The 144,179-nt window shown below is 34.6% G+C and overlaps 6 protein-coding genes across 8 annotated transcripts; 4 read left to right on the top strand and 2 right to left on the bottom strand.

Moving 5' to 3' along the window:
• Positions 1 to 5,368: 5,368 nt before the first annotated feature.
• LOC128551295 (low-density lipoprotein receptor-related protein-like) lies at positions 5,369 to 20,691 on the bottom strand. Its single transcript, XM_053532095.1, has 9 exons — positions 20,632 to 20,691; positions 20,261 to 20,308; positions 18,505 to 18,593; positions 17,970 to 18,041; positions 16,489 to 16,606; positions 15,432 to 15,526; positions 14,039 to 14,110; positions 13,476 to 13,632; positions 5,369 to 5,583 (listed from the first exon to the last, which is right to left on the bottom strand). Exons 1-9 carry the CDS (start codon positions 20,639 to 20,641, stop codon positions 5,468 to 5,470), a joined length of 777 nt encoding a protein of 258 aa, XP_053388070.1. The 5' UTR covers positions 20,642 to 20,691; the 3' UTR covers positions 5,369 to 5,467.
• Positions 20,692 to 29,929: 9,238 nt separating this feature from the next.
• LOC123542418 (cell death abnormality protein 1-like) lies at positions 29,930 to 58,383 on the bottom strand. 2 transcript variants are annotated; one of them, XM_053532091.1, is made up of 5 exons: positions 58,287 to 58,383; positions 54,578 to 55,603; positions 53,886 to 53,985; positions 52,759 to 52,856; positions 29,930 to 31,908 (listed from the first exon to the last, which is right to left on the bottom strand). In XM_053532091.1, the coding sequence occupies exons 1-5, from the start codon at positions 58,333 to 58,335 to the stop codon at positions 31,808 to 31,810; spliced, it is 1,374 nt and encodes a 457-aa protein (XP_053388066.1). In that variant the 5' UTR covers positions 58,336 to 58,383; the 3' UTR covers positions 29,930 to 31,807. The 2 variants fall into 2 exon arrangements, with proteins under 2 accessions (XP_053388066.1, XP_053388065.1); XM_053532090.1 differs by lacking the exon at positions 29,930 to 31,908 and adding an exon at positions 50,304 to 51,669.
• Positions 58,384 to 63,457: 5,074 nt separating this feature from the next.
• On the top strand, positions 63,458 to 73,528 carry LOC128551294 (low-density lipoprotein receptor-related protein-like). Its single transcript, XM_053532094.1, has 10 exons — positions 63,458 to 63,529; positions 64,137 to 64,178; positions 64,502 to 64,549; positions 66,219 to 66,307; positions 66,763 to 66,834; positions 68,198 to 68,315; positions 69,275 to 69,369; positions 70,692 to 70,763; positions 71,170 to 71,326; positions 73,159 to 73,528. Exons 2-10 carry the CDS (start codon positions 64,169 to 64,171, stop codon positions 73,272 to 73,274), a joined length of 777 nt encoding a protein of 258 aa, XP_053388069.1. The 5' UTR covers positions 63,458 to 63,529; positions 64,137 to 64,168; the 3' UTR covers positions 73,275 to 73,528.
• Positions 73,529 to 74,818: 1,290 nt separating this feature from the next.
• On the top strand, positions 74,819 to 125,582 carry LOC123542420 (uncharacterized). Of its 2 annotated transcripts, XM_053532088.1 has the most exons (21): positions 74,820 to 76,957; positions 77,718 to 77,771; positions 78,428 to 78,513; positions 80,487 to 80,558; positions 82,165 to 82,282; positions 83,306 to 83,391; positions 84,870 to 84,941; positions 86,449 to 86,566; positions 87,691 to 87,776; positions 89,232 to 89,303; positions 112,563 to 112,680; positions 113,651 to 113,745; positions 115,411 to 115,482; positions 115,672 to 115,825; positions 117,783 to 117,871; positions 118,214 to 118,285; positions 119,127 to 119,244; positions 120,304 to 120,398; positions 122,261 to 122,332; positions 122,898 to 123,048; positions 125,258 to 125,580. In XM_053532088.1, coding segments are annotated over exons 1-21 (1,917 nt in total). In that variant the 5' UTR covers positions 74,820 to 76,956; the 3' UTR covers positions 125,374 to 125,580. The 2 variants fall into 2 exon arrangements, with proteins under 2 accessions (XP_053388064.1, XP_053388063.1); XM_053532089.1 differs by lacking the exon at positions 122,898 to 123,048 and having other exon boundaries at positions 74,819 to 76,957; positions 125,258 to 125,582.
• LOC123542423 (uncharacterized) lies at positions 90,224 to 104,000 on the top strand. The gene is made up of 9 exons (XM_053532096.1): positions 90,224 to 90,282; positions 90,606 to 90,653; positions 92,337 to 92,425; positions 92,774 to 92,845; positions 93,634 to 93,751; positions 94,782 to 94,876; positions 95,342 to 95,413; positions 95,907 to 96,063; positions 103,840 to 104,000. Exons 1-9 carry the CDS (start codon positions 90,273 to 90,275, stop codon positions 103,953 to 103,955), a joined length of 777 nt encoding a protein of 258 aa, XP_053388071.1. The 5' UTR covers positions 90,224 to 90,272; the 3' UTR covers positions 103,956 to 104,000.
• A 4,102-nt stretch (positions 125,583 to 129,684) lies between the features above and the next one.
• On the top strand, positions 129,685 to 138,101 carry LOC123542424 (uncharacterized). The gene is made up of 8 exons (XM_045328290.2): positions 129,685 to 129,720; positions 129,943 to 130,028; positions 131,627 to 131,698; positions 133,983 to 134,100; positions 134,521 to 134,615; positions 136,578 to 136,652; positions 137,184 to 137,337; positions 137,935 to 138,101. The coding sequence occupies exons 3-8, from the start codon at positions 131,678 to 131,680 to the stop codon at positions 138,048 to 138,050; spliced, it is 579 nt and encodes a 192-aa protein (XP_045184225.2). The 5' UTR covers positions 129,685 to 129,720; positions 129,943 to 130,028; positions 131,627 to 131,677; the 3' UTR covers positions 138,051 to 138,101.
• Positions 138,102 to 144,179: the final 6,078 nt, after the last annotated feature.

Genomic DNA, 144,179 nt, shown 5'->3' with positions numbered 1-144,179 from the left:
CAAAGAAGATATTTTACTGTAAAGTGTATTACTGTGTTTATATATAAGAAATCAATCATTGTATATAGCCCTATTTTACTGTAAAGTGTATTACTGTGTTTATATATAAGAAATCAATCATTGTATATAGCCCTATAGATGAACAATTTGTAGCCGTTTTCCTTTTTGATATGTGATATATTACTGAATGTATGTATTATAGAAATGTATATGCTGATGCTGCCCACATAAAGTGGGACTCATGCTTATTTGTAAATAAACTTGAAACTTGATAAAATGCTCATTTGAGTGCGTGATTGTATGCAATCTATTAGTTATACAAATATATTTGTCTCATGTTTCCGTATATATTTACAAACTGAGAATGGAATGAAATAAAGTTTAAAACTAAAAAAAAATGTGTGTTTGTTTACATAATAAATGCTTTAATAACTTTTAATTTTTTATGAGTTTTAGACTCTAAGCTAGTATTGGATCTTCAATTTAACAAAAAGTTCAACAGAAATAGCCACATTCAATGAACGCATCCATCTCTTTAGCACTTAAAATGCATAGAAGAGTTACACTATATAAGTTGGATTGAGCATATATATCCACAAGCACAGGTATCGGACTTGGCACATGTATACATTATTACAAATAAATATCAGATGGAGCACATGTATACGTCAATTCCAGTCCGTGTTCACCCCAATGTCACCTCTCGAATTGGGCCTCTTGGAACTCTGTAAAATGAAAGTGCAGTCTCTACTCTCCACACCAACTGATTACCAACCTAAATATCCCCAAATGCCAAAGGTCACTATAGGCATAAATGATGTTCAGAAACTCCTTTCGTCCCTAAACATAGATAAAGCATGTGGTCCCGATGGACAAAAGCAATCCTGCAAATTACCGGCCTATTTCCCTAACTTGTATTCTCTGTAAGTTACTGGAACACATCATAGCCTCTAATATTACCAAGCACTTCCAGGTTAACAATGTCCTCTATGACCTACAGCATGGGTTCAGAGAGAAAAGGTCATGCGAAACGCAGTTACCCGAACTTGCAGAAGATCTATCCCGAAACTTAATTCAAGGCCACCAGACGGACTTGATCCTTCTGGACTTCTCTAAAGCATTTGATAAAAGATACGTCTATTTTCAAATTTATGATACCATCTGAAACTTCTGTACAAACTTCATCAACATGGTGTTCAGGGCACCACGTTGCAATGGGTCAAGTTTTTCTTGATTGGCAGGCGCCAGTCTGTCCTTGTGAATGGTGAAACATCAGAAGAAGTTCCAGTAACGTCCGGAGTCCCACAGGGCTCGGTCCTAGGCTCCCTTCTACTCTTACTCTACATTAATGACCTGCCTGAAAATCTGATTTCACAGGTTCGTTTATTCGCCAATGACACTGCTGTCTATTTAACTATAAATAGTTCTGCCCAAGAAAACATCCTTCATCAAGACTTAAATAGGTTACAGCTATGGGAAAGTAAGTGGGACACGGAGTTCAACCCCTTAAAATGCACTGTTATGAACATAACAAGGTCAAAAAACCCGTTTAAATCAAAGTACACACTCCATGGCCAAGTCTTGGAAACAGTTCCTGATGCAAAGTACCTTGGGGTCACTATATCCTCAGATCTTAATTGGAATAAACACATCAATTTAGTCACGTCCAAAGCTACCGGAACACTTAACTTCATCAAGCGAAATATTCCATACAAGAACCCAAAAGTTCGAGAAGTAGAATATAAAGCCCTTGTCAGGCCACAGCTAGGATATGCTAGCTGTGTTTGGAACCCTTACAACCAACAAAACATCCACCAGATCGAAATGATTCAGCGGATGGCAGCGCGATGGGTTAATCATGACTACTCCCCTTACAGCAGTGTCACAAACATGCTATTTTAGCTGAGATGGCGTACCCTTGAAGATAGGAGATCTGATTCACGCCTCCTTATGTTCTACAAGATAGTGAATGGTTTGGTTGCTGTGCCACTCCCTCATTATGTCAGCACCCCCCCCCCCCCTCCACCATCCCGTCTAACAAGACATTATGCATCCTCACTCCCTGTAATTACTGTAAGTACTCTTTCTTTCCAGCCACCATAGTGCTTTGGAATTCCCTTCCAGTACAACTTGTGCAAGCCCCCACCCTGAATCAGTTTAAGCAGGGTGTGACCAATCTTGTACACAATGCTTAACATGATAGACCTGTTTTTAAACTGCTTTTATCTGTAAATCCTTCTTGTTTTTAACACTATCAACTGTATTCATGCTTGCAATACACATCGTGTATTACTTTTATCCTCCTCCAATCTACTTTTAACTTCTTGTACAGGCGCGCAGCTGCACATAATACTCGCAGAGAGGAGTGCTGCTGTATATAGAACCTGACATACATCTACATAAAAAAGGAACACAGAAGGGCACCGCCTTGCAACAAACACAGCCGGGCACCGCCTTGCAACAAATACAGCCGGGCACCGCCTTGCAAAAAACACAGCCGGGCGCTGCCTTGCAACAGTTGGTGGCAAAACCCTGGGGCGTTTGAACTAGCATACTGGCACTCAATATTTTAACACCAACCTTTTCCAATATTACAAGATAGTGCAAAAAAATTAAATCCCCGCCAGATGAATCCCGGAACAGTCATGATAGGAATATATATATATTATATACTAGCGGGAAAAAGAAACTGTGCATGGGTATAATATTCTATAACTTAGGAGGTATATAAAAATCGCAAAAAAAAAAAATTCAACAGGGTTTTATCCGACCTTTATTTAACACCAGCTCAGTTGATATGGTTATTGCATCAGCAAATGACCGAGAGGGAAACACAGCTTACCTGTGTAAGGTTTCAAGCTTTAATTTATAAAATTTAGCGATACATGAACATTTTATCCATGCACGGTTTCTTTTTTCCGCTAGTATATATGCTCATGTTAAAACATTTGAATTAAAACCCATGAATTCAGTACTAAGAGAGACACTAATAAGGACGCGATAATGCAGGACAGGACAGAACCAAACCCATCTCCCTTAGGAAATCTAAGAGCTAATCCATCGAACAAGTAAAAGATGATCAACTGTTAAAGGGACTTAATACTTAACAAGCAATGTGCTTCTAAAAAATAGAAATATTCCAGTATTCCGTTTGATAATTCAATAAATAACGGTCGGAGTTGTCTTTGCCTTAGAATTATCCGAAGTTTGAAAGTAACAGTTCTATAAAAATCATCTGCAATATTACTTGTCAGAAAAGTGTCTTTGGATTACGTTTAGATTTTTTTTTATAATTGATTAGAACGACAGTTATGTTATGATATTTAGAAGATTTGTTGGAAATATTTTGAAGGATAAAGTCCTCAGCAAGGTTACACAAAAATCGTTTTAGTTGTGAAATATATACTCTACAAGTCGTTGAAGGGGAACATCTCGATCAAGGTGTGGGACATGGTCAGTATCAAAATTAACTGTTTCTCTCTACTTAAGTCCCATTCTAATGATGAGGTATAAATGTTAAAAAGAAGCAACGGTATCCACATTGGTAAATGTTTAACTGAAGCTCTTTATTATGAATATTAGCAACAATATGAGCCAAATACGAATAATCGACATTAGAATATATTGCCCAGACAGCGTAAGGTATTGTTAAAGGACATGGCCACATCTGCCGGCGAGTAAGCTTAACTTAAAGCTGCTTTCAGAAACAACGACAAGTGACATGCAGTTTGACCAAATTAGTGATAGCCTGGCTTATGTTTCTAATAAACTTCGCTAATGCTTCAATGATGATGCTTTATTTGAAGAAATATCAATGTGTTTAATTTCAAAACCCTGCGCTTTAAAATGATTGAAGCGTTGGTAAAATGATGCACAAATATACTCTGTCCATGAAACTTTACGGTTTAAATATTGTTTGCTATTTTCCTAACTCAGGTTTACATTTTCCGTCATAGCCTGTGTAAATGTAGATATTGGAAATAGTTCATTCTAACATGAATTACATGCCTCAATATTTGCATCAAAGTTTTAACTAAAGGCGTGCGCTAGAATTCCCTGTATATGAGATGGGCGAAAATTTTCCCTATAAGAGATTTTTTTTCAAACTTTGGATATTAAAGGACAATCATCTAAGAAACTAAAATATGCAATAAAAATCATAGGTTACCGGTACTGAAAAAGAGTAATCTGCCCTTGATAACGGCATTTTTGGGATAGTTTGAAGAAATTTTATTATTGGGAAAACATTCGCCCCGAATTCTAGCATACGCCTTTAAAAATAGCATTGTGAAGCATGATATGATTAGATAACATCGTTAAGCATCATTGTTAATCATTATTAGATAAAATCGTAAAGCAGTACTATTAGATAGCAAAATTAAGCAATTCTATTAAAAGGCAACGTTAAGCAACACCTATTCTATAGCATCATGAAGCGATACTTTTAGACAACATCTTTACGTGTAAGCAATGCTGTTAGATAACTCACTGAAGCAAGCCTATTAGGTATTATTTTAAAGCAATGTTACTCAATAGCAATTTTAAGCATTTCTTTTAGTTTAGCAACATTATTACATATCATCGATAATCTATACTATTAGATAGAATAGGGGCCTCCGTGGTCGAATGGTTATGGTCGCCGACTTTAAATCACTTGTTTCTCACTGTTCGAGCACGGCTCGGGGCGTGGAATTCTTCAAGTGTCGAAACCATCCAACTGGCAAAGGTCGGTCGTTCTACCCAGAGGTTCGCTCGTGATGAAATTATGTACGGAGGAGCACCTGGGGTCTTCCTCCACCATCAATAACCGGAAAGTCGCCAAATGATCTATAATTGTGTCGGTGTGACATTTTAACCCTTACCCTGCTAAGTTTCTGTAATGAAATTGTCCATCTTTTAATTTGGACAGTATCATTAACAGTTAAAAGGCGTGCTTACCAAAACGATACTGACTGAATGGCGAACAGTGCAGACCATGATCAGTCTGCACGGATGTGCAGGTTGATCATGGTCTGCACTGGCCGCAAAGGCGGAATAACTTGAATAACAGAATAACTTGCCACCAGCAGGCAAAGGTGAAACCCAACAAATAGATAGCAATACAATTAGGAAGCATCCTCAATCACTATCATTCAAGTTGATACTTTATGAATATGATAAAAAGGTTTTGGCATGCGACTTTTATTTCGCGATAAAATATTTAATGTTTTACATATTTTGCAAATAAGTAACCTCTTTTTATCTTTTACTTACAATTACTTACAAGTGAAATTATTTTTTTCATGAGAAATGAATAGCTTTAATTTGAAGAGGTGCTCCTTTATTCGTTCTGCAGCCTAAAGTAGTAACATTTAAATAATACAAAAACTCAAGTATAACGTTTCATAAAATCGTATTTATGATTAAGCTTAGTTAAATGACATAAGTTTTGTTTAAAGACAACGAAAAGCTTGGCATTTTACTGTATTTAACAGTATCCGCAGTAGTGCTCACAATTGGCGTTCTGTGCATGCGTCTGGTCTTGGCAAACAATACTGGACGCAAGTTTACACGTAGCTTCCGCTGTTCTATCCACACAACCAGCTGGAATGCAAAGAAAAAGAAAATATATGTAGGTCTATACGTAAGTCTACTCCCCATATATACTGCTGCAACACAAGTATAAGGATTACTGATTGATACAAAGAAAACTACCGGTGAACTATCCACACACGCGGCTAAAGTATACAGAATAGGTGTAATTCTCAACAAATTAAACAGTTTTCCTTCGGATTTGTCCCTCTCATTATTTTTCAGAAACAAACATTATGGTTTTGCTCACTATTGAAAAATATTTGATTTAATTGTGTGAGTGTGCTACTTTTTACGGACTACAACTAATCATAATTCCAACCCATAAATCCAATTAAAACTTCCACACTTTCGAAGTGTGTGAGTTTTGTTTCTAAGGAACTGAAATTGAATGCGAACGAATATGAAGTATAGATACTCGAAAATTCTTTCTAAAATATACATTAATAAATACATAGAAGTATATTTTTAGCTCACCTGAGTGAGCTTTTGTGATCGCCCTGTCGTCCGTCGTCAGCAATTTGACTGTTAACACTCTAGAGCTCACAATTTTGGCCCAATTTTAATGAAACTTGGTCAGAATGTTATCCTAAATAAAATATTGGACGAGTTCGATATTGGGTCATCTGGGATCAAAAACTAGGTCAAAACAAAGGAAAAGCTTGTTAACATTCTAGAGGCCACATTTATGACAGTATCTCTATGAAACTTGGTCAGAATATTTATCTTGATGATCTTTAGGTTTAATTCAAATCTGGGTCATTTGGGGTCAAAAACTAGGTCACCACGTCAAAAATCATTGGAAAACTTGTTAACATTCTAGAGGCCACAAATATGACTGTATCTTCATAAAACTTTATCATAATGTTCATCTTGATGATTTTGAGGTCAAAATCAAATCTAGATCACGTAGAGTCAGAAACTAGGTCATCAGGTTAAATCAAAGGAAAAGCTAGATAACACTCTAGAGGGCACATTTATTATCATATCTTAATAAAACTTAGTCAGAATGTTAATCTTGATGATTTTTAGGTCAAGTTTAAATCTGTGATCGAAAACTAGGTCAAAACAAAGGAAAAGCTTGTTAACATTCTAGAGGCCACATTTATGATAATATCTCTATACAACAGGGTCAAAATGTTAATCTTGATGATCTTTAGGTCAAGTTCAAATCTGGGTTACGTGGGGTCAAAAGCTAGGTCAACAAGTCAAAAAATCAAATGAAAAGCTTGTTAACACTGTAGTGACCACAATTATGACTTATCTTCATGAAACTTGGTCAGAATGTTAACTTTGATGATCTTTAGGTCAAGTTTGAATCTAGGCCATGTGGAATCAAAAATTAGGTCACCAGATCAAATCAAAGGAAAAGCTAGTTAACAAACTAGAGGCCACATTTATGACCATATCTTAATGAATCTTGGTCAGAATGTTAATCTTGAAGGTTTTAAAGTCTAGTTCTAATCTTAGTCAGGTGGGATAAAAAACTAGGTCACAAGGTCAAATCAAAGGTAAAGTTTGTTAACACTCTAGAGACCTGATTTTAAGTTTTAAACTCATGAGAATTTTAATCAGAATATTTGTCTTGACTTCTAGGTCAAGTTTGAATCTGGGTCAGTTGGGGTAAAAAACTAGGTCACCAGGTCGAATCAAAAGTAAAGCTTGTAAACAAACTAGAGGCCAAATTTATGAATGTATTTTTATGAAACGGTTCATCTTTCAGGTAAAGCTTGTTAACACTCTCGAGACCTAAGTTTATGTTTAAAACCAGTATGTTTGTCTTGATGACCTCTAGGTCAAAATCGAATCTGGGTCATGTTGGGTCAAAAACTAGGTCACCAGTTCAAATCAAATGAAAAGATTGTTAACACTCTAGAGGCCACATTTATGACCATATCTTCACCGAACTTGGTCAGAAGTCACATTTTCTACTTGATCTTCATAAAATTTTGTCAAAATGTTTGTCTCTATGAAATCAATGCCAACTAAGATTCTAACTTATCAAGGATTAGAATTAGGTCAGGTGAGCGATACAGGGCCTTCAAAGCCCTCTTGTTTTACAAAAGCATAAAAATATGCTATTGCACTCGATTAAATTAAGGTAGTTCTGCACGTCTGTTTAACCAGGAGTAATGGTGTAACATTATTTATCCGGATAACTTGGAATAAAGCCTGGCAATCTTGCTATCTTTCTAAATATAAAATATGATATTAAAAGGTTAATTAATTTCAAACATTGTCTTAAAATCGGCGTGTAATTTACGAATCTCCTTCATCTGTACATTTTATTTCACCATGTCATAAACAATACTGTCAGAAGTTTCATTAAAATCTACAACAAAGCGCAAAAATGACATCAAAGTTGTGATATTCCCGTAGGCACCCATTATGAAAACTTGTGCGAGGTCTCAGTTTTTCGCAGCAGTGTAACAAAAAACCAAGCACACGACCCCATCTTTTTTATCTGCAGAATTTTCTATAACTTATTTTCTATATACTATATTCTGAAGAATAGAAAAATCAAGGGTTGAATAAAATTCTACATCGTACAAAAAATTGTGATCCGCACGTGCAGGACCACCTAAAAATGTAAAAGTAATCTAAAAGTCTAAGAATGAGTATAAACATTGTTACGCCATCTCTTTGTCTGCCCCGTTATCCAATGCGCATGGTGATATGCGTACAGATCTGGTAATTTTTTTTTAAAAAACATTCAACAGACACGAAATAAGAAGAAAAAATATTTGTTCTACATATAATAGATCAAAACAGGTATATTTCACTCGTGAACACCGTTCGTGAAATTAAATATTGCATCTGATGTTAACTCGTTGAAAGATTTTTTTTTTATTATTTTACTAAGACGGAAACAACCTTATGTAATATTTTACTAGTGTCGTAGCCATGGATGAAAATGTAAGATATCCAGATATCTGATTTAGCATGCAAAACACACACATTTTCATTTCATGTGTGTTCAGTTTGTCATATATTTACTATTTTTAAATTAGATTATCAGAAATATTTCACTATTTTACTTAAGAGTCAGGGAAACTGCTTTTTGAAATCTAACAAATGTATATACTTAGCAGTTTTGGCATTGCATTATTGAAACCACATGGCTTCAGCATGCAAACACCGGAAGAAACAGCATCTGTCAGAGGACAGCATCGCTCGACTATTCAACAAACATGTTAATTGAATGACTATAAAAGTATAAAACAAGAGGACCCTGATGGTCCTGAACCGCTCACCTTTCCCCACATGACCCAGTTTTGAACTGAGAATGACGTCGTTTTTTCTATTATTTGACATAGTGACCTAGTTTTTGAGCTCATGTGACCCAGTTTTAAACTTGACCTTGGTATCATTAGGATAAAAATTCTGACCAATTTTCATGAAGATCCATTAAAACATATGGCCTCTAGAGAGGTCACAAGGGTTTTCTATTATTTGACCTAATGACCTAGTTTTTGAAGGCAAGTAACCCAGTTTTAAACTTGACATAGATATCATCAAGATGAACATTCTCACCAATTTTCATGAAGATCTCATGAACAATATGGCCTCTAGAGAGGTCACAAGTTTTTTCTATTTTTAGACCTACGACCTACTGACCTAGTTTTGACCGCACGTAACCAAGTTTCGAACTTGATCTAGATAATTTTCATGAAGATCCATTGAAAAATATGGCCTCTAGAGAGGTCAAAATGTGTTTATATTTTTAGACCTACTAACCTAGTTTTTGACCGCAGTTGACCCAGTTTCGAACTTGACCTAGATATCATCAAGACTAATACTCAGACTAACTTTCATACAGATTTCCTAAAAAATGTGGCCTCTAGAGAGGTCACAATGTTTTTCTATTATTTGACCTAATGACCTAGTTTTTGAAGGCACGTGACCAAGTTTCAAACTTGATCTAGATACTAATAAGGTGAACATTCTGGCCAATTTTCATGAAGATCCATTGAAAAATATGGCCTCTAGAGGGGTCACAAGGTTTCTCTATTTTTTGACCTACTGACCTAGTTTTGGACCGCACGTGACCCAGTTTCGAACTTGACCTAGATATCAAGATAAACATTCTGATTAATTTTTATAAAGATCCCATGAAAAATGTGACATCTAGAGTGGTCACAAGCAAAAGTTTACGCACGCACGCACGGACGACGGACGCCGCGCGAATACAAAAGCTCACCTTGTCACTTTGTGACAGGTGGGCTAAAAAGGGGCACAATTCAGCATGCAAACACCGGAAGAAACAGCATCTGTCAGAGGACAGCATCGCTCGACTATTCAACAAACATGGTAATTGAATGACTATAAAAGTATAAAACAAGAGGACCCTGATGGTCCTGAACCGCTCACCTTTCCCCACATGACCCAGTTTTGAACTGAGAATGACGTCGTTTTTTCTATTATTTGACATAGTGACCTAGTTTTTGAGCTCATGTGACCCAGTTTTAAACTTGACCTAGATATCATTAGGATAAAAATTCTGACCAATTTTCATGAAGATCCATTAAAACATATGGCCTCTAGAGAGGTCACAAGGTTTTTCTATTATTTGACCTAATGACCTAGTTTTTGAAGGCAAGTAACCCAGTTTTAAACTTGACATAGATATCATCAAGATGAACATTCTCACCAATTTTCATGAAGATCTCATGAACAATATGGCCTCTAGAGAGGTCACAAGTTTTTTCTATTTTTAGACCTACTGACCTACTGACCTAGTTTTTGACCGCACGTAACCAAGTTTCGAACTTGATCTAGATAATTTTCATGAAGATCCATTGAAAAATATGGCCTCTAGAGAGGTCAAAATGTGTTTATATTTTTAGACCTACTAACCTAGTTTTTGACCGCAGTTGATCCAGTTTCGAACTTGACCTAGATATCATCAAGACTAATACTCAGACTAACTTTCATACAGATTTCCTAAAAAATGTGGCCTCTAGAGAGTCACAATGTTTTCTATTATTTGACCTAATGACCTAGTTTTGAAGGCACGTGACCAAGTTTCAAACTTGATCTAGATACTAATAAGGTGAACATTCTGGCCAATTTTCATGAAGATCCATTGAAAAATATGGCCTCTAGAGAGGTCACAAGGTTTCTCTATTTTTTGACCTACTGACCTAGTTTTGGACCGCACGTGACCCAGTTTCGAACTTGACCTAGATATCAAGATAAACATTCTGATTAATTTTTATAAAGATCCCATGAAAAATGTGACATCTAGAGTGGTCACAAGCAAAAGTTTACGCACGCACGCACGGACGACGGACGCCGCGCGAATACAAAAGCTCACCTTGTCACTTTGTGACAGGTGGGCTAAAAAGGGGCACAATTTTGTCAAAATGCAAAACAGAGTTATGGAACACGTACAATGCATGTCAGCTCACTACAGTGGACAAATGTGTAAAGTTTCAATCCATTCCCATCAGTGGGTACTGAGCTACCAACTTACATACAAAAACTTAACCAAAAATTGATCAGTCCAAAAAGGGTCATAATTTGGTAAACAAGAGGGCCAAGATGGCCCTAGGTCGCTCACCTGAGAAACACACCATAACAGTGTAAACATGTTTGACCTAGTGATTTCATCGAAACAAATATTCTGACTAATTGTTATTAAGATTGGACCACAAATGTGTTCTCTTAAGTGTAATCAAGTATTTTCTTCAATTTGACCTAGTTTTTAAGCCAAGATGACCTACATTCGAACTTGACCTAGATTTGATCAAGGCAATCATTCTGGTCAAATTTCATGAACCTCAATTGAAAAATACAGCTTCTGTCACATACAAAACGTTTTTATTTGATTTGATTTTGAACAAGTATTTTCTTTAATTTGACCTAGCGACCAAGTTTTTGAACCCAGATTACCCATATTCAAACTTGACCTTAATTTCATCAAGGCTATCATTCTGACCAAATTTCATGAAGATCAATTGAAAAATCCAGTCACTATTGCATGTACAAGAGGCTTTTCTTTCATTTGACCTAGTGACCTAGTTTTTGACCACAGATGACCCATATTCTAACTTGACCTATAATTCCTCAGGTCGCCTGGTGGGTTTTATCAACACAATGGGCTAAAATAGAAAAGGAAAATGATAATTTTATGACAACAAACTATAGGTGATGAGGTCAAACACATCAGCTTAGGAGTTGTCACAACAAAACTGACTGAAATTGCAGAGATAGATGCTGTGGCATAGAAAGAAGAGACAGGGGCTGTGAAGTTGTATGAATACTCTGAAATAACAGAGAGGGATGATCTGACGCTAAACAATAACGTATATAGGTTGACATGTGATTGGAGGAATTGTATCAAACCAGTGTGCTAAAACAGCAGAGACAGTTGTTGTAACACATAAACAGCAAGGGATGAAGGCTGACACGTTACCTGATAAATCGTTTACGTACAATTAGCTTATGTTGCAGAGACAAAGATGATCTTACTTGTCCTTTGGAACACAATGAAATAATGGACTGAAATTCTAGAGTAAAAGTTTAGATGAAACTTGTGAGGAAAAGTATAGTTAGGAAGTTGTCATACAAATGTCTTACATATAAAAAATAGTACTGACACTTTGTTTATTTTAGTATCTTTTAAAGACGTCATCAAAAACAGATATGTCAAATTATCAAACTATGAGTTTAGTGTGAACATGAATTGAATTAGAAACTATATTACCCTTTTCGTATACTCTTTTTCCCAGTTAAGTTAACTCTTTCACAACCATCAAAGGAATTCACTGTTGGATTTTTGTCATCTATTTCATCTTCTTAAAATTTATTTTCTAACTCAACACTTTATGTTTGCTATTAAATTTCTGCCAAATATTTACAGAATTCAGTGAAAAGTATTGATAACAGTCAGCTGTCAGTTGACGTGACGGCTACAGTAGGGTAACATTAGAGACAAAGAAACAGTCAAAATAATTGTAACTTGAAGCTGGCCGCTATGTGGCAGGCAGTGTTATCTATATAGCATTTCGCAAGTGTACATAAGTAGGTTATAAGGCTTATATTGCTTCTGTACTGAGTATATTGCGCGTTTTCATGTGCACAACATTGGTCCGCGAAAAAGTGAATGCACAGCTTATAGTCTCTGTTTAGAATACTTATTTATGCATTTTAAACTTATAAAATGATACACGTCTTGTTAATTGTTTATACGGCTCAATGAACTTACGTCTGATTGAAATCGTTGCTATCTTTTATTAAAATGAAATACCCATTAACATTGTGTCTAATTGTCATCCGAATGTGTCAATATATAAAAACAAGTAGGAGTGAGAAAAATTGTTAAATGTATTGAATAAATTTTCAAAACGGGAAGCAACATCTACAGAAATGTTAAAAAATTTATAAAGTTTATTGAAAATATTTTTAAAGAATCATCTAGCTCCTACAAATTAAGATGATCGTTACAAATTATTCCAACTTTATTGACCTCAATAATTTAATTTGGCACAATATTTTAAGATATTATAATCTGTTCTAAATTACGTTTTACTGCACTAATAACATGGTAGACAACTTTAATTTCAAAATTATTTTATGTAACATAATGATGTAGATAAATACGGTATAGAACTCGCTGAGCCAGTCTGATATTGTCTTACCATGTTCAGTTACAAAACAAACAAATGCCATTTTCTGTAGATTTCAAAATAATTGACAAATGTTGTTCTCGTTGTGTCCCTTTATAATATTTGCTTCAGTGAAAAATAATTTATCGCAACCGAATCAGGTAAAGATCATATTATACTCGTTATTACGTATTAAAGTAATTATGCGTGTTTAATAAACCGAAAGTAATGGCATAGCGCCATTTATTCGGATAACCTAGATAAAATGAATGGACTCGGAATACGGTAACATACAAGCAGAAGTTTGTGTAGTTGCTCCAGCTCCAGCTACATGTATGGTAGATGCAGAGTTGTTTCCACAGTCAGTATTACACAGGTCTGTATCACAACATTTGAAGCATGTCTGGTTTGTTTTATGAAAGTTAGGGGAGGCTAACACTGCGGCACAGGTCTAGAAAAACAATCCATGGATTTTCTTTTCATTATATATGGATACAGACATCAATAATTCTAGTCATGAAATGTCACGTTTAAAAATACTTTGAGGTCATTTTAGAAATTGAATTACAGAAGCTGAAAAGTTGTTATACAACTTTTGTTTAAAAAGAAGCAATAGAAGAACAGTTTTCTAAAACAGAACAATTTGTTTATTTCTCACATACTTAACGTCGTGGGAGTAAAATAAAGCCATCCAGTCTTTTTTGTATAACACTACTGTTATAAAGCTTTGACGTTGACGTCTGAAATACGTCGGTAAGCTAACTTGACGAAATAAATATAATTACACCATTGAATTCATTAAACTCATTAGATAAAATTCATAAAATATTTTCTACAGTTTATAACGACTTACTTACGTGTTTGCCAAAACAACCTTGTTGTATCCCAAAACTTCTTGATGGCAATAGTTTATGCGTTGTAGCGCACACCTATTTAAAAATTTAACAAAAACACCTTTAAACATAAATAAAGTAGACCGAAATTGCAACTGAAAATGGCCGTGTTATATCGGAATTAGATTTAAGAACTTAGCAAATATTGATATTTAACGATTTTATGAAATAGAGGCTTTACGTCTGCGGAATATTTTCAGGGGTGGGAAGCCCGAGTTAATTATGCTGGCGACGTATAGCCCTTTTTGGGTGTTGTAAACACGCTTTTGCTATACGTTATATAAATATCTCGATTCTAATTAGTCCCAATCCGTGACTCCAGGTCCGTCCACAGAGTCACAAGCAGCCACTATTAAAAATCGGCGTAATTTGGGTACTTTAGTCTTTGAGACATAATTGCAAGTATAATGATGATTTAAATGGAGAAAGGAAAAATATTTTTAAATAGCAAATTTATTCTTGTGCTTGTGATATACACGATATGTCATCAGGTCATGAGAACTTCGTAGTTCCTGAAGAATGTCACCCACTGACCTATATATTTATCGATTTGTTTTCTCGCCATTGTTGACGTCAAAGCTTTATTATGTCACTATTTGTGCATTTCATTCATAGTCAGGTACCGGTACCGGATGAGCACAACGTCTCAAGCGAATTCTAAATGTATTAGCTCAATATCATTTGTACATTTACTACAATCTGAAGTTGATTTGTAAAATTTGAAGACAAAACAAATATTCGGAGAGAACTATTCACATATATTCTCATGTGCTTGTTTCTTCACGGCATAAACTTTGGTGGACAAATCGAGTATGATATCACACTGTGCTAAATGCTGTACGTTCATGAATATATTTGATAGTTGTTTTTTTCTGTAGTTTTTATGCAGATATGTCAAATAACATTTCTGTTCACGAGATAAATGTATTACATACAGCAACTTTAAATATTTCTTTCGTTTTTAGTGTTTTGAAGCTTATACTGTAATTTATGTTCATATTTCAATCACTAAAGATTATGCCTATGTTCGGACGAGGCTGAGTTGGGCGTAATATCAAACTGAAATGAAATGAAAGTGATAATTACGTCACAAATTGGACTAGATTCTATTATGCCCTTTGTCTAAAACAGATTATAAATTAAATATAGTAGAAGAAAATAGAGAGATAAATAAGGGGATGTTTGGTTGGCAGAAATATGCCATTATTGTATCTCCCCTAAGAAAAGGAAACAACTTCCCTTCAGTTTATTTTAGTGACACATGGAAGTTGACATTTTGTTAGTTAGAACGCTCAAACTAGTAAGATATTTTACATGACACTGATTCTGCTTACAATATTCAAGAATGACAACATACCTCGTCCCTAGCACACTCAGTAACTTGGAAACATGGATCATTTTTCACTCGTACATCGCAGTTGAAACATATTTGTCCTCTGTCTGTAGCGTAATCTAAGCGAAGAAGTAATCAAATACATATTCTATTCCTATATTAACATAGCTATGGACCTCGCGCAGGTTGCTTTAAGATTTCTTGTCATGTTGATCATGTTCATTTGATATGTTCTTGAGGTCTTCGTGGCCGACTGGTTAAGGTCACTGACTACAAATTACTTGCCCCTCATCGATGTTGGTTCAAGCCTCGCTCGGGATGTTTAATTCTTCTGGTGAGGAAGCCATCCAGCTGGCTTATAGAAAGTCGGTGGTTCTATCCCGGTACCTATTCATGACGAAATGATGCACGGACAGGCTCCTGAGGTCTTTCTCTACCATCAAGTAGAAAGACTCCAATGACCTATAATTGTGTCACAGAACAAAACACCCAGAAATGTCCTATACAATGATCGACAGACACTTGTGCAATCTGTCTAACCCTAGCAAACAATTAGCATAAAACAAATGATCAGGGATTGTATTCATCTACATATATTTACATTTGCCCTATCCTTTTCCACTGAAAATTATGGCGTTCATTTTATATGAACAGCAAAAGGAAAGGCGACAAAGTTACGACAACTTTGCTTAGTAATAACGAACCGCTGTTTTGATGACATCAACGTATAGGGAGAGTGAGTGATCCTTAGCTGACGTCAGTGTTGTTACATCTGATGAACAGAATGGCCGGGAAGCTGATTTTAATGTTAAATTCAACAAAATGTGTGCAGTTTATAATATAACCCGGTTTTTAGATGGAGAGGAAACAAAATGTAAATATAAGAAATGAATACTTTTTTTCGGAGTTCATGTGCGATTTATGGCTTTGCCGATCCTATTCTGTCGTTCATTTCGCAAAATAAAGTAATTTCTTAATTAGACTTACAAAACAAATATTTCCGTGATTAGCTGTAACAGGCTCGTTCTTGCAAAGGATCATTTAATATGTTTGAAATAGAAAAGGAAATGTTGAGTTTTACCTTTGTCCTGACAAAGCTTTGGTTGGCATATGTTGGTGTCACAACATTCATCACAGATAGGAGTATCCCCCACACTTCGGAAGGGTGATCTTTTTCCCACAATGGTTTTGCTGCATTGCTGTTTTTCAATACGAGGAAAATGTTATAATTTAAAAAACCGAGTTCCTGTCTTTTTTCAATACGGTGGGAAAATGTAAAATTTATTGAACCCATGGAGTCCGTGTACCTGCATTTCACTTTTTTTTTCAGTAGAGAAAATGTAAGAATTATTAAACCCTGTCCGCAAACATGCATTGCTATTTTTCAAAAGGGAGGAAATGTTAGAATTATTTAACTCAGTCTTTGTGGTTGCATTGCTATTTTTCAATGTAAGAATGATTGAACCTCCATTAAAATGGAGTAAAAGCATTGACAAACTAATTTAAATATCACATAAAAATTCTTCTAGTTTTGAGTATGAGATCATCTTGCGACAATAAACATGTTATTTAAAGACATCTAAGGGCCATTACTCACTAAATAATTTATCTTTAAGTATTTACTTCAGATGCAGAACATTCTCATCAGATGTATTTAACTGTATCTAAGACATAAATTAATTGTGTGTATACAGCTACATTCATACTGAAATATCATGTAGTAAAAATCGGTTGTTTAAAAAGCATCCAGTTTTTATAGTGACTGTACACATTTATACTGTGTTTGGCTATATGTGTTAACAGTGTGTACTGTTCTAAACCTAATGCATAGTACTGTTAATACACATACAATTGTTAATTTCAAATTTAACATAAACTATATGTGGTAACTGTGCATGTTTCTAGGTACGAAATTTAGACCTGACATACCTTTAAATGTTACCATCAATTTCTCGGGAGCAACAGTATATTGATGTGGACCATGCCTTTGTAACGAGCATGTTTTCTCCTTTTTCATATATCTGGAACATGCGTTTTTGAGAGCCTAACATTTCCAAACATGATTTTAAAGTTTTTAATTCAGAATTCAGGATTATAATGCTAGTGTTCATAAACTATTCCAACACGTTTCGTATATTTAGCATTTTTTCAGACAACGTATATATTTATGTGCAACGTGATAAATATCCTTAGAAATCCTTGTCACAGTTGAAATTTCAATATGACATAAGCTTTTATCCACACGCCGCAATCATGTTAACCTATAAACTTAATGGTCGTCATACTATAATCTACTGTTTGTCTTACTGGTATATTTCTGTAAATTATCCTGTGACCTTTATCGTATTTCAATATTTTGTCATAACTTGCACAAATATCTTTAAAAAAAACCACTTTATTTTCACTGGTATGAAAATTTAATTAAGATTTTCATAATAATCAAAGACAAATGAGAAAACATTTTAAATGTTAATAATTTCAAATCACAAATATATAGCAATAAAATAAACTTCTTTGAAACAGATAAACATTCCATTTTCTTTGAAAAGAAATTCGACCTACTACTCTATCTCGACAACCCATTTCCCTGGAAATATGGCCGGTTGATGAAACCACTGTTGTTGAATAGCACACCTGCAATTTATAAAGTGTATACCTGAACTAATTTCAACGTCTCCGTATGTACAGGTAAAAAGATTTAACTTCATATTGACATCACAGACTAACGCAATTTCGATTATGAAAATAACACGTTTGTTGATAAAACAGGAGAAATACGAACATCTTAGATGCACTCTAGTACAGTGAAGCCGAGATTGGTTTTTTTTTTTTGTAAAATTTTCTTGAAGAATTTTACAAAATGTATGCATTGCAATCAAAGGAAACAATTAAAGGAATGACACTTTGAATGCATTAAAAAGTATATACTGAAAGCGGAAAGATTTTGAACGAAGGAAGGCTTCAATTCAGAGTGTCACAAAAATATAATAATAATAAAAAAAAAAAAAAACAGTAATAAACATTTATTTGTATACATTGTGTATAATTTGTCAAAATTAATTAATCGGAAGCATTTTCATTTAAGTATTAAGTTTACCTGTTGCGGTCCACATTTTTTAACCTGGTAACAATCACGTGCGCTAGCTACATCAGAACATTGCAGACAATATATATCTCCATGTATACCTGAATTGGAACGTAAAGCTGAGTGTAGCTGTACTAAAATATAGGTTTTAAGGTATGCAAGTTTGTACACATGTCTATTGAGCTATTAAAGGAAAATCATAAAACATTAATCAAACGGATTAAGTCACGTTTAATTTAAATGTTTATTTCCGGTTAGGTGTGTTCAATTTGGCAAAGAAACCAGAAGCCTCCTCATACCTTTAAACGAGTGTACCTGATAAAATTATGCATGTAATTGAGATATGACTTTATTTTTGTTGTCGTTCAGATTTTAAGGATTGTGCTCTCCGTATAGAAAATTTAGAAAATAATTCTTTATCAAATGTTCAGTCGAAACCATGATAATTGTACAGGAAATATTCTGAGCAAAAGTAGTTAGTACTCACACTTCTAGGTTCCACTCAAAATATATTAAGAAAATTATTGCCGTTTCCTTTTTTGTATTTCCAAGATGGTGATTATACATGATTTGCATGAAAAAAGATGAGAAATACAAATAGCTGATTTCAAACTGACAGTGACATAAATAAGGCAAGATAATGTGTTAAGGCTAATTGAGCCGTGCAATGAGAAAACCAACATAGTGAATTTGCGACCAACATTGATCAAGACCAGCCTGCGCTTCCGCGCAGTCTGGTCAGGATCCATGCTGTTCGCTAACGGTTTCTCTAATAGCTATAGGCTTTGATAGCGAAAACATGGATCCTGACCAGACTGAGCCGATGCGCAGGTCGGTCTGGATCTATGCTGGTCGCAAACCCAGTATGTTGATTTTCTCATGGCGCGGCTCAATTATTTGTTTGAAAGAATGAAGCATGATGTATTTATTTGCGTTTATACCATACTTTGTTTCTATAGTTTTTGTAAATTTATTGTTTGTAAACACTAAGGATTGCATTTTGAAACCTTAACTCAGGGTTCCATATTTTAGCGTGTCTTGTATAAGAAAAACATGAACACAAGCTAAACCAAAACATAAAAGTATCAAGGTCACTTTGTAAGTAGAGAAATTTTGGGTTAAAAACGTGTAAACGCGCATGACCTAGCAATCGAACTGTCGTTATTTATCTATGTTTTTAAAGCTATATCAAAAAGAATTTGACTGAATAAGTTTGTAGATTAACTTGCGAAAACATATTACATGTAACACAAGAAATGTCCTTAATTGTCCTCCTGTCATGATTTTCATAAAAGTTCTCGTGGCAGGAAAAAGGACGTTACTAGGTTGAGGTGGCTTTTAAATATTACCTTTGCAGGTCAGAAAGACCTATCAGTACATGTATTTTTGTCGCCTCGGTAGCCTAGTGGTAGAGCGTCCGCTTCACGTGCGGGAGGTCGTGGGTTCGATCACCGGCCACGTAATACCAAAGTCGAACAAAAATGATACTAATAGCTTCCTCGCTTGGCGCTCAGTATTAAGAGGATAGTGCTAGGACTGGTCAGCCCGGTGTCAGTATAATGTGACTGGTTGGCTACGGCGTGATATTCCAGTAAGGCAGCACTATAAAGTTGGGCAATGTGCTCACTGCTAAAAGTAGACACCATCGTTTATATGACTGAAAACAATTGTTAAAAAAAACGTTAAACCCGAACATACACCCACACATTTTTGTCGTAATATAACCATTGGTGCAGAACAAGTGAAAAAAAACAAAAACTTTTCATACCTTGCACAGAAGTAAGCGCAAAATAGCATATGGACAACAAAATAGTCGCTGAAAAATACAACATTCGTATATACATTCCATGCAACAATAAAATATCTTTTCACAAAATATTCATTCTTCTTTATTTCGATGGCGTTTTAATGTATCTTAAGATATTACTTAAGCAAGGCACAGCATCGGTACCACCTAAACAATTACACTCGAGCCAGATTTTTCCATCTCCACCTTCAACTATTGAAAATATCTTATAATATTTTCATCTTGAGGAAAAATTTAGATCTAGTCTTACTACATTCTCAGAATAAGATGGAAAAATATAAAATTACTAACAAAAAATAGCAACTGAACTGTATTTCAAAAGTGGGGCTTACTTGTTGTCATAATACTTCTGTTTATTCAAGCGTTCCACTTTCCTAAATGTTGAGATAAAGGAAATACAATGACCTATAAGATAATTTTCTTCATGTAAGTATAATCAGTGTCAAATATTGTTGAATATACACGAAATTGTAAAAATGTTATCCTATCTCAATTAGAACTATACTTATGGTGAATAATTACGCGAGGATTAATTTTTGCGAGATGTAGGGCCTCGTAAATATAGCAAAAATTAAACGCTCGCGAAAATTTCACTGTACTGCGTAAGTGCTCTTAAGCTAGTTCAGCACGTTCGGACAATTTTTTTTCTACCATATAGATTTGGTTTAAACTTATTGTTTAACTGGTTATACGGATTATCTATAATTATGAAATCGCTCCTGGGCCTCCGTGGTTGAGTGGTTAAGGTCAATGTCTTCAAATCACTTGCCACTCATTTATGTGGTTTCGAGCCTCACTCACGGCGTTGAATTTTTTATGTGAGGAAGCCATTCAGCTGGCTTACGGAAGATCGGTTGTTCTACCCAGGTGACTGCTCGTGAAGAAATAGTGCACGGAGGGGCACCCAGAGTCTTCCTCCACCATATAAGCTGGAAAGTCACCATATGACCTACAATTGTGTCGGTTCTACATTAAGCCCAATAAAAATAAAAAAATAAAATGGCCTAAAAGGCTGAAAATAACGTCTACTCCCTGTCTTGTTCTGAAGCCCCTACTGTTTCAGCTATCAAATACGTAATAAGGTTTATCATGATTATTCTGGTCATGCAAAAAGTGGTAGTAGAAACTTCTTCAAATTAAAAACATGTATATTTTTAATTGTCTCAGATTTAGTACGTATGATGTTCAATACGAAGAAGTGTGTCTGATATTCAAAGAGAAATATTTTATCAAGGAAAAATCTCGTTACTGAAAAGATGGATAACATAAAACTTCAAGCTTTGGAAATAAAGCTTTGCACTACTGTGGTCTTAAAATGCAGGACTTAATTTTGTATATTTTGTCACATAAAATGAACTTTAAAAGTATTGTTGTTTTTTCACATTGAAAAGAATTATATTTTTCAATTTAATCGCGTAAAGTGCTTTCCTGCAAAGTTCGTTTTTAGCGATTATTCTAAAAACAGCGAAACGTCAGAGCTTATCAAATACAGTCGCTGGCTCCCGCCGATGACTAGTTACAAAATGTACTTCGATGATTATAATAGCTCCCCTCATTCCTTTAGCTTATAAACGCATATTTTGAAATATAAATCTTCTTCTTTCAAAGAAAATCGTTGTTTCCTTGTTAAATTTCTATAATGAACTTGTCCATCTTTGAATTTGGACAGTGCTATTAACTGAAGGAATACATACCAGAATATACTAAATGAATGGAGAACAATCCAGGTCATGATAAGACTGTACGGATGTGCCGGCTGATCATGTTTACACTGGTCGCAAAGGCCTAATCAATCGTGTCCTGTTAAATAATGTGTTCAACAGACACGGATTCTCACGGTGCATATATATGAGCCGTGTCATGAGATAACCAACATAGTGCGTTTGCGACCAGCATGGATATATACCGGATTCAATCAATTTGAATGAAAAATATCATCTTTAATGTATATATTTTTTAACCATGGTAATACTAACCCTAACCTTTAGTCAGTATATTATACATATTTTACACATATAATGCGTGCGGACATGTAATAATTTGCGTATTTTTGCCATGCGCTCCAATTAAACATCACTTCCGGACATGCGCAGAAGACCGCTCTAGGTCTGCATTGAGCAACATTGAAACGCTGGTGTAACTGAATGTTATTCGTAGTTTGGTTACGCTAAGGCATAAGCACTACACTGTACAAAATAAATCACTATTGTCTATAATCTCTGTCCACTGTTAAATCTAGGAATTATGTGCATATTCCTAGTGTCATATAAATTTGTGATTGTGTCATATAGATTTGCCATTGTTTCATACAGATGTGACATTTGCGATTGTGTCATATAGATTTGCAATTGTTTCATGTAGATTTGACAATAGCGATTGCGTCATATAGATTTGCCATTGTGTCATATAAATTTTACATTTGCGATTGTGTCATATAAACTTGCCATTTTTTCATATAGATTTGACATTGTTTCATATATGTTTGACATTGTTTCATATAGATTTGACATATGTGATTGCGTCATATAGATTTGCGATTGTGCCATATAGATTTGTAACTGTGTCATAAAGATTTGCAATTATGTCATATAGATTTGACATTGTTTCATATAGATTGGACATTTGCGATTGTACCATATAGATTTGCGATTGTGTCATAAAGATTTGCAATTGTATCATTTAGATTTGCCATCGTGACATATAGATTTGACATTGTTTCATATAGTTTTGACATTTGCGATTGTGTCATTTAGATTTGCCATCGTGTCATATCTACGAGTCCCAGGTTCATAAAATTGAACACATTGAATCTGAAATGATTTCGGCCTTTATATCGGATTACGTGGAGTATAAGTAGTTGGCAATTACTTGCAGAATACAGGTTAGTAGAATAGAATAGAATAGAATTCACGAGCACTGGTAAGATTAACTGCCTATCTTTACATTGAAAAACGGCGTTAACCCCTTGACCCATCCAACTACCCGCCATCACCGAAAAAAGAAGAATAAACAAAGGATCTTTTTATAGATTATCTCATGAATCTCAAGTGTAAAGCGTTTTCTTCTGAAGTGATCTACTTCCGGGTTATATAAACACTTCAAAGCATTTACTGTCTGATAGACATTACCTTTAACATTAGTTTTTAACATTGTAATATTACAACATAACTCATTAAGTTACGTTTCGACATAAAATACGTTTGTTTGTCAGAGATAATAAAACATGCAACAACCCTCACACCACATGCAATGAGTTAAATTAAGCTCTATTGTACATAAAGATCGAAGCAGTACAAAATCCAAAAAAGGACTAAAACACTGTTTGTTAAATAAACTAAACTAAACTAAACTAACTGGATATATGTCAACTGTAAATTTAGCCATAAGTAGATATATAGATTGCTATACTTTTTGTACTACAGACGTTAGATAGTATATACCCAATATTTTGCTGAAATCTCTCTTGGTTTGGTTTAAGCAAACAATATTATCAACCTGTTGACAGATTTTACTGCCTGATGTACTACAAATCATATGCACTTTTCTTTTAATCACAGCTGCCAAGTGATATGCACTTGTCTGAATTGAAAGTTACATCCTTGTACAATTTAAAGCTCATTGATAGTAGTGTCTTTTATTACCGAAACCGGAAACAAACTATATTTCACACTGTTTCTGTTGGACACTTGCAAATATACTCATGCGCAATTGTTCTGTTCCTTTTAGTGCAGCCATATTGTGACTTAATTTCATAAAATCGTGCTAACTTGGTGATACAATGTATTTTATATATCGAGGGCTCAGAGCGAAACTAGTCTATCTGCTTCTATTTCTATATACACTTAGACTAGTTTCGCATTACTCGACCATTTTAAAAAATGGCCGCCAAAATCCAATATTTTTTTCCCAATAAAAGCTCAATATTTACACAGTATGATATTTAGTGTTACATACTGTATTTGTAGATATATATTGGATGTTACTGTGTTATCAAAATGACTGTTAAAAGTAAAATGGCCGCCAAAATGTGAATTAAAAGTACTGACTTATTTCATGAACCGAACCATTATTATACTGTAAATTAAGAACATATTGATAATAAATATGAATTTTAGATAGTTATAATTAAAAACAAATCTTGTCATACCTATATGAGAAATCTTTTAAACACGTAGAAACATTTCAGCAACAGACACAACACACTATGTCATGTAATTTGTAAAGAACGTTGAACACTTTACTGAACAAGCTATACACATATTTGATTTCTACCAAATAATGTTTTATTATCAATATATCTTGCAAATGCAAAGAGTACATTTTTATTATGCAAGTATCAGCCGTTGCCATTATGACCACCACATTGGCATATACCTTTGCAGATGAGGTAATATGTGCCTTTTCAAGAGCATGACTGTGTAAAATATAGACATCAAATATCAAGCCATACTTATCTCCATCCCAAATGTCTAGAAATCCACTGTTTGCATTAGAAAAACACACATATGGGTTGACCGGAAACTGTTATAACTGTTATAATTCCAGTGTGTATGCAGTTAATTATCCTAGTCTTTGTTATCAAATTGTCAAATTATCAAATGTCATATAAGTATTTTGAAACTACTCTCTATGAATGTACTAGGCAAAGCCTCATGTTGATAAGCTAGTGAGTATATATTTAAACAAGAGCTGTCCGTAATACAGCGCGCTCGGCTTTTCTTAGTGCTTGACTCTGAATTAGAGTTTTGCCAGTAAAAAATAAATAGCTCTACTTTTTCTTTGAAAAGTCGAGCTAGCTATGGTGGCATATTTCTGCATATGATAATCATAAAGTTTTCATGAAAAAATTGAACAAACTTTCGTGAAAGTAAGAGAAAGTTTTTGTGAAAATTGTATCTGGTTAACGAGACAATATGTCAAAGAAGTGCCCTGAACCTCAAAAAGATAACCCAATAGTCCCCTCTACGGAATGAAGTGTGTTATATCCATCTCAATCACCGACCACCACCCCAAAGAGTGTCTTTAACTTATAGATATTTAATCATGTTAATTGTAACATTCAGATGGGTTTCAAAATCAACGTTTCTTTTTAACTCCCTTTATTATTTCTGTTTATTCCGTATCTGTTATCGTATGCAGTTGTTGGCACTATCGTGAATTTTTTCCACTTAGAACAAAAGATTCTTTTCGTGGAAAGTTTGTAAATTTTCATGAAAACTGTACGAATTTTCGCGAAAACTATCTGCTTAAGTGAACGCAGAAATATGCCACCACATTAAACTGTTAGTATTTACTGAAAGATAGAATTCCTATAATTTTTTCCTTACATAATTTTTTTTTTAATTCACAAATATGATAGGAAATTTTGTGCTGAAAACAATGAACAAATAAAAACAATGGGTCACCAGACTTGTTTTTGTGAAAAATTGTTTTGAACACACCCATTGTTGCTGAAACTGCCAGCGATTTTTCATCATTTTCATAATTTTCTGCTTTTTATAAATACGAACCAAAATATATATTAAGATAGCACAATAAAGTTTATTCTTTTTACTGATTTTATTATATACTTATTTTGATATCATAGTCATATTTGTAATACTATATCCTTCCAATAATGGGTACAAACGAAAAAAGTACTGTTTCCTATTCACTTTTGTGAACTTTTTCCAATGAAAAATACCCATAGTGAAGATTTTTTTTTTTTAATTTTGAAAAAAAAACTGTTTCATAATTTTTCCTGTTTTTCTTGTGTATGAATAATTGTATTGTGAGCAAAAAAAAAAAAAAAATGGCTAAAAATGTATGGGTCACCAGGCTACATTTTATGTTAATACCGCTTGAATGCAACAACTGTTCGGAAGAAAAATGGCGCGAACCTGACCAAATTGATTACATGTATATCTGGTAGAAGATAAAAAAAAGTTTTAAAAATTCTTAATTCTTTCTATAATTGAATGCTAAATAATCTGAAAGGTGATATTGTCTGATCAGTATTAAGTCAATTGTCTTACATTATTTGAATGACACTGTCTTTGTACTAAAATGCGATGTGAAAACGCAACGACAAAAAAAGGCAAGATACCTGTCAGGCAGGGTACTTGTCAATACAACATAAACCAGTACCAACATTTGGTTACTGATAAAACTTCTAAAATATGTTAGTTCATTCAGATTCCTTCCTTATTATGCTTCTTAGTATGAATTCATGGGTTTTAATTCAAATATTTTAACATGAGCATATCTGTGTTTTACGATTCCTGTCATAACCGTTTCAGGATTCATCTGGCGGGGAGTTAATTTATTTGCAATACCTTGCTATATTGGAAAACGGTTGCTGTTACAGATTGATGTTTAGCGCCAGTATACTCAGTATACCACCCCAGCTGTGGGTTTTGCCACGAACTATTGCAAGGCGGTGTCCTGCTGTGTTCTTTTTTCATGTATGTGTATGTCAGTTTCTATTTTTAGCCCCCCGCCACGAGTGGTGGGGTTGGGGTAAAGGAAAGCTCTCTTTCCGTCCTTCTGTCCTTCCTTCCGTCCGCAATATATTGTGTCCGCTCTGTTTCTCCTTAACCCCTTGAAGGATTTTCTTTATCACCTCATCAAGACAATGTGCAGAATTGATGAGTCAGCCATATCGGCTCAAGGTCGTCAAGGTCACAACTCAAGGTCAAAGGTTTGAGCTCTGTATCTCATAGACCACTTGAATGATTTTCATGAAACTTGGGTCAACTGTCACTTCCTCTACAAGGATTTTCATGATCACCTCATCAAAACAATGTGCAGAACTCATGAGTCAGCCATGTTGGCTCAAGGTCAAGGTCACAACGCAAGGTCAAAGGTTTGAACCTTCCATTTTGTGTCCGCTCTGTATCTTCTAAACCCCTAGAAGGATTTTCAAATTCATTGATGTCGTCATACATAAACTTTAAAATATTCTTAACAACGTCAATGTTTCCACCCAATGCCATCAACCCTTTCACTATCCATAACAGTGGCGGGGATATAGCTGTATTTCAGATTGCCGTGTTGCATTTATTTGTGTTTGTGGATACATGTGCTCAATCCAACTTTTGTTTACATTTTCACGTGGTATAACTCTTCTTTGCATGTTGAGTGTTATGTAGATGACAGCGTTTGTTGAATGTGGTTATTTCTGTAACCTTTTTGTAAATTGAAGATCCAAGACCAGCTAAGAGTCTAAAATACATAAAAAGAAGAAGGCCAAGATGGCCCTAGGTCGCTCACCTGATAAACACACCATAACAGTGTAAACATGTTTGACATAGTGACTTCATGGAAACAAATATTCTGACCAATTTTCATTAAGATTGGATCAAAAATGTGGTCTCTTAAATGTAAAAAAGCATTTTCTTCAATTTGACCTAGTGACCTAGTTTTTGAGCTAAGATGACCTACATTCGAATTTGACCTAGACTTGATCAAGGCAATCATTCTGACTAAATTTCATCAGCCTCGATTAAAAAATACAGCCTCCATCGCATACAAAACGTTTTTCTTTGATATATCATAGCGACCTAGTTTTTGATCCCAGATAATCCATATTCAAACTTGACCTTTATTTCATCAAGGCTAGCACTCTGACCAAATTTCATGAAGATCAATTGAAAAATACAGTCTCTATTGCATATAAAGTGATTTTTCTTTGATTTGACCTAGTGACCTAGTTTTTGACCATAGATGACCCATATTCTAAGCTGACCTAGATTTTGTCAAGGCAATCATTCTGCCTAAATTTTATGAGAATCAAGTATAAAATGCAGCCCCTATTTCGTACAAAAGGTTTTTCTTTAATTTGACCGGGTGACCTAGTTTTTTACCCTAGATGACCCATTTTCAAACTCCACTAGATTTCATATAAACAAACATTCTGATTACATTTCATGAAGATCCGTTGTAAAATGCAGCCCCTATTGCATACACAAGGTTTCTATTTGATTTGACCTAGTGACCTAGTTTTTGATCCCCGATGACCCATATTCAAATTTGACCTAGATTTAATGAAGGCAATCATTCTGACCAAAATCCATGAAGATCAATTGAAAAATACAGCCTCTATCCCATACACAAGGTTTTTTCTTTGAAATGACCTAATGACCTAGTTTTTGAACCCAGATGACTCATTTTCAAACTCGGCCTAGATTTCATCAAGGTTATCATTCTTTTAAAATTTCATGAAGATCGGTTAAAAAATACAGCCTCTATCGCATACACAGGTTTTTCTTTGATTTGACCCAGTGACATACTTTTTTAACCCCAGATAACCCATTTTCGAACTCTGCCTAGATTTCATCAAGGTTATCGTTCTGACTAAAATTCATGAAGATAAAATGAAAAATTCAGCCTCTATCGCATACACAGGGTTTTTCCTTGATTTGACCTAGTGACCTAGTTTTTTACCCCGGTTGATCCATTTTCGAAGTTTACCTAGACTTCATCAAGGTTATCATTCTGACAAAATTCCATGAAGATCAATTGAAAAATACAGCCTCTATCGTATACACAAGGTTTTTACTTGATTTGACCTAGTGACCTAGTTTTCGATCCCAAATGACCCATTTTCAAATTCGGCCTAGATTTCATCAAAGTAATCATTCTGACCAAAATTCATGAAGATCAGTTGAAAAATACAGCCTCTATCGCAAACGGACGACAGACGACAGACAGACGACAGACGGACGACAGACAGACGACGGACGCCGGACATCGAGCGATCAGAAAAACTCACCTGAGCTAAAAATCTTAGAAAAAGAAAATTATCAGTGTGCTCTTTCTTATGACGAGCCTGAAAGAAGTTATTAAAGTATTTATAATGTAAAAAAACACAAACGGCATTTTAGTTTCAAATTTTATTTCATTCCATTCTCAGTTTGTAAATATATACAAAACATGACACAAATATATTTATATAACTAATACATTACATACAACCACGCACTCAAAGCATTTTACCGTCAATATTATTCCACTCATGAATGTACTCAAAGCAATTGATTTATGCTATAATTGATAGTTTGAAATATAGTTTACCTAAATCGATCAGTTATCAAATAATGAATTTCAAATACGTAATTATTTACAACTCAATGATGATAGTTTGACACATACATGTATTTCATTGATATTGTAACGCAGAGTATGTTTTTCCAGCCACATTTCATGTGTATATATAGAATAGGGTACTACCATCAACCTTACCAGAAAAAAAGAGAAAGATTGATGGAAAAAGTGGAATACAAAAAAACAATTCAGTCAATATAGATAAATTTACTGATTATTTAAACAATTTTCAAACCGTTGACTATCAACTTACCGAAACGAACTGTAAGATTGATCGCGGTCTCTAGTGTTATGTATATTTATTGAATAAACATTCCCGTTCTACAAACTCGAAAACATTATATCAAGCTTTATATAAATCACATAATGATAACGTGAAAGTATAAAGAAATGTGAAATCATTCACTACATATCTACACATAGATGATCAAGTGTTATTTGGACCTAAAACTATTTCATTTCTTAATGCAAAAGCATAGTATGTTTATTAACCAAGATTTTTAATCTGACTTGCATTAAAAAATTGTTCCAATTCGGTTCATTTAGTTATACTAGGATCTATTCAATATATCTTTATCTATGTACTTACTGGCTTTACCCGCCCGCTTAGCTGAATAGGGATAGCGCAGATCTAAGGTTCGCGGGGTCGATCCCCGGGCACGGTGTATGTTATTAATAAAATACATCTGATTCATTCGTGTGGGAAAGTTGGCTCTTTCTTGCGGAAAACAGGTTTTATTTGTACTAGTACAGAATCCAGGAACACTGGTTAGGTTAACTGCCCGCAGTTACATAACTGCAATACTGTTGAAAAACGGCATTAAACCCAAAACAAAACAAAAACTTTACTGGCTTTGTCCATCGGCAGGCTGGTCTAGATCCATGCTAGTCGTAAACGCACTATGTTGGTTTTCTCATGGCACTGCTCAATTATTTATATTCAATAGGCATAATTGTATAATTAGTTAAAATGTAGACAATGAACTATGTGACATACGTAATGACCAGCTAAATCTATACATTTTATCCTAGTTATTTATACATATGCTACCAAGCCGCTAGCAATAAAATCATCTTCAAATACACATTTTACATGAAATTAGGACCGCTAGCAATAAAATCATCTTCAAATACACATTTTACATGAAATTAGGACCGCTAGCAATAAAATCATCTTCAAATACACATTTTACATGAAATTAGGACCGCTAGCAATAAAATCATCTTCAAATACACATTTTACATGATATTAGGACCTAAAAGATATGCAGACATCTTATACAATGTCAAAACAATAAGTTACCGTAAGTACTTTTTCAGCTATTGACCAATTACGTAGGACTTGCATGTATGAATACTGCAAAATATGAAAATTATGTTTATTTCATAAATTATGCATACTGGAGAAAAGTCATATTACGTATACTTCTTTATTTATTTTTTTTTTCAAATTTGCCTCTTGTTTCAAAAACGATCCGGGATGCTGTATTCTCCTTGAGTCTATTTTGCTAGATCGGATCTCACGAGCCGCGCATGCGCCGAGTGTGATCCGTCCTTGCAAAATCCACGAGAGCCGAATACAAAATCCCAGATCTAGCTACTGTTGTAATGCCCCTTTTATTACATATTTCCATCTTTTTGTTTGATCATTTGTAGTCGAACGAAATCTTAAATATTTGTTGTTGTTAAAAAAATGAGTGATGTTTTTATGTGCGCTATTTATATAATTAAGTCAGCCCATACATACTAATGAAAGTAAGTCCGGCAACATACAATACGGAAGGCACAATCCGGAATTTTGGAAGATACATTACGGGATTTTTTCAGGCTGTTCGTATTTCTTTGTAAAATGCAAACTGTGATTTTGACAGAATTTATTTACTTAGGTATATAATAAAATAAGTTATTACAAGAACTGGAAAGAATTCTGTTTTACATTAAGATTGTGGCCCCGAATTGTGACCCCGAATGACACGGAAATTTCCGTGTGATTATATATTTCGGCATTCTTCGTACATAAATGTTTGTTCAATGCGCAAATGGCTCTATATGAATATAATACCAGAGAAGGCCGGAAATAACTCTCGGAGTAAACGTACAACTGATATGATTCTGCCGATGTACCCTTCGTAGACGAACAGAACTATCAACGTGTATAGATAATCCTAGACGAGCTCCCAGACTATGATTATATTATTTTTTGTGTTAAGAGTTGTAAATTAAGCCAGTCTATATCCTCTGTCCAATATCACACGAAAATATTATAATCACTTCTCAGAGAAAAAACACTAAAACAGGCTAGCATGTGTCCTTGATAGAATGCAAAAACATCAACAATCTGTGCGTAATTTCTGTTTATAGTGAATCTGTATGTATATGCAGTTTTGTACAGATTACTATATTCGATTATCTTTCAATTCAGGGTTATACTGTATTCTCATATACATTTTGTATATCATCTATGGTACTGTATACGTTCCTGTTCTCTCGTCCACTTGGATCCAATGACTGGTATTGATGTAAATCTAAAAGAAAAGAAAAGTCGACAATATTGCTAAACAGCGTTTTGAACAATATGCAGGAATATAAGGGCAGATGCTTTTAGCACAAAAAACAAAGCCGCAGCAATTTCCCACAAAGCAGGTCATCTACAAAACGGGAGTGTAACAAGATACATTAACGATATTAAAGACTAGTGGGCGGTATAAGGTTGAGCTGGAGATGTATACATTACTTGGACGAAAAAGTCAGGAGACGGGAGAGTAATACAACAAACATTCAAGACAATTTACATGATATATAAAACGGTACAGTGGGGAAGCCGCCTTGGAAGGAACGCTTACATTTTGTAAAGGGCACTGGAGGTCAAAAAGCGTTTTGGCTTGCTCTAAAGTACTAATTGCACCAACAAATAAGAAAGCGTTGTTTCTGACATTAGAGGTTCAGTCGTTCGAGTATCTCTTACGATTATTACATAACTTAACTGCTGTTTAGAATTACGGAAAACCAAAATTAATCAGGCAGTTTGATCAGGTCTCTTAAAAGTTTGACTTTATACTTTTATCATTATTACATCGACAGGAGCGATACAATCTTCTAAAGGTACATTAATTTTCATTAATGATTTTACAATAACTCTAAAACCATGATGAATACTTAATAAGCGGTGTTTACAAAGACCTTTACCTTTACTGTTTTAGATTTGCATAGAGCTTGTATATTACACTTTTTGTCTCGTGACAAGGTAAGGTGAACTACAATGAAGCTTATAAAACGAATTTTGATTTGTTCTATCCTTTTCTATTGCTGACCTTGGTGTAAAATCTTTTTAACACGCACGCAGATAAGTAATTTGACCATAAAACTACATTCTATACCTAGAAACTTGATATGGAGTGATAACTACATGGTCGTGGACTGTTTTATAAAAACAAACAACTAAATATTATATTGTTTTGAAAGGTAAAATGACATTGTCAGCACAACTCCTACCAAACTGGCAAACATCATCCCAACAACAGCCGAACCTATGTGTGACAATATAACATTCCACGAGCTTGACTTTTCTGAAATTTATTTATACAATAAATGCAATCTTAGAACCCTTTTAAGTTTGTGTGAAATCATGTAGTATTTGTTAAAAAGTAATATATTTTCAGGATATTTTTAAGGGGACACAATTATTTGATACATACTCACCGGACCCTGACATTTATATAGAGATATCGAGTTTATGTGTCTTTTTTATTTAAGACTTCTTTAAAAGAAGAAAATATTACAGGAATTTTGTTAAATCATTTCGCAAACAAAATCAATAAGATACACGCAAAATATATGAAAATAGGTACTAATTTATTGATATTTTTGTACATAAAGCAAGGAACATTATCTGCTGAGCATAATTTCCCCTAAAATCCGTCGATACAACCCATAAGACATAGCCCAGTAGACTGGTGACACTTGGCTTTTACGCAGTTATTGCTGCGGCTCCTCTCACATGTCTGATCCAAGAATCCGTCCTGACAGCCATGTAAGCAATGGCCATTTGAAGCGTTACACTTTATTCGACAGAATCCACTGGGTTACAATGCCTGTTTTGAAAATTTAAAAGACAATGGGAAGAACAATGTTAACATATTTACCGGTTTTGTAATTATCACGTGTATCTCCAACATGCTTTTCATTGCACCCATTAGAACATTTTCCACTGTATCGCTCACACAAACTACAGTTATTCGGAAAATTTTAAGGTACAGTTACTTCCATATCTGCCACTGATACAATTACTGCAATATTCATTGTAAAGTAATTCGTACACATTCTAACACATTGACCGTTTGACTTATGGCATACCTTGTTCTTACAAACTGAGGAACATTTATTATTACAATGTATGCCATATTTTCCATTTACGCATTCTTTACAGTGTTGTCCTGTGAAGCCATTTTTACATTCACAATTCCCGGTACTCTTATCACATTTTCCATACATGCATCCTGTAGAGCAGATATTTTCACAGTAATTGCCGTACTTCCCATTAACACAAGATGAGCACAAGTTGTGGGACGAACAATCTTCACAAGAGCTCCTACATGCATATCTACAGTTGTTATAAAATAGGTTTGTGGGGATATCTAATTTCCTTCCGTTATAGAATCCAGTTCGGCATCTGTTACAGTTTTGCCTGGCTGAACATGACTTGCAACTGGAATGACACGTGTTTCTGCAGCCAGACGCTGGGTTATAATACCCATCTTTACAGGCCAGACAAGTCCCTGATTCTGAACACGATTTGCAGTTTCTAGGACAAGTCATAGAACAGTTTGTTACTGCTCCATAATTAAAATAAGACGATTTGCATCCCGTACATACTGTTTCTGAGATGCACGTTTTGCAGGTATATGGACAGGACAAAGAACAATCTTTTCTGGAAGTAATTGAATACTTTCCATCAGGACATTTAGTACAGTCATGTGTATACAGCCCATTTATAGACTCTGCATTTCTTGCACATGCTGCACAATTACAAGGACACTGATGGTAGCACCTGTCGCCAAAGATACCATCAATACATCCTTTGTTGCAATAACCAATTATCCCATTTTGGAAACTACATTCTCCGTCAACACAACAGCCACAGTTTTCACACCCAGGGTGCACAGTCTGAACTGAAAAGGCATTGAAAATAAAACAATCCAAAGTAAGCAGACTTTCACAAAATATGAGAAAAAAAAGCCGTGTTAAAATATTCACTAAATTGGTTTGTGTTGGTCAATCAATTATTGAAGGCATTTCATAATTGGTGTCTGTGTGATGGGTTGCGGTGTGGAGAGGCTGCGCTTTAGGAGCTGGATATTTATCCTTGATTTTAACAAAACAAAGCCAAAGGATCAACAGACAGCACAATCTGACAAGCAAGTGTGGAATGTAAATATGTATCAAAATAAAACAAAAATGTATTGACTAATACATTTTTAAAGTGAGCGTTGAATATTTATCACTGATACATATTTTAAGACAAAATCATGGTATACATTAGTCATGCTCGTAACGAATATATCACTTTCGTTTCATTTCAATCTTAAATTACGTCCAAATTAGCCTCGTCTGAAAATCGGACAATGATAAAATCATTTGGTTTTGCTCCAGATAATATTCATTTTGAGAGCTGCATAACATCCACAAAGAAACAGATTTATCATAAGGTAAGCGCAGAATAAACAATACAATCTATGAATGCAAAGATCCTTTGGAAGCATTGAACGCAAGCAAACAATATACAAGCAGACATGGTTTGATTGAGAATGTTCATAAAAAATAAACACCGGGACCCCAGGCATCGGAATTCTATCATGGTAAAAATGAATGTACTCCATGACCCCAAAGGGCCAGAAAATGTAACAACACTGAGTCCGGGGAGTCTTTTTACAGCCGCCACACGGCACGTGAGGACTGCTGTTTTGATAGTTAATCAAATCTGTGAAAAGATCAGTTAAAAGCATTGAACGCAACCAAACAACTTAATAGCAGACTCGGTTTTATTGAGCCTGTTCATGAGAGGTAATGAAATATGCTTCATCCCACACGCCCACTGGCAACGGCTTCAGCCGAATTCTATCAACTTGAAGGTAAAAATGAGTGTACTGCACGATCAAAAAGGACCAGGCCCCGTGTTCACAAAGCATTTTTCAATCTCGGCTTATTTTGAGCTTGAAAACTTATTATTAGTTTTACTAAAACTTCAAGACTTAATTCCAATTGAAACTGACCATCAATACTAATAAGTCATTTGAAAATGGTTATTAACTTAAAATGTAGTTTTAAACATGCTATTTAGATATAAATGACAATAAAATTTCATTATCAAACTCGGCTGAGACTGAAAATGTTTTGTGAACACGGGGCCAGAAAATATAACAATCAACATACATTGGAGATTGAGAGGGATACTTAAAAAAGATGATTTCAATGCAAGGCTCTCAGGTAATTTCAGTTCCTTATTAAAATGAAAATTCAATTGCGTTATTGCGCTCATAAGTTTTACTTTACAACTTTTAATTAACTGCTATCCAGTAACGGTTCACAACTGAATTAAATAAGTCAGAACTGACGTAATGAGTAAAATAAAATTAATCAGCTGAAACATTACAAAAATTACATAGTCATTCATTTACTGGAATTTTTGATGGACTTGCCCAGCACTGACCTCTGTCTGCAGCCTATGTTTTACAAGTGATACTATTCGAATATAGTTGAAATTAGTAATGAGTAAGGATAAATCAAGTTATACTATACAACATTTCTATCTCCACACTTTTTATTGTTGTCGTTGTTGTTGTTGTTAAGACTGTTTTTCCTGTTTTGCAGTGAAACCTAGAAGTACTGTTTAATAATCAGTTGTTTTAAATAAAAGAAACAACGATAATAAATTGACATATATTCATTGAACCGTGACTGTTTCAATAAGGTAACCCCTAAAGTCAAAAGTGAGTGTAACTTGGTGCTGGTCGCTCCTTGGAAAGTAGTGTTTTCTGAGAGATTAAACAATTTTGAATCAAACCTTACACTTTTTAAAGCAATAAAATAAGCTCGTATTCTGCCAACGGATATCATACTGCAAATAGATTATTACATTTGTACTGAGAAATTTGCTCGAGTTCTGCAGCGGATATTTTGCGCGATTTCAGTGGCGCAATAATACAACGCGAGCGCATATTTCTCGATGCAAAGCTAATTGTGTTTTTGTCGCGTATTCACTTCTACTTATAAAATGATACAAATTTTCTTTGTTTGGTCGACTAAATTTGAAAACTATCGATGTTTTTGTAATTGTTGACGTCACGTCATCGTCATCCATTAATATGGTGTCATTACACACCTGAAACTGTTAAAACCATATTTTCGCGGGGTCAAAATTTCGCGAATTTAAAATGTTAAATTTGTTCGCGGGGTTTAAATTTTCGCGAAATTTTTTAAAAAGGGTTCCACTTAAATTTGAATAACCCAATAAAAAATATTTACGCGGGGTTTAAATTTTTCGCATTTTAGGGCCCTGCGAATAAGCGAAATTCCCCCCCGCGAAATTTCGCTTCTACAGATTTTCATTTATGGGTTCGAGTTTTTTTTTGCTATTGTGTATTGTTACCAAGCTAAGTACATACGTAGCTTTCCTTGAGACCGGTGAACCGTATGAGTTCTGGTCACAGGAGCAAGGTTAAGGTTGCTGTTACAAATATAGAAAAAATGTTTCTCCTCAAAAACTTCATTAAGGAGTAGAGCATTTGACGAAACTTGGAATTTACGAAGCTTGCCCGAAGGCCATGGTTTTAGTGCTTGGATCAAAGTCAAGTTCATTGTAACTAAAAATAGAAACAAATGGGTTTCTCTAAATAAGTTAAATTAGGAATAGGAAGCAACCCAAAACCCAAAATAGAAGTTTTCATAAGCCAATTTTTCATTTTTCATTAAGGAGCGGGGACCAAGGTCTTTGTTATTAGATAAGAAAAAATTTTTCGTTCAGTTTTAGAAAGGAAGGGGAAGCTTCTACGAGACAAAAATTTAAAATTTGCATTTCATTTTTTTCTTAAAGGCAGAGAATGCTTTGTCAAGGGTGAAACCTATATCCCGTTTGGCGGGGGATATCAAGTCACTGAATTCGCTAGTTTATTTAAAATTTAACATAAACGAAAACTCATTTTTTTACATTTATATTTGAAGAAAAATTTATTTTGATTGTATTAAAAACTCTGAACAAAAATTTACAATAGGTTTTAACCTATATCAACCCTTAGCAAATTTGTTAAAATATTATGCTTTAGCCAAACATTAATAGAAAATCACTTTTTTAAATTGTCTCCAGTGTAAATCCAATTTTTAGTACAACAAAAAATAAGATTTAAAAAATTCAATAGCAAAAGAATGGACTAAGTTTTTTAACAACCTTAAAACCCCAACGAATGGCCCATGGTACATAAGCATTGCAATTTTATGTGCTGTATTAAATAAAACCTGTTTGCCAAACAAAACACTAGACGGCGAAAAAAAAACAATGAATTTGCACACATTTTAATGCTACATTGTTAAATGAAAACCCCAAAAAAGAACATGACATGTTAAGATATATAAGCAAGTCGAAACAACAAAAAAAAGTCTTACCTACTGATGAGTATTAAAACGGCATTTTTGTTTTTCGAAAAGATGTCATAAAAAAAGTTCTTTCTTTAAAAATTTCACAAAAGTTGGAAAAAATAGTTTTTTAACCCATTTATAATATACATACAAAATAAAAGTTTGTATCATTGTGGCATTTTGTTATAATGCAAAGACCATTTTCGAGGTCTTTCAAATAAGTTTAACAGAAATGCTTCATATTAAATTTTTGTATTTTTTATTGCATTCTATGATTACTAATCAAGCGGGTTTTAGTTTGAAATAAATATTTATACCTATCTTACCGTTTTAACATATAAGAACTTTTATTCCCATATCACATTATGTCATTACTGATTAACCAAAAAAATCGATTTCATAAATAAATTCGGAACTATTTCTGAGTTTTTTTCAAGAGAAAAAAATTTACACTAAACTCGTGTGGCTGTTTGAGAAAAGTTTTTATTACTCGTGCAGAGTTTGGGTAAACTAAAACCTTAAACACGGTGGTGTGTGTGTTGGTTCGGGTTTAACGTTTTTTTTAAAACAATTTTCATCAATAAACGACGGGTCAACTTGTAGCAGTAGCAAAAATCCCCCCAACTTTATAGTGCGCCTCACTGGAATACCCCCGCCGTAACACGGGCATGATACCCCACCCCATTTTAAACACGGGGGGGAATCACGCGAATCACATAAATACCCAAAAAAATGACCAGTTTTGATTATCTCCTACTTGATATTTTCACAGTGTTTGTATCTTCGAGAACACTCGAGTCTTTCCCACAATAATAGATGAAAACGGACCGGCGGATATTTCAAGCATTTCTTTTTAAAATTTTACGGTTCCTATATAAATAACGATAAAAACATGTCTAATAGTAAATACAAAAGGCGTTTTGAATCAGTGAGTAACGCCCGCAAAATTGAGAGGTGTTTTGTTTTTTAAAAGGGCTAACTTGCTGCATGCAGTTCAAGGGATTTGTGTTTGTGCCTTGTTACTTTTTCAAACCCCAAAGAAAGAAGCTGTGATTATAACGGTTACAGATAGGACGCTTTTGTTTCGTCAGCTGAACATGTACACATGCAAGCAGTAAAACAAAATAAAAAAGAAGTTATAATTCAATGCAATTAAACACGGTCGGCTATCTATTAAAACTTCATACCCACATCATTTATTTCGTATAATTTCGAAATGTAAAAATCAACCTCAAATTAACAAGAAAAAAGATAAAAACCACATCAAACCGCCGACAGAAAAAGAGACATAAAGTAATATCGATAGTACTTATACACAATTTTTTGAGAGTGAACCCATGAATTTGATTTATTTTTTTATTTCCTGTTTGTTCAGGCTGCGTTTTTGGGGGCAAGGGAAAACAAGATTACAAAGACCAACTTTAATTTTTTTTATCAAAACTTCTGGGTGGTAATTAAAAAACGGCTCGAAATTTCAGATTTCCAAACGTATTTATTAAGTTAAACCAAAATCTCATATAGAAAAAAACAGAAAAACAAAATAAATTTTCCGTTAAACATTTAAAATATTCCTATGACTTAAAAATGGGCCTTCACAGCATTTAACGGTACTTTACCGGAAATTGCTTCCCGGAGTCGTTAAGCGGGAAGGAATCTTTTCTTTTTTCCCAAAACCAACATTTTGAAAAGAACTTTAATTTTTATATGATCCCATCGACTTTTTAAGCCCTTTGCAAAAAAATTGCTTTCTTGTATTTGTGAAGTTCAGAAACGAAAAGTGTTTTAACAGTCGAAAATGGGGTATTTTTGTTTTAATTTATATCTTTTTGATAGCCAGATCGGGAAGCACAATCGCCACTTAAGGAAAAGTCGTTGTCCGGGCCCCCTTTTGTCATAGAAAAACCGTGTAATGATCGCAGTTTGGGATCTATCTAAATAAGCATAGAAACAAGCAAAAAAATTTAATATTGTGTGCACACGTAATCGATGTTTTTAAGTTAAAACCACTATATCTTTTAACTCCCAAAAAAAATTCAGGGCGGCTAAAATAGCAATTAAAGATGAAAAAAAAGTTTGGGTTTTGAATCACCCTGACTTTAGTGGTATGCAAAAACTAATCCAGGTGACAATTGGAAACCAAACACGGGCGCCTAAAAGTCAAAACAGCAAGAAGGTCAATACTATCAGTCGACCTTAAAAAAATATCTTATTCGCAGGGCCCTACAACACAGACCAACAAAAACAAATCTGAATTTCCAAAAGGGTGCAATCGAGGGGTTTTAAAATGACTATTCCGTCACACTGGTAACATAACGAAAACGGCTTTGATCGCGACCCGGGTAGAACAGCCATTGTCATACGCACTTTGTAACTTTTTTCACAGAATATTTAGAAGCCAGACAAATTAACCAAATATATGATCCCATTATTTGCCGTTAAGTCCATGTAAATTAAAAATTATTTAAGTACACATTTTTCCTTTTTTCCATAAACAACAGTTTTTGGGGAAAAGGTTTACCCCCAGTAGCAACACTCTGCCCTTTGACCCCTTTTAAAAAAAACAAGTCATAGTTAATTTACTGAAAAGGGAAAAGGGGGTTTTTTGGTTAGACATTATTTTTTTTTAAATATTTAACCCCCTCTTCTCAGGACCCACTGTCGCTAAAAAATGTCGTCAGTTTTTCGTATTTTGTATTTTATTCCAATTTACAGTCGAATGCATTTGCCAACAATAATGCGAGTATGAAACAAAATAAAGATAGACAGCGGTTGTTCGAAAACGGATACGTAACACTTACTCATCCTGGTATTTCCAACCAGTGTTTTAAATATTAAGACAATCAGATAAGATCACGCATTGAAATAACGGAAAAAAAAGGCCATATATGGGGTTTTTACATAACAAATCGTTATTTAAGACAAAAACCTCGTTATCCTCGAGGTATCCCCTTTTATATTACTATTGTGAAGTCCCCGTAAACCAATTTTGAAAAAATTGGCTAGGGAAAGGGGGCCTCTGAGCCCCAATATCAAATGGTAAATTTGGGGGGCCGGGAAACCTAGCTTAGTCAAATGCACGGGTTTTCATCCTTTAGCGACCGTAACTGCAGACGTCTACATGAGAGGCCACCCAAATGGAGACAAAAAGCGTCCTTTAAAAAGATAATTTAGTATTTCAAAACAAAAAAATGAACTGAAAAAATGGTTTCCTTAAGAAAGGTTATAAAAAAATTGTCTCTCAGCGTTTCCCTACTTTTGTCACCCTAGAATTTTCTTTTTGATAAATTTTAGAAAATCATTCCCACCTAGTTTCTTTCGCATTCCACACAGTTAAAGGGTTCCAAAAAGTAAAATTTTTTTTGTTTCAAATACAAAAAAAATTTTGTAGTTGCGTCAAATTTAAAAAAAGGCCAAAAATTTTGTTTTAACCCCCCCATTTAATTTTATAGTGTTTGGTATAATTGTCAGAATAATTTTGACCAGTTGAATTAAGGGAGTACTATTTCCCCCTCCCTTACGTTGCCAAATGTTGAGTTCTGCTCAACCCGGGGTTAGAGGGCGGGACGGTTTCTTTCTTTCCACTATCGCCAGAACGGCCAAACAAAACATTCTTTTACCGTGTCGGGCGCCTGTTATTTCCCTTTCATTTTTTGTATTCTATTAAATTATTTTCACAAAACAATGATAAAGAACTAAATATTTTTCTTCTTAAAAGCTTTTTTTAGAAAAAGATGCGACCCAAAAAAATTATTACCTTTTGAAAAAAAAAAAAACAGAACATTGGGAAACCCGCTCAAAACAATTTTTTCATTATTATGAATCAACCGCTTCAATTGCCATGCGCTTAAAATAAAATTTATCTTTAACTTTTCCGGTGCAAGGTTAAGTTTCGTTTTCGGCCTTTAAATAGCAACAAAGTGTATCATCCAAATACCTAATCAAATTTAAATACACAAAGGGTTTAAAAATGAAGTGTTTTTTTTTATTAGTATGTTTATGTAAATTTAAATTTGTTTTAAATTTGTTAAAAGGAAAAAAATAGTGATTTTTTTGTTTTCGGTTGTTAATGGTTTTAGGGAAAAAAAGTTTTAAAAAAATTTAGATTTTTTTAATAAATTTTGATTGTATTTTGTTTTTAAAATTGGTTTTGATTTGGTTTTTATTATTTTGGATTAAAAATTAGGTTATTTTAATAGGGAAGGGATTATGGATGGGTGTGAGGTTTTTATTGGGGTAGTTTTGGGAGTTTGATAAAAAATTTTTCTTAAATATTGGATTTTAATTTGGTTTTTAAAAATTCGGTCATATTTTTTTAAAAAGGGTTTCTTGGGGGTATAAAGATAAGTAATATAAAAAGGTATTGTTATTTATGGGGTTTATAAAATAAAAAAATTTTTATATTAAGGGGATTAGTGATTAGGGTTTAAAATTTCCTAGAAACCCAATGGGTTCAATTATAAAATAAAATAATTATTTGATAAAATGGGGTTTTTAAAAAGTTTTATAGAAGAAAATTTTATAGAAAAAGGAGTAAAGAGTATATTTTTGATAATATAAAGGGCATTTATTTTATTTTTTGTTTGGGGGGGGGGGGGTTTTAATTGATTTCCCTAATAAGTAGGGTATATTTTTTTGGAAAAATGAAAATTCTTTATAAAGAGATAATAAGATTACAAACCAGTTTTGATTTTTAAATGTAATTATATTTTTGAATGAGTAGACCTGGATGAATGTTTTTTGAAAAATTTTAAATTATCCCGAAAAATTTTTTTAAAAACCAATAAATTTAATTTTTTAGGAAAAAAAAAAATTTAATTTTCAAATTTTTTTTATTTTAAAGGGGTTGAATAAAAAAGCCCCCTGTATTTTGGGGAAATTATTAAAAATGAATTTAATAAAAAATAATTAAGGAGGAAAAAAAAATATAGATTTAGTTAGTATGATTATGGGGTTTGTTAAATAGTTTTAAAAAAAAAAAGTTTAAAATTTGGGAAAAAAATAAAAAAAATAACCCCCCCTTTTCCCCAAAACCCACAACAACCCCAACAAAAAAACATAAGGAAAAAAAATTACAAGGGGTTTTTAAAAAAAAAAATGATTTAAATTTTAGCAAAAATAAAAAGGGGAAAACAAGGGTAAAAACAAGAAACAAATTATTAAAAGCAAAAAATTTATAACCCTGTAAATTATAAATTTCAACACCCCCTTACGCAAAGTCAATTTAAAAAGCGGGATTTTCCTCTATTTACTTTTTTTCATTGTAAAAACCCCTTTTTGTGTCATAAATACCGGATTTTAAAATTTTACAGGGTGGTGAAAAAGCGACAATCGAATAATCTGACTCTATAAACCATACTAAATAAAATCAAAAAGGAAGCGTTTTTTAAACCAAAAACCCCAAATTGAAGTAAATCCACATAAAAAATAATTTTTATACCTTTTTAAAGAAAAGAAAAAGTGAATTTTAAAATTTTTTCCCCTAGAATAAAATAAAAATATTTTCATGAAAAAATAGTGGTTTATTAACAATGCGATAGAACATCCGCAATTAAAACCCTAATGAAAAAAAAAATGAAATACAAAAAACTTTGAAAAGCAGGAAAATTGAGAACGTGTTTCAATGGTGCAAAAACAAAAAAAAAAGCCCCAATAACATTATTTTTTTCAATTTTCTCCATTTTCATGGAAATTATTTGTAATTGTTTTAAAAAATTTTAGCAATATCGAAATATCTTTTCTCCATGGAAAAAAATTAGGGGTCCATTCCTTCACGAGAGAGTAATGAAAAGGCCAAAAAAACCCTCAAACTCCCTTCCCACTGAAATTCTTTTAAAAAAGTTAATTTAATTAAATTCGTGATCCCAAAAAGGACCAAAAAAAGATACAATCTGAAAACCAAGAAAGATCTAAGAATAATCTTTGGATGCATAGAATGCAACCAATCTCTTAAGGAGGTAGGTTACCTTGTTAAAAGGGGTTTTAAAAATTCCCAAAATTATTTTTTCCCCATTCTTTTTTTATTTTTTGTGGTAATATTTAAAAGTTTTACTGTACAATCTAATTTTTTGTTCTCTGCCCTTCAAGTTTCCCATTTTTTATCCCAGGTTTGAAGAACATACCCTCCCCCAAAGGTATTTATATTTTAAAAAAGAAGGAAGGAAAAAATGGATATTTAACACTTTTTTATGTATTTAATTTTTTGAATCCTAGAATCGCTAATGAAATTTTATAATATGCACGTTAGTTTCAATAAAGTTTTAAAAGTATATGTCGGGGGCTCGGTTTCCATGAACGCATTTTCCTCATTTTTTTAAAAAATATGTTAAAAAAAGGGGTTTTTGACGGCCATGCCATTGTTAATGACCAACAGGAATATTGGAAAAATTATTGCAAAAAAACCAACACTTTACGGACCCTATTTTCAAAGTTTAAAGTAACCATGGCAACAAGATGTTTAAAAAGCTTTTATCTTTCTTTTTGACGTAATTTTTATAAAAAAATATTTAATAAATTATCTTTCTAGTTGTTGCTTTAAAACATTTATTTTTAACGTAGTTATATTTTCGTGTTATTTGCATTTATTAAAAAAATTTTACAGCTTAAATACTTTCAGCATTAACCCCTTTTCGGAATTTCATGGAAAAAGATATCTGCTATTTTCTCAGGATATTTTTAAATGAAAAAAAAGAGCCGAAGCGTGTTTCTTAAAAAGGGCCAGTGTCAAACGCTTTTAAAAAATTTTCATTAGTCACAGGTCACGGGCTTCGTTTCCCTGGGAACATCAATTCAATTCAAGAAACCACAATTCTCTACTGAAATTTGAACAATTTTAGATCTTAGTTTTAGTACATAAGTAGCTAGATTTTTTATTTGAAAATGGCTGTAACAAGTAACCTTTCACCCAACTATATTCCAAATAACATTGCTTATCATCATCCATTTTCTTACATTCCGCATAACATTTCAATATAACTACATAAAAGAAGCAAAATATTGATTATTATTCAAAGCAAAAGACTCATAAAAATATTTCAGCAAATAATGGTTATTTGAAATTAGTTAAAATAAAGAAAATGCACAGAATTACGTACTTTCAAGATAAAAGCTATTAATTTTGCGCGGTAACTGACACGTAACGTCATGACATCAATGACGTCATTTTAAGGCAACATTGTTTTGAAGCGTTTCTGCGGCAATTTATTCATTATTTCTGCATTATTAAACCATAAAGCATCAGATCGAAGACAGGTTCATGATTTGTTTTCAGAAGAATGGATATACAATCACATTTAGTTTGTCGTAAACGTCGTCGTAAATCGTCACGTTAGCTTCCGGTTGGACATGCGCACATACAAATATGAAGGTAACCTACCTCCTTAAAGAAGATGGTTTGTTTTTCATAGGCAGTCTTCATGGCAGTACTGGCAGTACAACAAACTATTGATGTTTTGATATAATAGCATACTAAAATGTCTAGATGATCGCCGGCCGTTCACCCCATAATGTGTGGATTTGAGCCTTGCAAAGATCACAATCACATATTCTCATACGACACTAGACCTAGTTCTTTTCTTTTTCAAAAATTGAATATTCTGGAGATAATCCAATAAGCTTCAAGTACGATCGAACAAAAGTAAGCTGATATAGACTAAACTAAAATATACTAGCTGAACTTTAAATAGGTGTGTGACAAAGTGTCAACGGCTAGTACATTTCACCGTACAAACGAAACCTGTTTTAACTGCTGCTCAGGAGACCCGTGTTATACACGATGTGACATGAAACAAAAGCCAGTTACCGGAAGTGTTAGTGTTGCACCTACACTTGCAGTCACAACAGGTATGTACCTGCATGAATGATATTCCTTGCTGTACCGGTTTTAGCTCAATATTCAAAGTCCGTTGGCGTCGGCGTCCTGATCTGGTTAAGTTTGTATATGTAAGCTGGTATCTCAGTAACAACGTCTAGGAATGGATTGAAAACTATAAACTCATATTCACTGTGATAAACTGACAACATTGCACAGGATCAATAACTCATGAACTCTATTTTGCTTCTTTTACAAAGCTGTTTCACTTTATATTTTGACCATGCACAAGTATTAAAATCTTAACGTAATCCAAAGACACTTTTTTGACAAGTAACATTGCAGCTGATTGTTAAAGAAATATACTTTAAAACTTCGGATAATTCTTAGGCAAAGACAACTCCGGCCTTATTTATTGAGTTATCAAACGGAATATTGGAAGATTCCCTTTTTTTCAGAAGCACATTTCTTGTTTAGTATTTCTTCTTTTTAACAGTTGATCATCTTTTACATGTGCGATGGATTAGCTCTTAAATCCCCTAAGGTGGGTTAGTTCAGTCCTGTCCTGTTTCATCGCGTCCTTATTAATGTCTCTCTTAGTACTGAAGTCATGGGTTTTAATTCAAATATTTTAACATGAGCATATCTGTGTTTTATAATACGATTCCTGTCATAACCGTTTCAGGATTCATCTGGCGGGGAGTTAATTTATTTGCAATACCTTGCTATATTGGAAAACGGTTGCTGTTAAAGATTGATGTTTAGCGCCAGTATACTCAGTATACCACCCCAGCGGTGGGATTTGCCAGGCACTGTTGCAAGGCGGTGCCCTGCTGTGTTCTTTTTTTCATGTATGTGTATGTCGGTTTCTATTTTTAGCCTCCGCCACGAGTGGTGGGGTTGGGGTATATGAAAGGTCTCCTTCCGTCCTTCTGTCCTTCCTTCCGTCCGAAATGTATTGTGTCCGCTCTGTATCTCCTTAACCACTTGAAGGATTTTCTTTATCATCTCATCAAGACAATGTGCAGAATTGATGAGTCAGCAATGTCGGCTCAGGGTCAAGGTCACAACAGAAAGTCAAAGGTTTGAGCTCTGTATCTCCTAGACCACTTGAATGATTTTCATGAAACTTGGGTCAAATGTCACTTCATCTACAAGTATTTTCATGATCACCTCATCAAAACAGAACTCATGAGTCAGCCATGTTGGCTCAAGGTCAAGGACACAACGCAAGGTTAAAGGTTTGAACCTTCCATTTTATGTCCGCTCTGTATTTCCTAAACCACTAGAAGGATTTTCAAATTCATACATAAACCATAAAATATACTTAACAACGTCAATGCTTCCACCCAATGCCATCAACCCTTTCACTATCCATAACAGTGGCGGGGATATAGCTGTATTTCAGATTGGCGTGTTGCACTTATTTGTGTTTGTGGATACATGTGCTCAATCCAACTTTTGTTTACATTTTTTCGTGGTATAACTCTTCTTTGCATGTTGAGTGTTATGTAGATGGCTGCGTTTATTGAGTGTGGCTATTTCTGTAACCGTTTGGTAAATTGAAGATCCAAGACCAGCTAAGAGCCTAAAATTCATAAAAAAATCTTAGAAAAAGAAAATTATCGGTTTGCTCTTTCTTATGACGAACCTGAAAGAAGTTATTGAACTCTTTATAAAGTAAGAAAAAAAAAAACAAACAAAAAAACACACAAACGGCATTTTGGTTTCAAATTAAATTTCATTCCATTCTCAGTTTGTAAATATATACAAAACATGACAAAAATATATTTATATAACTAATGCATTACATACAACCTCGCACTCAAAGCATTTTACCGTCAATATTATTCCACTCATGAATGTACGCAGGTGACTAAGCAGGTGATTTATGCTATAATTGATAGTTTGAAATATAGTTTACCTAAATCGATCATTTATCAAATAATGAATTTCAAATACGTAATTATTTACAACTCAATGATGATAGTTTGACACATACATGTATTTCATTGGTATTCTAACGCAGAATATGTTTTTTTCCAAGCCACATTTCATGAGTATATATAGAATAGGCTACTACCAACAACCTTACCAGAAAAAAAAGAGAAAGATTGATGGAGAAAAGTGGAATACAAAAAAGAATTCGGTCAATAAAGATAAATTTACTGATCATTTAAACAATTTTCAAACCGTTGACTATCAGCCTTACCGAAACGAACTGTAAGATTGATCGCGGTCTCTAGTGTTATGTATATTCATTGAATAAACATTCCCGTTCTACAAACTCGAAAACATTATATCAAGCTTTATATAAATCACATAATGATAACGTGAAAGTATAAAGAAATGTGAAATCATTCACTACATATCTACACATAGATGATCAAGTGTTATTCGTGCCTTAAACTATTTCATTTCTTAATGCAAAAGCATAGTATGTTTATTAACCAAGATTTTTAATCTGACTTGCATTAAAAAATTGTTCCAATTCGGCTCTCCGATTTAGTTATACTAGGATCTATCCTAGATTTGTTATCATTGTACTTACTGGCTTTACCCGCCCGCTTAGCTGAATAGGGATAGAGCAGATCTAAGGTTCGCGGGGTCGATCCCCGGGCACGGTGTATGTTCTCCGTGACGATTTAATAAAATACATCTGATTCATTCGTGTGGGAAATTTGGCTCTTTCTTGCGGAAAACAGGTTTTACTTGTACTAGTACAGAACCCAGGAACACTGGTTAGGTTAACTGCCCGCCGTTACATAACTGCAATACTGTTGAAAAACGGCGTTAAACCCAAAGCAAAAAAAAAAATTTACTGGCTTTGTCCATCGGCCAGATTCCATTAGAAACTTTTAATCTTGACAAAGCTTTAAATATTTGTCAATATATGACATTTAAATAGTCTTGAACCTCAAATCTACATATAATCCTAAAAAACAGTGTCCTTGATGAATCTTCTAATCGACTATGCCAATTTTGACTAAACTTATATATAAGTCTTTGTTTTAAAACAAATAGAAAGGTATTTACATCACTAACATTTTGTTGTAACCATTCATCATAGAAACCTAGTGAACATAGTAACACTTTAACAGAAGATCACATATTAACCTTATTTGGGGTATTTTCAAAATCACCTCTCAGCAATTGATAAACTTTATATACATATTTTCTATCATTACCGTGTAACAACTTTACCTAATACTGTAATATATTATACGATTGCAATGGTTGATAGGTCCTAATTCTCCATATACATAAAATGATTTTGTGCCGTTTTATTTACTCCTAATAACTTTTTGCAAAATAGTAAAACTTATTCTTTCATAATCAAAACCAATAACTTCACGATGACTACAACAATTCAAAACTGGTGACACTAATTTGTCAAATAGATCTAATTTGTACTTATATAAGTAAACTTGTACATGTGTGTCTCAGTTGAAAAAAAAATGCTTTCTGTGCCTGACCCGTTTAAGTGATTTTATCTGCATTAAATGACCCTCCAGTTGACAATATAATGCCCAAATAGGTAAACTGATTGACAATTTCTATCTCACTATTACTATAATAAAACGCAAGGTTTGCGGGTACCGTACCTTCGCTCTTAAAAATCATAATCTTTCTTTTGGATGGCCCATGTATTACAATAATTTTTAATAAATTCAAACTGTCTCGTAATTCATTAGCAGAATTCGGAAAAATGAGAATATTGCAAAAATAAGAGTAGCAAGACACTTTGAATATTTGTATATCTATTCCATCTAAGCCACTTTTAACGAAGTGCCCTCAATGTCATTTAAACATATATACATTGAAAATAAAATAAAATAAAAAAATATGAGCCGCGTCATGAGAAATTATATAGTGGCTTTGCGCGCAGTCTGGTCAGGATCCATGCTGTTCGCTAACAGTTTCTCTGATTGCAATAGGTTTTGAAAGCGAACAGCATGGATCCTGACCAGACTGTGCGGAAGCGCAGGCTGGTCTACATCCATGCTGGTCGTAAACGCACTATGTTGGTTTTCTCATGGCACGGCTCAGTTATTTATATTCAATAGGCATAATTGTATAATTAGTTAAAATGTAGACAATGAACTATGTGACATACGTAATGACCAGCTAAATCTATACATTTTTATCCTAGTTATTTATACATATGCTACCAAGCCGCTAGCAATAAAATCATCTTTAAATACACATTTTACATGAAATTAGGACCTAAAAGATATGCAAACATCTTATACAATGTCAAAACAATAAGTAACCGTAAGTACTTTTTCAGCTATTGGCCAATTACGTAGGACTTGCATGTATGAATACTGCAAAATATGAAAATTATGTTTATTTCATAAAATTATGCATACTGGAGAAAAGTCATATTTCGTATACTTCTTTATTTTTTTTTTCAAATTTGCCTCTTGTTTCAAAAACAATCCGGGATACTGTATTCTCCTGGAATCGATTTTGCTACATCGGTTCGCACGAGCCGCGCATGCGCCGAGTGTGATCCGTCCTTGCAAAATCCACGAGAGCCGAACACAAAATCCCAGATCTAGCTTCTGTTGTAATGCCCCTTTTATTACATATTTCCATCTTTTTGTTTGATCATATGTAGTCGAACGAAATCTTAAATGCTTGTTGTTGTTAAAAAAATGAGTGATGTTTTTATGTGCGCTATTTATATAATTAAGTCAGCCCATACATACTATTGAAAGTAAGTCCGGCAACATACAATACGGAAGGCACAATCCGTGATTTTGGAAGATACATTACGGGATTTTTTCAGGCTGTTCGTATTTCTTTGTAAAATGCAAGCTGTATTTTTGACAGAATTTATATACTTAGGTATATAATAAAATAAGTTATTACAAGAACTGGAAAGAATTCTGTTTTACATTAAGATTGTGGCCCCGAATTGTGGCCCCAAATGACACGCGGAAATTTCCGTGTGATTATATATTTCGGCATTCTTCGTACATAAATGTTGGTTCAATGCGCAAATGGCTCTCTATGAATATAATACCAGAGAAGGCCGGAAATAACTCTGGCGATGTACCCTTCGTAGACGAACAGAACTATCAACGTGTATAGATAATCCTAGACGAGCTCCCAGACTATGATTATATTATTTTTTGTGTTAAGAGTTGTAAATTAAGCCAGTCTATATCCTCTGTCCAATATCACACGAAAATATTATAATCACTTCTCAGAGAAGAAACACTAAAACAGACTAGCATGTGTCGCTATTACATAAAATAAATTATGAAATTTCGTGACAAATTCTTAAGTATCAGTCTAGTGGCTAGTCTGAGACAAACCTTACTCTAATTATGTCCCAGTGGTGTTTTCTAATTTAGCTGCATTTCAAGTACTTTGAAAAGACGAAATGTAAATCTCTTGTGTGACTTAAATTATCACAACTTAGCGTATTTTCTTAGCGTACATGATCACAAAACTGATGTAAAATGTATAGTAAAAGAAGTTGCAGGTAAAATATGCTTGGTGTACATTACATTGCGTACCTCTTCACAAAACTAAGAAATGACTAGGTGCAACTAGAAATGCTTAAACACAGAACAGTTTGACATTTTATATCTATTAAATCCGAAATGCATATATCTTCCTATCCTTGGTAGAATGCAAAACATCAACAATCTGTGCGTAATTTCTGTTTATAGTGAATCTGTATGTATATGCAGTTTTGTACTGATTACTATATTCGATTATCTTTCAATTCAGGGTTATACTGTATTCTCATATACATTTTGTGTAACAACTATGGTACTGTATTCGTTCCTGTTCTCTCGTCCACTTGGATCAAATGACTGGTATTGATGTAAATCTAAAAGAAAAGTCGACATTATTGCTAAACAGCGTTTTGAACAATATGCAGGGATATAAGGGCAGATGGTTTTAGCAAAAAATAAACAAATCCGCAACAACTTCCCACAAAGCAGGTCATCTACAAAACGGGAGTGTAACAAGATTCATTAACGATATTAAAGACTAGTGTAAGGTTGAGCTGGAGATGTATACATTATTTGGACGAAAAAGTCAGGAGACAGGGGGAGTAATACAACAAACATTCAAGACAATTTACATGATATATAAACAGGTACAGTGGGGAAGCCGCCTTGGAAGGGACGCTTACATTTTGTAAAGGGCACTGGAGGTCAAAAAGCGTTTTGGCTTGCTCTAAAGTACTAATTGCACCAACAAACAAGAAAGCGTTGTTTCTGACATTAGAGGTTCAGTCGTTAGAGTAATCTCTTACGACTGTTACATAACTTAACTGCTGTTTAGAATTACGGAAAACCAAAATTAATCAGGGAGTTTGATCTGGTCTCTTAAAAGTTTGACTTTATACTTTTATCATTATTACTTTGACAGGAGCGATACAATCTTCTAAAGGTACATTAATTTTCATTAATGATTTTACAATAACTCTAAAACCATGATCAATACTTAATAAGCGGCGTTTACAAAGACATTTACCTTTACTGTTTTAGATAGAGCTTCTATATTACATTTTTTTTTGTCCCATGACAATGTAAGGTGAACTACAATGAAGCTTATAAAACGAATTTTGATTTGTTCTATCCTTTTCTATTGCTGACCTTGGTGTAAAATCTTTTTAACACGCACGCAGATATGTAATTTGACCATAAAACTACATTCTATACCTAGAAATTGGTATGGAGTGATAACTACATGGTCGTGGACTGTTTTATAAAAACAAAGAACTAAATAACATATTGTTTTGAAAGGTAAAATGACATTGTCAACAAAGAACGATAGATCAATTGCCTAATCGGTGTTGATTCGAACATTGTATAATAACAACAACAATAATAATAAAAATAATAATAATAATCAATTAAAATAATAACAATAAATCATAACTGATAACAATAATAAATGTCACATTTACCTGAAAGTGGTATTGATCTGTCCGATCGATTTGCCCTCTGGGAAACTGTATCAGCTGTATCTAGTTGTTGAGATCGCTGCCATTTCTTTTTAATCCATCTGTGAAAAAAGACGCATTTGAATTAAAGAAAACATGCTATAAAATATGTAAAATACAACAAAATCTTCAAAACAACTGATAAAAATACACGTTAAGGTGAAAGACATACATATAGGCGAGTATCAAAATGTTACACTGGATATACAGAGACAGTTAAGGATAACATGGTGTAATAGGCCTCAATTTCACCAAAAGCGTACATACAACTCGATAATGTAAGCTTTAAAAATGTCAAACGATAGAAATAAGTTGCATATTGACAGGTTATATAGTGACAGAAGTTCTCAAAAATTTCCTTTAGATTACCTCCCCTGATAATTTTGGTTTTTCATGAGTTATCTTCCCTGAAAACTAGAAAAAAATGATTTCTTTTTGATCTTTATATCAGAATCATATAATGCAGCTTTCAGATTTTCATAATAAAAGAAATTATATATTTCCCATAGGCATCAATGTTAACTTCAATACCGATTATCTCCCCCCAAAAAAAATGATAAAATTTGAAAAAATTCTCGGTGAAAATTTTTTAATTTTGAATAACTTTAAAGTGAACAAGTTTCATTTAAATATTACCATCCAGTTACAAGATATGAAATATGGCTATTACACCATGTTATCCTTAATCTGCATATGATTCTGATCATTTCTTATTCAGTTTTATGAATCTCAAATTGCATTTTGGTATGAGATATGGTCCAGCTATCGAAAACGATATTCTACTGCCATGTAACAGATTAGCATTTAAATTACAGTGCATAGTATTTAAACTTAAAATTATTAAAGAATTATTAAAGAATTAATACAAAATGATAAAAGAAGTGAGAAGATCCTTAGGAAACGTATAACGCAAATAAGAAAAATAATATCAGACTCGGTTTAATGGAGACTGTTCTTGAGTCGAAATATGATCCACCCCTCCGGCTTATGTGGAATTCTTTTACAGTAAAATTGATTCAGTATTCTTCCTGATCCCAAAGGAACAAACATTACAACAATTTCACATCTTATCATGCGCAAAAGCCTCATACCTTCGCAGAAACAACACAACTCCTACCAAACTGGCAAACATCATCCCACCAAAAGCCGAACCTATGTGTGACAATATAACATTCCACGAGCTTGACTTTTCTGAAATTTATTTATACAATAAGTGCAATCTTAGAACCCTTTTAAGCTTGTGTGAAATCATGTAGTATTTGTTAAAAAGTAATATATTTTCAGGATATTTTTAAGGGGACACAATTATTTGATACATACTCACCGGACCCTGACATTTATATAGAGATATCGAGTTTATGTGTCTTTTTTACTTAAGACTTCTTTAAATGAAGAAAATATTACAGGAATTTTGATAAATCATTTCGCAAACAAAATCAATAAGATACACGCAAAATATACGCGGATTTGAAAATAGGTACGACTAAATTATTGATATTTTTGTACATTAAGCAAGGAACATTATCTGCTGAGCATAATTTCCCCTGAAATCCGTCGATACAACCCATAAGACATAGCCCAGTAGACTGGTGACACTTGGCTTTTACGCAGTTATTGCTGCGACTCCTCTCACATGTCTGATCCAAGAATCCGTCCTGACAGCCATGTAAGCAATGGCCATTTGAAGCGTTACACTTTATTCGACAGAATCCACTGTCTGGGTTACAATGCCTGTTTTGAAAATTTAAAAGACAATCGGAAGAACAATGTTCTACATATTTACCGGTTTTGTAATTATCACGTGTATCTCCAACATGCTGTTCATTGCACCCATTAGAACAGTTTCCACTGTATCGCTCACACAAACTACAGTTATTCGGACATTTTAAGGTACAGTTACTTCCATATCTGCCACTGATACAACTACTGCAATATTCATTTGTAAAGTAATTCGTTACACATTCTACACATTGACCGTTTGACTTATGGCATACCTTGTTCTTACAAACTGAGGAACATTCATTATTACAATGTATGCCATATTTTCCATTTACGCATTCATTACATTGTTGTCCTGTGAAGCCATTTTTACATTCACAATTCCCGGTACTCTTATCACATTTTCCATACATGCATCCTGTAGAGCAGTTATTTTCACAGTAATTGCCGTACTTCCCATTAACACAAGATGAGCACAAGTTGTGGGACGAACAATCTTCACAAGAGCTCCTACATGCATATCTACAGTTGTTATGAAATAGGTTTGTGGGTATATCTAATTTCCTTCCGTTATAGAATCCAGTTCTGCATCTGTTACAGTTTTGCCTGGATGAACATGACTGGCAACTGGAAGGACACGTGTTTCTACACCCAGACGCTGGGTTATGATACCCATCTTTACAGGCCAGACACGTCTCCGATTCTGAACACGATTCGCAGTTTGTTGGACAAAGCATAGAACAGTTTGTTACAGCTCCGTAATTAAAATAAGGGGATTCGCATTCCGTACATACTGTTCCTGAGATGCACGTTATGCAGGTATTTGGACAGGACAAAGAACAACATTTTCTGGAAGTATTTGAATACTTTCCGTCAGGACATTTAGTACACTCATGTGTCTTCACACCATTTATATACCGTGCATTTCTTGCACATGCTGCACAATTACAAGGACAGTTGATGTAGCACCTGTTTCCATAGAAACCATCAATACATCCTTTGTTGCAATAATCAGTTTTTCCTTTTTGGAAACTACATTCTCCGTCAACGCAACAGCCACAGTTTTCACATCCAGGGTACACAGTCTGAACTGAAAAGGCATTGAAAATAAAACAATCCAAAGTAAGCAGACTTTCACAAAATATGAGAAAAAAAGTCGTGTTGAAATATTCACTAAATTGGTTTGTGTTGGTCAATCAATTATTGAAGGCATTTCATAATTGGTGTCTGTGTGATGGGTTGCGGTGTGGAGAGGCTGCGCTTTAGGAGCTGGATATTTATCCTTGATTTTAACAAAACAAAGCCAAAGGATCAACAGACAGCACAATCTGACAAGCAAGTGTGGAATGTAAATATGTATCAAAATAAAACAAAAATGTATTGACTAATACATTTTTAAAGTGAGCGTTGAATATTTATCACTGATTCATATTTTAAGACAAAATCATGGTATACATTAATCATGCTCGTAACGAAAATATCACTTTCGTTTCATTTCAATCTCAAATTACGTCCAAATTAGCCTCGTCTGAAAATTGGACAATGATAAAAACATTTGGTTTTGCTCTCTATAATATTCATTTTGAGAGCTGCATAATATCCACAAAGAAACAGATTTATCATAAGGTTAAGCGCAGAATAAACAATACAATCTATGAAAAGATCCTTTGGAAGCATAGAACACAACCAAACAATATAAAAGCAGACATGGTTTGATTGAGAATGTTCATGAGTGGTAATGAAATGTGCAACACCGGGACCCCAGGCATCGGAATTCTATCATGGTAAAATAAATATATTCCATGACCCCAAAGGCCAAGAAAATGTAACAACACCGAGTCCGGGGAGTCTTTTTACAGCCGCCACACGGCACGTGAGGACTGCTGTTGCGATAGTTCATAAAATCTGTGAAAAGATCCTTTAAAAGCATAGAACGCAACCAAACAACCCAATAGAAGACTCGGTTTTATTGAGCCTGTTCATGAGAGGTACTGAAATACGTCACATCCCACTGGCACCGGCTTTAGCCGAATTCTGTCACCATGAAGGTAAAAATGAGTGTACTTCACTATCCAAAAGGACCAGAAAATGTAACAATCCACATAAAATTGAGACTGAGAGGGATACTCAAAAAAGATGATTTCTAGTTAATGCTCTCGGGTAATTTCAGTTCCTTTGTAAAAATGAAAATTCAATTACGTTATTGCGCTCATAAGTTTTACTTTACAACTTTTGATTAACTGCTATCCAGCAATGGTTCATGACTGAATTAAATAAGTCAGAACTTACGTAATGAGTAAAATAAAATTTATCAGCTGAAACATTTACTGGAATTTTTAATGGACTTGCCCAGCACTGACCTCTGTCTGCAGCATATGTTTTACAAGTGATACTATTTGAATCTGGTTGAAATTAGTAATGAGTAATAAGAAATCAACATTTCTATCTCCACAATTTTTATTGTTGTCGTTGTTGTTGTTGTTAACACTGTTTTACCTGTTTTTCAGTGAAACCTAGAAGTACTGCTTAATAATCAGTAAATAAAACAAACAACGATGATAAATTTACATATATTCATTGAACCGTGACTGTTTCAATAAGGTAACCCCTAAAGTCAAAAATGAGTGTAACTTGGTGCTGGTCGCTCCTTGGAAAGTAGTGTCTTCTGAGAGATTAAACAATTTTGATGCAAACCTTACACTTTTCAACGCAATAAAATAAGATCTTATTCTGTCATCGGATATCATACTGCAAATGTTCATTAATAGATCATTAGAATTGTACCGAGAAATTTGCAGTTCTGCAGTGGATATTTTGCACGATTTCAACAAGAAAATGAGTGCATATTTCTCGATGCAAAGCTAATTGTTATTGTCGCATATTCACTTTTACTTATAAAATGATACAAATTTTCTTTGTTTTATCGAGTAAATTTGAAGACTATATCGATGTTTGTGTAATTTTTGACGTTAAGTCATCGGCATCCATTAATATGGTGTCATTAGTGAAATTACACACCTTATACGAAATTTTCACGTTGATATTGAAATTATTGACCAACTAAACTGAAGTATACTAACTGCTGTATAATCGTTTGACTTTTAAGGTTCATTTCATTGTAACTGTTACTAAATGAGTTTCAATTATTATCTATTGTGACTTCCGAGGGATCTGCTTTCCAGATTTTATTTTTTTTAAAAATCGGATTGAGATCGTAAAATGAATTAGGTAGTGGCCATTGTTTGGAAAAATAGTTTTCGTTCGGAAAAATAGTTTTCGTTCAGTAATTTAGTAAGGAATGGAAATCTTTCATTGAGACAGAAACTAAATGGTATTAAAGTGTATTCTGTGGGCAGAGAATACATTTTCAAGGGTGAAACCAATATACCGTCAATTCACTGAATTCGCCAGTTTATTTATAATAACAGTTTATACATAAAAGAAGACGCATGTTTTACATTATATTTGATAGATGTATTATTTTGATTGTGATATTTCAAAACTCTGAACAAATATTATACAATAGATTTTATACCTATATCAAGCCTTAGGCAAAGTATGTTTAAATATTATGCTTTGGGCAAACATGATTAGAAAATCACGTTTTAAATTATCTCCAATGGAAATCCAACCTTGATATAAGACTTAAAATTCAATAGCCTAAGAGTGGTATTAAGTATTTCTTAAACGACTTAAAACCTTAGGTATAGACGGATGGACCATGACACAGTAAGTCATATTGCAAACTTTGAGTAGCCGTTTTTAATGCATACCTGTTTGACAAAGGCATAACGCTAAGATGGAGACAAAAACCAGTGACATTCTGAACAGCAGTTAATGCTTCAGTGACACCCTGAAAAAGAACACGACGATAAAATGTATAAAAAGTTGCATTGCATTCAAAAGTCTACACAAGTCTATTCAAACTTGTCTAATTAAACTTTTTCATTATACATACAAAATCAAAGGTTGTATCAGTGTGTGTGCATGTTGTTATACACGACTATTTACGAGGCATTTGATATCAGCTGAGCATGATATCAGCTTATCAGCTATGCTTCATCGAACTGCATTCTATGATTACTAATGAAACAGTGTTAGTATGAAATGCAATATTTATACATACCTCACTGTTTTAATAGGAACATGTATTCCCATAGGACAGATTGACCAAACAATTACATTTTCGTAATATATTCGGTACATATTTGCTGAGATATTTTCTGTTTAAGCTGTCATGTTCAAAGGATTTATTTCTTCTTGTGCAAATGCTGGGTAAACTGAAAAGGCTAGAAACATAGTCTACGGATTGTTGACCTCTAGAGTCCTAGATATTCAATTATAACACTTTAGACGGGGGTCAAGTAGCTCCTAGATTCTGGTAGATTACAAGGGTTAGCCATGCATATTGCTGAACAATTAATTATAGTGCCATTTACATTTAGAGGCCGCCTAAAGGAATGCCAAATACTGGTCTGTCTGCACCCTTAGTACAGTTCTTTAACAGTGCAAAAATGCGGCTCTAAAAGTATGTTTTTCCCAAAAAGAAATTGTCCCTCGAGCACGTTTGACTATACTTAATGCCTCGATAGAAATAAAATATGTTTGTATACAACAGTCACTTTTGTAAGATGTCGTCAATCTATGATAACAAGCCAAATTTGTTTTAAAACCTGCTATTTTATTGAATGGCAATAGGCAGTAAGTCAGTCAAGGCAATATTGACCAGCTGAATAAAGAGACCAGTATTTCCCGTTCCCTTAGTTAGCCTCTCAATATAAGCGATACTGTTGTCAATGATTCAGCATAAGGCATGTCTAAACGTTGTGGTCTGCTAGTTAATAATTATTTAAATCATTCCACAAAACATGAATTTAATACGAGCTTAATATCATTTCGGATACTGTCGACTAACTTAGATATTATAATATGCGAATTTCATTTATAGTACGCAGCATTTTTGTACAATCACAATTTGAGATATCAAAAACACACACAACCACTACAGTCTATAATCATAATATTATCATATGATTAAAATCAGATTAAATACTTACCTTATTTTCTTTATATGCCTTTTTGAGAAATATACGCCCAACAAAAGATCGCTGCAGAACTGAATAAATTACTTGTCTTTATTTAAAGAAAACCATAAAGCTAGTTCAATATTATGAAGAAGACTGCGACGTTTACCTCTACGTGCTAAAAGTAACGGTTTGCCTTATTCTTCCTGGTGCAAAGTTAAGTGTCTATTTTTCTGCATCTTCTGAAAGCATTAAGTCGATATTATATGTAATGTATCAGAACATATCTCCGCGCTATAATTATACATCAAGTACATTAAGTGTTTAACATCCTATTCATTATTATAGTTCAAACATCTTTTAACACTTAAAGTGTGCATTTATTGCTAATTGTTCAATTCGCTAACTTCAGATCATGTGCTTCTAGCCACTGTTGGATGGAAAACTAACTTGGGTGGTAGAATTCTTACATACATTCCTGCAGGCTGATCATGGCACTGATCCCCTTTCTGGCAAGCAACCCTATTAATAGTTAATGGTACTGTCCAGATTGAAAGATGGACCAGTCCATTGTAGAAATTTAGCAGGCTAAGGCTTAAGCAAGGCCAATGGTTCTACTACTGCTGTTTCATGGTAACGATTTATACAAACTTGTTAATATTTTGATGTTTTTATAGAGAACCTACATGTACGCTATATGGCATCGTATGCTGGGCGGGTCGGCGTGATAGGAATATGACATATGGCAAATATCTGGAATTTCGTTCAAAATGAAAAATTACCAAGCGAATTCATCCAATTATTATAATTAAAACCTGGGTAGATTAAAGACAAAATAAATATATTCGTTTTTGCGCACCATCATCCCTTACACCATTGACATCTGTCAGCATAAAGGACGTACTTATGGTTCAGTCTATACTAATCTTATTTTAGGTCAATTGTGAAGCAAGTTCTATAATTAATCGCTCTTACCTCATTCCTGATGGAATCCATCACAACGAGTCAGAGTTCCGTGTAATGCTGAGCGCAAAGCAAGGGAACTACTGGTACCATTTTTGACGCCATATGTCAAATTGCATGACGCGGATTCGGATCGAACCCACGACCTCTCGCACTTGAAGCGGACACTCTATCACTTGAGTCGGACGCTCTACCACTAAGCTACCAAAGTACCTATATAATCCCCCCCCCCCCCCCCCCCCCCCCCCCCCCTCTCCCCTCCTCTAATGCAAACAGTGGATTTCTAGACATTTGGGATGGAGATGAGTATGGCTTGATATTTGATGTCTATATTTCACACAGTCATGCTTTTGAAAAGGCAAATATTACCTCATCTGCAAAGGTATATGTCAATGTGGTGGTAATAATGGCAACGGCTGATACTTACGTAATAAAAATGTACTATTTGCATTTGCAAGATATATTGATAATAAAACATTATTTGGTAGAAATCAAATATGTGTATAGATTGCTCAGTAAAGTGTTCAACGTTCTTTACAAATTACATGACATAGTGTGTTGTGTCTGTTGCCGAAATGGTTCTACGTCTTTAAAAGCTTTCTCATATAGGTATGACAAGATTTGTTTTTAATTATAACTATCTAAAACTCATATTTATTATCAATATGTTCTTAATTTACAGTATAATGATGGTTCGGTTCTTGAAATAAGTCAGTACTTTTTATTCACATTTTGGCGGCCATTTTACTTTTAACAGTCATTTTGATAACACAGTAACATCCAATATATGTCTACAAATACAGTATGTAACCCTAAATATCATACTGTGTAAATAATGAGCTTTTATTGGGAAAAAAAAATAAAAATGGATTTTGGCGGCCATTTTTAAAATGGTAGTCTTATATATTTTCTTATATATAAACACGTTGTATCACCTAGTTAGCACGATTTTATGAAATTAGGTCACCATATGGCTGCACTAAAAGGAACAGAACAATTGCGCATGAGTATATTTGCAAGTGTTCAACAGAAACAGTGTGACATATAGTTTGTTTCCGGTTTCGGTAATTAAAGACACTAGTATCAATGAGCTCTAAATTGTACGAGGATGTAACTTTCAATTCAGACAAGTGCATATCACTTGGCAGCTGTGATTAAAAGAAATGTGCATATGATTTGTAGTACATCAGGCAGTAAAATATGTCAACAGGTTGATAATATTGTTTGCTAAAACCAAACCAAGAGAGATTTCAGGAAAATATTGGGTATTTTTCTTAAAAGAATAACAATACTATCTAACATTTGTAGTATGAAAAGTATACCAATCTATATATTTTCCTATGGCTAAATCTGCAGTTGACATATATCCTGTTAGTTTAATTAAGTTTTTTTAACAAACAATGTTTTAGTCCTTTTGGGATTTTGTACTGCTTCGATCTTTATGTACAATAGAGCTCAATTTAACTCATTGCAAGTGGTGTGAGGGTTGTTCATCTTTTATTGTCTCTGACAAACAAACGTATATTTTGTCGAAACGTAACTTAATGAGTTATGTTGTAATATTACAATGTTAAAAACTAATGTTAAAGGTAATGTCTATCAGACAGTAAACACTTTGAAGTCTTCATGTAACCCGGGAGTAGATCACTTCAGAAGAAAACGCTTTACACTTGAGATTCATGAGATAATCTATAAAAAGATCCTTTGTTTATTCTTCTTTTTTCGGTGATGGTGGGTAGTTGGATGGGTCAAGGGGTTAACGCCGTTTTTCAATGTAAAGATAGGCAGTTAATCTTACCAGTGGTTGTGAATTCTATTCTATTCTATTCTACTAACCTGTAGTCTGCAAGTAATTGCCAACTACTTATCCTCCACGTAATCCGATATAAAGGCCGAAATCATTTCAGATTCAATGTGTTCAATTTTATGAACCTGGGACTCGTAGGCAACGATGACACGATGGCAAATCTAAATGACACAATCGCAAATGTCAAATCTATATGAAACAATGTCAAATCTATATGTCACGATGGCAAATCTAAATGATACAATTGCAAATCTTTATGACACAATTGCAAATCTATATGGTACAATCGCAAATGTCCAATCTATATAAAACAATGTCAAATCTATATGACATAATTGCAAATCTTTATGACACAATTACAAATCTATATGACACAATCGCAAATCTATATGACGCAATCACATATGTCAAATCTATATGAAACAATGTCAAACATATATGAAACAATGTCAAATCTATATGACAAAAAAAAAAAGTTTATATGACACAATCGCAAATGTAAAATTTATATGACACAATGGCAAATCTATATGACGCAATCGCTATTGTCAAATCTATATGAAACAATTGCAAATCTATATGACACAATCGCAAATGTCACATCTGTATGAAACAATGGCAAATCTATATGACACAATCACAAATTTATATGACACTAGGAATATGCACATAATTCCTAGATTTAACAGTGGACAGAGATTATAGACAATAGTGATTTATTTTGTACAGTGTAGTGCTTATGCCTTAGCGTAACCAAACTACGAATAACATTCAGTTACACCAGCGTTTCAATGTTGCTCAATGCAGACCTAGAGCGGTCTTCTGCGCATGTCCGGAAGTGATGTTTAATTGGAGCGCATGGCAAAAATACGCAAATTATTACATGTCCGCACGCATTATATGTGTAAAATATGTATTATATACTGACTAAAGGTTAGGGTTAGTATTACCATGGTTAAAAAATATAAACATTAAAGATGATATTTTTCATTCAAATTGATTGAATCCGGTATATATCCATGCTGGTCGCAAATGCACTATGTTGGTTTTCTCATGACACGGCTCATATATATGAACCGTGAGAATCCGTGTCTGTTGAACACATTATTTAACATGACACGACTGATTAGGCCTTTGCGACCAGTGTAGAACATGATCAGCCGGCACATCCGTACAGTCTTATCATAACCTGCATTGATCTCCATTCATTTAGTATATTTTGGTATGTATTTCTTCAGTTAATACCACTGTCCAAATTCAAAGATGGACAAGTTCATTATAGAAATTTAACAAGGAAACAGCGATTTTCTTCGAAAGAAGAAGATTTATATTTCAAAATATGCGTTTATAAGCTAAAAGAATGAGGGAAGCTATTATAATCATCGAGGTACATTTTGTAACTAGTCATCGGCGGGAGCCAGCGACTGTATTTGATAAGCTCTGACGTTTCGCTGTTTTTAGAATAATCGCTAAAAACGAACTTTGCAGGAAAGCACTTTACGCGATTAAATTGAAAAATATAATTCTTTTCAATGTGAAAAAACAACAATACTTTTAAAGTTCATTTTATGTGAAAAAATATACAAAATTAAGTCCTGCATTTTAAGACCACAGTAGTGCAAAGCTTTATTTCCAAAGCTTGAAGTTTTATGTTATCCAGGTGACCCCTGATCGGAGGTGACCGTTAGTACAGGTTAGATTGAGTATGTTAAATATGCGAAAGTTTGACCCAGTAAAAATATGTGCTTTTACAATATTTGACACTGATTATACTTACATGAAGAAAATTATCTTAAAGGTCATTATATTTCCTTTATCTCAACATTTAGGAAACCGGAACGCTTGAATATACAGAAGTATTATGACTACAAGTAAGCCCCACTTTTGAAATACAGTTCAGTTGCTATTTTTTGTTAGTAATTTTATATTTTTCCATCTTATTCTGAGAATGTAGTGAGACTAGATCTAAATTTTTCCTCAACATGATAATATTATAACATATTTTCAATAGTTGAAGGTGGAGATGGAAAAACCTGGCTCGAGTGTAACTGTTTAGGTGGTACCGATGCTGTGCCTTGCTTAAGTAATATCTTAAGATACATTAAAACGCCATCGAAATAAAGAAGAATGAATATTTTGTGAAAAGATATTTTATTGTTGCATTGAATGTATATACGAATGTTGTATTTTTCAGCGACTATTTTGTTGTCCATATGCTATTTTGCGCTTACTTCTGTGCAAGGTATGAAAAGTTTTTGGGTTTTTTTCACTTGTTCTGCACCAATGGTTATATTACGACAAAAATGTGTGGGTGTATGTTCAGGTTTAACGTTTTTTTTTAACAATTGTTTTCAGTCATATAAACGATGGTGTCTACTTTTAGCAGTGAGCACATTGCCCAACTTTATAGTGCTGCCTTACTGGAATATCACTCCGTAGCCAACCAGTCACATTATACTGACACCGGGCTGACCAGTCCTAGCACTATCCTCTTAATACTGAGCGCCAAGCGAGGAAGCTATTAGTATCATTTTTGTACGACTTTGGTATTACGTGGCCGGTGATCGAACCCACGACCTCCCGCACGTGAAGCGGACGCTCTACCACTAGGCTACCGAGGCGACAAAAATACATGTACTGATAGGTCTTTCTGACCTGCAAAGGTAATATTTAAAAGCCACCTCAACCTAGTAACGTCCTTTTTCCTGCCACGAGAACTTTTATGAAAATCATGACAGGAGGACAATTAAGGACATTTCTTGTGTTACATGTAATATGTTTTCGCAAGTTAATCTACAAAGTTATTCAGTCAAATTCTTTTTGATATAGCTTTAAAAACATAGATAAATAACGACAGTTCGATTGCTAGGTCATGCGCGTTTACACGTTTTAAACCCAAAATTTCTCTACTTACAAAATGACCTTGATACTTTTATGTTTTGGTTTAGCTTGTGTTCATGTTTTTCTTATACAAGACACGCTAAAATATGGAACCCTGAGTTAAGGTTTCAAAATGCAATCCTTAGTGTTTACAAACAATAAATTTACAAAAACTATAGAAACAAAGTATGGTATAAACGCAAATAAATACATCATGCTTCATTCTTTCAAACAAATAATTGAGCCGCGCCATGAGAAAATCAACATACTGGGTTTGCGACCAGCATAGATCCAGACAGACCTGCGCATCGGCTCAGTCTGGTCAGGATCCATGTTTTCGCTATCAAAGCCTATAGCTATTAGAGAAACCGTTAGCGAACAGCATGGATCCTGACCAGACTGCGCGGAAGCGCAGGCTGGTCTTGATCAATGTTGGTCGCAAATTCACTATGTTGGTTTTCTCATTGCACGGCTCAACTAGCCTTAACACATTATCTTGCCTTATTTATGTCACTGTCAGTTTGAAGCCAGCTATTTGTATTTCTCATCTTTTTTCATGCAAATCATGTATAATCACCATCTTGGAAATACAAAAAAGGAAACGGCAATAATTTTCTTAATATATTTTGAGTGGAACCTAGAAGTGTGAGTACTAACTACTTTTGCTCAGAATATTTCCTGTACAATTATCATGGTTTCGACTGAACATTTGATAAAGAATTATTTTCTAAATTTTCTATACGGAGAGCACAATCCTTAAAATCTGAACGACAACAAAAATAAAGTCATGTCTCAATTACATGCATAATTTTATAAGGTACACTCGTTTAAAGGTATGAGGAGGCTTCTGGTTCCTTTGCCAAATTGAACACACCTAACCGGAAATAAACATTTAAATTAAACGTGACTTAATCCTTTTGATTAATGTTTTATGATTTTCCTTTAATAGCTCAATAGACATGTGTACAAATTTGCATACCTTAAAACCTATATTTTAGTACAGCTACACTCAGCTTTACGTTCCAATTCAGGTATACATGGAGATATATATTGTCTGCAATGTTCTGATGTAGCTAGCGCACGTGATTGTTACCAGGTTAAAAAATGTGGACCGCAACAGGTAAACTTAATACTTAAATGAAAATGCTTCCGATTAATTAATTTTGACAAATTATACACAATGTATACAAATAAATGTTTATTACTGTTTTTTTTTTTATTATTATTATATTTTTGTGACACTCTGAATTGAAGCCTTCCTTCGTTCAAAATCATTCCGCTTTCAGTATATACTTTTTAATGCATTCAAAGTGTCATTCCTTTTATTGTTCCCTTTGATTGCAATGCATACATTTTGTAAAATTCTTCAAGTAAATTTTCATAAAAAAACCCATCTCGGCTTCACTGTACTAGAGTGCATCTAAGATGTTCGTATTTCTCCTGTTTTATCAACAAACGTGTTATTTTCATAATCGAAATTGCGTTAGTCTGTGATGTCAATATGAAGTTAAATCTTTTTACCTGTACATACGGAGACGTTGAAATTAGTTCAGGTATACACTTTATAAATTGCAGGTGTGCTATTCAACAACAGTGGTTTCATCAACCGGCCATATTTCCAGGGAAATGGGTTGTCGAGATAGAGTAGTAGGTTGAATTTCTTTTCAAAGAAAATGGAATGTTTATCTGTTTCAAAGAAGTTTATTTTATTGCTATATATTTGTGATTTGAAATTATTAACATTTAAAAATGTTTTCCCATTTGTCTTTGATTATTATGAAAATCTTAATTAAATTTTCATACCAGTGAAAATAAAGTGTTTTTTTTTAAAGATATTTGTGCAAGTTATGACAAAATATTGAAATACAATAAAGGTCACAGGATAATTTACAGAAATATACCAGTAAGACAAACAGTAGATTATAGTATGACGACCATTAAGTTTATAGGTTAACATGATTGCGGCGTGTGGATAAAAGCTTATGTCATATTGAAATTTCAACTGTGACAAGGATTTCTAAGGATATTTATCACGTTGCACATAAATATATACGTTGTCTGAAAAAATGCTAAATATACGAAACGTGTTGGAATAGTTTATGAACACTAGCATTATAATCCTGAATTCTGAATTAAAAACTTTAAAATCATGTTTGGAAATGTTAGGCTCTCAAAAACGCATGTTCCAGATATATGAAAAAGGAGAAAACATGCTCGTTACAAAGGCATGGTCCACATCAATATACTGTTGCTCCCGAGAAATTGATGGTAACATTTAAAGGTATGTCAGGTCTAAATTTCGTACCTAGAAACATGCACAGTTACCACATATAGTTTATGTTAAATTTGAAATTAACAATTGTATGTGTATTAACAGTACTATGCATTAGGTTTAGAACAGTACACACTGTTAACACATATAGCCAAACACAGTATAAATGTGTACAGTCACTATAAAAACTGGATGCTTTTTAAACAACCGATTTTTACTACATGATATTTCAGTATGAATGTAGCTGTATACACACAATTAATTTATGTCTTAGATACAGTTAAATACATCTGATGAGAATGTTCTGCATCTGAAGTAAATACTTAAAGATAAATTATTTAGTGAGTAGTGGCCCTTAGATGTCTTTTAATAACATGTTTATTGTCGCAAGATGATCTCATACTCAAAACTAGAAGAATTTTTATGTGATATTTAAATTAGTTTGTCAATGCTTTTACTCCATTTTAATGGAGGTTCAATCATTCTTACATTGAAAAATAGCAATGCAACCACAAAGACTGAGTTAAATAATTCTAACATTTCCTCCCTTTTGAAAAATAGCAATGCATGTTTGCGGACAGGGTTTAATAATTCTTACATTTTCTCTACTGAAAATAAAATGAAATGCAGGTACACGGACTCCATGGGTTCAATAAATTTTACATTTTCCCACCCTATTGAAAAAAGACAGGAACTCGGTTTTTTAAATTATAACATTTTCCTCGTATTGAAAAACAGCAATGCAGCAAAACCATTGTGGGAAAAAGATCACCCTTCCGAAGTGTGGGGGATACTCCTATTTGTGATGAATGTTGTGACACCAACATATGCCAACCAAAGCTTTGTCAGGACAAAGGTAAAACTCAACATTTCCTTTTCTATTTCAAACATATTAAATGATCCTTTGCAAGAACGAGCCTGTTACAGCTAATCACGGAAATATTTGTTTTGTAAGTCTAATTAAGAAATTACTTTATTTTGCGAAATGAACGACAGAATAGGATCGGCAAAGCCATAAATCGCACATGAACTCCGAAAAAAAGTATTCATTTCTTATATTAACATTTTGTTTCCTCTCCATCTAAAAACCGGGTTATATTATAAACTGCACACATTTTGTTGAATTTAACATTAAAATCAGCTTCCCGGCCATTCTGTTCATCAGATGTAACAACACTGACGTCAGCTAAGGATCACTCACTCTCCCTATACGTTGATGTCATCAAAACAGCGGTTCGTTATTACTAAGCAAAGTTGTCGTAACTTTGTCGCCTTTCCTTTTGCTGTTCATATAAAATGAACGCCATAATTTTCAGTGGAAAAGGATAGGTCAAATGTAAATATATATAGATGAATACTATCCCTGATCATTTGTGTTATGCTGTTTTGTTAGGGTTAGACAGATTGCACAAGTGTCTGTCGATCATTGTATAGGACATTTCTGGGTGTTTTGTTCTGTGACACAATTATTGGTCATTGGAGTCTTTCTACTTGATGGTAGAGAAAGACCTCAGGAGCCTGTCCGTGCATCATTTCGTCATGAATAAGTACCGGGATAGAACCACCGACTTTCTATAAGCCAGCTGGATGGCTTCCTCACCAGGAGAATTAAACATCCCGAGCGAGGCTTGAACCAACATCGATGAGGGGCAAATAATTTGTAGTCAGTGACCTTAACCAGTCGGCCACGAAGACCTCAAGAACATATCAAATGAACATGATCAACATGACAAGAAATCTTAAAGCAACCTGCGCGAGGTCCATAGCTATGTTAATATAGGAATAGAATATGTATTTGATTACTTCTTCGTTTAGATTACGCTACAGACAGAGGACAAATGTGTTTCCACTGTGATGTACGAGTGAAAAATGATCCATGTTTCCAAGTTACTGAGTGTGCTAGGGACGAGGTATGTTGTCATTCTTGAATATTGTAAGCAGAATCAGTGTCATGTAAAATATCTTACTAGTTTGAGCGTTTTAACTAACAAAATGTCAACTTCCATGTGTCACTAAAATAAACTGAAGGGAAGTTGTTTCCTTTTCTTAGGGGAGATACAATAATGGCATATTTCTGCCAACCAAACATCCCCTTATTTATCTCTCTATTTTCTTCTACTATATTTAATTTATAATCTGTTTTAGACAAAGGGCATTATAGAATCTAGTCCAATTTGTGACGTAATTATCACTTTCATTTCATTTCAGTTTGATATTACGCCCAACTCAGCCTCGTCCGAACATAGGCATAATCTTTAGTGATTGAAATATGAACATAAATTACAGTATAAGCTTCAAAACACTAAAAACGAAAGAAATATTTAAATTTGCGGTATGTAATACATTTATCTCGTGAACAGAAATGTTATTTGACATATCTGCATAAAAACTACAGAAAAAAAAACAACTATCAAATATATTCATGAACGTACAGCATTTAGCACAGTGTGATATCATACTCGATTTGTCCACCAAAGTTTATGCCGTGAAGAAACAAGCACATGAGAATATATGTGAATAGTTCTCTCCGAATATTTGTTTTGTCTTCAAATTTTACAAATCAACTTCAGATTGTAGTAAATGTACAAATGATATTGAGCTAATACATTTAGAATTCGCTTGAGACGTTGTGCTCATCCGGTACCGGTACCTGACTATGAATGAAATGCACAAATAGTGACATAATAAAGCTTTGACGTCAACAATGGCGAGAAAACAAATCGATAAATATATGGGTCAGTGGGTGACTTTCTTCAGGAACTACGAAGTTCTCATGACCTGATGACATATCGTGTATATCACAAGCACAAGAATAAATTTGCTATTTAAAAATATTTTTCCTTTCTCCATTTAATCATCATTATACTTGCAATTATGTCTCAAAGACTAAAGTACCCAAATTACGCCGATTTTTAATAGTGGCTGCTTGTGACTCTGTGGACGGACCTGAAGTCACGGATTGGGACTAATTAGAATCGAGATATTTATATAACGTATAGCAAAAGCGTGTTTACAACACCCAAAAAGGGCTATACGTCGCCAGCATAATTAACTCGGGCTTCCCACCCCTGAAAATATTCCGCAGACGTAAAGCCTCTATTTCATAAAATCGTTAAATAACAATATTTGCTAATTTCTTAAATCTAATTCCGATATAACACGGCCATTTTCAGTTGCAATTTCGGTCTACTTTATTTATGTTTAAAGGTGTTTTTGTTAAATTTTTAAATAGGTGTGCGCTACAACGCATAAACTATTGCCATCAAGAAGTTTTGGGATACAACAAGGTTGTTTTGGCAAACACGTAAGTAAGTCGTTATAAACTGTAGAAAATATTTTATGTATTTTATCTAATGAGTTTAATGAATTCAATGGTGTAATTATATTTATTTCGTCAAGTTAGCTTACCGACGTATTTCAGACGTCAACGTCAAAGCTTTATAACAGTAGTGTTATACAAAAAAGACTGGATGGCTTTATTTTACTCCCACGACGTTAAGTATGTGAGAAATAAACAAATTGTTCTGTTTTAGAAAACTGTTCTTCTATTGCTTCTTTTTAAACAAAAGTTGTATAACAACTTTTCAGCTTCTGTAATTCAATTTCTAAAATGACCTCAAAGTATTTTTAAACGTGACATTTCATGACTAGAATTATTGATGTCTGTATCCATATATAATGAAAAGAAAATCCATGGATTGTTTTTCTAGACCTGTGCCGCAGTGTTAGCCTCCCCTAACTTTCATAAAACAAACCAGACATGCTTCAAATGTTGTGATACAGACCTGTGTAATACTGACTGTGGAAACAACTCTGCATCTACCATACATGTAGCTGGAGCTGGAGCAACTACACAAACTTCTGCTTGTATGTTACCGTATTCCGAGTCCATTCATTTTATCTAGGTTATCCGAATAAATGGCGCTATGCCATTACTTTCGGTTTATTAAACACGCATAATTACTTTAATACGTAATAACGAGTATATTATGATCTTTACCTGATTCGGTTGCGATAAATTATTTTTCACTGAAGCAAATATTATAAAGGGACACAACGAGAACAACATTTGTCAATTATTTTGAAATCTACAGAAAATGGCATTTGTTTGTTTTGTAACTGAACATGGTAAGACAATATCAGACTGGCTCAGCGAGTTCTATACCGTATTTATCTACATCATTATGTTACATAAAATAATTTTGAAATTAAAGTTGTCTACCATGTTATTAGTGCAATAAACCGTAATTTAGAACAGATTATAATATCTTAAAATATTGTGCCAAATTAAATTATTGAGGTCAATAAAGTTGGAATAATTTGTAATAATCATCTTAATTTGTAGGAGCTAGATGATTCTTAAAAAAAATATTTTCAATAACATTTATAATTTTTTAACATTTCTGTAGATGTTGCTTCCCGTTTTGAAAATTTATTTAATACATTTAACAATTTTTCTCACTCCTTAGTTGTTTTTTTATATATTGACACATTCGGATGACACACTGTTAATGGGTATTTCATTTTAATAAAAGATAGCAACGATTTCAATCAGACGTAAGTTCATTGAGCCGTATAAACAATTAACAAGACGTGTATCATTTTATAAGTTTAAAATGCATAAATAAGTATTCTAAACAGAGACTATAAGCTGTGCATTCACTTTTTCGCGGACCAATGTTGTGCACATGAAAACGCGCAATATACTCAGTACAGAAGCAATATAAGCCTTATAACCTACTTATGTACACTTGCGAAATGCTATCTCATTTCCAAATAAGGATAGTGAAATAATTTAGTCCTATAGATAACACTGCCTGCCACATAGCGGCTAGCACCAAGTTACAATTATTTTGACTATTGTTTGTCTCTAATGTTACCCTACTGTAGCCGTCACGTCAGCTGACATGTGACTGTTATCAATACTTTTCACAGAATTCTGTAAATATTTGGCAGAAATATAATAGCAAACACAAAGTGTTGAGTTAGAAAATAAATTTTAAGAAGATGAAATAGATGACAAAAAATCTCACAGTGAATTTCTTTGATGGTTGTGAACGAGTTAACTTAACTGGGAAAAAGAGTATACGAAAAGGGTAATATAGTTTCTATTTCAAATATGTCCACACTAAACCCATAGTTTGATAATTTGACATATCTGTTTTTTATGACGTCTTTAAAAAATACTAAAATAAAAATAGCTTCAGTACTATATTTTATATGTAGGACATTTGTTTAACAACTTCCTAACTATACTTTTCCTCGCAAGTTTCATCTAAACTTTTTCTCTAGAATTTCAGTCCACTGTTTCATCAAGATCCAAAAGCGACAAGTAAGATCATCTTTGTCTCTGCAATATTAGCTAATTTTACGTAAACGATTTATCAGGTAAAGTGTCAGCCCTTGCTGTTTATGTGTTACAACAACTGTCTCTGCTGTTTTAGCACACTGGCTTGATATAACTCCTCCAATCACATGTCAGCCTGTATACGTTATTGTTTTAGCGTCAGATCATCTTCTGTCTCTGTTATTTCAGCGTATTCATACAACTTCTCAGCCCCTGTCTATTCTTTCTATGCCACAACATCTATCCCTGCAATTTCAGTGAAGTTTGTTGTGACAACTCCTAAGCTTATGTGTTTGACCTCATCACCTATAGTTTGTTGTCATAAAATTATCATTTTCCTTTTCTATTTCAGCCCATTGTGTTGATAAAACCCACCAGGCGACCTGTAAGTTGGCATCCTCTATTGTCTGTCAAGACAGAATACATGCACAGAATGCGGACTGCATGCATTACTGCGGATTTTGCTGAATACGTTTGGGAAATATAAACCAAATAAAAGACACTTTCATTTTACGATAAATGATTTGTTATATTTGTTTTAATTCAACTTCTGTCTGAAAAAGTTTATTTACCAAATAAACTAGAAGTAATCATCCATTATCGGTGAAAATATTAAAGAAATGATTTTTATCAGACAGAATAGGACCTGCAAATCCACGAATCACGCCAGCTTATTTACATTATATTTCCTTTCCATTTGTAAGATTATATTATAAATTTCACACGTTTTGTTGCATTTAACATTAAAATCAGCTCCCCGGCCATTCTGTTCACCAGACGGAACAACTGCGACGCCATCTAAGGAACGTTCTCCCTGCCTATACGCGGACGTCTCAAAACAACGGCCCGTTATTACTAAGCAGCGTTGACGTAACTTTTGTGCCTTTTCTTTTGCTGTATATACGAAATGAACGTCATTATTTTCAATGGAAAAGAATAGGGCGAATGTAAATATATTTGCCTGTACAGGAGCAGATGTAGGTTATAACACTTTCAAGATTTCCCAAAACATAGTCTCTAAGATTTCTCTACGATACCTCTCTTTAAAACGCAAAACATTTTCATTTAGGTTTCTTCCAAAAGCTGATGTTTAATACATATTGAAGACATGTTGCTGAAGAGTTGGTGATAAAAGTCAAAATAAATAATATAGACTCAACATTGTGTTCGTACGAACTTGAACGATTTGAATACAGTTTTTTCTGATATGGTTAAAATGTGTATGGTGACGTACACTGATTCTATAAAAAGATTCCTTTAAAATATATACCGCTAGTACATGTACCCATAGCTCTATTATGATTTATACTAGATATGTACCCTACGATCAGAATGAACCGAAGAAAAAGTAATAAAAATTTGAATCTAAGTATTTGATGATAATTTACGCTTAAAAAACAAAGACAAATATCAAACAGGGAATGTCACGTACCAAAATCGCAGCCTCCCCAAAACTAAACCTAAAACTGATCTTGGGAGCATTTATCGAATCTATCAGAAAGTTTCTTAAACTCGAAGCTGAACAATTTTCTAACAATTAAAAAAAACATATGACAATAAAATCTGTAAAAAGATCCCTTGGAACACCCAGCACCGACGCATACGCAAAACTCTACACAGAAAAAAGTGAACGGATCTCGTAATATCTATCTTCTGCTTAAACACATGAAATTAATTAAGCGTTTTAAGTGGAAAAAATCTCCTATGGTCGGCTGAAAACATACGTTGTTCTTTCTGTATTCACTTGAATATATCAAAATTCATATGTATGGCTAAACATGTGTGAAACCTCCCTCTACATACTATTTTTATGCCAATATTATATAAGCTGCGCCATGAGAAAATCAATATAGTGCATTTGCGACCAACATGGATCCAGACCAGCCTGGGCATCCTCACAGTCTGGTCAGGATCCACGCTGTTCGCTTTCAAACCCTATTGCAATTACAGAAACTGTTAGCGAACAGCATGTATCCTGACCAGACTGCGCGGATGCCCAGGCCTGTCCGGACCCCTGCTGGTCGCAAATGCACTATGTTGGTTTTCTCATGGTGCGGCTCATATCGACATAAAATCTATATTAATTTTCATCGTCTGGCACAAATTATTAAAAAGTTTTGAGTGTTCTTAGATATGGAGATTAACCCTGAACCTGCTAAATTTCTAAATTGGACTGGTCCATTTTTCAATTTGGGCAATACCATTTATTATTTGAAGCGGTGTTCACTCAAAATTTACTGACTGAATAACGGACAGTGCAGACTAGGATCAGCCTGCACATCTGCGCTGGTCGAAAAGTCAGAGCCACTTGCCGCCAGCAGTTTAAAGGTTTAAAGATTATCTTAGAACCAAAGGATCTTCATTACTTGAAGATATTGTAGGTCTTTATACTCTCACTTTTTCAGGCCAAGTGTTTTCAATATGACCCGAATAACGAATCTAAAATGAGTAATTTCTCAAAAAGTCATTTGCCGGAGATCCACTCCTATCCAAAATTTCATTAAATATGCAAAGTATTTTAGATACTCAAGTCTGGACACACAATTTATTCAAGGTTTACATTCTTTGTAAAGGCCAGGGTGACTTGTGTATTGCTCACGTCTTTTTAAAATAGTTGGCAATCACCATAACATATTCCGGACATCTGTGTTTACGGTTAGCCTAAAGATCAAACAACACAAATCGTAGAAAGAAAGGGTTCTTTTATAAAAAAAATGGGACAGCATGTAAAACATGTAAACTATATTACATCTACGAAACAAAATTGTTAGTATACATTGTTAATACATTGTATTCCAGAAAAGGACTGCATAAAGGGGTCTCACTTTCTGACAATTCAACGCCTTTAAAAACTCACCATTTTCAACGAACTGTTACACATCGTCGTTTTGATGCATTTGCAATAATGTCCCACCCACGTAACTTAGTGGAACAATTTCTTTAAAACTGTCATTCACTTTTAAAGAGGGACAACGTTTTAAGAATATTTTAAGTATCCATCGTACCAGGCAGTAGAATAGTACATGTAATTGTCAGGTAGTATCTACAAACATAGACATAAGGCCAGTTCTGGTTAGTTTTTTTTAATTATTTCAAAGGATCCATGTTGGAACTGAGTTCTATTAGCTCAAATCCGTTGCTACATGTAGCTAGATTTCGTACGTTTATTGAAGAATACAATCCTATAATGTAAGCACATTATAATTAGAGGATATAAAATGAGTGTCTTTTTATTCTAGTTGAATAAAATGCAAGACTCTGCCGAGCATCTTATCATTTGTAATCAACGAGTTTAATGAACTTATTTTGGGAGACACAAATATAATATTCTTTTAATCAGTCATGTAAGCTTCTACTGCTGAAACGTCTGTTTCTTCATTCTGTGCATTTAAACCCTTAGCCTGCTAAATTTCTAAAATTGGACTGTTCCATCCTTTCAATTTTGGGCTGCTAAATTTCTAAAATTTGACTGTTCGATCCTTTCAATTTTGGGCCATATCACTTATTATTCGAAGGGGTGTTCACTAAAAATTTACTGACTGAATAGTGAACAGTGTAGACCAGGATCGCATTGTGGTGATGCGTAATGAAGCGGAAAATACCGACTGTAATTACATGTCTTCCAGTCTGAAAACTATGTGGAAATCTTCTGCGTTAGTCTCGCAGTAAACCTGTGACAAATAAGAAATACAACTATCAAATATTTGGTTCATTATATTCATAATATCTAATATTTCATGGACTTAGCTATGTTGTTTTGAAAATTAAACATTTTGATGACATTGGAGACATGACCTTAAAGTTCTTGTGCCTTTACCAAGTTTCAGACAGACATGTAAACGTTTAAAATTTCTTATCTTAACTGATCGATCTACTGTCAGGTCATACGTTCATATATGTGATTATCTTTGCCTTGTACGTCTACATCGTGACAGTACATATGCATGTCACTTGTTAAAATGCCGTAAAGTGTTACATTATATTATCTAGTGTATAGTAAAATTAGGAATTTTGTACAGACAATATATCTTCATCATAGACTTATAAACATAGCTAGTTGAATTAATTGTTTTGTGTATGTATAAGGAATTCATAAATAGTTCGAGTGATATACATCTCCTAATTTGGTAAAAGAAAGCTCCGTTAAAAGAGTTAGATTAATTTTGTACTACATTGACACTATCATGTACAGTTGAAACTCGATATCTTGTACTCCCGTACATCTTTCTAATACCTACTATCTCGAAGACATTTTCAAGTCCAGTACCGAAAATAAATACAAAAATATTGTTTTAGTCGAATTTCGGATAACTCAAATCACTTAGACTTCGCGAAAAAGAGTTTCAACAGTAATATTAAAAGACAAGAGTCTTTAATTCTGTTTATTCTTTTTTTAATTTCGAAATATTCTCATTTAATAGATTTTCAAAGAACAAAATTCCGAGAATAGCATAATGAAATAAGCTTAACATTTCAAAGGCTTATTGATTAAGTCTTTGTTTGATTTTTCAAGCTCTTTTATACATCTTCAGTAAAGTGCTTAGTTTAGTAACAAAAATAGAAATATTGATGTCATTTTAACCCTAAGCCTGCTGGCGGTAAGTGATTCTGCCTTTGCGACCAGTGCAGACCAAGATCAGCCTGCACATCCGTGCAGTCTGATCATGATCTGCACTTTTTGCCATTCAGTCAGTATAGTTTTGGTAAGCACCCCTTTTAACAGTTAACGGTATAGCCCAAATTGAAAGATGGGCGAGTTTATTATAGAAATTTAGCAGGGTAAGGGTTAAAATTGAGAGCCTGCAGACAGAAACACGATGTGCAACTTGATTTGCTATACTATAATTAGTAACCGCAATGTCTTTTCACGTGACCAATGAATATGTTATTTATATTTCTTATTTATTTCAGTGACAGCTAAAGCTCTGTTTTCAGTTATTGTCATTGCCAGTTGTTTTGTGAAAGGTATTTATTATCATACTGTTCAGAAAAATATGATTTCAGCTATGATTTCGTTGAACCTTCAGAAAAAAATTAAGTTTTTGTTTTTGTTGCCTTTATGCTAACGTCGCACCGATACCTTTTAGATCACATGGCGACTTTCTAGCTTTGATGGTTGAGGAAGACCGGCGTCTCAATACAAGTTTACAGTTCACTCTTCCATTTATTTGCAAGAGTGACAAGATTTGATCCTGCTGTTTATAGTCCGGTATAAAATATTAGATGTGCGTAAAATCTTAAAACAAAAGATTAAATATATGATCATCCATATTGAGATGTATTTCTAATGGAAAGTTAACAAATGCATACAATTATTATACTTAGTCCAAAAAGACAGTTGTAAAGGGCCTGAAAACATGTTTATTGCTGGTAGAAGATGAAAATACATTAATCATATTTCACCAGCGAACACGAGGGTCTACATTTCCATAAATGGCAGATATCGTAAGTGAAAGTGACATTGATCTTCGAGTGCTGAACAATTGTAACTTACATGAAATAATGATGGTGAAATAAAGACAAATAATGATGATAAAATAAGAACAAATAATGATGATAACGGTAGGATACACCCATGAAGATCTGACTGATTTGCAACAAGCCTCTATTTGTTATTTCAGCTATACATGGGCTTTACTGCTTGCAGTGTGACGATGTTCCCAGTGCTCGAGATTGCCATACAATCAAAAAATGTGCAGCTGCTGAGGTACACTCACTTAAAATATGCTCATTAAAGTAGCATATTACTGCCACTGTTCAAGTATATATCACGATAATTTTCTAAACTTTCACAGAATGTGCAATTTTTCCCCTGAAAATATTACAAGAAATAATATTTTCTAGAAAAAATATATCGCAAACTTTCGTTTAAAGGTCCATTACTAAGGGAAAGTGAGTTGGCAATTTTTTTCATAGCCAGTGCATAGACTTCTGCAAGACACTAAATAATGAAGATTGGCAGGTCAAAATTTACAGAAGGTCTTTGGAACTCAAAGAAATGTATGTGTATTATGTTGAAATTTCAATGAATCGACAGAATGATCCCCCAGGTCTTTTTAACTTTCTTCATACTCATAGAAAAATAATTGTACATATACTGCGATTTATTTCGAATTTCTACATACCAACTTTCATTTTCCAATAAAATGAAATAGTTTCTGTGCTTTTTAAAAGAAATTAAAATGTTCACTTTCCTTAGTATTGGACCTTTAAGGCATTAATGCTAAAACCTGCCACGATATGTCTAGATATTTATCACGATAGTGTTCTAAATTTCCCAGCAAAACTGTACATGTTTCTGACAGCTGTCGCCATCAGTTATATTTTCTAGATTGCCTTTTAATTTCCAGAAAACTTCAGGCTATTGAGATAAACATTTCAAAAACATTAACCTTTACCATGCTAAATTTCTTGAATGGACTGGTCCATATTCAGTTTTGGCAGTGCCACTTATTATTCAAAGGTATGTTCACTGAAAATTTGTTGACTGAATAGCGAACAGTACAGAACATGATCAGCCTGCACGGACGTGCAAACTGATCTTGTACTGCACTGGCCGCAAAGGCAGAATCACTGGTCAATCATTCAGTTTGAATTATTCAAATGGGTGTTCACTGAAAATTTGTTGACTGAATAGCGAACAGTGCAGACCATGATCAGCCTGCACGGACGTACAAACTGATCTTGTTCTGCACTGGCCGCAAAGGCAGAATCACTTGCCGCTAGCACGCTAAAGGTTAAAAAAAGCGAAGGTGTAAGATTTATCAATAAGTAAACAGGCTTGCCTTTATTCGTTTAATCACATTTTTTGTTTTACCTAGAGATGACATATATCTTTTGTTTCTTTTTTCTAGTTTATCATAGATTTATCGACATATACACACTGAGCAGCTAGCTTTCTTTATTATATATGAAATTGACAAATTTCCAAAGGTTGCTGCACACACAATGACCCTTTTAAAAGTTTTGTATCTTACATTTTCTTGAATAACGTTGTTAGTGTTTAATAACAAACAAACGAAAAGAAGAAGCCATGTTTCATTCAAGAAAATATATTTAGTGAAGCCAATACATTTGTACAATCAGCTCAAAATTTAGACCTCAAAATGTAGTGTTAGTGCCAGGCTTAGCATTCTGTCAAAATGCTATAATACGATTATTTCATGGCAACTGTCAGGCATAGACTTGTCATATAATTAAGAAGGATATTGGTTGGCATTAATTCTCCTATATTGACTGTATAAACGCATTGTATGTAAACTATGAAACCAATGTTAAACCTAACCCTTTAGTCAGTGTATTATATACTCAATACGTACATACATCCAATATGTGCAAAATAATTGCTGGCGGTAAGATAGTGCAATGTGCTCTACAAAGCTAAAGAAGTAACATCGCCTTTAGTGTACAGCTATTTGGCAATTCAGTGCCTGTAAAGCTATTGCAACATAAACTGTTCATGTAACGTTTTCTGCACCAAGTCACCCTTCACACAATGGACAAATATGTTAACAAACAGTTCAAAGACATTAGACTGTTTTCTGTTTGCAAAGTATGCTGTAATTTTTTCTTCATGATGACACAACATAAAATGTAAATTTTAGTGAAAAAAAACTATTCCGTAAGCTGTATACTTATACTTATCAGGGTTAATATTATATATGTCTTGATTAATTATAGGTGTGCTATTCAACACAAATTGTATCAACTAGCGGACACGTATACAGGAGAATGGGCTGCCGAGATAAAATGGTTTGTAGTTTTGCTACTATGCAATTTCATTTTGTTCTTGTTCTTCTGGTTTTATATTGTTTCGGACAAGTAGGATGGGAACTATTGCTTAGGTGTCGTACTTGCACTCTTTTTAGATCGGGAAAATGAAAAATAACTTAACATGGAAAGGCAATGCATTCTTCTACTACCCGATTCGTTTTCATATTAAAATGACTAAAATCGTTTGTTATAATGCAGAAAATCTCGTAATCCCGTAAAAATGTACATAAAAAATCTTGATAATGTGTAAGAATCGAAACCATATATCTCAAACAGTGGTTTAATCTAGAGTAAAATTATTGTTGTTAATATGTTCCCTCGTGATTTAATTCCCTCGCGACTAAATCCAAATAATAATTTCACTCAACGACAAGTAACTGTTTAGGATATATTAATTTTCAAAATGAAATTTAAAGCCAAAGGAAGAATATCGCGACAAGCATGCTTACTTTTAACAGTTTCATCTTTATGAGTGTCATCAAAAGGTATTAGCTGTTTGAAAAGTAGCGCGAGAAGTAGCCTGGAAAAGGAATAACATGGTCTATAAAAATAAATATTTCGCTAAAACAAAGCATGCAGAAATATCAAAATGCATGCAAAAATGTCAATATTATAATGTAAAACCTGTAGGAATAAGAATAAAACTGATATGCCAGAAACAATGCCTGGAGGGACAACTGGATGTCTACTTCCTCTACCTTCAAAATCTGAAAATAAATAATTTTAAACACACCAAAAACATAAGCAGCGTTCGAAATATTAGATACACTGGATAACATAAAAGACATTTGCGTAAAACTTAAAGTTTGGACATTTGTTTGATTTTTCAGACTTGAGAAATGGTAAGGGAATTTCTGTAAATGTAATAATCGTTTTCTGACCAGAAATTGGAAATATAAGCCATGCCCATTTCTTAACTAAACTGCAATTCAATTGCAAGGATTGTCTTCGTATCAACAGAAATAAATGAAAAACTCTACCTACCATTTTACAACGGGTTAAATTCCAGCGGGTTTTTCCTGTACACCGACCTTCAAGATGGCCGGTTATCCAGTGCGTACATTAACTGTTTTGAAGAAATAGAAAATGGTATTGTATAAGACACAATATGTCTGACTTATCAGAAAATAAATTTTTTTCAACAACTATTTCTACGGATTTATTAAGCAATGGAGTGTTTGTGGTTACAGTTCGACATTTAATTCCGCTTTAAGCTGTTTTGTTCGATTCATTCAATATTTCATTTACATGAATCTCAACACGTGCCCAGACAGAGACGCATCTTGACATTCAATTTCTATCGACTGTGACTCACTGCAGACCTGGAGCGCCTGTATAAATTACAGACTCCAGTATATACCGGATTCAGGCAATATGAATGAAAATTATCTTTAATGTATATAATTTATAATCATGGTAATACTAACCCTAACGTTTAGTCAGTATATTATACACTTAATGCGTCCGGAAATGCAATACTTTGCGTATTTTTGCCGTGCGCTCCTATTGATAGTCATTTTCGGATATGCACAGAAGACCGCTCCAGGTCTGCAATGAGCAGCATCGATTTCTATCATATTTTCAGCAATGCACGAGTGGGATTGTGGGTAAGAGATCAAGTAGAATAGAAGCTGGTGATCTTCCAGTGTGTGATGGATGCTGTGATTCGTTGTTCTGTCAGTCAAACCTTTGTCAAGACCAAGGTAGCTCATACTGGAAAAATCAATCATGTATCCTGCAAAAGAATCTAAAGTTTTTATGCCCGTGTAATGTTATCGTATATTGATGTAAACATGAAAACGGCCTGAATCGAATATTCAAGCGTATTAAAAGTATGAAAGACATACATGTAATTATAAAACCTTCCATTTAGACAACACCACTATTGAGTTTGAAGGGTAATAGCTATGGATTATAACATAAGCTGGTATTTGTTACTGCTTACATTGACTAGTATGTACATCTGTATTTATGCAATTAAGCTTAATGAATAAAACTTGGCTAAAGCGGGACTCAACCCACATTTGATCAAATGATCTCTTTTTGTATATTAATATACGTTACTTTTCAGCTAATTTTCAGAAATGTAATTTCGATGTTCTTGTATACTTTAAGCGCAGTAAGTTGTCCGATGATATCCGAAATGCTTTTTCTCATATGAAACGGAAGAGTGAGAAGATTTTATCATGCTGTTTGTAGTCCGATATAAAATATTTGATGTGCGTAAATACTTAAAATAAAAGATAAAATATATGATCATCCATATTGAGTTGTATTTTAAGGAAATCTATCAAATGCATACAATTATTATACTTCATGCAGCAAAGACAATTGTAAAGGGCCTGACAACATGCCTATTTCTTGTAGAAGATGAAAACATATTAATAATATTTCACCAGCGAACACGTGGGGTTACATTTTCATAAACGGCACATATCGTAAGTGAAAGTGATTTTGATCTTCGAGAGCTGAACAATTGTAACTAACATGAAATAATGATCGTGAAATAAAGACAAATCATGATGATGAAATAAAGACAAATAATGATGATGAAGTAAAGACAAATAATGATAAATAATGATGATGAAATAAAGACAAATAATGATGGTGAAATAAAGACAAATGATGAATAAAATAAAGACAAATAATGATGATAACGGTACAAAATGTAGGAAACACCCACGAAGATATGACTGATTTCAACAAGCCTCTATTTGTTATTTCAGCTATACATGGGCTTTACTGCTTGCAGTGTGACGATGTTCCCAGTGCTCGAGATTGCAATACAATCAAAAAATGTGCAGCTACTGAGGTACACTCACTTAAAATCTGCTCATTAAATTAGCATATTTCTGCCACTGTTCAACTAAGTAGATATCTAGATAATTTTCTAAACTTCCTCAGAATGTGCATTTTTTCCCCCTGAAAATATAACATGATATAAAAAGAAATAATATTTTCTGGGAAAAAAATAGCGCGAAATTTCGTTTAACGCCTAAGTGCTAAAATCAGCCACGAATTAGCTAGATAGTTATCACGATAATGTTCTAAATCTTCCAGCAAATCCGTACATTTTTCCGACAGCTGTCGCAATCAGTTATATTTTCTAGATTGCCTTTTGATTTCCAGAAAACTTCAGGCTATTGAGATAAACATTTCAAAAATATTAACCTTTATCATTCTAAATTTCTAAACTGGACTGGTCCATCATTCAGTTTGGGCAGTACCACTTATCATTCAAATGGGAGTTCACTGAAAATTTGTTGACTGAATAGCGAACAGTGCAGAACATGATAAGCCTGCACGGACGTGCAAACTGATCTTGGTCTGCACTGGTCGCAAAGGCAGAATCACTTGCCGCTAGCACGCTAAAGGTTAAAATAGCGAAAGTGTAAGATTTATCAATAAGTAAACAGGCTTCCATTTATTCGTTTAATCATATTTTCTGTTTTACCTAGAGATGACATTGATCTTTTAGTGTAGTTTATCAAGGATTTATCTACATATACACACTGAATAACTGGCTTTATTTATCATATATGAAATTGACAAATTTTCAATGGCTGCTGCACACACCATGACCCTTTTTAAAAGTTTTATGTCTTATATTTTCTTAAATAACGTTGTTAGTGTTTAATAACAAACAAACGAAATGTAGAAGCCATGTTTCATTCAGGAAAAAATATTTAGTGAAGCCAATACATTGTAAAATCACCTCAAACTTTAGACCTCAAAATGTAGTGTTAGTGCCAGGCTTAGCATTCCGTCAAAATTCTATAATACGATTATTTCGTGGCAAATGTCAGGCATAGACTTGTCTTATGATTAAGAAGGATATTGGTTGGCATTAATTCTCCTACATTGAATGTAAAAACGCATTCAATGTAAACTATGAAACCAATGTTAAACCTAACCCTAACCTTTAGTCAGTGTATTATACACTCAATACGTACATACAACCGATATGTGCGATATATTGTTCGCGGTAAGATAGTGCAATGTGCTCTACAAAGCTAAAGAAGTAACATCGCCTTTAGCTATTTGGCAATTCATTTATCATCAATAAACTGTCCATGTAACGTTTTCTGTACCAAGTTACTCTTAACACAATGGACAAATGTGTTAACAAACAGTTCAAAGACATTAGACTGTTTTCTAATTGCAATGTATACTTATTTTATTCATGGTGACACAACACATAATGTAATTTTGTGTGTACAAAATCTATACTGTAGGCTGTATACTTATACTTATCATGGTAAATGTTATATATGTCTTGATTAATTATAGGTGTGCTATTCAACACAAATTGTATCAACTAGCGGACACGTATACAGGAGAATGGGCTGCCGAGATAAAATGGTTTGTAGTTTTGCTACTATGCAATTTCCTTTAGTTCTTGTTCTCCTAAGTTTTATATTGTTTCGGACAAGTAGGATGGGAACTATTGCTTAGGTATCGTACTTGCACTCTTTGACCTATCAAAGGCGTACCTGGGCATAATCATGTTCACCTCTACGTTTAATTCAGATCGGGAAAATGAAAAAGTAACTTAAAATGAAAGGCAAAGCTTTCTTCTACTACCCGATTCGTTTTCCTATTAAAATTACTAAAATACTGTTAACTAATATGTATTTAGTGAGAAATAGGCATACCTTTGTTTTATTTGCATATAACAGTAATGTATGGTAACGTAGTTCACAAAATAATGTAAAATTAAAGGGGTATCGATTTTAAGGGGATCGTTTTGAAATTTTATCAATACATATGAACGAAATAACTTCTTATTGTACCTTTTCTACGTTTCGACTCTCTTCGACACTGATCATAGTACATATCTATATACGCATTAATTTTTAAATGTTCAGCTCAAAATTGCAACGTAGTTCACAGAGATTTCTGTGACAAGACAATATAGCTAAAATAATGTTTCTATGTTTCTAAACTGCTCAAATATTTTTGCTAAGTTGCTTTTGTACATGTTACCTATACAATGACATGCAAAAACTGCATACAAATGCATCTCTCTGGCAGTGTTTGTAGACCAAAGTAAGCTACCCAGAGTTGTGACAATGTTGGACCCTAATACATACCATAATATTATAAAAGTACCATTGTCAGTGGCCAAACATTTTTTAAGCGTAGATAATGACTATAGCCTTAAATCAAAGCAAACGTGTTAAACCTTCTACTCTTTAATATGGAAGAATATGTTTGAAACGGCAGTTTTACGTAATTGTCCACTTTCAGGTTTTTTAATGACATACCATTTAACAACGGAGTTAATTTCCGAGCGGGTTATTCTTGTACAACGGCCTTCAAGTAGCCGGTTATCCAGTGCGTAGACTAATTGTTTTCAAAATATAGAAATTGGTAATGTATAAGACACAATATGTCTAACTTATAAGAAAATAAAATTTTTCAACGACTATTTCTGTGGATTTATTAAGCATTAGGAGTGTTTGTGGTTACAGTTCGACATTTAATTCCGCTTTAAGCTGTTTTGTTAGATTCATTCAGTATTTCATTTACATGAATCTCAACACGTGCCCATACAGAGACGCCTCTTGACATTCAATTTCCATTGACTGTGACTCACTGCAGACCTGGAGCGCCTGTATAAATTACAGACTCCAGTATATACCGGATTCATGGAATTTGAATGAAAAGTATCTTTAATGTATATAATTGGTAACCATGGTAATATTAACCCTAACGTTTAGTCAGTATATTATACACTTAATGCGTGCGGAAAATGCAATACTTTGCGTATTTTTGCCGTGTGCTCCAATTAATAATCATTTCCAGATATGCGCAGAAGACCGCTCCAGGTCTGCCATGAGCAGCATCGATTTCTATCATATTTCAGCAATGCACGAGTGGGATTGTGGATAAGAGATCAAGTAGAAGAGACGCTGGTGATCTTCCAGTGTGTGATGGATGCTGTGATTCGTTGTTCTGTCAGTCAAACCTTTGTCAAGACCAAGGTAGCTCATATTTGGAAAAGCAATCATGTATCCTGCAAAAGAATCTAAAGTTTTTATGCCGTGTAATGTTATCGTATATTGATGTAAACATGAAGACGGCCTGAATCTAATATTCAAGCGCATAAGTAGTATAAAAGATATACATGTAATTATGAGACCTTCCATTTAGATCACACGACTATTGAGTTTGAAGGGTAATAGCTGTGGATTATAACATAAATTGGTATTTGTTAATGCTTACACTGACTAGTCTGTACATATTTATACAATTAAGCTTAATGAAATAAAACTTGGCTAAAGCGGGACTCAATCCATATTTGATAAAATGATCGCCTTTTGTATATTAATACACGTTACTTATCAGCTAATTTTCAGAAATGTAATTTCGATGTTCTTGTATACTTTAAGCGCAGTAAGTTGTCCGATGATATCCGAAATGATTTTTCTCATGCGAAATGGAAGAGTAACACGATTTTATCCTGCTGTTTATAGTCAGGTATAAAATATTTGATGTGAATAAATTCTTAAAATAAAAGATAAAATTTAATATATGATCATCCATATTGAGATGTATTTCTAACGGAAATCTATCAAATGCCTTATTTTCTTATAATTCTTGCAGCAAGGACAATTGTAAAGGGCCTGAAAACATGCTTGTTTCTTGTAGAAAATGAAAATACATTAAAATATTTCACCAGCGAACACGTGGGTTTACATTTTCATAAACGGCACATATCGTAAGTGAAAGTCAGTTTGATCTTCCAGTGCTGAACAATTGTAACTAACATGAAACAATGATGGTGACATAAAGACAAATAATGATGATGAAATAAAGACAAATAATGATGTTGAAAAAAGACTAATAATGATGATTCAATAAAGACAAATAATGATGATGAAAGACAAATAATGATGGTGAAATATAGACAAATAATGATGATGAAATAAAGACAAATAATGATGGTGAGATAAAGACAAATAATGATGATGAAATAAAGCCAAATAATGATGGTGAAATAAAGACAAATAATGATGATGAAATAAAGACAAATAATGATGAAAACGATAGAAAACACCCATGAAGATATAACTGATTTGCAACAAGCCTCTATTTGTTATTTCAGCTATACATGTGCCTTACTGCTTGCAGTGTGACGATGTTCCCAGTGCTCGAGATTGCAATACAATCAAAAAATGTGCAGCTACTGAGGTACACTAACTTAAAATCTGCTCATTGAAGTAGCATATTTCTGCCACTGTTCAACTAAGTAGATATCAAGATAACTTTCACAGAATGTGCATTTTGTCCCCTGAAAATATTAAAAGAAACAATATTTTCTAGAAAGAGATATAGCTCAAAATTTCGTTTGACGCATTAATGTTAAATCCTGCCACGATATGGCTAGATAGTTACTTCGATAATGTTCTTAATTTTCCCGCAAATTTGTATATGTTTCTGACAGCTGTCGCCATCAGTTATATTTTCTAGATTGCCTTTTGATTTCCAGAAAACTTCAGGCTATTGAGAAAAACATTTCAAAAACATTAACCTTTACCATGCTAAATTTCTAGAATGGACTGGTCCATCATTCAGTTTGGGCAGTTCCACTTATTATTCAAAGGTGTGTTTACTGAACATTTGTTAACTGAATAGCGAACAGTGCAGACCATGATCAGCCTGCACGGACGTGCAAACTGATCTTGGTCAGCACTGGTCGCAAAGGCAGAATCACTTGCCGCTAGCAGGCTGAAGGTTAAAATAGCGAAGGCGTAAGATTTATCAATAAGTAAACAGGCTTCCCTTTATTCCTTTAATCACATTTTCTGTTCTACCTAGAGATGGCATTAATCTTATTTTCCAGTTTATCAAAGATTTACCGAATATACAGTCTGAATAGCTGGCGTTCTTTATTATATATGAAATTAACAAATTTCCAAGGGCTGCTGCACACATCATGACCCTTTTTAAAAGTGTTGTATCTTACATTTTCTTGAATAACGTTGGTAGTGTTAAATAACAAACAGACGAAGAGTAGAAGCCATGTTTCATTCAAGAAAATATATTTAGTGAAGCCAATACATTGTAAACTCAGCTCAAAATTTAGACCTCAAAATGTTGTGTTAGTGCCAGGCTTAGCATTCCGTCAAAAAGTCTATAAGACGATTATTCATGGCAAATGTCAGGCATAGACTTGTCATATGATTAAGAAGGATATATGTTGCCATTAATCCTCCCACATTGAATGTATAAACGCATTGAATGTACACTATGAAACCAATGTTAAACTTAACCCTAACCTTTAGTCAGTGTATTCAATGTGTATATACATTCAATATGTGCGAAGTAATTGCTGGCGGTATGATAGTGCAATGTGTTCTACAAAGCTAAAGATATGGTACAGCTATTTGGCAATTCAGTGCCTGTAAAGCTATTGCAACATAAACTGTTTATGTAATGTTTTCTGCACCAGGTCACTCTACACACAATGGACAAATGTGTTAACAAACAGTTCAAAGACATTAGACTGTTTTCTAATTGCAATGTATACTTATTTTTTCATGGTGACACAACATATAACGTAAATTATTGTGGAAAAAACTATTCCGTAAGCTGTATACTTATACTTATCTGGGTAAATTTTATATATGTCTTAATTTATTATAGGTGTGCTATTCAACACAAATTGTATCAACTAGCGGACACGTGTACAGGAGAATGGGCTGCCGAGATAAAACGGTCTGTATTTTTGCTACTATGCAATTTCCTTTTGTTCTTTTTCTTCTAAGTATTATATTGTTTCGGAAAAGTAGGATGGGAACTATTGCTTAGGTATCGTACATGCACTCTTTGACCTATCAAGGACGTACCTGGGCATAATCATGTTCACATCTACGTTTAATTCAGATCAGGAAAATAAAAAAGTAACTTAAAATCAAAGGCAATGTATTCTTCTACTACCCAATTTGTTTTCCTATTAAAATGACTGAACATTTTTTGTTATAATGCAGGAAATCACTCTCTGTAAGTCATAATTTGTACGTAATAGCGTCAAACGTCATAGCGGCGCGTTGGAAAAGAAACCTACACAATATAGGCAGATATCATGGTTGATGCCGTAAAGGATGTACATAACAAACCTTGATAACGTGTTAGAATCGAAATCATACATCTCAAACGGTGGTTTACTCTAGAGTAAAATTATTGTTGTTTATATGTGCACTCGTGATTTAATTCCTTTGCGACTAAACTCCAAATAATAATTTCTCTCAACGACAAACCACTGTTTAGGATGTATTATTTTTTTTAATAGAATATAAAGCCAAGAGAAGAATATGGCGACAAGCATGCTTACTTTTAACAGTTTCATCTTGATGAGTGTCGCCACATTACGCAGTACGTGAAATTTTCGCGAGCGTTTAATTTTTGCTATATCTGCGAGGCCCTACATCTCGCAAAAATTAATCCTCGCGTAATTATTCACCAAAAGTATAGTTCTAATTCAAGTAGGATACCATTTTTACAATTTCGTGTATATTCAACATACTCAAAATTTTAAATATGCGAAAGTTTGACCCAGTGAAAATATGTGCCTTTACAATATTTGACAATGATTATACTTACATGATGAAAATTATCTTAAAGGTCATTATATTTCCTTTATCTCAACATTTAGGAAACTGGAACGCTTGAAAAAACAGAAGTATAATGACTACAAGTAAGCCCCACTTTTGAAATACAGTTCAGTTGCTATTTTTTGTTAGTAATTTTATATTTTTCCATCTTATTCTGAGAATGTAGTGAGACTAGATCTAAATTTTTCCTCAGCATAATAATATTATAAGATATTTTCAACAGTTGAAGGTGGAGATGGAAAAATCTGGCTCGAGTGTAACTGTTTAGGTAGTACCGATGCTGTACCTTGCTTAAGTAATATCTTAAGATACATTAAAACGTCATCGAAATAAAAAAGAATGAATATTTTGTGAAAAGATATTTTATTGTTGCATTGAAAGTATATACGAATGTTGTATATTTCAGCGACTATTTTGTTGTCCGTATGCTATTTTGCGCTTACTTCTGTGCATGGTATGAAAAGTTGTATCACTTGTTCTGCACCAATGGTTATATTACGACAAAAATACATGTACTCATAGTTCTTTCAGACCTGCAAAGGTAATATTTAAAACCCACCTCAATCTAGTGACTTCCTTTTTCCCTCCACGAGAACTTTGTGAAAATCATGACAGGTGGACAATTTAGGACATTTCTTGAATTACATGTAATATGTTTTCGCAAGTTAATCTACAAACTTATTAAGTCAAATTCTTTTCGACATAGCTTTGAAAACATAAATAAATAACACCAGTTCGATTGCTAGGTCATGGGCATTTATACGTTTTCAAACCAAAATTTCTCTACTTACAAAATGACCTTTATACTTTTTGATTATGTTTTGTTTTAGCTTGTGTTCACTTTTTTTTACACAAGACACGCTAAAATATGGAACACTGAGTTAAGGTTACAAAATACAATCCTTAATGTTTACAAACATTATGTTTACAAAAACAAACTGTAGCTGTAGAACAAAGTATGGTATAAACGCAACTAAATACATCATGCTTCATTCTTTCAAAAAATAATTGAGCCATGCCATGTGAAAACCAACAAAGTGGGTTTGCGACCAGCATGGATCCACACCAGCCTGCGCATTCGCCCAGTCTGGTCAGGATCCATGCTGTTCGCTTTCAAAGCCTATAGCTATTAGAGAAACCGTTAGCGAACAGCATGGATCCTGACCAGACTGCGCGGATGCGCAGGCTGGTCTGGATCCATGCTGGTCGCAAATCCACTATGTTGGTTTTCTCATGGCACGGCTCAATTAGCCTTAATATATTATCTTGCCTTATTTATGTCACTGTCAGTTTGCAGCTAGCTATTTGTATTTCTCATTTTTTTCATGCAAATCATGTATAATCACCATCATGGAAATACAAAAAGTAAACGACAATAACTTTCTAAATTTATTTTGAATGGAACCTAGAAGTGTGAGTACTAACTACTTTTGCTCAGAATATTTCCTGTACAAGTATCATGCTTTCGACTGAAACTTAGATAAATAAAAATACTTTCGTAATTTTCTATACAGAGAGCACAATCATTAAAATTTGAACGACAACAAAAAAAAATGTCATGTCTCAATAACATGCATAATTTTATAAGGTACACTCGTTTATAGGTATGAGGAGGCTTCTGGCTTCTTTGGCCGAGTGGTTAAGGTCTCTAAATTCAAATCGCTTGCCTGTCATCAATGCGGGTTCGAGTCTCACTCAGGGCGTTGAATTCTTTATGTGAGGAAGCGATTCAGCTTTATTACGGAAGGCCGGTGGTTCTACCCAGGTGCCCGTCCGTGAAGAAATAATAAACGGAGGGACACCTATGGTCTTCCTCTACCAATAAAGCTAGAAAGTACTGCCCAACTTCAAAAATCGACTAGTTGAATAAAGAAATTTGGTAGGGTAAGGGATGTCACTATGTTTTATTTTCATTTGAAAGAGTGGTGTTTTATTAAGTAATTATACCTAACAGATCTCCGGAGATTTCATTTCTTTCCAAATTGAAAACCGGAAATAACCATTTAAATTAAACGTGTTTTACTCTTTTAATCAATGTTTTATGATTTTCCTTTAAAAGATCAACAGACATATGTACAGATTTGCATACCTTTATACTTATATTTTTAGCTACACACAGCTTTACGTTCCAATTTAGGTATACGTGGAGATATATACTGTCTGCAATGTTCTGATGTAGCTAGTGCACGTGATTGTTACCAGGTTAAAAAATGTGGACCACAACAGGTAATCTTGCTACTTGGAATATATGCTTCCAATTGATTAATTTGGACCAATTATATACAGTGTTAGCAAATTAATGCTTCTGACTGGCTTTTGTGAAACCTGCCTTCCTTTGGATTACAACGCATACATTTTGTAAAATTCTTTAAATAAATTTTACAAGAAAATAATCGCGCCTACAATGTACTCGAGTGAATTTAAGATGTTCATATTTTGCCTGTTTTATCATGTTTGTTATTTTCATAATTAAAACTGCGATAGTCTGTGATGTCAATAGGAAGTTAAATTCTTTTACCTGTACATACGGAGACATTGAAATAAGTTCAGGTATTCATTTCATTTTTACTGCAGGTGTGCTATTCAACCATGGTGGTTTCAGCATCCGGCCGTATTTCCAGGAAAATGGGTTGTCGAGATAGAGTAGTAGGTAGAATTTCTTTTCAAAGGAAATGGAATGTTAACTGTCACGTTAAAGCAGTTAATTTTATTTCTATATATTTTTACTTTTGTGATTAGAGATTGTTAACATTTACATGTTTTCTCAGTTTTTTTTCCTGATTATTATGAAAATCTAAATTAAATTTTCATATTAGTGAAAATAAAGGCTTTTTTTTAAAGATTCTTGTGCAGGTTATGACAAAATATTGAAAAAAAATATATTATTATTTAGCTAGAGAAAGTCTTAGATCAGAGTATCATGGCAAAACTTACCGATTATAGGTTTACATCATTGCAGCGTATGGCGAATAGCTTATTTCTTATTTAAATTTTAACTTTGACAAGGATTTCTATGGATCTTTATTACGTTGCACATAAATTTGTACGCTAAAAATAAGAAACGTGTTGGAATAGTTTGTGAACACTGGCATTATAATTCTGAATTCTAAATTCAATAATTAAAATCATGTTTGGAAACGTTAGTCTTTCAATAACTCATGTTGCAGATATATGAAAAAGGAGAAAACATGCCAGTTACAAAGGCATGATCCATATCAGGGGCCTCCGTGACCGGGTGGTTAAGGTCGCGGATTTCAAATCGCTTGCCTCTCGTCGACGTGAATTCTTCGATTGAGGACGCCTTCTAGCTGGCTTAGGAAAGGTCGGTGGTTCTACCCAGAGTCTTCTATAACTCGTACATTTTTACCCAATTGAAAAAAAGTACAGGAACTCGGTTTTATAATTCTAACATTTTCTTCGTATTAAAAAAATAGCAATGCAGCAAAACAATTGTGGGGAAAAGATCACCCTCCCGAAGTGTGGGGGATACTCCTATCTGTGATGAATGTTGTGACACTAACATATGCCAACCAAAGCTCTGTCAGGACAAAGGTAAAACTCAACATTTTCTTGTCTATTTCTAGCATATTTAATGATCCTTTGCAAGAACGAGCCTGTTATAGCTAAACTCGGTCTGAAAATCTTAGCATCATACTTAAGTATACTATAAACAATGTTTTGGCAAAAGGAAATATAAGTCTAATTAAGAAATGAAATATATTTTTTCGGTGTTCACGCAAAATGAGCGCCTGAATAGGATCGGCAATTCCATGAATCGCGCATGAACTCCGAAAACAAATATTCATTTCTTATATTTACATTATATTTCCTTTCCTTTCCTTTCTTTAAGCAAGGTTATATTATACACAATCAGCTTCTCGGCCATTCTGTACATCAGATGGAACAACTGCGACGTCATCTAAGGAACACTCTCCCTGACTAAACGCGGACGTTGTCAAGACAGTAGTCCGTTACTAAGCAACGTTGTCTTAACTTTGGCGCCTTTCCGTTTGCTGTTTTTATAAATGACCGTCATAATTTTCAGCTGAAGAATAGGGCGAATGTGAATACGAGTATGTATCGAGGAATACTGTCCCTGATCATTTTTAATGCTAAAATTTTGTTAGTATTAAACATATTACACACGTTTCTGTCGGTGATTTTACAGGACATCGAGTTATTTGTTACGTTTTGTAAAGTCAAACCGACATAATTATAGGTCATATGGAGACTTTCTAGCTGCTGATGGTGAAGAAAGACACATGGAGCCTGTTCGTGCATCATTTCGCCACAAGCAGGTGCCGGGGTAGAACCACCGAACTTCCGTGAGACAGCTGGATGGCTTCCTCACATGAAGAATTAAACCTCCCGAGCGAGGCTGGAACCCACATCGGTGAGGGGCAAGTAATTTGAAGTCAGTGTCATTTACCAGTCGGCCACGGAGACCTCAAGAACATTTCAAAAGAATATCACCCCTACTCCCTGATAATCAACATGATAAGAAACTTGAAGCAACCTGCGCAAGGTCTATAACTATGTTAATGTAGAGATAAATATGTATTTAATTACTGTCTTCGTTTAGATTACGCTACAGACCGCGGACAAATGTGTTTCAAGTGTCATGTACGAGCGAAAAATGATCCATGTTTGCAAATTACTGAGTGTGCTAGGGACGAGGTATGTTCTCATTCTTGAACATTGTAAGCAGAATCAGTCTCACGTAAAACATCTTAGTAGTTTGAACATTTGAAAATGTCAACTTCCCCATCACTAAACTTTGCTGAAGGGAAGTTGTTTCTTTTTTTAGGGGAGATACAATTAGGATCTTACAGTGGCATATTTCTGCCAACCACATATCCACTTATTTATCTCTATATTAAAATCGAAATAATGTATAGCAAAAGCGTATTTACACTCAAAATGGGCTATACGTCGCCACAATAATTAACTCGGGCTACTTATCCCTGCAATTATTCCGCAGACGTATAACCTCTTTTTCGTGTATATAAAATCGTTAAATATTAATATTTGCTAATTTCTTAAATAGTTCCGATATAACACGGCCATTTTCATTTGCAATTTCAGTCTACTTCATTTATGTATAAAGTGTGTTTTTTTTTTTTTTGTTTAATTTTCAAATAGGTATGCTCTACAACGCATAAAATAATGGCATCAGGAAGTCGTGGGATACAACAAGGTTGTTTTGGCAAACACGTAAGTAAGTCGTTATAAACTGTAGATAACACATTATGAATTTTATATAATGAGTTTAATAAATTCAATGATGTAATTATATTCATTTCGTTAAGTTAGCTTACCGACGTATTTCAGACGTCAGAGCTTTATTACACTAGTGTTATACAAAAAAAGTTGGATGGCTTTGTTTTACTCCCACGACGTCAAATATGGGAGAAATAAACAAATTGTTCAGTTTTAGAAAACTGTTCTTCTTTTGTTTCTTTTTAAACAAAGGTGTTAAAAATGCATTTGTCTGTATTTGCTTTCATAGAAATGACACCCAAAAATCTAAATTTGTGGATAAAGCGGGCATTATTTTCTCCAAAATAATAATACAACTTTTGAGCTTCTGTTATTGAATTTCTAAAATGACCTCAAAGTATTTATAAACGTGACATTTCATGACTAAAAATATTGATGTCTGAATACGTTTAAAATGAAAAGAAAATCCATGGATTGTTTTTTCTAGGTTTGTGCCGTAGTGTCAACTGCCTCTAACTTTCATAGAACAAACGACACATGCTTCAAATGTTGTGATACAGACCTGTGTAATACAGACTGTGGAAACAACTCTGCCTCTTCCATACATGTAGCTGGAGCTGGAGCAACTACACAAACTTCTGCTTGTATGTTACCGTATTCCGAGTCCAGCCATTATTCTAGGTTATCCGGATAAATCTTGTTATGCCATTACTTCCGGTTTATCAAACACGCATAATTTCCTTAGTATGTAATACTTGCAAAAAAGAACGAGTATAATTTGATCTGATTCGGTTACGATAAATATTAAAGGGACACAACTTTTGTGAATTATTTCGAAATCCAGAGAAAAATGGCATTTGTTTAGTTACTGAATATGTAAACAACAAAAAAAACTGATTCAGCGAGTTCTGTACATCATCATGTGTGAGCATTATCATGTTACATGAAAAGCATTTAGAAATTAAAGCTGTCTACAGTGTTATTAATGTTGTAGCAAATAATCTAGAATAGATGATCTTTAAATATTATGCCAAATTCAGTTTTTGAAGTTAATATAATTGGAATAATCTGTTACTTTAAACTGTAGGAACTTACGGTGGTATGTTTAGGACATATGTTATTTTTTTTTAAGATTAAATTATCTCGTGCGCACGACATCTTATCTTGAGCGACCAACACCTTAACTCGTGCGCAAGACATCTTATCTCGAGCGATCAACATATTATCTCGTACGCACAACATCTTATCTCGAGCGATCAACATATTATCTTGAGCGATTAACATCTTATCTCGAGCGATCAACATCTTATCTTGAGCGATCAACATCTTATCTTGAGCGATCAACATCTTATCTCGTGCGCACGGCATCTTATCTCGAGCGATCAACATATCATCTTGAGCGATCAACATATTATCTTGAGCGATCAACATCTTATCTTGAGCAATCAACATATTATCTCGAGCGATCAACATATTATTTTGAGCGATCAACATCTTATCTCGAGCGATCAACATTTTATTTCGTGCGCACGACATCTTATCTTGAGCGATCAACATCTTATCTCGAGCGATCAACATATTATCTTGAGCGATCAACATATAATCTTGAGCGATCAACATCTTATATCGAGCGATCAATATATTATCTTGAGCGATTAACATATTATCTTGAGCGATCAATATCTTATCTTGAGCGATCAACATCTTATATCGAGCGATCAACATATTATCTTGAGCGATCAACATATTATCTTGAGCGATCAACATCTTAATTCGTGCGCACGACATCTTATCTTGAACGATCAACATCTTATCTCGAGCGATCAGCATATTATCTTGAGCGATCAACATCTTATCTCGAGCGATCAACATCTTATCTCGAGCGATCAACATATTATCTCGAGCGATCAACATCTTATCTCGAGCGATCAACATATTATCTCGAGCGATCAACATCTTATCTCGAGCGATCAACATATTATCTTGAGCGATCAACATCTTATCTTGTGCAATCAACATCTTATCTCGAGCGCACGACATCTTATTTATATATATTAAGGCCCTTTGTGTGTGCATTTAGGTCATCAGTAAAACATACGGACAAGTTGTTAATTAGGATCCCGCCTATTCCGCTGTTATCTAAACTTCCCACAAGTACATGTACAAGTTTATCACATCAGTTGGGAAAGCAATGCATATAATTGGTCATCCTATCTTCAAAATCAAATGAACATAACCAATGTGGCATACTGCATGTTAGAACAGCAACAAATTTCAGTTCGACTGATAAATTCGCGCAGAAAAGTTGCATGTATGAATTAAGGGAAAACAAGGAAAATCGTTTAATATATGGGCGAAGTATGGAAGCCCTGGAGGGACAATTGATATCCGTACTTCCCACTTCTGACTTCTAACTTTTGCACTTCTCACTTCCAACTTCTTGACTTCCTACTTCTAACTTCCGCACTTCTGACTTCTAACTTCCACACTTCTGACTACCAACTTCCTGACTTTCGACTTCTGATTTCAAATTTCCACACTTCTTACTTCCGACTTCTTGACTTCTTACTTCCTTCTTCTAACTTCCGCACTTCTGACTTCTAACTTCCGCACTTCTAACTTCCAGACTTTCGACTTCTGATTTCCAACTTCCATACTTCTTACTTCCGACTTTTTGACTTCTTACTTCCCTCTTCTAACTTCGGCACTTCTGACTTCTAACTTCCGCACTTCTGACTTCTAACTTCCTGCCTTTCGACTTCTGATTTCCAACTTCCACACTTCTTACTTCCGACTTCTTGACTTCTTACTTTCCTCTTCCAACTATCGCACTTCTGACTTCTAACTTCCACACTTCTGACTTCTAACTTCCTGACTTTCGTCTTCCAACTTCCGCACTTCTGACTGCCAACTTTCCTTTTTTGGAAGTCGGAAGTAAGAAGTGTGGAAGTTGGAAGTCGGAAGTATGAAGTCAGGAAGCTGGAAGTCAGAAGTGCGGAAGTTAGAAGTCAAAAGTGCGAATGTTAGAAGAAGGAAGGAAGAAGTCAAAAGTCAGAAGTAAGAAGTGTGGAAGTTGGAAATCAGAAGTCGAAAGTCGGAAAGTTGGAAGTCAGAAGTGCGGAAGTTAGAAGTCAGAAGTGTGGAAGTTAGAAGTAGGAAGTAGGAAGTCAAGAAGTTGGAAGTGAGAAGTGCAAAAGTTAGAAGTCAGAAGTGGGAAGTACGGAAATCAATTGTCCCTCCAGGGCTTCCATAGCGAAGCCTACATACTGTTTTTTTGTCAAGGACTTAAATTTATTTCTTTGCATCATCACTGATTTTTGCTGCCTTTTTATCAGTTTTCGTATTTAAATATCTAACCCTGAAAACATGTGAAACGGTTATAAGTATCATCTAAATAAAAACAAAAACGGTGGCAGCCGTATGTTTTTACTAATGATCTGAATTCACACAAAGGTCCTTAATAGATATTGATGAGATGACCGAGAAAAGATGTTGATCGCTCGAGATAATATGTTGATCGCTCAAGATAATATGTTGATCGCTCGAAATACGATGTTGATCGCTCAAGATAATATGTTGATCGCTCAAGATAAGATGTTGATCGCTCAAGATAAGATGTTGATCGCTCAAGATAAGATGTCATGCGCACGAGATAAGATGTTTATCGCTCAAGATAATATGTTGATCGCTCAAGATAATATGTTGATCGCTCGAGATAAGATGTTGATCGCTCAAGATAATATGTTGATGGCTCAAGATAAGATGTTGATCGCTCAAGATAAGATGTCGTGCGCACGAGATAAGATGTTGATCGCTCAAGATAATATGTTGATCGCTCAAGATAATATGTTGATCGCTCGAGATAAGATGTTGATCACTCAAGATAATGTGTTGATCGCTCAAGATAATATGTTGATCGCTCGAGAAAAGATATTGATCGCTCAAGATAAGATGTCGTGCGCACGAAATAAGATGTTGATCGCTCAAAATAATATGTTGATCGCTCAAGATAAGATGTCGTGCGCACGAGATAAGATGTTGATCGCTCAAGATAAGATGTTGATCGCTCGAGATAAGATGTTGATCGCTCAAGATAAGATGTCGTGCGCACGAAATAAGATGTTGATCGCTCAAAATAATATGTTGATCGCTCAAGATAAGATGTCGTGCGCACGAGATAAGATGTTGATCGCTCAAGATAAGATGTTGATCGCTCGAGATAAGATGTTGATCGCTCAAGATAAGATGTCGTGCGCACGAAATAAGATGTTGATCGCTCAAAATAATATGTTGATCGCTCAAGATAAGATGTCGTGCGCACGAGTTAAGATGTTTATCGCTCAAGATAATATGTTGATCGCTCAAGATAATATGCGATCAACATCTTATCTCGAGCGATCAACATATTATCTCGAGCGATCAACACCTTATCTCGAGCGATCAACATATTATCTCGAGCGATCAACATCTTATCTCGAGCGATCAATATATTATCTTGAGCGATCAACATCTTATCTTGTGCAATCAACATCTTATCTCGAGCGCACGACATCTTATTTATATATATTAAGGCCCTTTGTGTGTGCATTTAGGTCATCAGTAAAACATACGGGCAAGTTGTTAATTAGGATCCCGCCTATTCCGCTGTTATCTAAACTTCCCACAAGTACATGTACAAGTTTATCACATCAGTTGGGAAAGCAATGCATATAATTGGTCATCCTATCTTCAAAATCAAATGAACATAACCAATGTGGCATACTGCATGTTAGAACAGCAACAAATTTCAGTTCGACTGATAAATTCGCGCAGAAAAGTTGCATGTATGAATTAAGGGAAAACATGGAAAATCGTTTAATATATGGGCGAAGTATGGAAGCCCTGGAGGGACAATTGATTTCCGTACTTCCCACTTCTGACTTCTAACTTTTGCACTTCTCACTTCCAACTTCTTGACTTCCTACTTCTAACTTCCGCACTTTTGACTTCTAACTTCCACACTTCTGACTACCAACTTCCTGACTTTCGACTTCTGCTTTCAAATTTCCACACTTCTTACTTCCAACTTCTTGACTTCTTACTTCCTTCTTCTTACTTCCGCACTTCTTACTTCTAACTTCCGCACTTCTAACTTCCAGACTTTCGACTTCTTATTTCCAACTTCCATACTTCTTACTTCCGACTTTTTGACTTCTTACTTTCCTCTTCTAACTTCCGCACTTCTGACTTCTATCTTCCGCACTTCTGACTTCTAACTTCCTGCCTTTCGACTTCTGATTTCCAACTTCCACACTTCTTACTTCCGACTTCTTGACTTCTTACTTTCCTCTTCTAACTATTGCACTTCTGACTTCTAACTTCCACACTTCTGACTTCTAACTTCCTGACTTTCGTCTTCCAACTTCCGCACTTCTGACTGCCAACTTTCCTTTTTTGGAAGTCGGAAGTAAGAAGTGTGGAAGTTGGAAGTCGGAAGTATGAAGTCAGGAAGCTGGAAGTCAGAAGTGCGGAAGTTAGAAGTCAAAAGTGCGAATGTTAGAAGAAGGAAGGAAGAAGTCAAAAGTCAGAAGTAAGAAGTGTGGAAGTTGGAAATCAGAAGTCGAAAGTCGGAAAGTTGGAAGTCAGAAGTGCGGAAGTTAGAAGTCAGAAGTGTGGAAGTTAGAAGTAGGAAGTAGGAAGTCAAGAAGTTGGAAGTGAGAAGTGCAAAAGTTAGAAGTCAGAAGTGGGAAGTACGGAAATCAATTGTCCCTCCAGGGCTTCCATAGCGAAGCCTACATACTATTTTTTTTGTCAAGGACTTAAATTTATTTCTTTGCATCATCACTGATTTTTTGCTGCCTTTTTATCAGTTTCCGTATTTAAATATCTAACCCTGCAAACATGTGAAACGGTTATAAGTATAATCTAAATAAAAACAAAAACGGTGGCAGCCGTATGTTTTTACTAATGATCTGAATTCACACAAAGGTCCTTAATAGATATTGATAAGATGACCGAGAAAAGATGTTGATCGCTCGAGATAATATGTTGATCGCTCAAGATAATATGTTGATCGCTCGAAATAAGATGTTGATCGCTCAAGATAATATGTTGATCGCTCAAGATAAGATGTTGATCGCTCAAGATACGATGTCATGCGCACGAGATAAGATGTTGATCGCTCAAGATAATATGTTGATCGCTCAAGATAATATGTTGATCGCTCGAGATAAGATGTTGATCGCTCAAGATAATATGTTGATCGCTCAAGATAAGATGTTGATCGCTCAAGATAAGATGTCGTGCGCACGAGATAAGATGTTGATCGCTCAAGATAATATGTTGATCGCTGAAGATAATATGTTGATCGCTCGAGATAAGATGTTGATCACTCAAGATAATGTGTTGATCGCTCAAGATAATATGTTGATCGCTCGAGAAAAGATATTGATCGCTCAAGATAAGATGTCGTGCGCACGAAATAAGATGTTGATCGCTCAAAATAATATGTTGATCGCTCAAGATAAGATGTCGTGCGCACGAGATAAGATGTTGATCGCTCGAGATAAGATGTTGATCGCTCGAGATAAGATGTTGATCGCTCAAGATAAGATGTCGTGCGCACAAAATAAGATGTTGATCGCTCAAGATAATATTTTGATCGCTCAAGATAAGATGTCGTGCGCACGAGATAAGATGTTAATCGCTCAAGATAAGATGTTGATCGCTCAAGATAATATGTTGATCGCTCAAGATAATATGTTCATCGCTCGATATAAGATGTTGATCGCTCAAGATAAGATGTCGTGCCCACGAGATAAGATGTTGATCGCTCAAGATAAGATGTTGATCGCTCAAGATAATATGTTGATCGCTCAAGATAATATGTTGATCGCTCGAGATAAGATGTTGATCGCTCAAGATAAGATGTCGTGCGCACGAAATAAGATGTTGATCGCTCGAGATAATATGTTGATCGCTCGAGATAAGATGTTGATCGCTCAAGATAATATGTTGATCGCTCAAGATAAAATGTTGATCGCTCAAGATAATATGTTGATCGCTCGAGATAAGATGTTGATCGCTCAAGATAAGATGTCGTGCGCACGAGATAAGATGTTGATCGCTCAAGATAATTTAATCCTAAAAAAATAATTGCATGTCCTAAACATACCACCGTAGGAACTAGATGATATTTTAAAATTATTTTCAATGAATTTTTAATATTTAAACATTTCTGTAGTTGTTGCTACCCGTATGGGAACTTTGTTTGTACATTTAACAATTTTTCTCACTCCTTACTTGTTTTTATGTATTGACACATCCCGATGTTGGATACAATATTGACGAGTATTTCATTTTTCTAAAACATAGCAACGATTTCAATCGGACGTATGAACAATGAAGAAGTGTGTATCAGTTTATATAAGCTGAATATGTAAACACGAATAAATGTATGCAAAAATGAGACAATTAGCTTTGCATTGACTTTGATGCGGATCATTGTTATGCACAAAACCCTTGCAATATATCCACTACAAAATGCTTAATATAAACCTGAAAACCTACTTATGTACACTTGCAAAATGCTATCCAATTTCGAAATAAGGTGAGTGAAAATATTTGTCCTATAGATAACACTGTCCGCCGCATAGCGACCAGCACCAAGTTACAATTATTTTGGCTGTTTCTTGTCTCTAAAGTTACCCTACTGTAGCTTCACGCCAACTGACATCTGACTGTTATCAATACTTTTCACTGAATTATGTAAACATTTGGCAGGAATATAATAGCAAACACAAAGTGTTGAGTTAGAAAATATTTTTTTTTAAATATGAAATAGATGACATTTCGATTTATGTCCACACTAAACTCATAGTTTGATAATTTGACATATCTGTTTTTGATGACGTCTTTAAAAATACTAAAATAAAAAAAGCTTCAGTACTATTTTTTATATGTAGGACATTTGTATGACAACTTCCTAACTATACTTTTCCTCGCAAGTTTCATCTAAACTTTTTTCACTAGAATTTCAGTCCGATGTTTCATTAAGATCCAAAAGCGACAAGTAAGATCATCTTTGTCTCTGCAATATTAGCTAATTTTACGTAAACGATTTATCAGGTAACGTGTCAGCCTTCATCCCTTGCTGTTTATGTGTTACAACAACTGTCTCTTCTGTTTTAGCACACTGGTTTGATACAACTCCTCTTTTCACATGTCAGCCTGAATACGTTATTGTTTTAGCGTCAGATCATCCCTCCCTGTTATTTCAGCGTATTCATACAGCTTTTCAGCCCCTGTCTATTCTTTTTATGCCACAGCATCTATCTCTGCAATTTCAGTCAATTTTGTTGTGACACTCCTCAGCTTATGTGTTTGACCTCATCACCTATAGTTTGTTGTCATAAAATTATCATTTTCCTTTTCTATTTCAGCCCATTGCGTTGATAAAACCAACCAGGCGACCTGTAAGTTGGCATCGTCTATTGTCTGTCAAGACAGAATACATGCACAGAATGCGGACTGCAAGCATTACTGCGGATTTTGCTGAATACGTTTGTGACATATAAACCAAATACAAGACACTTTCAATTTACGATAAATAATTTGTTATATTTGTTTTAATTTAACTTCTATCTGATGAAGTTGTTTTACCAAATAAACAAGACGTTATCATTCATTATCGGTGAATATATTTAAAAAATGAGTTTTCTTTCGGTATTCATGCGAAATGAACGACAGGATATGATTGAGAAATCTATGAATCGCGCTAAATTTGCCGATCCTATTCTGTCGTTCATTTCGCATGAACACCGAAAAAAAACCGTTTCATTTCTTATACTTGCACAATCTTTCCTTTGCATTTGTTAACAAGACTACATTATATATTTCACACGTTTTGTTGCATCTTACATTACAATCATTCTGTTAACCATAAGGAACAACTGCGACGTCATTAAGGAACTTTCTCCCTGACTATACGCAGACGTCGTCAAAACATCGACCCGTTATTACTAAGCAGCGTTGATGTAACTTCTGTGCCTTTTCTTTTTCTGTTCATACCAAATGAACGTCATTATTTTCAATGGAAAAGAATAGGGCGAATGTAAACATATTTGCCTGTACAGGACCAGATGTAGATTATAACACTTTCAAGATTTCCCAAAACACAGTCTCTAAGATTTCTCTACGATACCTCTCTTTAAAACCCAAAACATTTTCATGTAGGTTTCTTCCAAAAGCTGATGTTTAATACATATTGAAGACATGTTGCTGAAGAGTTGGTGATAAAAGTCAAAATAAATAATATAGATTCAACATTGTGTTCGTACGAACTTGAACGATTTGAATACAGTTTTTTCTGATGTGGTTAAAATGTGTATTGTGACGTACACTGATTCTATAAAAAGATTCCTTTAAAATATATACTGCTAGTACCCATAGCTCTATTATGATTTACACTAGATATGTACCCTACGATCCAAAAGAACCGAAGAAAAAGTAATAAAAAATTGAATCTAAGTATTTGATTATAATTTACTCTAAAAACCGATCTTGGGAGCATTTATCGAATCTATCAGAAAGTTCCTTAAACTCGAAGCTGAACAATTTTCTAACAATTAAATAAAAACAAATGACAATAAAATCTGTAAAAAGATCCGTTGGAACACCCAGCACCGACGCATACGCAAAGCTCTACACAGAAAAACGTGAATGGATCTCGTGATAGCTATCTTCTGCTTAAACACATGAAATTAATTAAGCGTTTTAAGTGGAAAAATCTCTTAGCTGCGCCATGAGAAAATCAACATAGTGCATTTGCAACCAACATGGATCCAGACCAGCCTTCGCATCCTCACAGTCTGGTCAGGATCCACGCTGTTCGCTTTCGAACCCTATTGCAATTAGAGAAACTGTTAGCGAACAGTATGGATCCTGACCAGACTGCGCGGATGCCCAGGCTGGTCCGGACCCCTGCTGGTCGCAAATGCACTATGTTGGTTTTCTCATGGTGCGGCTCATATCGACATAAAACTTAGATTAATTTTCATCGTCTGGCACAAATTATTAAAAAAAGTTTGAGTTTTCTTAGATATGGAGATTAACCCTGAGCCTGCTAAATTTCTAAATTGGACTGGTCCATTATTCAATTTGGGCAATACCATTTATTATTTGAAGCGGTGTTCACTCAAAATTTACAGACTGAATAACGGACAGTGCAGACTAGGATCAGCCTGCACATCTGCGCTGGTCGAAAAGCCAGAGCCACTTGCCGCCAGCAGTTTAAAGGTTTAAAGATTATCTTAGAATCAAAGGATTTTCATTACTTGAAGATATTGTAGGTCTTTATATACTCACATTTTCAGGCCAAGTTTTTTCAATATGACCCAAATAATGAATCTAAAATGAGTAATTTCTCAAAAAGTAATTTGCCGGAGATTCACTCCTATCCAAAGTTTCATTATATATGCAAAGTATTTTAGATACTCAAGTCTGGACACACAATTTATTCAAGGTGTACATTCTTTGTAAAGGCCAGGGTGACTTGTGTATTGCTCACGTCTTTTTCAAATAGTTGGCAATCACCATGACATATTCCGTACATCTGTGTTAACAGTTAGCCTAAAGATCAAACAACACAAATCGTAGAAAGAAAGGGTTATGTAACACATGTAAACTATATTACATCTACGAAACAAAATTGTTAGTATACATTGTTAATACATTGAATTCCAGAAAAGGACTGCATAAAGGGGTCTCACTTTCTGACAGTTCAACGCCTTTAAAAACTTACCATTTTCAACGAACTGTTACATATCGTCGTTTTGATGCATTTGCAATAATGTCCAACCCACGTAACTTAATGGAACAATTTCTTTAAAACTGCCATTCACTTTTAAAGAGAGACAACGTTTTAAGAATATTTTAAGTATCCATCGTACCAGGCAGTAGAATAGTACATGTAATTGTCAGGTAGTATCTACAAACATAGACATAAGGCCAGTTCTGGTTAGTTCTTTTTTATTATTTCAAAGGATCCATGTTGGAACTGAGTTCTATTAGCTCAAATCCGTTGCTACATGTAGCTAGATTTCGTACGTTTATTGAAGAAAACAATCATATAATGTAAGCACATTATAATTAGAGGATATAAAATGAGTGTCTTTTTATTCTAGTTGAATAAAATGCAAGACTCTATCGAGCATCTTATCATTTGTAATCAACGAGTTTAATGAATTTATTTTGGGAGACACAAATGTAATATTCTTTTAATCAGTCATGTAAGCTTCTACAGTAACTGCTGAAACATCAGTTTCTTCATTCTGTGCATTTAAACCCTTAGCCTGCTAAATTTCTAAAATTGGAGTGTTCCAACCTTTCAATTTTGGGCCATATCACTTATTATTCGAAGGGATGTTCACTGAAAATTTACTGACTGAATAGCGAACAGTGTAGACCATGATCGCATTGTAGTGATGCGTAATGAAGCGGAAAATACCGACTGTAATTACATGTCTTCCAGTCTGAAAACTATGTGGAAATCTTGCGTAAGTCTCGCAGTAAACCTGTGACAAATAAGAAATACAACACTATCAAATATTTGGTTCATTATATTCATAATATCTAATATTTCATGGACTTAGCTATGTTGTTTTGAAAATTAAACATTTTGATGACATTGGAGACATGACCTTAAAATTCTTGTGCCTTTACCAAGCTTCAGACAGACATGTAAACGTTTAAATTTTTTTATCTTAACTGATCGGTCTACTGTCAGGTCATACGTTCATATATGTGATTATCTTTGCCTTGTACGTCTACATCGTGACAGTACATGTGCATATCACTTGTTAAAATGCCGTAAAGTGTTACATGATATTATCTAGTGCACACTAAAATTAGGAATATTGTACAGACAATATATCTTCATCATAGACTTATAAACATAGCTAGTTGAATTAATTGTTTTGTGTATGTATAAGGAATTCATAAATAGTTCGAGTGATATACATCTCCTAATAGTAAGATTAATTTTGTACTACATTGACACGACACTATCATGTACAGTTGAAACTCGATATCTTGTACTCCCGTACATCCTTCTAATACCTACTATATCGAAGACATTTTCAAGTCCAGTACCGAAAATAAATGCAAAAATATTGTTTAAGTCGAAGTTCGGATAAATCAAATCACTTAGACTTCGCGAAACAGAGTTTCAACTGTAATATTAAAAGACAATAGTCTTTAATTCTGTTTATTCCTTTTTTAATTTCGAAATATTCTCATTTAATAGATTTTCAAAGAACAAAATTCCGAGAATAGCATAATGAAATAAGCTTAACATTTCAAAGGCTTATTGATTAAAATCTTAAAAGTAGATCCCTCGGAAGCACCGAAAACAAGACAAACAGTGAAAATTGCAGACTCGGTTTGATTGAGTCAGTCTTTGTTTGAGTTTTCAAGCTCTTTTATACATCTTCAGTAAAGTGCTTAGTTTAGTAACTGAACTAGAAATATTGATGTCATTTTAACCCTAAGCCTGCTGGCGGTAAGTGATTCTGCCTTTGCGACCAGTGCAGACCAAGATCAGCCTGCACGTCCGTGCAGTCTGATCATGGTCTGCACTTTTTGCCATTCAGTCAGTATAGTTTTGGTAAGCACCCCTTTTAACAGTTAACGGTATTGTCCAAATTGAAAGACGGGCGAGTGTATTATAGAAATTTAGCAGGGTAAGGGTTAAAATTGAGAGACAGAATTGCAGACAGAAACTCGATGTGCCACTTGATTTGCTATACTATAATTAGTAACCGCAATGTCTTTTCACGAGACCAATGAGTATGTTATTTATATTTCTTGTTTATTTCAGTGACAGCTAAAGCTCTGTTTTCAGTTCTTGTCATTGCCTGTTGTTTTGTGAAAGGTATTATCCTACAGTTCAGATTTCAAATATGATTTCGTTGAACCTCAGAAAAAAAAAGTTTTTGTTTTTGTTGCGTTTATGCTAACGTCGCACCGATACCTTTTAGATCACATGGCGACTTTCTACCTTTGATGGTTGAGGAAGACTGGCGTCTCAATACCAGTTTACAGTTCACTCTTCCATTTATTTGCAAGAGTGACAAGATTTGATCCTGCTGTTTATAGTCCGGTATAAAATATTAGATGTGCGTAAAATCTTAAAACAAAATATTAAATATATGATCATCCATATTGAAATGTATTTCTAATGGAAAGTTAACAAATGCATACAATTATTATACTTAGTCCAAAAAGACAGTTGTAAAGGGCCTGGAAACATGTATATTGCTGGTAGAAGATGAAAATACATTAATCATATTTCACCAGCGAACACGAGGGTTTACATTTTTATAAACGGCAGATATCGTAAGTGAAAGTGACATTGATCTTCGTGTGCTGAACAATTGTAACTTACATGAAAAAATGATGGTGAAATAAAGACAAATAATGATGATAATTTAAAAACAAATAATGGTGATAACGGTAGGATACACCCATGAAGATCTGACTGATTTGCAACAAGCCTCTATTTATTATTTCAGCTATACATGGGCTTTACTGCTTGCAATGTGACGATGTTCCCAGTGCTCGAGATTGCAATACAATCAAAAAATGTGCAGCTACTGAGGTACACTCACTTAAAATATGCTCATTAAAGTAGCATATTACTGTCACTGTTCAAGTATATATCACGATAATTTTCTAAACTTTCACAGAATGTGCAATTTTTCCCCTGAAAATATTACAAGAAATAATATTTTCTAGAAAACAATATATCGCAAACTTTCGTTTAAGGCATTAATTCTAAAACCTGCCACGATATGGCTAATTAGTTATCACGATAGTGTTCTAAATTTTCCAGCAGATCTGTACATGTTTCTGACAGCAGTCGCCATCAGTTATATTTTCTAGATTGCCTTTTGATTTCCATAAAACTTCAGGTAATTGAGATAAACATTTCAAAAACATTAACCTTTACCATGCTAAATTTCTTGAATGGACTGGTCAATATTCAGTTTTGGCAGTGCCACTTATTATTCAAAGGTGTGTTCACTGAAAATTTGTTGACTGAATAGCAAACAGTACAGACCATGATCAGCCTGTACGGACGTGCAAACTGATCTTGTTCTGCACTGGCCGCAAAGGCAGAATCACTGGGCAATCATTGAGTTTGAATTATTTAAATGGGTGTTCACTGAAAATTTGTTGACTGACTAGCGAACAGTGCAGCACATGATCAGTCTGCACGGACGTGCAAACTGATCTTGTGCTGCACTGGCCTCAAAGGCAGAATCACTTGTCGCTAGCACGATAAATGTTAAAGAAGCGAAGGTGTAAGATTCATCAATAAGTAAACAGGCTTGTCTTTATTCGTTTAATCATTTTTTTTTGTTTTACTTAGAGATGACATTTATCTTCTTTTTTTTTCTTTTTTCTAGTTTATCAAAGATTTATCGACATATACACACTGAACAGCTGACTTTCTTTATTATATATGAAATTGACAAATTTCCAAAGGCTTCTGCACACATCATGACCCTTTTTAAAAGTGCTGTATCTTACATTTTCTTGAATAACGTTGTTAGTGTTAAATAACAAACAAACGAAAAGTAGAAACCATGTTTCATTCAAGAAAATATATTTAGTGAAGCCAATACATTGTACAATCAGCTCAAAATTTAGACCTTAAGATGTAGTGTTAGTGTCAGGCTTAGCATTCCGTCAGAAACTCTATAATGTGATTATTTCATGGCAACTGTCAGGCATAGACTTGTCATATGATTAAGAAGGATATTGGTTGGCATTAATTCTCCTACATTGAATGTATAAACGCATTCAATGTAAACTATGGAACCAATGTTAAACCTAACCCTAACTCTTTAGTCAGTGTATTACATACTCAATACGTACATACATCCAATATGTGCGAAATAATTGCTGGCGGTAAGATAGTGCAATGTGCTCTACAAACCTTAAGAAGTAACATCGCCTTTAGTGTACAGTTATTTGGCAATTCAGTGCCTGTAAAGCTATTGCAACATAAACTGTTTACATAACGTTTTCTGCACCAAGTCACTCAACACACAATGGACAAATGTGTTAACAAACAGTTCAAAGACATTAGACTGTTTTCTATTTGCAATATATGCTTATTTTTTCATGGTGACACAACACATAATGTAAATTATTGTGGAAAAAACTATTCCGTAAGCTGTATACTTATACTTATCAGGTAAATGTTATATATGTCTTGATTAATTATAGGTGTGCTATTCAACACAAATTGTATCAACTAGCGGACACGTATACAGGAGAATGGGCTGCCGAGATAAAATGGTTTGTAGTTTTGCTACTATGCAATTTCCTTTAGTTCTTGTTCTCCTAAGTTTTATATTGTTTCGGACAAGTAGGATGGGAACTATTGCTTAGGTATCGTACTTGCACTCTTTGACCTATCAAGGGCGTACCTGGGCATAATCATGTTCACCTCTACGTTTAATTCAGATCGGGAAAATAAAAAAGTAACTTAAAATGAAAGGCAAAGCATTCTTCTACTACCCGATTCGTTTTCCTATTAAAATTACTAAAAATTGTTTGTTATAATGCAGGAAACCACTCTCTGTAAGTCATAGGTTTTACGTAATAGCGTCAAACATCATGGCGGCGCATTGGAAAAGGAACCTACACAATACAGGCAGATATCATGGTTGATATGTCGTAAAGGATGTACATAACAAACCTTGATAACGTGTTAGAATCGAAATCATATATCTCAAACAGTGGTTTACTCTAGAGTAAAATTATTGTTGTTTATATGTGCCCTCGTGATTTAATTCCTTCGTGACTAAACACCCAATAATGCTTTTACTCAACGACAAATCACTGTTTAGGATAATATGTTATTTTTAAAAAAAAATAAAATATAAAGCCAAGGGAAGAATATGGTGACAAGCATGCTTACTTTTAACAATTTTATATTTAGGGTGTAATCAAATGTTATTAGCTGTTTGAAAAGTGGCAAGAGAAATAGGCCTGAAAAAGAAATAACATGGTCTACGATAATAAACGTTTCGTTAAAACAAAGCATGCAGGAACATCAAAATTCATGCAAAAATGTCAATATTATAATGTAAAACCTATAGGAATAAGGATAAAACTGATATGCCAGAAACAATGCTTGGATGGGCAACTGGATGTCTTCTTCCTCTACCTTCAAAATCTGAAAACAAAATTTTTTAAACACATCAAAAACCATAAGCAGTGTAGGCAGCTTTCAAAATTTTAGGTACAATTTGAATATAGATCACACTGGATAACATTTGCGTAAAACTTTGGAATTTTGTTTGATTTTTCAGACTGGAGAAATTGTAAGGGAATTTCTATAAATGTAACGATCGTTTTCAGACCAGAAATTGGAAATGTAAGCCATGGCTTACTGCAAGTTCAATAAAGATAAATGAAAAACTCTAACTACCATTTAACATCGGGGTTATATTTTCAGCGGGTGTTTCGTCCATCGAGCGTCAAGATGGCTGGTTATCCAGTGTAGATTAAGTGTTTTTTATATGACGAAGTGTTCTATATGTGCGAAAAATTTACCAATAAGCATATTTACAGTCATAAGGAACAGAAAATGGTAATGAATAAGACACAATATGGCTGACTTTTGAGAAAATAAAATTTCATTTTCAGCAACTATTTATATGGATTTAGTAAGCATTAGGAGTGTTTGTGGTTACAGTTTGATATTTAACTCCGCTTTAAGCTGATTTGTTAGATTCATTCAATATTTCATTTACATGAATCTCAACACGTGCCCATACAGAGACACATCTTGACATTCAATTTCTATCAACTGTGACTCACTGCAGACCTGGAGCGCGTGTATAAATTACAACTCCAGTATAAACCGGAGTCAGGCAATTTGAATGCAAGGTATATTTAATGTATATATCTTGTAACCATGGTAATACTAACCCTAACGTTTAGTCAGTATATTATACACTTAATGCGTGCGAAAATGCAATACTTTGCGTATTTTTGCCGTGCGCTCCAATTGATAATCATTTCCGGATATGCGCAGAAGACCGCTCCAGGTCTGCAATGAGCAACATCGATTTCTATCAAATTTCAGCAATGCACGAGTGGGATTGTGGGTAAGAGATCAAGTAAAAGGTATGCTGGTGATCTTCCAGTGTGTGATGGATGCTGTGATTCGTTGTTCTGTCAGCCAAACCTTTGTCAAGACCAAGGTAGCTCATATTGGGAAAAGCAATCATGTATCCTGCAAAAGAATCTAAAGTTTTTATGCCCGTGTAATGTTATCGTATATTGATGAAAACATGAAGACGGCCTGAATCGAATATTCAAGCGCACTAGTAGTATGAAAGACATACATGTAATTATAAAACCTTCCATTTAGACAACATGACTATTGAGTTAGTTTGAAGGGTAATAGCTGTTGATTATAACATAAGCTGGCATTTGTTAACACTTACACTGACTAGTCTGTACATCAGTATTTATGCAATTAAGCTTAATAAAGAATCCTTGGCAGACGCGGGACTCAACCCACATTTGATCAAATGATCGCTTTGTATATTAATACGTTTCGTCTCAGCTAATTTTCCGAAATGTAATTTCGATGTTTTTGTAAACTTTAAACGCAAAGGTTGTCAAGTTGTCCGATGATATCCGAAATGCTCTTTCTCATATGAGATGGACTTACCTGATTTTTGATCTGTCGTTGGTCTACGATACTTCATGTAATGTGATTTAACAGAACAAGTGAAACTTGTTCTTCCCAGACAAAACACAAAAACCTTTTATTCTTGTGTTGGACGTGTTTTTTACCGAACTGTTAAGACAAAACAAGAATAACCTCAAACACAAGTAGATCTACCATATAAAACAAACTCTCTTACAGCGGAAACAGCACAGGTCGCGCAACACGTCAAAAATGAAAACATTGCAGGCTATTTTTAGATTGAGACTCTTCTTGGACGGTAGCGGAAATGCATGCTGCCGTCCGCGCCTCTAGCCCCGGATTGAGAAGCAATTTACACTCGGACAGGCTACAGGTACCAAAAGACAATTTTGGGACTTCCAAAGCAATTGTGTGATACTTTCCTCTAAAAATAAAGCAAGCTGAAGAGTTAATAATAACATATTTTCAACTAACTATGTTAATCATTGATAAATGCAAAACAAATATTTTACTAGGCTTTAACAAAGACCGAGGACCAATTTGTTTTAAATGCGACCATGTGGCGAACGGAGACAACTGCACACAAATAACTGAATGTGGGCGAGATCAAGTACGTCAATCTTTTTGAACTTTGATTAGTCAAAATTTAAAAACTCATTCATAAAACAGCCTTTTAATGGTGAAAAGAGAATTCCTTGGTTATATTGCTGATAAAAACAATGGGCCTATTCGTTTCGCTCAACCCGGAACATGCCGGTTACCTTAGCGGCAATAAAAAAATTCTCGCCGGTTTAATAATAAACGAAGACTTTGGCGTACGCAGGCCACGTGAGCTGTAAATAAAAAACAAATTTCCAGTTTACAATGTATTATGCTTTTCTATTGTGGCCTATTCCATATAGGTTAGCAAAATATGTCTTGCAGTATGTTTCTACCTTTACTAGTATTTATCAAAATTTTCAAATGTTTACCCGATTTTATATCACGAAAATACATGATTTGCCGCTTTGTCTATCTCGCAAGACGGGCGCACATCGGCGTACGGCGGATAGACCCAGGCAGTGCCGGGAAATCAAACGAACGCCCGCGGCAAAACGGCGTACACCGCAAAAGTGAAACGAATCGGCCCAATGTTCAATCATATTCTGTATATCTCCATACTAGCTTCTCTACAAAAGTTACCAAACAGCGTTATTGTAAAACACCTATAAGTGTTTAATTCATAAAAAAAAACACAAAGGCAAATCTGCAGAAAAGCATTCTTAGTGAAATTAACTTCAACAAAGACGTAAGAGACTAGGAAGACTGATTTCACGTATAATTTCGTTTCAAAACAAAACGCTTATGTGCAAAATCTCCCCTAAATAAATAGAGTGCATCTAGAAAAGATTTAAACAGCCTGGAGAGAGTTTCCATTGTTGTGTCCCTTATCCTGACACTGAAGGGAAGATTTAAACAGCCGGAGGGTAGTTTCACATTATTATCTTTCGTGATATTAGCCTCAGCTACCGGAAATCCGGCGCTACTAATACCCACCAGTTTCTTTCTATCTCCCTCTCTTTTGACACCTTCATCCTATGTTAAATGTTGACAGCGTGAGCATGCACTCATGGCTTTTCGTAAACTATTCTGATCGAAACTGCTAATGACTCCTAGATCATTTGGCAATATATTTCATAAATCTTACAGTACATTCAACAAATATCTAAATATATACATTTAGACAACGGTGTTTCTGGTCACATCTTAGAGTTTCAACAAAAATGTTAAGTACAAAGACATCATTGTATTAATTGCACAACAGATACTCATTTTCGAAAAGCAAATAAAAGAACAAAACAAAAAACACTATACAAATATATTTAGCCGTTTACAAATAAGGTTACAGATATCTAGACATTCACTTTCCATGGTAAACTATGAAAGCAATTTGAAATTTAAATTTGTTTCCAAGATATGACTGGAAAAGTTATGTTGTTTTTTTCATGATAATCCTGCCTTATAACTTAGTTTGCTAGCTTCAAAATTCTAGAGACCTATGTGTATTCTTGTGACAGTTGTTTAAAGAGATTAGGTGGTATAAATAAAAATATACCAAAGCAATAATCAATTTTGTTGACATCTTTATACGCTATTTACAACATGTTTTCCTAAATGTGAGAAAATTTTCAAAAATGTTCAGTTAGTAGTATGAATGATATCATCAAAGATATCAAGAGGGCGTTAGAAATAAGCAATCCACAAGACAGTTACAACGATATTATTTCCTTTACAAACATGTTATTCAGGAATTACACTGTCTCCAGGAGGAAGTATTTTGACAAAGTTAGGCTGTTATTCTAAAAGTGTAAGTATGCAGCTGCCATTTTGTTTTGCAAACAGTTTTCTTGTTTACATGCTCATGTAATGGAACAACATGTTTATATATTTTTTAATTCTTTGTAAAACATTTTCACTGGTTAGGCTGTATATTTGGCGTTTATATGAACTAAAGATGAAAATTATTTAAAGCAAATAATGTAGCAACTTAATTCAGGCATGTAATATTCTGAAAGCAAGTATTGGTACCGGGCATTCTGCATCCTCATGCTGGGACTGCTGTGACTCTGATCTCTGTAACACCGGATGTGGGACACAGACTGCCTCTTTCTCAACTAAAGTACCCGTCACACAGAAACCTAATGCGGCAAGTAAGCAGCTGTGTTATTTTCTATTTTTCTTTGCTTTCTTATAGTTATAAAACATTTTTCGATATCCTTTATAAAACGTAGACGACTTCTTAAGGATGCACGTTTCAGGTTACCTTTTAATCACACCGTTCTGTAACTTTAAAACATGGTAAGAATTAATAGTGAGTTTTTTTCCTCAGTATTCAATGATGTGAAGATTTGATAGAAGACATTGTGTCTGAAATCATTCGTCCTTCACCTCTGATTCATGAGGGGAATTTGGCAGTTACTTTTGGAGAACAGGTTTGTAATGGTGTAAAATCCAGGAACACTGGTTAGGTTAGTTACCCGCCGTTACATAACTGAAATACAGCTGAAAGACAGCGTAAAACCCAAAACAAAGAAACACTATTTATCTCCTGAAAATCCCGTTTATTGTTTCTACGACTGATCGTTCCGTGGTGGTGCTCCATCCTTTTCGTTCAGTTTCTTATTTTGTCCTTGTTATTTATTCGTCCTTACTCGTAATAGACCCGTTATGATGATCGGCAGTTCCCATTTGATTTCACAATCAGTTTCGGCATTTCTCAGTAAACTGGGGTAAAGTTTCATTTTTGGAGACAGAATTCATGGAACGCGGATATTTCTTTGGCTCTTTGATCTTGAGTAGTTGAATCTGGGTCAAGTGGATTAAAAAATCTAGGGCACTCACTAAAATCAAAGGAAAAGCTTGTTAACACTCTAGAGGCCACATTTATAATCCTATCTTCATGAAACTCGGTCAGAATGTTAACCTTGATGATCCCTAAGCCATGAAATTCAACATGTGTGATAAAAAATCTAGGTCACCCACTCAAACCGAAGGAACGGTTTTTAATAATCTAGAGGCCACATTTATGACCCTGTCTTCTTGAAATTTGATCAGAATGTTTATCTTCATGATCCCTAGGTCCAGATTAAATCTGAGTTAATTAAAGTCAGGAAATAGGTCACGTGCTCAGATTACATGAATAGCTCGTTAACATTCTAGAGGCCACATTTATGACCCTATTTTTGTTAAAACTAAGTCAAAATGTTTATCTTGATAATCTATATGCCATGTTAGAGTCTAGGTTATAACGGGTCAAAACCTAGGTCACCAGGTTAAATCAAAGGAAAAGCCTGCCAACGCGCTAGAGGTTGTAGGCCCAATTACTCAGGTGAGCGATCTGGGGCCATTATGACCCACTTGTTTATATTTAATGTCAAAGCTTGTATATATTACACCTTCAATATGCATGTTGTAACATCTGTAGGATGCCTGTTTTCTATATTTAAGTTCACTCATGCAAGACTGACACACACACACACACACACATATATATATATATATATATATATATATATATATATATATATATATATATATATATATATATATATATGGCGTTCAATTCTTCATGTGAGGAAGTCATCCAGCTGGCTTACGAAAGGCCGGTGGTTCTACCTAGGTGCCCGCCCGTGAAGAAAATAATGAACGGAGGGGCACCTGGGCCTTCCTCTACCATTAAAGCTTGAAAGTCGCCAAATGACCTTTAATTGTGTCGGTGCATTGTTCCCCATTCAGTCAGTATCGTTTTAGTAATCACCCGTTTTCACAGTTAATGGTACTGTCCAATTTAAAAGACGGACAAGGTTCTTATAGAAACTTAACAGGGTAAGGGATAAGTCACTACGTTTTAGTTTCATCTGACGTGTCAAATAGTGGCGTTTTATTAATTTCCTATACCTAATAGATCTTCAAGGAGTTAATTTCATGCTAAATTGAACACATCAAACCGGAAATAGACATTTAGATTAAACGAGTTTTACTGTTCTTAATCATTGTTTTTTTATAATTTTCCTTAAATAGCTCAATAGACATATGTATGCATTTGCATACCTTAATACCTCGCACACATTTTGATACAGCTACACATAGCTTTACGTTCCAATTCAGGTATACATGGAGATATACATTGTCTGCAATGTTCTGATGTAGTCAGCGCGCGTGATTGTTACCAGGTAAAGAAATGTGGACCACATCAGGTAAACTTAATACTTGAACGAAACTGCTTCCAATTGATTAATTCTGATTAATTATATACAATGTGTGCGAATTAATGTTTCTAACTGGTTTTGTGAAATGAAACCTGCCTTCCCTTTTATTACAATGTATACATTTTGTAAAATGCTTTAAATCAATTTTACAAGAAAATACATCTCGGCTACAATGTGTAAGATGTTCATATTTCGCCTCTTTTATCAACAAACGTGTTATTTTCATAATTGAAACTGCGTTAGTCTGTGATGTCAATATGAAGTTAAATGCTTTTGCCTGTACATACGGAGACATTGAAATAAATTCAGATATTCATTTTTTAACTGCAGGTGTGCTATTCAACCACAGTGGTTTCAGCAACCGGTCGTATTTTCAGGGAAATGGGTTGTCGAGATAGAGTAGTAGGTTGAATTTCTTTTCAAAGAATATGCAATGTTTAACTGTTTCAGAGTAGCTAATCTTATTTCTATATATTTCTTTTCTTTGTGATTGTTTTTAAATTATGAACATTTTTTCATTTTTCTTTGATTATTGTGAAAATCTTAATTAAATTTTCATACCAGTGAAAATGAAGTTTATAAAGATATTTGTGCAGGTTATGACAAAATATTGAAATGCAATAAAGGTAACGGGATAATTTACCGAATATATTACATGTATTAATATGTTAAAAAATCTTAGATTAGAGTATCGTGACAAAACTTGCTGATTATAGGTTAACATCATTGCAGTGTATGGCGAATAGCTTATTTCTTATTTAAATTTTAACTTTGACAATGATTTCTTTGGATTTTTATTACGTTGCACATAAATATGTATGCTAAAAATAAGAAACGTGTTGGAATAGTTTGTGAACACTGGCATTATAATTCTGAATTCAATAATTAAAATCATGTTTGGAAACGTTAGTCTTTCAAGAACTCATGTTGCAGATATATAAAAAAGAGGAAACACGCCAGTTACAAAGGCATGGTCCATATAAGGGGCCTCTGAGACCGAGTGGTTAAGGTCCCGGACTTCAAACCGCTTGCCCCTCGACGACGTGAATTCTTTAATTGAGGAAGCCTTCCAGCTGGCTTAGGAAAGTTCGGTGGTTCTACCCAGATGCCCGCTCGTGATGAAAAAAATTACGGAGGGGCACCTGGAGACTTCTATAAACCGTACATTTTTACCCAATTGAAAAAGATACAGGAACTCGGTTTTATAATATTATTCTAACATTTTCTACATATTGAAAAATAGCAATGCAGCAAAACAATTGTGGGGAAAAGATCACCCTCCCGAAGTACGGGGGATACTCCTATCTGTGATGAATGTTGTGACATTAGCATATGCCAACCAAAGCTCTGTCAGGACAAAGGTAAAACTCAACATTTCCTTTTCTATTTCAAACATATTAAATGATCCTTTGCAAGAACGAGCCTGTTATAAACTCGGTCTGAAAATCTTAGCATCATATTTAAGTATACTATAAACAATGTTTTGGCAAATTGAAATATTTGGTTCATAAGTCTAATTAAGAAATGAAATATTTCTTTCGGTGTTCATGCAAAATGATCGCCTGAATAGGATCGGCAAATCCATGAATCGCGCATGAACTCCGAAAACAAATATTCATTTCTTATATTTACATTATATTTCCTTTCCTTTCTTTAAGCAAGGTTATATTATACACTGTAAACATTTTGTTGAGTTTAACATTAAAATCAGCTTCTCGGCCATTCTGTACATCACATGGAACAACTGCGACGTCATCTAAGGAACACTCTCCTTGACTAAACGCGGACGTCGTCAAGATAGTAGTCCGTTACTAAGCAACGTTGTCGTAACTTTGGCGCCTTTCCGTTTGCAGTTGATAAATGACCGTTTTCAGCGGAAGAATAGGGCGAATGTGAATACGGGTATATATTGAGGAATGCTGTCCCTGATCATTTTAATGCTAAATGTTAAAATTTTATTAGTATTAAACATATTACACACGTTTCTGTTGGTTATTGTACAGGACATCGAGTTATTTGTTTCGCTTTGTAAAGTCAAACCGACACAGTTATAGGTCATATGGAGACTTTCTAGCTGCTGATGTTGGAGAAAGACCCAAGGATCCTGTCCGTGTGCCATTTCGCCACGAGCAGGTACCGGGGTAGAACCACCGAACTTCCGTGAGCCAGCTGGGTGGCTTCCTCACATGAAGAATTAAACGTCCTGAGCGAGGCTTGGACCCACACCGGTGAGGAGCAAGTACTTTAAAGTCAGCAACATTAACCACTTAGCCACGGAGACCCCAAGGACATTTTAAATGAAATGAAATTGCCACTCCCTGATAATTAACATGATAAGAAAACCTGAAGCAACCTGCATGAGGTCCATAGCTATGTTAACGTAGAAGTAAAATATGTATTTAGTTACTGTTTTCGTTTAGATTACGCTGCAGACCGAGGACCGATGTGTTTCAAGTGTGATGAACGAGCGAAAAATGATCCATGTGACCTAGTAACTGAGTGTGGTAGGAACAGTGTATGTTATCATTCTTGAACGTTGTAAGCGGTATCAGTGTCACGTAAAATATCTTACTAGTTTGAACATTTTCTCTCAAAAAATGTCAACTCTTTAAAATGTGACTTATTCCGTTGTATATTCTAGAGCCAATCACAATCTCTGTAATTGGTTGTCTGACAAAGCGACTTCCTGACGAATAAGTACAGTCATACCTGAAGTTAAAGGATGTAGGATCGTTTCTTTTTCTAGCGTTAAGAATTCTTTCATACTCTGTGAGCTTGAAGAACTTTAGTTTCTAAAACAAACAAAAGCAACCATCGAAAAAAATGCCTCGGTATATGCAGAGAACAAAGACGAATATCTACATACGGACGTTACCGTCTCGGCTCGGATTTTCATCCCCTGTGATTCGCGCCGTGGATAAATCCCCTCTAAATCAGTCAGAAAAATATCAGAAACAAACCTGATCTACCTATTTTCTTTCCCTTTATATTTTTTTTCTTTTTTTGTTGTTTTTTTTTTTTCCTGGAGTACTCCTATTGTATTGTGTTCAAGATATTATCGTATTATCGTATCAATTAACAACCTTGTCTTACACACCAGATTCTGTTACCTTTTGCGGTCTTTTTTTTTTTTTTTTTTTTTTTTTTTTTTTTCTTTCTCAAACTCGGTGAATATTTCTATTGTCTTAAACAAACTGAAGATACTGATATTCACAGTACTTTATAACCTGACCACTGGCAAAATATTTTTTCTTAATATATAGTCTTAGAATGGATTAGGTAAATTAGAAAAGGCATGAGTAAATTGTTATTAAGAATAAGAAATATTATTATAAAGAAAATTTAAAATTTTAAAGAATAAAAATAACAAATTTTGTTTTATATTAATCTTTTAGCTTTTTAACACAGCCCTACAAAGGGAAACAACTTAGTCAGAAAATATGTATCATCAATAACAGCTTTTATCTCCCTTCAGTTATCTTGTTTTGTCTATAAGTAGGAATAGCTATAGCATTAGAAGATATCTTTGCTGGCAATAGAATATTCACGACTGTTGTTGTTGTTATTCACGGACTTTGTCACTATGTAATATGTTCAGTCATCTGTTTGTAATTCTACATATCATGCTATTGATTTACTGAAAGAATCGTGCTATACTATGTGAATATGTAAAAGGAGTGTCTCTGGAAATAAAATACAAATTACAAAAAAAAAAAAAAAAAAAAAAAAAAACCTGATCTACTTTAATAGATATTTTAAATTACCTACCCCTGCCCCATTACATATAGGCAGGTGCCAGCCAAAAAAAAAAGGTGAAAACATTTTTTCGCAACAAGTGAAATATTTTTGGTCAAATAGTACATTATAAACCAAATTTTATTTATTTAGCTTTAATTTGTGGCTTATTTTTATCTAGAAAGAAATATTCGAAGAAACACTTTTCAAAATGGTAAATTTCCTGACAAAAAAACAATCCTACATCCCTAAATGCCCGATTATTATATTCTTGTTTCTTTTAAAACACGCTTACGGTAAAATGACGTCGCATTAACGGACAATGACGTCAGTGTTTTCGATGCGCCCAAGAAAGAGCGCTACTATATTTCGTCTTCTGTTTTAGACAAAGGGCATATTAGAATCGAAATAATGTATAGCAAAATTGGCTATACGTCGACAGAATAATTCATTCGGGCTACGCACTCCTGAAATTATTCCGCGGACGTATAACCTCTTTTTCGTGTATTTGATATCGTTAAATATAAATATCTTCTATACATTATTTCTAAATTAGTTCTGATATAACACGACTATTTTCAGTTGCAATATAGGTCTAACTTATTCATGTATAAACTGTGCTTTTGATTAATTTTCAAATAGGTATGCTTCACATCGTTTAAAGTTATGCCGTCAGGAAGTCTTGGATTACAAACCGGTTGTTTTACCAAATCCGTAAGTAACTCATTATAAACGGTAGATAGCATTTTTTAAATTATCAATTTAATTCGAGTTTAGTAAATTCAATGTTGGAAGACACAAATGTAATAATATTTTTAACGTCATGTTAGCTTTTCCTCTAAAAGTTTCAATTTCCTTCTTTCTTTATATTATAGGCCTAATCAGTTCGACCCAACGTCTTTCAGGCGTCAACGTCAAAGCTTTATTACACAATTGTTATACAGAAAATATATAATAGCTGTATTTTACTCCTACGACATCAAATGTGTGATAAATAAACTAATTGTATAGTTGAAGAAAGATGTTCTTCTACTGAGTTTTATACAAAGGCTTTTAAGGTGGAGTTTTTGTATTTACTTTTATAGCAATGTCACCTACAAATCTAAACTTGTGGATTCTACTTTTTCCGGAACAATAAAACGACGACTTTTTAGAGCTTCTGTTATTGAATGTCTAAAATCTTCTCAAGTATTAACAAAAGTGACATTTCATGAATAGAATTATTAATGTTTGTATCCATTTATAATGAAAATGAAAATCCATGGAATTGTTTTTCTAGATTTGTGCCAGTCTGTCAGCTGCCGGTAACTTACATTACACAAACAAAACATGCTTCAAATGCTGTGATACAGACCTGTGTAATACAGACTGTGGAAACCATTCTGCCTCCTCCATGCATGTAGCTGGAGCAACTAAACAAACTTCCGCTTGTATGTTACCGTATTCCGAGTCCAGGCATTATTCTAGGTTATTCGGATAAATCACGTTATGCCATTACTTCCTGTTAATCAAACACGTATAATTTCCTTAATACGTACGTAATAACGTGTATATTTTGAATTGTGCCTGATTCGGTTACGATAAATAATTATTTTCACTATTATATCAAATATCGAAGGGATAATACGAGTACAATGTATGTCAATCATTTCGAAATCTAGAGAAAAATGACATTTGTTTAGTAACAAAAAAAGATAAGAAAACAAAACAAACTGATTCAGCGAGTTCTTTAGTATATTTATGTACATCATTATCTTGTTACAGGAAAAGCATTCAGAAGTTAAAACTCTCTACCATGTTATTAATCCTGTAACACATAACCTAGAACAGATGATATTATTATGCCAAATTAAATCATTAAAGTCAAGATAGTTGGACTAATTTGTAATGTTCATCTGAAATTGTAGGAAGTTTTTTACAAATTATTTTCAGTATCTTTATAATTCTAAACATTTCTTATAATTTTTAACATTTCTGTAGATGTTGCTACCCGTTTGAGAACTTTGGTAATACATTAAAATATATTCACTTATGTACATGTAATGGCACATTCCTATGACAGTTGGACACATTGTTAATGAGTATTTTCATTTTAATAAAACATAGCAAAGATCTCAGTCGGACAGGTTGGGCTGTATGAACAATGTGCAAGATTTGTATCAGTTTTTAAGCTAAATAGACATAAATGACTATGCAAAAATGAGACTATAAGCTATGCATTCACTTTTTCGTGAATCAATGTTGCGCACATAAACCCTCGCAATATCTCCATTACAAACTACAAAACTCTTAATATACAACCTGATAACCTACTTATGTAAACTTGCGAAATACGTTCCATCCCATTTAAAAATAAGGTGAGTGAAAGTATTTCTAGCACCAAGTTGCCACTATTTTGGCTCTTTCTTGTACCTAATGTTACCCTATTGTAGCCTTTACGTCAACTAGCGTCGGATTGTTATCATTACTATGTTATTTTAAAATAAAGCAATCATAAATCATTAATTTTAATGATTTGTCCAATTTTCATAGAATTGCGTAAATATTTAGCAGCAAGTCAACAAAGGAGTAATTTAGAAAATAAGCATTATGAAGATAAAATAGAACATAAGATGGAGTGATGAAAAACTCACAGTGACATATCCGCTTAGATTCTTAGATAGATGTACAAAACCTTACTGAAAATATTTTTTATATCATTTATGTGTAAGTTTCTCAGAGAAAACTAGTTATACCAAAAAGGTACACTACACACAGCAGATATTAGGCCAGGAATTGTTTCTATTTTAACATCTACACCAAATTCACATTTTGATAATTTGACCTACGTGTCTTTGATGACGTCCTACTTATTTCATTTAAAAGACACTAAAATCACAAAGCTTCTGTTCTATGTCCATATATGTAGGACATTTGTATGATAACTGAACTTCCTAACTACAGTTACTGTTGTTTTTTTTTTCGCAAGTTTCATCTATTACGTAAATAAACAATTTACAACATTTTCTCTAGAATTTCGGTCCAATGTTTGATTAAGATCCAAAACTGACATGTAAGATCATCTTTGTTTCTGCAATTTTAGCTCCATCTGACTCGGCTATTTCAGCTCATTGTATTACATACAACTTCCAGATCACGTGTCAGTCCATATCCCTGATTCAGATCATTCATCTCTGCTGTTTCAGCTTATTGTGTTACATACAACTCCTCAGATCGCGTGTCACCCGCCCGCGTAAGACAGCGCGGATCTACGGACCGCTGGGTCGTGTGTTCGAGCCCTGGGCGAGTCGTATGTTCACCTTGGCGATTTGATAAAAACCATTGTGTCTGAAATCATTTTGGCCTCAACATTTCATGTGGAGAAGTTGGCAGTTAATTGCGGAAAACAGGTTTGTACTGGTACATAATCCAGGAACACTGACTAACTTAACTGCCTGCCGTTACATAACTGAAATACTGTTGAGAAACGACGTTAAACCCAAAACAAAAAGAAACTTCAGTTTGTGTGTCAGGGTGCAGGTCCTCTATTTAACTTTCTCTGCAATTTCAGTCCAGTGTGTTGTTAGAACTCCTCAGCTCATTTGTTAGACCTCATCACCTATAGTTTCAATGTCATATCATTTTCCTTTTCTATTTCAGCCCACTGTGTTGATACAACTCCACAGGCGACCTGTCAGGTGGCATCCTCTTTTGTCTGTCAAGACAGAATACATGCACAGAATGCGAACTGCATGCATTTCTGCGGATTTTGCTGAATATGTTTGTGACATATAAACCAAATACAAGACAATTACAATTTACGATAAATGATTGTTATATTTGTTTTGATTCAACTTCTGTCTGAAAAAGTTTATTTACCAAATAAACTAGACGTAATCATCCATTATTAGTGAATATATTTAAGAAATGATTTTTATTTCGGTGTTCATACGAAATGAACGACAGAATATGATCTGCAAATCCACGAATCAAACTAGCTTATTTACATTATATTTCCTTTCCATTTGTAATATTATATTATAAATTTTACACGTTTTGTTGCATCTAACATTAAAATCAGCTCACTGGCCATTCTGTTCACCAGACGGAACAACTGCGACGTCATCTAAGGAACATTTTCCCTGACTATACGGGGACGTGGTCGAAACAGCGGTCCGTTATTACTAAGCAGCGTTGACGTAACATTTGTGCCTTTTATTTTGCTGTTTATACAAAATGAACGTCATTATTTTCAATGGAAAAAAATAGTGAGAATGTAAATATATTTGCCTGTACAGGACCAGATGTAGGTTATAACACTTTCAAGATTTCCCAAAACACAGTGTCTAAGATTTCTCTGTGTTACCTTTCTTTTAAGCCCGAAACATTTTCATGTAGGTTTCTTCCAAAAGCTGATGTTTAATACATATTGAAGACATGTTGCTGAAGAGTTGGTGATTAAAGTCAAAATAAATAACATAGATTGTGTAGATTGTGCATTGTGTTCGTACGAACTTGAACGATTTGAATACAGTTTTTTTTCTGATATGGTTAAAATGTGTATTGTGACGTAAACTGATTCTATAAGAAGATTCCTTTAAAATATATACTGCTAGTACCCATAGTTCTATTATAATAAAAACTTGAATCTAAGTATTTGATTATAATTTGCGCTAAAAACTGATCTTTGGAGCATTTATCGAATTCATCAGAAAGCTTTTTTTAACTCGAAACTGAACAATTTTCTAACAATTAAAAAAGAAACAAATGACAATAAAATCTGTAAAAAGATCCCTTGGAACACCCATCACCGACGCATATGCAAAACTCTACACAGAAAAAAGTGAATGGATCTCGTGTTATCTATCTTCTGCTTAAACACGTGAAATTAATTAAGCGTTTTAAGTGTAAAAATCTCCTAACATACGTTGTTCTTTCTGTATTCACTTGAATATATTAAAATTCATATGTTTGGCTAAACATGTGTTAAACCTCCCTCTACATACTATTTTTATGCCAATAGTATTTTAGCTGCGCCATGAGAAAATCAATATAGGGCATTTGCGACCAACATTGATCCAGACCAGCCTGCGCATCCGCACAGTCTGGTCAGGATCCAGGCTGTTCGCTTTCAAACCCTATTGCAATTAGAGAAACTGTTAGCGAACAGTATGGATCCAGACCAGACTGCGCGGATGCCCAGGCTGGTCCGGACCCTGCTGGTCGCATATGCACTATGTTGGTTTTCTCATGGTGCAGCTCATATCGACATAAAATTTACATTAATTTTCATCGTCTGGCACAAATTATTAACAAGTTTTGAGTGTTCTTAGATATGGAGATTAACCATGAGTCTGCTAAACTTCTAAACTGGACTGGTCCATTATTCAATTTGGACAATACCATTTTTTATTTGAAGCCGTGTTCACTCAAAATTTACTGACTGAATAACGGACAGTGCAGACTAGGATCAGCTTGCACATCTGCGCTGGTCGAAAAGCCAGAGCCACTTGCCGCCAGCAGTTTAAAGGTTTAAAGATAATCTTATAATCAAAGTATCTTTATTACTTGAAGATATTGTAGGTCTTTATATTCTCACTTTTTCAGGCTAAGTTTTTTCAATATGTCCCAAATAATGAATCTAAAATGAGCAATTTCTCAAAAAGGCATTTGCCGGAGATTTACTCATATCCAAAGTTGCAAAGTATTTTAGATACTCAAGTCTAGACATACAATTTATTCAAGGTTTACATTCTTTGTAAAGGCCAGGGTGACTTGTGTATTGCTCACGTCTTTTCAAAAAAGTTGGCAATCACCATGACATATTACGGACATCTATGTTTACGGTTAGCCTAAAGATCAAACAACACAAATCGTAGAAAGAAAGGGTTCTTTTATAAAAAAAAATGGGACAGCATGTAAACCATGTGAACTATATTACATCTACGAAACAAAATTATCAGTATACATTGTTAATGCATTGCATTTCAAAAAAGGACTGCATAAAGGGGTCTCACTTTCTGGCAATTCAACGTATTTATACATGTTAAAAACTCCCAATTTTCAACGAACTGTTACATATCGTCATTTTGATGCATTTGCAATAATGGCCCAACAACGTAACTTAGTGGAATAATTTCTTTAAAACTGTCATTCACTTTTAAAAAGGGACAACGTTTTAAGAATATTTCAAGTATCTATCGTACCGGGCGGTGGGGTAGTACATGTAATAGTCAGGCAGTATCAACAAACACAGACATAAGGCGAAATTTGGTTAGTTCTTTTTAATTATTTCAAAGGATCTATGTTACAACTGAGTTCTATTACTCAAATCCGTTGCTACATGTAGCTAGATTTCGTACGATTATTGAAGAATACAATCATGTATTGTAAGCATACTATAATTCGAGGATATAAAATGAGTGTCTTTTTAGTCTAGTTAAATAAAATGCCCGGTCAAGCATCTTATCATTTGTAATCAACGAGTTTAATGAACTTATTTTGGAAGACACAAATGTAATATTCTTTTTACCACATTCATGTAAGTTACTACTGCTGCGAAATCAGTTTGTTCGTTCTTTGCCTTTTAACCCTTAGACAGCTAAATTTCTAAAATTGGACTGTTCTATAATTTCAATTTTGGGCCATACTACTTATTATTGAAAGGGGTGTTCACTGAAAATTTACTGACTGAATAGCGAACAGTGCAGACCATGACCGCATTGCGGTGATGCGTAATAAAGTGGAAAATGTCGACTGTAATAGCATGTCTTTAAAGCACTTCCGGTCTGAAAAGTATGTGAACATTTTCTGCGTGAGTCACGCAGTAAACCTGTGGCAAATAAGAAGTATACCTATTAAGTAGCTGTTTCATTATATTTATAACATCTAATATTTAATGAAATTTGCTATGTTGTTTTGAAAATTAAACATTTTGATGACATTGGAGACATGACCTTAAAGTGCTTGTTACTTTTGTCAAGTTTCGGACAGACATGTAAACGTTTAAGAATTCTTATCTTAATTGATCGGTCTACTGTCATGTCATATTTACATATATGTGATTATCTTTGCCATGTACGTCAACATCGTGACATCCCTTGTTAAAATGTCATAAAGTGTTACATTATATTCTACAGTTCGTTCTAAAATAAGGAATTGTGTACAGACGAAATATCTTTATCATTAACTTATAAACCTAGCTAGTTGAATTAATTGTTTTGTGTATGTATAAGGAATTCTTAAATAGTTCGAGTGACATACATCTGCTAATTTGGTATAAAAAAAGCTCCGTTACAAGAGTAAGAATAATTTTGTACTTTTTTGACACTTTGATGTCAAGTTGAAACTCGATATGTTATACTCATGTACATCTAAATTCCGGCTATCTCAAAGACATTTTCAACACTCGTCCCGAAGATACGAGCAAAAACATTGTTTAAGTCGAATTTCGGTTAACTCACACTCTTAGAATCCGAGAAACCGAGTTTCAGCTGTAATTTTAAAAGACATAAGTCTTTAATTCTGTTTAACTTTCTTTTTCTAAATTTCGTAATATTCTCATGGAAATAGATTTTCAAAGAACACTTGCATAATGAAAGCTTAACATTTTAAAACACTTACTGCGTATATCTTTGTTTGATTTTCAAATTTTTTTATACATCTTCAGTAAAGTACTTAGTTTAGTATTAAAAAAGAATTAGAAATGAGCCACGAGTAAACATAGTGCATTTGCGACAACCATTAATCCAGTCCAGCATGCGTATCCGCGCAGTCTGTTCAGGATCCATATTGTTCACTTTCAAAGCCTATTGCAATTAGAGAAACCATTAGCGAACAACATGGATCCTGACCAGATAGCGAATACGCAGGCTGTTCTGGATCCATGCTAGTCGCAAAAACACTTTGTTGGTTTTCTCATAGCGCGGTTCAAATAACGATGTCATTTTAAAATTGAGAGCCCGCAGACAGGATCACTATGTGCAACTTGATTAGTTATACTATAATTAGTAACCGCAATGTCTTTTCATTCTTGGCCTGACTAATGAATATGCTATTTACATTTCTTGTGTATTTCAGCTCTCTGTTTTCAGTTCTTATCATTGCCTGTTGTTTCGTGAAAGGTATTTATTATCATACAGTTCAGAAAAATATGATTTCAACTATGATTTCGTTGAACCTTCAGAAAAAAATATAGACAAATAAGGATGATGAATGAAAATAAATAATGATGATGAAATAAAAACAAATAATGATGGTGAAATAAAGACAATTAATGATGGTGAAATAAAGACAAATAATGATGAAAACGAGAGTTTGCAACAAGCTTTTATTTGATATTTCAGCTTTACATGGCCTTTACTGCTTGCAGTGTAACGATGTTCCCAGTGCTCGAGATTGCGATATAGTCAAAAAATGTGGACCTAATGAGGTACACTCACTTAAAGTCCGCTCATTAAAGGGACATATTTCTGCCACAGTTCAACTAAGTAGATACCACGGTAATTTCCTAAACATTCACGGAATGTGCATTTCTCCTCTGAAAATATTACAATAAATAATATCAATACGGGTGTGCAAACTGATCTTGGTCTGCACCGGTCTTAAAGGCAGAATCATTTGCCACCAGCCGGCTAAAGGTTAAAATAGCGAAGGTATAAGATTTATATATAAGTAAACAGGCTTGCCTTTTTCGTTTAATCACAATTTCTATTTGACCTAGAGATGATATTAATCTTTTCTCTAGTTTATCAAAGAAGTGCTGACATATACACACTGAATAGTGGCTTTCTTTATTATATATGAAACTGACAAATTTCCAAGGGGTATATTGTTTTGCAGATGTCGGTTGGTCAGTCGGTCGGTTGGTCTGTCGGTCGGTCGGTCGGTCGGTCTGTCGGTCGGTATGTAGACCAATCCGTTTCTGGATGATAACTCAAGAACGCTTTGCCCTAGGATTGTGAAAGTTAATAGCGAAGTTGGTCATCACCAGCAGATGATCTCTATTGATTCTGAAAACAGTATGTCAAAGGTCAAGGTCACAGTGGTCCAGAACTGTTAAATCGTTTCCGGATGATAACTCAAGAACGCTTTGGCCTAGAATCATGAAAAATAATAGAGAGGCTTGTCATTACCAGCAGATGACTCCTATTGATTTTGAGGTCAGTAGGTCAAAGATCAAGATCACAGTAACCCGGAACAGTTAAATGGTTTCCGGATGACAACTAAAGAATGCTTCGGCATAGGATCGTGAAAGTTGATAGGGAGGTTGGTCATCACCAGCAGATGATCCTGTTGATCTTGAGATCAATAGGTCAAAGGTCTAGGTCCCTGTGACCAGCAACAGTAAAACAGTTTCCGGATGAGATTTCAAGAACGCTTGGGCCTAGGATCAGAAAAAATGATAGCAAGGTAGGTCATGACGAGCAGATGACCTCTATTGTTTTTGAGGTCATTAGGTCAAAGTTCAACGTCACATTAGCCAGGAACAATTTAACGGTTTAAAGACAACAACTCAAGAACGATTGGGCCAAGGATCATGAATATTGATAGGAAGTTTAATCGTGACCAGCACATGACCTCTATTAACTTTTAGGTCAGTAGATCAAAGGTCAAGGGTACTGTGACTAGGAACAGTTGAACGGTTTCCAGACAATTACTTGAGAACGCTTGGGCCTAGGATCACGAAACTTTATAGGAAGATTTGTCATGACCAGTAGATTACCACTATTCATCTTGAGGTCATTAGGCCAAAAGACAAGGTCACATTGACCCGGAATAGTTAAACGCTTTCCGGACAATAACTTGAGATCGCTTGGGCCTAGGATCATGAAACTTAGTAGGGAGGTTGATCATGACCAGCAGATAACGTCTATTGATTTAGGGATCAATAGGTGAAAGGCCAAGGTTACATTGAACCAGAACAGTAGAACTTTTGTTTACAGTGAGCAAATAATTTTTGTTTCTTGTGCAATTACTGAATGCATCAAGGTGGGCATTTCGTGTTCTACGAGCTCTTGTTATTTATAGGTGTGCTATTCAACACAAATTGTATCAAGTACCGGACATATATACAGGAGAATGGGCTGCCGGGAAAAAATGGTTTGTATTTTTGCCACTATGCAATTTCCGTTTTTTCTTGTTCCTCTAAGTATTATATTGTTTCGTACAATATTGCTCAAGTGTCGTGCATGCACTCTTTGACCTTTCAATGGCGTACCTTGGCATAATAACATTCGCTTAAAGTGAAAAGGCAATGCATTCTTCTACTTCCCGATTCGTTTTGTTATTAAAACGACTAAAATTGTTTGTTTAATGCAGGAAATAACTCTCTGTACGTCATAGTTTTTACGTAATAGCGTCAAATGTCATGGCGGCGCATTGGAAAAGAAACCTACACAATACTTAACTCCAAATAAAGGTTATTCTCAATGACAAATCACTGTTTATGATATATTATTTTTCAAATTAAACATAAAGCCAGGGGAAGCATATGGCAACAAGCATGCTTACTTTTAATAGTTTCATATTTATCAGTGTCATCCAGAGATTTTATTTTTTGTAATTATCGAGTACTAGCATATAACAGCTACATTGTATGAAAGTTTACTAGCATTTTATCTTCATTTTATATAATCTTAATGCTGGTTACGAGAAAGCAATTGTATAGATATATATATTGACTGAAGCTGCACAAGTCTTACTAAAAGAGTACTAATTGTGTAAAATTTATATTCTTTGCCTTTAGCACGTGTGTCATTTTACCAGAAAATTTAGATCATCAAAGCATCAAGGTTATGGACTTATAATAACAATCGGCAATTTTCGTGTGGTTTCGTATCCTCCGTATACGATTTCGGCAACCTTCGGCTATATCAGAATATTACTTTTCATTAGAACCGAAGAATGCCGAAATCACGTACGAAGTATACGTAAACGAACGGAAATCGCCGATTGTCATTTCAGGTCAACTTAACAATGTACATAGGCAATTTGTTAGTGAGAAAGGGGTGTCATGGTTAACACAGCACGATGGTGTTGATGTCTATTTCAAGTTTGCAATTGCAAATGTTTGAACTTATAAATACTGTCACTTAGAAGATATGCAACGAAACTACGAGATAATTTGGGCCTCCGTGGCCGAGTGATAAATGTCACTGACTTCAAATCAATCTCCCCGTTATTGGGGCGAAACCTCATTTTGGTGTGTAGAATACTCTCGTATGAAGAAGCAACTCTGCTGGCTTTCTGAAAGTCGAAGGATTTACACGGATACTCACCCGTGCTTAAAATCTTGCACAAATTCAGTAGGATTTCATATTCCGAATAAAATTGTGTATCTTTTGAATATTATCGCTTTGTAGAAAGATATGCCCTTTAACATAGACAAATGAAAACGGTGACTATTGCATAAAAACATGATGAATAGCGTTAAATTAAGGCCATAATGCGGTATTTGGTATTGTCAATGATAAACAGTGAATAGCCAAAACATATTTGCTTAAGTGTATATTTGTTAATTTTTCATTTATCACTCTATAATGAGGATTTTCCATATAAGTTATCCTTGTTGATAGCTGTTTGAATATTGCAGAGAAAATAGGCATGAAAATGAAATTACAGGGTCTATAATAATAAACTTTTTCCTAAAACAAAGCATACACGAATATCAAAATGCAAGCCGTCAATACACGGTACTAAAATCTATAGGAATAAGGACTTAGGATAAAACCGACATGCCAGAAACATTGCCTGGAAGGGGCACTTAGTTGTCTTCTTGCTCTACCTTCAAAATCTGAAAATAAATAATTTAAACCTTCAAAAAAGTCTGTGTAAGCAGCGTTTGAAAATTTAGATACATATGGAATATAGACCGCACTGGATATATTGGATAACATTAAAGAAATTGGCGTAAAACTTTTGTTTAGATTTTTTTAACTGGAGAAATTGTAAGGAAATTTCTATAAATGTAATGATCATTTTTAGATCAGAAATTGGAAATGTAAGTAAGCTATGCCCATTTTGTTAACTTAATTATCAAGTTCAATTGCAAGGATTGGCTATATTAGATCTAGTAAATGAAAAACTCTACCTACCATTATACAGCGGGTTATTTTTCCAGGTTTTTTTTTTGTGTGCATCGGGCGTCAAAATGGCCGGTTATCCAGTGTGTAGATTAAATGTTTTGGGTATGGCGAAGTGTTCTACATGTGCGGACAATTTACCAATACGCATGATTACAGTCGTAAGAAACAGAAAATGGCAAGACACAATATAATACAACTTATAAGAAAATAAAATTTCATTTTCAACTACTATTTATGTGGATTTATTAAGCAACAGGCGGGTTTGTGGTTACAGTGACATTTGATCTATCAATTTTCAGCAATGTACGAGTGGGATAGTGGGTAAGAGATCGAGTACAAGGAGAGCTGGCGATCTTCCAGTGTGTGATGGATGCTGCGATTCGTCGTTCTGTCAGGCAAACCTTTGTCAAGACCAAGGTAACTCATAGCAACTTAAATTAGGAAATCAATAAAAGACAAAATTATTTTAAGACATAACCAATTCAAAACGAAATCTGGCATACGATCACAGTTCCTCTAATAAATTATGTCGTATTTCGCTCAAAACTTCATCAACATTCAAAACGAAATCTGGCATACGATCACAGTTACTGTTATTATACATACCTTGATCTAATAATTCTATCTTATTTACAATTTAACATGTACCTACTTCCTCTAATAAATTATGTCGTATTTCGCTCAAAACTTCAACATTCAGCATCAAACTGGGGAACTACTTTCCGCGTAACCACTTCTACTTGTTGTCAACAAATGGCAATGACAGTGTTCTTTCGCCATTCTAACATCGGTGTTTGTATGTAATCCTTGATAAATGCATAACAAATATTTTACCAGGCTTTAACAAAGACCGAGGACCAATTTGTTTTAAATGCGACCATGTGGCGAATGGAGGCAACTGCACACAAATAACTGAATGTGGGCGAGATCAAGTACGTTAATCTTTTTGATCTTTAATTTGTCAAAATTCACAAAACTCAATCATAAAACAGCCTTTTAATGGTAAAAACAGAATTCCTTGGTTTATACTGCTGATAAAAGCAATGTACCTATTCGTTTCGCTCATTCTGGAACATGCCGGTCACGTCAGCGGCATGAAACATATTCTAGCCGGTTTATTAATAAACGAACGCTTCGGCGTACGCAGGCCCATGAGCTGTAAATACTGTAGAAAAATATGTCTTGCAGTATATTTACCTTTAGTAGTATCAACCAAACAAATCAATCAATCAAATGTTACCCGATTTTATATCGCGAAAATACACAATTGGCCGCTTTGTCTTTCTCGCAAGACCGGCGCACATCGGCGTACGCCGGAAAGACCCGGGCACTACCGGGAAACCAAACGAATGCCTAACTAGTTGCCTGCTGAAACGAAACGGTCCATTGTTCAATCATATTCTGTATATCTTTATACTGGCTTCTCCAAAAATGTTACCAAAGAGTGTTATTGTAAAACACCTATAAGAGTTTAATTCATAACAACAACACAACGGTAAATCTGCAGAAATACTTAATTTATATATACATGCATTCTTAGTGATGTTAACTTCAACAAAGAGGTATGAGACTAGTAAGACTCCACGTACAATTTCGTTTCAAAACAAAACGCTATTACGCAAAATCACCCCTAAATAAATAGAGTGCACCTAAATCCTGACAAGTAGAGAAGATTTACACAGCCTGGAAAGAAGCTTCCCATTGTTGTATACCTTATCCTGACACTTAAGAGAAGATTTAAACAGCCGAGAGGGTAGTTTCACATTGTTGTGTACCTTATCCTTCGTGATATTTTCCTCAGCTATCGGAAATCCGGCATTACTAATATAATCCCTAACAGTTTCTTTTGATCTCCCGCCTTTTTGGCACCTTCATCCTATATGTATCTCTACTTGTTGTTAAATGTTGACAGCGTGAACATGCATTCGTGTGTGTGTGTGTGTGTGTGTTCGGGTTTAACGTCTTTTCAAAAAAAAAATCAGTCATATAAACGACGGTGTCTACTTGTAGCAGTGAGCGCAATGTCCAACTTTATTGTGCTGCCTCACTGGAATATCACGCCGTAGACACGTGGCATGATACCTCACCCAGTCACATTATACTGACACCGGGCTGACCAGTCCTAGCACTAGCACTTGCTGCTGAGCGCCAAGCAAGGAAGCTACTAGTACCATATTTTATGTCTTTGGTATGACGCGGCCGGGGATCGAACCCACGACTTCCCGCACTCGAAGCGGAAGCTCTACCACTAGGCTAGCGTGGCGGTATGAACTGTTTTAACAGAGACTGCTTATGACCCCTAGATGTTTGGCAATATATGTTGTAATTCATGCAGTACATTCATCAAATTTCTAAAAAATATTACACAAGGCTGTTTCTGGTCATATCTTCCAGTTTTAACAAAATAATTATTTTAAAATGCAAATACATCATTATATTAACTTTACAACATATACTCATTTTTAAAAAGCAAAAACAAAGAAAAAAAAACACATTTAGTCCTTTAAGAAACGAGAAAAATTACAAATATGTAGACATTCACTTTTCGCGGTCAAATATGAAACCAACTTTAATGTTTCTTTCTAAAATATGAAAGGATAAGTTATGCTGTTTTTATCATGATTTTTCTGCTTTAAACCTAAGTTCTCTAACTTTAGAATTCTGGAGATTTATGTATTTTGTGACATTTATTTTTTGTTAAAAATCGGTTGAATAAATGAAATATATCATATCATTAATTACTTTTTTTTAGATCTAAATATTTATCTAAATTTGAGAAATTTTCAAAAAAGTAGAATAAGATATATCAAATATATTATCAAAGATATCAAGTGGGCCTTATAAATTAGCAATCCACAAGACAGTCAGTCACAGTGATATTATTTTATTTACAGACATGTTATTCGGGATATACACACTCTCCAGGGGGAAGTAATTTAATGACACAGTTAGGCTGTTATTCTAAAACTGTAAGTATGTAGCAACCATTTGAGCTGCGCCATGAGACCCCAAACATAGCGCATTTGCGACCAGCACGGATCCATATTGTTCGCTTACAAACCCTATAGCAATTAGAGAAACCGTTAACGAACAGTATGGATCCTGGCCAGACTGCGCGGATGCGCAGGCTGGGCAGGATCCATGCTGGTTGCAAATGAATGCGCTATGTTTCTCATTTTGCGGCTCTTTTGTTTAGCCCTTTCTTAAATACTATTCATACAACATGTCATTGAAGTTTATTCGATCAAGCCTTCCTTCGTTACGAGAGCAAAAACAGTTCTTTTTTCCCTCTGTACAGTTCGGGGCATTACGGAGGCAATCGCAGATTTTGTTTGCTGTATACAGGGCATGGGTGTTATCTCTTTTCCTTATACTCGTGTACTGTAACAGCATCTTAATACTATTTTAATTCTTTGTAAAAAATGCTCACTGGTTAGGCTATATATTTGGCGTTTATATGAACTGAAGATGAAAATTAATAATGTAGCCACTTAATTCAGGCATGTGATCGTCTGAAAGCAAGTATTGGTACCGTGCATTCTGCATCCTCATGCTGGGACTGTTGTAGCACTGATCTCTGTAATACCGGATGTGGGACACAGACTGCCTCTTTCTCAACTAAAGTCCCCGTCACACAAAAACCTACTGCGGCAAGTAAGCAGTGTTAACGTTGTTTTTTTTTAATTTATTCTTTGCTTTGTTGTTAAATGTAGTTATAAAACATTCTATCTAAATATTCTTTTAAGAAAATGTAGACAGATGAGTTGTTAAGGATCCTCTTTGCAAGTTACTAGTTATTATTCACACAGTTCTGTAACTTAGAAACATGTTCGAGTCTTGGTGATGTTGGGTCAAAAACTAGGTCACCCGGTCAAATCAAAGGAAAAGCCTGTTAACGCGCTAGAGGCTGTAGGCCCAAGTACTCAGGTTAGCGATCCGGGGCCATCATGACTCTCTTGTTTATATTTAACCTTAAAGCTCGTATATTATACACCTTTAATGTGCAGGTTGCAACATCTGTAGGATGCCTGTTTTCTATATTTAAGTTCACAGTAAGGTGAAAGAACAACGTACATGTCATAGACTGCACAAACTGATCTTTTCATATTCCTATTTATAGTTACACAATCCTCATAACATTTAAACTGCCATCTTTTATATATTTCATACATTTCAGTCATTGCGTTGCACAATCTCATCATTAACATTTAAACCTGCCTCGTCTGTTATATATTTTCATTTACATTTCAGCTCATTGCGTTGACACAACCCCATCTTCAACATGCAAACTTGCCGCATCAATCGTATGTCAAGATAAGGCACATGCACAGAATGCTGGCTGTATGCACTCTTGTGGTTATTGTTAAGTGTAATGAAATATATATAATGATTAGCTACAACTGAAATAAAAGTTTTCAACATAGCACTTTATATTACCTAGGAAGCATAAATCATATCAAAACGAACAGAAATATCAAAATTCTGTGGGTTTTTTCACGCCCCACCCCCCTCCCACTAACACCTCCCCCTCCCCCATCACCGGCTTAAGCGGAGCTCTATTGCACATATGTTGAATTGACTCCATGATCCCAAAGGACCAGATATATAACAACACTGATTCTAAGTACGGGGAGACTTTTTACAGCCGCCACACGGCACTTAAAGATTGCTATTGAATGTGATAGTTAAAAAGAATGCAAACAAGAATAGTTATGGCAGACTCAGTTTGATTGCGTCTGTAAGACAGGAAATCCCTGTGAAGTGGGATATTTGATATATATAATAATTATATGTTTTATCAAGTCTCCCCTTTTTTCAATTCTGCTTAATTTCAGAAATGCTTAAAAAGTGGGTGAAGAAAATGGCCTATCAAATATAAAACGAGTGCAGCAACTTAATATGAATATGCTCTCGCAGATTTGTAAACAAATTACTATAAACTTGTAACATTTACACTTTCTAAGCCAGTAAAGTAGATTTAATGCGTTCTTTTTATATATAAAAAGCCGACAGGTAGTTTTAAGATATCTTAGTGGAAAAATGTTGTTTTTTATATTTATTTTAGTGTCATAGTCTCATCATCAAGTACATCATTACATAAAACAAAACAAAAATGCATGTATATATTTACATACACATTATATAACATAGTACACAGATGCCACTCATTAATGAGTTATTAGAGACTAATCATGTATATCACAGATGCTATACGAATACAATACTAAGATAAAAATATAAAGAGTCTTTAAGACAATTTTTAACCATAGGAATAGATGATGATAGTTTTCATTAGTGAATGACAATTTGTTGTATGAGTGGGTGGATGAGTGAAAGACTTTTTGGTGGATATATATATATATATGTGTGTGTGTGAGTGACTGTGTTAAGCATTATGGTTTTGCTCTAATGCTTACCTGACAAATGCTAGAATTAAAATATTGATAAATACGAAGTATGGGTAATCTCACATTTACTATCTATTCGCATAGTAAGACTAGTAAGACTAAGGAGCAGTTGCCAATCACTCATAAAATTAGATTAAAAGGATGCATCTAAAACAAAAACAAAAGGGAACACATAAAATATAACCTGCGCATTAATAAGAATGCTATTTCATTTATTTTAAAATTTGAAATCCACTGTCTGGAAAAAGTAGAAAATCCCCTGTAAATGAAATGATTAGCTAATACTCCTTAGATCAAAATAAGACAATAAGTTAGCTAAAAGGTTCTACTGACCCTTATTTACATTTATGCTTAAAAATACTAAATTCATGTTCCACAATATAGTTTCTTTTTCCTTTCAAGTAAAATATGAAGGCAGATATATATACAAAGTTTTCATCACTGAAAACTATAATCAGTTTCTCATCATCAGACATATACATATTCTGATTATTTTCTGACAAATTATTAATTGCAGTGACTAAATTTTTCCTTATATCATTATATACTGGGCAATAAAAAAGTACGTGATTTTCATCTTTTACAATATCATGACAATTAAAACATTGTTCTGTTTACAACATCAATATTTTCATATACACCCGTTTAGTGGTGCTACACCGCGCATGAATTTTGTGAAGGCCAATCTGTAATGAAACGGCAGTTTACACATCAGGTATTACTCGGGGCTGTGACTAAATACAGAGTTGGTGCGCCTGTGATATATTACAGACTCCGGTATATACCGGATTAACTAAATTTGAACAAAAATATCTTAAATGTATATATTTTGTAACCATAGTGATTCTAACCCTAACCTTTAGTCAGTATATTATGCATATTATACACTAAATGCGCGCGGACATGCAAAAAAATGAGTATTTTTGCCGTGCGTTCCATTTGACAATAATTCCGCGCTTGCGCAGAACGGCTGCACCAACTCTGCAATGAGAAACATTCATTACTCGGTGCAAAATTGAGACTTAAACTTCCTGTACGTTCTCAGTTTTATACGACCATGTCCTCTTATAGCATTTTCTCTATCATATAGTTAAGTCCATTTATTTATTTCAATATCCATCAGAATGAATAGATTCTAGCTTTGAAATAGTAGGTTTAGCATTTCTAATACTAGTATTAATTCTATAGTCATCCATATTCATAATTCTAAAATATTGTCCAAATACTGATTCCCATTGCCTAACAATTGGTGGTGTCCAACCCATCTCTCCACTTACTGCCATATTTGGAGTATACTTTCCAACACCCAGATAATAACACATGGCTCTATGATGCACTGTTGAGCCGTATATGTCACAGAACGAATATGTAACACAAGTGAAAAATTCGACCGAATATATTACACGTCACGTGTGATATATTCGGTCGAAAATAGCACGCGCATGAAACGTATATGGTACATAATATGGGATGTACACGTTGGACATAAGTTTTTATAGCCACATCAAAACGAATATCTCACATGCAGAAATGGACAAAGAAAAAGGACATTTTCGACGAATACATCACATTTTCATATGGAAAAAGAATATTTTAAAACAATCAAGTATTGTTTACACATCTTAGTTATGCCACATAGAATTTGCTAATGCTAAATTCACACGGCCGATCGGATCGATCTGATCGTTCCGAAACATTGTTCGGGTACTGGGCTATTATGTTCGGGATGATAAGTCTTGTGTAAATGTTGAGTTCTGCTCAACCCGGGGCTAGAGGGCGTGGACGGTAGCATGCATTTTAACTACCGACCATGAACAGGCTCAATCAAACCGAGCCTGCAACATTTTCGTTTTTGTTGTGTTAAGCGGCCTGTGGAGTTTCCACTTTTTCTATTCTTCTTCTTCTTCTTCCATTACTGTGCATATCCCCTCTGGAGCATTTTCGCACAGGGAAAGTAGGTAAAAGCCATAGTGTGGCGCCATTTTAAACATGGAAAAGATTAAAATCTGTTAAGACTATGTATATCTTCTTGCGCAGTGGTGGTATTACACGCTTGCGAGTTCCTTCTTGAAAGCATCAAGACTGGGTGCAGTGGCCAGCTGGTTTGGCAGCTGGTTCCACAGTCTTGTCGCAGAAGGGAAGAAAGAGTGGCGCAAGTAATCGGTACGGCAGTATGGTACGATGAAGCGGACACTGTTGCCCCGAGTGGCGGTAGTGGCTGGACGCAAGTATGTATCGTATGTATCAGGAGTAATGTCGACGAGGCCATATATGATGCGGTAAAGCATGTAGAGCTTGGCCTCTGTCGTCTCTCCTGCAGAGTCTGCCATCCAATGTCAGATGTCATCTGTGTGTGTGTGTGTGTGTGTGTGTGTGTGTGTGTGTGTGTGTGTGTGCGTGTGTGTGTGCTTGCGAGTGTGTGTGCGTGTGCGTGTGCGTGTGCGTGTTCTGGTTTAACGTAATTTTCAACAATTTTTCAGTCATATAAACGACGGTGTCTACTTGTAGCAGTGAGCACAATGCCCAACTTTATAGTGCTGCCTCACTGGAATATCACGCCGTAGACAAGTGGCATGATACCCCACCCAGTCACATTATACGACACCGGGCTGACCAGTCCTAGCACTATCCTGTTAATGCTGAGCGCTAAGCGAGGAAGCTACTTGTACCATTTTTTACGTCTTTGGTATGACGCGGCCGGGGATCGAACCCACGACCTCCCGCACTCGAAGCGGACGCTCTACAACTAGGCTACCGAGGCGGTATCAGATATCATCTGAGATGTACTAGTTGTTGTATGGTAGTCTCTCTTGACAAACCGGGCTGCGCGTCTCTGGACGGCTTCGAGTCGGTTGATGGAGACTTGAGTGTATGGATCCCAGACTGTAGAAGCCTACTCAAGGGTTGGTCGCACGATCGTTGTATAGGACTGATCTTTGATGTCAGCAGGACAACTTGAAAGGTTCCTTCTGAGGAAATGCCAAGTTCCTCTTTCCCTTCTTTGCCGTTTCGTCGACATGGGGCTTCCATGAGAGGTCATCTGATAAGATGACACCCAGATATCTTCCACTCTTGAATGCCTTTAAGGTTTGCCCGTAGATGGTGTACTGGGTTTAGACTGGTTTTCGTCTTTTGGTGATGTGTAGAACTTCACATTTGGTAGGGTTAGAAGTCATCAACCAGTCCCGCTCTCACTGTTGTAAGGCATCTAGATCTCTCTGTAGTAGTGCTGTAGTGTCATCCGGTGTTCTGATTTTCCTGTACAGGAGGTTGTCATCTGCAAAGAGACGTGTGGTGGAGCACACTTCATCGGGCAGATCATTGATTTACAGCAGGAACAGTAGGGCCCAAGGACAGAACCTTGGGGGACGCCTGATGTGACAGAAGCTGAGGCTGAGTGGTGCCCCTCAACAAGTACCTATTGGCTACGGCCAGAAAGGAAGCTACGGAGCCAGCAGTGGAGTGATCCAGTGACACCATAGTGACTAAGCTTGATGAATAAACGTTCGTGTGGGATGCGGTCGAAGGCTTTAGCGAAGTCAAGCAGGACTGTGTCTATCTGTTCTCCAGCATCAAGTGTAGATGTCAGGTCTTGTAAGGTTATGATGAGCAGGGTTTCTGACGAAAGCCATGTTGCTGGTCTGCCAGTATCTGATGTAGGCCCAGGTGATCCATCACTTGACTGTGTATGATGTGTTCTAGCAACTTGCTTGACACTGATGTGAGTGAAATAGGCCTGTAGTTTCCTGGGACACTGCGATCACCTTTCTTGAATACAGGGATGACGTGAGCTGTCTTCCAGTCTTCAGGAACACAGCCTTGCCTGATTGATGCTTGGAACACGAGAGCTAGTGCGGGGGCTATAGCTGCGGATGTCTCTTTCAGGAATCTAGCAGGAATGCCATCAGGTCCAGATGTCTTGTGAGGGTTAAGGTTGTTCAAGAGCTTTTGAACTCCCTCTATGCCAATAGTGAATTTATGCATATCTGGGTAAGGATCACCTTTTATGCTAGGGAGGTCACTGTGGTCCTCTGCAGTAAAGACACTGCTGAATTGGCTGTTGGGGATAGATGCCTTGACCTTGGGGTCGCTGTGGATAACAACATCATTCTTGAGGGATGACACGCCTGAGCTGTCACAATGCTTGCCTTTGATGTAGGAGAACAGCCTTTTATCACCCTTTTCGCCGGAGACACTGTCACCAATGTAGGTGTTGTATGCTGTCTTACATTTGCGCTGTGATCGCTTCTATAATAGCTCGTAGCGTTCAACATCTCCTGTGTCACCGGTGAGTCTTGCCTTACGGTATGCCCTCTTCTTCTGGCGGGATAGGCGCTTGATCGTTCTGTTGACCCATGGCTGGCTGTATCGAGAGGACGTCATTTTAGAAGAGACATGATCTTCGATAGCCTTTATACAGAAGTCCCTGAAAGTTTGCCAGAAACTATCAATATCAGTGTATTCTGTGTAACAGGAGGTGAAGTCTGTGGAAAGGTTGGCAACTAGTTATAGGAGTTCTTCAGACTTCAAGTTTTTCCAAAGTAAGATATTTCGTTTCACCTCTCTCTGCTTGGGTACTCTGGCAGATGCTTGCAGAAAGATAATGTCATGATCACTGATTCCAGATAATGGTTTGATCTTTTCTATGAGAGATGGTCTGTTTGTTGTAAAGACATCGAGGATGTTTCCACCTCGCGTTAGGAAAACAACAACTTGTTCAGACCCAGTGTCGTAGAGTGTGTCCAAAAAGAGCTGATTTATGGCAGAGTTATACGAGTTGGTTGCCATGTATGGACATGGTATCTAAGGAAATGTCAGGGAGATTCATGTCACCCGTGATCCATACGGTGGACTTTGGATACATGGCGTGTAGGTCTTTTACATTCTTGCAGAGCTCCTCCATGTAGGCTAGCTCTGTGTTTGGAGGGCGGTATACTGCACCAGTAATCAATGGGGAATTTCCTCGAATTTCGAAAGAGGCAGCACATATCTCGGCATCTGATGTTATGTTTAGGTCGGTGCCAATGATGTTGTCTTTGGCCACGATCATCACCCCTCCATGTCGACTGTATGTTCTGTCCCGTCCGG

This window comes from Mercenaria mercenaria, chromosome 19 (assembly GCF_021730395.1).
Source record: "Mercenaria mercenaria strain notata chromosome 19, MADL_Memer_1, whole genome shotgun sequence".
In the NCBI taxonomy this organism is placed as follows: Eukaryota; Metazoa; Mollusca; class Bivalvia; order Venerida; family Veneridae; genus Mercenaria; species Mercenaria mercenaria.
This window is presented reverse-complemented; position numbering and strand designations above follow the sequence as displayed.

Excerpts from the sequence above, each read along its gene's own strand:
- LOC128551295 (XM_053532095.1), bottom strand. Across the intron at positions 14,111-15,431 it reads CTGAGTGTGCTAGGGACGAG|GTGTGCGCTACAACGCATAA; the intron begins GTATGTTGTCAT and ends ATTTTTAAATAG. Across the intron at positions 13,633-14,038 it reads AAGGTTGTTTTGGCAAACAC|ACCTGTGCCGCAGTGTTAGC; the intron begins GTAAGTAAGTCG and ends TTGTTTTTCTAG.
- LOC123542418 (XM_053532091.1), bottom strand. The coding sequence starts at position 58,335 with ATGTCACTGGTTTTTGTCTCCATCTTAGCGTTATGCCTTTGTCAAACA. Across the intron at positions 55,604-58,286 it reads GTTATGCCTTTGTCAAACAG|TTCAGACTGTGTACCCTGGA; the intron begins GTATGCATTAAA and ends ATGCCTTTTCAG. Across the intron at positions 52,857-53,885 it reads GTTGTGTTGTTTCTGCGAAG|ATGGATTAAAAAGAAATGGC; the intron begins GTATGAGGCTTT and ends CTTTTTTCACAG.
- LOC128551294 (XM_053532094.1), top strand. Across the intron at positions 66,835-68,197 it reads TGGGTTGTCGAGATAGAGTA|CAATGCAGCAAAACCATTGT; the intron begins GTAGGTTGAATT and ends ATTGAAAAACAG. Across the intron at positions 71,327-73,158 it reads AACTACACAAACTTCTGCTT|CCCATTGTGTTGATAAAACC; the intron begins GTATGTTACCGT and ends TTTCTATTTCAG.
- LOC123542420 (XM_053532088.1), top strand. Across the intron at positions 115,826-117,782 it reads ACAGAAACCTAATGCGGCAA|GTATACATGGAGATATACAT; the intron begins GTAAGCAGCTGT and ends GTTCCAATTCAG. Across the intron at positions 119,245-120,303 it reads AAAGCTCTGTCAGGACAAAG|ATTACGCTGCAGACCGAGGA; the intron begins GTAAAACTCAAC and ends GTTTTCGTTTAG.
- LOC123542423 (XM_053532096.1), top strand. Across the intron at positions 90,654-92,336 it reads TGCGCTTACTTCTGTGCATG|GTATACGTGGAGATATATAC; the intron begins GTATGAAAAGTT and ends GTTCCAATTTAG. Across the intron at positions 95,414-95,906 it reads AAGGTTGTTTTGGCAAACAC|GTTTGTGCCGTAGTGTCAAC; the intron begins GTAAGTAAGTCG and ends TGTTTTTTCTAG.
- LOC123542424 (XM_045328290.2), top strand. The coding sequence starts at position 131,678 with ATGGGCTGCCGGGAAAAAATG. Across the intron at positions 134,616-136,577 it reads CTGAATGTGGGCGAGATCAA|ACATGTTATTCGGGATATAC; the intron begins GTACGTTAATCT and ends TTTTATTTACAG. Across the intron at positions 136,653-137,183 it reads TAGGCTGTTATTCTAAAACT|GCATGTGATCGTCTGAAAGC; the intron begins GTAAGTATGTAG and ends CACTTAATTCAG.